At 40.1% G+C, this 144,179-nt stretch overlaps 3 protein-coding genes across 3 annotated transcripts in view; 2 read left to right on the forward strand and 1 right to left on the reverse strand.

The window, feature by feature from the left end:
- The window catches only part of GORAB (golgin, RAB6 interacting), a 5,098-nt gene extending 4,494 nt beyond the window's left edge, over positions 1 to 604 (forward strand). Inside the window, exon 5 of the mRNA XM_070939197.1 lies at positions 225 to 604. Coding sequence (XP_070795298.1) covers positions 225 to 582 — 358 coding nt within the window. The 3' untranslated portion in view covers positions 583 to 604. The remainder of the gene's footprint in view (positions 1 to 224) is intronic.
- Positions 605 to 31,491: 30,887 nt separating this feature from the next.
- Positions 31,492 to 111,802, forward strand: PRRX1 (paired related homeobox 1). The gene is made up of 4 exons (XM_070939198.1): positions 31,492 to 31,735; positions 102,215 to 102,390; positions 105,863 to 106,044; positions 111,105 to 111,802. The coding sequence occupies exons 1-4, from the start codon at positions 31,492 to 31,494 to the stop codon at positions 111,244 to 111,246; spliced, it is 744 nt and encodes a 247-aa protein (XP_070795299.1). The 3' UTR covers positions 111,247 to 111,802.
- A 30,936-nt stretch (positions 111,803 to 142,738) lies between these two features.
- LOC139313753 (dimethylaniline monooxygenase [N-oxide-forming] 2-like) overlaps positions 142,739 to 144,179 on the reverse strand; it is a 17,631-nt gene continuing 16,190 nt past the window's right edge. The window contains exons 7-8 of the mRNA XM_070939199.1: positions 143,923 to 143,995; positions 142,739 to 143,093 (exon numbers count right to left, since the gene is read on the reverse strand). Of these exons, the coding sequence (XP_070795300.1) occupies positions 142,739 to 143,093; positions 143,923 to 143,995 (428 nt within the window). The remainder of the gene's footprint in view (positions 143,094 to 143,922; positions 143,996 to 144,179) is intronic.

Genomic DNA, 144,179 nt, shown 5'->3' on the forward strand with positions numbered 1-144,179 from the left:
TCATTCAGGTTTTTTTAACTGAGAGTGGCTGAAAGAATGTCAGGCTTTAAAAAGTGCAAGTCTTCTACTGAAGCTCAATGGAAACCCCACTATCCCATCCCTGCTACTATTGGCTTTTCCTCTGTTAGGTTTACTATTAACTTGATAAAGACTTTTTACAACCTTGTTAGAATAACCCCTGCTAAAATACTATAAAATTAAACATAATTAAATTATTTTTTCAGGAAGCGTTATGATAAAGCAGAATTAGAATATGTGGCTGCAAAACTGGATCTCCAAAAGAAAACAGAAGTTAAAGAACAACTTGCAGAGCACTTGAGCACAATCATACAGCAAAATGAACTCCGAAAGGCAAAGAAATTGGAGGAGTTGATGAAAGAGCTGGAAGTAGAAGCTGATGAAGAGAACCTGGAACTGGAGATTGAAGTAGAGCAAATGTTGCAACAGCAGGAAACAGAAGCTAGAAAGCAAGAGATTGAGATACAAAAGTTTGCTCAGGTTGATGCGCAGTATACAGATTCTCAGACTTTGAGTAAAGGACACGAACATGAAAACCTTAGAAACGTTAATGGAGCAGCTTAGAAGTTCCCAAATAGATGACCAAAGTCACACAGCAAACTCTTTCTGAAAGAAATTATGATTCATCCAGAACATGTCCAATAACATTATTTTTGATATTTGAGTAATAAGAAGCACTGGCATATAATGACAAGAAGCCTCTGAATTTGTGCAGTTTTCTAGTCTGTATTATTATCAGTGTGCATGTGTGCGTGCGTGTGCCTATGCATGAGTTATTCTATACAAATGATGTCTTCCATGTCTACCTTCTTCCTTTTCACTGAGAAACCTGCATGTGATCCCTTATGAAGGGGAAAGGGTAATGTTATCTACATAATATTTCAAGTTCAAAACGCCATGCCAGTAGGAGTTATTGGCTTAGACACACTCTATTAAGTAACTCATTTTTCAGTGCTCATAAATGAATATAAAAGGACATGGCTGAGCAAATCAGGAGAAAATCTGATTCCTCCAACTGCCAAATATTTTCTACCCTTGTTAGTGATTCTGTAAAAAAAAAATGGTTGGGCTGTTAATAAATCAAATATGTTTCTGGACTAAACCTAATTACTGAGCAATAAAAGGGGAAATGACCTTCCAATATTTTAATTATATTATTAATTGAAGTATAAATAAACATTCAGTAAATAAGAAACAAAACACTTTTAAACTCATATTTGGATTCTCAAGATTCTCTGGTGATCTCACCTTTTTATTTTATTCATCTTTGCATGTTTCTCAACCATTCATGTATTGTTGAAGCACTAATCCTTTGTCCTTGCATAATCAGCACATGCCAAATTTCAATAAAAATGTTCCCATTTTTAAAAATTGGGTTAGTTTTTCTTGTATTGCCATGTTATGCAATTATTGGACTTCAGAGTTAAATCAAAGACTTTATCACATACAGTAAAAATGATTTCATAGAAAATTGTTAATTTTCTTGTTTTTAAAAATGAAAATGTGATTAAGAATTGTAAAGCCAAATATAGTACAGCATTTTTCATATTATCAGATAGATGGATATTTGATAGATCAAGCTTACTTATATGCTACAGTGTCACCAGAGAAACTAAAGAAGGCAAGCTGTTTGGCATGAAGGCAGATAATGCTTTTGGGGATGAGAAAGATTATTTGAAGCACATCACTTTTGACAAACTTGTTTCTTTTATTTGTACTGTAGTAAACTATGAAAAGTAGATGAATGTTATTATGGCCCAGAAAAAAGTGGCAGTGCTAAAGAGAAGTCACTCCGAGGTTGTACAAGGACCAAAAAATCTGTCATAAATATTATTAAATGTTCAGTGTGTTTTCCCATAAATGTCTGGGTCACACTGATATTTAAGGTACAAAACAGCAGGATTCAGGGGTCAATATAAATTAACAGCTCTTCTCCTAGCTCAGAATGTGAGTAATGTTTCTTAATCTTTTCAGCAAAGCAAGAAAAGAAAAGACTACAGGTTTCAACAGTAGTTACTTTGCATTCTATATAGTTTTAAATGAATAAAACAAGCTGTCAAAATCTTTCCAGATCAAATAAATGCACCCTTGCCTCTGCATTCAGTTATTTAATGAAGATATAGGTACTATGCGCACTAAGTGAATCCAGTATTGACAGAGATGGAGCACAAAAATGATTCTGAAACGAAGAAATTGGTCGCATGCTCATATAGCCCCTCAACTTTTAATGGGTGTGGAACAAAAAACAGAATCAATTAAAAGAACATCCATAAATATACTTTTATCAACACATCCACACGGCTCCATTAACATCCTGGCTTTGGGAAAATGCCAGATCTTGAAGGCATACTTGATGGTCAACAAGGTTGAGCTATTCCATAAGGCACTGGCCAAGAAAGAGAAGGCAGGCTTCCTGAGGTAACATTGCCCACTTTAGCAGATCTAGTGGAACAGACAAAAAACATCGAGGACAGGAGTCACACAAGTAAATTGGCCCCGCAACGTAAGGCTTTAAAGATGACAACTAGCATTTAGAATTGCACCTGAAGCCTACTAGGAGCAAGTTCAACTTACATAGCAGTAGTGTTACCTAGACATAGGTAAGACAAAAAGAAAGCACACCACATCATACAGCTGCTTTTAAAAAAAAATAATGGAAGGATGTGAATATTTTGCTATATAGCTGGATTCTTCCCAACTATGCCCTTTCCTGGATTGTGAAGCCCTGTGCTCAGTCACTCATGACCCATCATTCAGTTGGATTTCTGCAATGCGGTCTACATTGGGGCTACCCTTGAAGAGTATTTGGAAACTACAGATGGTACAGAATGCAGTGGTGCTGGCGCAGACAATTCAGGAAGCTTCCGTAGTGGTACATATAACACTGCTGTTATGCGAACTGCATTGCTTCAAATTTGCTTCCGGGTCCAATTCAAGACTTTAAAGTCCTTCATGGCATGAGAGTAGGTCAATTGAGGCATCATCTCATCCCAATGTGACTAGCCTGCCCTACTCACACTGGCAAAAAGGGCCTTCTTCAGACCCTATCAGCCAAAGAATTTCACCTGGCAAGATAAATAGGAGAGCCTTCCTGGCCAAGCCCCTGCCCACTGGAATATCTTGCCTCCCAAGGTAGATCTGACTTCACCCTTTTAGACTTCTGGAAAAACTTTAAAACTTGGCTCTACTGGATCATTTGGATCCCCAATGGGGACATGCTACCTTGAGGTGGTTGATTGAATGAAAAACAAACAATGCTCTTGGTTTTAACTGTTACTTAATTGTTGAAAGTCTTAATTATAACATTTTAATGTTTTCATACCTAAGTTTTTACTCTATTGTAAGCCGCACAGAGTTACTTGGAATAGTAACATGGTTGGCATATAAATTTAATAAATAAATGCAGAAACCTCTGCTTTACATGTACCCTTTCCTTGCTTGCAATCAACATGGAGCCACTAGGTTTTCTATGAATGGAGGTGCAGTATACCAATCATGTGTCAGTGACTGATGGCTTGCATTTTAGTACTTGTTTCCACTAAATGCTGGCTGTGAAACATACAATTTGGCACTTTTTTCTGTTTGTCACAGTGTATCTTCCATAGATTTGGGGATAATTTTTACTATGACAAGTGAGATACAAGTTTTACAAATAAGCAAATATTTTATGGTATTTCCCCTGTTAGATATACATTTAGCATTAAGGAATTTTTTGTAATTCCTATCTCAATGGATATTGATTTTCACTTAAAATTTGTTCTTGTTCATTCTTGGTTTTGTAAAACCCAGATCTTTTCCAAAGTTCTATTAAATTAATATGTTGTTTTTTGTTCATGTTCTTCCCTTGTACCTTAGCATCAATTTATAACTCTCATCATCTGATCTAGAGAATAGTAAATAGTAAATCTATGGGAGAAAGAAGATTAGTATTATATCTTAATTAATATTCAAAATACCTGGTCAAACTATCTTAATTATAATAAATCAAAAGGAATATATATATATATAATGAACAGGTTATCAAAGATGTCTCTAGAATAGAATTCCAACATCAGGAAGACCATGACACAATAACATCATTCTATTCCAAGTGGATAAAAATACCAAACATCTGGCTGACTATGTATGTAACCAGATATAAGAATAACAACAATGACTCCTTGACCATTGACCTTTGGAGGTCAATATTGACTATTTTGGGGGAACCCTGTTTTAAATGGATAGAACAAAAATATCAGGGAACAGTGGATACATATAGGATGGAAATGCTTAATTATGTATTATACACAATATCAATAAGTGCATATCAGCTGACTCTTTGCAGCTAACAACTGTGGTGACTTACTATATTCTAAATGTAGCTCTGCTGCTCACCCCTAATAAATGAAAAGCTGAACCTAAAGTGGATACTGTTAGAATCTTACATGTTCTTGATCTGTACCTGATACTTTGTCCCCAAAGTATCTGCAGAGTATGATTATAAAAAGCCACGTTGATGGGCACAGCCATGCAATTTAACCTCTGCACATTTTATGTGACCATAAAAAAGAGGAGAAACTTCAATCACACAATTGTGTCTACCATCTTAACTTTTTGACCATACCTTGTGGACACCATTACACTGTCCTCTGTATTCATGTAGCACCCATAAAAAAAGCCAATCTATTCCAATACCTTACTGAGAGGCAGGTTCAGCCATCAGCCATTTATCTTCTGGAAGTTCCAACGTGTCCAGACCAATACCTAAGCAGAATCAGAGTAGATATATTCAGGATTTACTTGATTATGGCACCCAAAGACGAAAAGGGAATAAATACAAGCACTAAAATAATTAGAAATAATGTCTTTGCCAAGCCATCCTCATTAAATCTGCTGTAGCTCTAATTGTATTATATACCGGGTGGGGACTACAAGATTCAAATATCACCTAAATGGTAGAAAAGATTTTTTAAAATTTAATTTATATACCTGCCCACCTCAGATATATGATGCAGAAAAATCTAACACTGTTGCCATCTAGTGATCTCACTTTTGCAGCGTGGATCTTGAAGCCCTAATTAATTTTAATGTTTGTAACTCTCCCAGAGTTATCTCTAGGCGATATGGGTGGCAAACAAGTCTAATAAATAAATAAAAATTTGGAACAGAGTGTTTTAGAAACAAATCCTTTCCATTGCAATAAAGTATTTATTTTGAAAGCAAAGCAGACCAATTTTATTTTTTTATTTTATTTATTTATTTATTTATTTATTTATTTGTTTGTTTGTTTGTTTGTTTATTTATTTGTCAAGCATATATAAGTAACAGGTAAAAGTATAAACATAATTTGAATACATGAAAAGAGTAAGAGTAAAAAGGAACATTAGGACAGGGATGGTAGGCATGCTGGTGCATTTATGCACGCCCCTTACAGACCTCTTAGGAATGGGGTCTACAGTAGACAGTCTAAGGTTAAAGTTTTGGGGGTTTGGGGAAGAAACCACAGTCAGGTAGTGCATTCCAGGCACTGATCACTCTGTTACTGAAGTCATATTTTCTGCAATTGAGTTTGGAGCGGTTTACCTTGATTTTGTATCTATTATTTGCTCATGTATTGTTGTGGTTGAAGCTGAAGTAGTCATTGACAGGTAGGACAGGTAGGACATTGTGGCAGATAATTTTATCTACTATGCTTAGGTCAGAATGAAGTCTGCATAGTTCTAAGTTGTCTAAGTCCAAATTTTAAAGTCTGGTGGCATAAGGTATCTGATTGCGGGTAGAGGAATGGAGGACTCTTCTCATGAAATATCTCTGGATTCTCTCAATTGTATTAATGTCCGATATGCAGTGCGGGTTCCAGACAGATGAGCTGTATTTGAGAATTGGTCTAGCAAATGTTTTGTATGCTCTAGTTAGTAGTACAATATTACTAGAGAAGAAGCTATGCAAGATTAGGTTAACAACTCTTAATGCCTTTTTGGCAATGTTGTTACAATGGGCTCTGGCACTTAGATCTTTAGAAATGAGAACTCCAAGGTCCTTGACAGAGTGAGGGTCATCTACAAGGTCATGTATGACTGAGAAGTGATATACTGAAGGCAGGAAATTGGAGGAGGGAACCATCACTTTGCCAGTTATGACTGGAACCTCTGCCAACTAGAATAACAATAACTAGAATCTGACAAAATAAACATAGGAGAGTTAATGTTATTTTTGAAAATAATTTAATTAACAGTTTTAATTAAAATAATAAAAGACAATACAGACTAAAAAAGAAAAGGGTGCAAGAAAAAGTCTTAAACATCATGTTAACTCTAAGGAAATCCAATACACATTTTTCCAGTTCAGACAGCCAGTCCAAAATAAAAAAGCCCCACTCCAAATAATGTCACATTTTAACCTTGATCAAATAAAGTGGCTTTATGTTCCTTATTTTTATGTGGAAACAATCTTGCTCTTTAATCCATTCAGATGATTGTTGATCCTTGTTTTGAATTTCTTCAAAACTTTAAACATCCTGTTTTGTAAGTCCAGCAAAAATAAGATATTCTAATTGCTTTCTGGAATTGTCATTTTTATTTCCTTCTTAATTTTTAAAATCTCATCCATTTTTTTTAATGCTTAATGACAAATTCATGTTCATCTTGTTCTCAGATAGACTTTGTTGCATATCTTTTTCTGCAACATCTTCAGAGAAGAGACTGTTCCCAGACACAACACAGCTGATGTTACTGATTCAAAATCCTGATGCAGTTCCTCAAAAATGTCTCTAAATGCTACTTTAAATAGCTTGTTTTATTATTCATCCAATATTGAAAAGTTTTTCTTTCCCATGAAAATACATTTATTTTTAAAAATTAATTTCAAAGTCTTAATATTCAAAATTCAATTTCCCAAAAAAATTTTTTTGAATTTTTAATCTTTAAAATTTCTATACCCAAAACATTGTCTTGCTTTTTGCTGTTTACTTTAAATTCTTAAACGTACATCTTCATTTTTCTACAATAAGGATTGAAGGTACTCATCTGTTATTTTCAGCCTGGTCATTTTAAAGATGTCTAACTTCTTTAAAGCAATTAATGTGCAATTTCTGAAAGTGATTAGCAAGGGTAGTGCAGTTTCCTCTTCAAAAACAACCATATGGAGCACAGCTTGGACTATCATGCATCTTCTTGTTGTCCATAGTCGAAAGAGTAGTAGAGGATGCTGGAAGATGCAACTTCCAGTTTTCAGAATGATGAATGCACCCTCCTGTTCATGATGCCATCTCTTGATGTACCTGGTCAATCTCAAATATGTAATAAGCAGGGCGCTTTAGAAACAAATTGGAAAGATTGCTGAAGTTATGTTTGTTTATCAGGGTTTCTAGTTCAGTTTCAAGACAATACATGTACAATTGCCACCTCCACCCCAATATTCTGACTTTTTTTTTGTTTGCTATAGGACATTGAACATTGAATATATGGGAGCCTGAGCATATGGACAAGGTGGAAGCAACAATGAATCTATCATCCCCACCCACCCTTCTTCTCACTTTAATATATTTTCTATAGTAGATGTTGAAAATTGAAACTTTGTGTGAGAAATTTTATTTTCTTTACTGACGCTTTACTTGCCTTGATCTCAAAATTAATAACCTGAAAAGTTCTAATTCTGTACTTTTTTCTCCTTCATAATAAAGCAGCTTCTGTGCCCTTCCTCTCCAATTTTCTTCAACACAAAAATAATTTTTTTTGCTCTGCATTACCTCCAAAATATTTTAAAAGTTACTAGACAGTGCTACTTTTTTCATAAAGGGGGGGGAGAAAGAGGTAGGGAGGAAGGTAGGGAGAGGGAGGGAGGGAGGGAGGGAGGGAGAGTGAGAGTGAGAGTGAGAGTGAGAGTGAGAGTGAGAGTGAGAGTGAGAGTGAGAGTGAGAGTAAGAGTGAGAGTGTGTGTGTGAGAGAGCTATGTGATGAGGTAGGAAGTATTCACTTTCTGTTTTTTCTTCCCCTCTTGTACCCTCCAGGTCTGTTGTGCATCTCCTTCCTTAGATCTGGCAAGAATCAGATGGCACGTGCCCACCCATCTCAGAATTGAGAAAGAATGTGATGTAATGTCATTCATCAGAAAAGTCTCATTTGCTAAATATTATGATTCTGGAGAAATAGAAAATCTAAAAGTTATTTCAAAACATCAAAACATAAGGAATAAGAGGGCAACGATGATTTCCTGTAAAAAATCAGATGCATTTTTAACAAGGCTGCAACTTTTATTCATTCTGAAGCTTTCTGAAGGTAATGTACTCTATTACAAGTTATGTTGATTAATTTGTAGGGAAGTTAATTGGTGGGAGAGAATCAATGCCACCGATTTTTTTGGGGGAGTGCCATTTTGAGTCTCTTGTGTTACTAAAATAGGCAATGAAAAAGATATTATATAGAAAATATTTTACTTCTAGCAAGGAACAATTGATTGTAAGCCCAGATAAAAATATGTGACAATTTGCAAGAAAGTTGATCATGTTACTTTTTTTACAATATTGTAATCCCTTTAAAGATGAGTTTCACAGTCCACTCGGAGACTCCTCATTGTCATTAATGGCAGACTGAAGAATTTTAATGAATTTAATCTATAACAAACACACACTCTCTCACACACATTTTTTTTTTACTTTTCATTATTTTGCAAATGGTTGTTAAAAGTGGCAGATACCAATTTTCTAAGAATTCTTCCTACCACTACTAGCGTAAGATCACTCTGGCTCCCCAAATTGGTTCTAAAATATATCAGTATTTATAACAGATTCTGTCTGGCATAGAGCTGGAGTTGAACTAAAAGTTTGAATCCTCTCTCAGTCACCAAGTTTACACAATGGGTACAAGTGAAGTAGAGCAGCATTCACGAGATTCCTGAAAGTCGAAATAAGAAGGAATCATCCAGGCAGGTAGCTGGTGTTAAGATATATAATAAATAATTACTAAGATATCCAGTCCATTGCTGAATTGGTCCAATACAATAACATTTTGTATCTCAAGTGATGGTAATAAAAATCAAAATATGAAATGCAAACTTTCAGGTTACAGCCTTCTTCAAATAAAAATGGAGAGAAAAGCTTTTCAGCAAGGGATATAATGGTAACTTAAATTCTGTATACAAGTTATTTTTATTCAAATGTTGATGGAAAAGAAATTATTGTAAACTAATTAGGATTGTTTCTTATATAGAGTACTGTGTTCTGTTCACAACAAGGTGAATTGTTTTGGCTATTCTTCTGGAAATACAAAAACTAGCAGCTAATTATATAATATGTGGTAAAAATACATTGTTAATGAAGTGAAGAGAGATCTGTTTTTGATTATCTTAAACCTCTTAGGAAAACCTTGATGCCTGAATGAAAAGACAATATCAGACCTTGCCCTTCCTTTCTTTCTATTTTTGCCCTTCCTTTCTATTTTTATAAACTAAGCATATCTAAATATCTGATTTATCTATATGGTTTAGTGACACTGGTTTTAAAGATGGGCCACTTTTTCATTAAAGCTGAGGCTTGAAGGGCTAAAGACAGTAGCAGCATTCTTGAAGAGTTCCTGAGTGAAAGATATGGCTTTAGATATGGCTTCTTTATTAGGATGAATAAAGACTCTAAAGACAATGCAAGAGGAAGGCAGCTATGAAGAGCCTTAAGGAGATGCTCCAAATGTGATATCAGTGACACAGGAGGTGCATTTTCATGATTTCATCCCACTGCAATATTAAAAAGCTTGGTATCAGGTGCTCCTCCCCATCTGCTCCTTATCTCAGTTAAGCAAAAATGGGAAAGGTCCTATGCAAATGAAAAATTATGTCTCTAAGGTAATAACAATATCATAGGATGAAGCTACTGGACAGTGGTTTCTTGGCAGCTTGATTAGCATTTATGAGATTTTGGTATTTTTGCTGGATTTGCTAGGGTACTTAATAAGTTTATGTATGAGTATTAGTGGATAGAGATAGGAAGAGAACCACCGTAGAAAAGTGCCTCTCACTCCTAGCCCCTCCAGCCGGCGCAGCAAGATACCATGGTCAATGATGTCAAAAGCCGCTGAGAGAGCTAATAGAACCAGGATAGAGGAGCAACCCCTATCTCGAGCTCTCCAGAGATCATCAACCAATGCGACCAATGCCATTTCAGTGCTGTAACCAGGCCTGAAGCCGGACTGGAACAGATCTAAGTAGACAGTTTCATCCAGGTACTGCAGGAGTTGCTGTGCCACCACACTCTCAACAACCTTCACCACAAAGCGAAGGTTGGAGACAGGACGGTAGTTTGCTAGAATAGCTGGGTCCAGAGAGGGCTTCTTGAGGAGGGGCCTCACCACCGCCTCTTTCAAGGTGGAAGGCAAGAAACCCTCACACAGAGAAGTGTTTATAATCCTCTGGAGCCAGCCTCATGTAACCTCTCGGGAAGCCAGTACCAACCAGGAGGGACACGGGTCCAATAAACATGTGGTTGCATTCAACTTCCCCAGTAACCTGTCCACGTCTTCAGGGGTCACAGGGTCAAACTCATCCCAAATAACATCCTCAAGACTCGCCTCCATCACTTCGTCTGAACTTACCCAGTCAGAGTCCAAGTCTTCCTGAATTTGAGTGATTTTATTGTGTAGATATTGTGCAAAATCCTCAGCTTGATCTTGCAAGGGGTCTTCCCATGTTCCTAGATGGAAGAGGGAGTGGGTCACCCTAAACAAGGCGGCTGGGCGATTATCTGCCGATGCAATAATAGCGGAAAAATAGTTATATTTTGCCGCTGCTATCGCCACTAAGTAGGTCTTAATATATGACATCACTAGTGTTCGGTCAGATTCGGAATGACTGGCTCTCCAACTACTCTCTAAGCGTCTTTTCCGGTGTTTCATTTCCCTCAACTCCTCGGAAAACCACAGAGCCGGGCAACTTTGACGCCAGGTCAGAGGCTGCAAAGGCACAACCCAATCCAAGGCACCAGCGGCCATCCTATCCCAGGTTGCCGCGAGGTCTTCAATCAAGTTGTGAGCTAGAGTCTCAGGAAATGGCCCAAGCTCCATCTGGAATCTGTCAGGATCCATCAGGCGCCTGGGGCGGAACCATTTAATCGGTTCCGCCTCCCTGCAGTGGGGTGTAGCGGACAGAAAGTCAAGCCTAAGGAGAGAATGGTCTGACCATGACAAGGGTTCGATGACTATATCCCCTATATCTAGGCCATTCAACCACTGGTCAGATACAAAAATCAAGTCCAGAGTGTGTCCCCCCATGTGAGTAGGGCCATAAACTAACTGGGTCAGGTCCATGGCTGTCATGGAAGCCATGAACTCCCGAGCTGCCTCAGATGTTTCACCGATGGACGGCAGATTGAAATCTCCCATGACAAGAAGCCTAGGCGTCTCATCCCTGTGGTGCTTATATTTTTGGATGCGGAAAAAGCTTTTGATCGATTAGATTGGCAATTTTTATTGAGACTGGTTAATAGGATGCAATTTGGGAATTGCTTTATGCAATCCATAAAAGCAATATATCAGGAACAGACAGCTCAGATAATTGTTAATGGCAGTTTGACAGAAACTTTTAAAATTGAAAAAGGTACGAGGCAGGGATGTCCTTTATCGCCATTATTATTTATATTAACTTTAGAGTTGTTGCTAAACAAAATACGTAATATAGATGAGATAGAGGGAATCAAAGTTAGAGACTATGAATATAAGGTACGGGCATTTGCAGATGATTTGGTTATGACCTTAACTCATCCAGTGGAATCAGCAAAGGTTTTGATGGATATAATGAAACAGTATGGTCAAGTATCTGGGTTTAAAATAAACATTGGAAAAACAAAGGTGATAGTTAAAAATATGACAACAAATCAAAAAGAGTATTACAAAGGGTAACGGGATGTGAAATAGTAAAAAAAGTTAAATACCTAGGAGTTTATATTGCATCTTCTAATGGTAAATTGTATAAGTATAATTATGAATTGATATGGCATAAAATACAAGCTGAAATGGATAAATGGAAAAAATTACAACTGTCCTTGTTGGGTAGAATAGCAGTTATAAAAATGAATGTTTTACCTAGGTTTCTATTCCTCTTTCAAATGATACCAATACTAAAAAAGGATGCCAATCTGGAAGAATGGCAGAAAGGTATTAATAAGTTCGTATGGCAAGGTAAGAAACCAAGGATAAAATTGAAAATAATGCAGGATACACGAGAAAGAGGAGGATTGAAAATGCCAAATTTAAAATTGTATTATGAAGCAGCTGTTTTATCAGCAATTAGTGATTGGATTAATTTAACAAATGGAAGGATATTGAATATTGAAGGGCATGATCTGGTCTATGGTTGGCATGCTTATTTAATGTATGAAAAAAGGGTGGATAGAGCATTTAAGAGTCATATACTGAGAAATGCTTTATTGCGTGTCTGGAAGAAATATCAATATAAGTTAAATGAAAAGATACCTATATGGACAGCACCCAGGCACGCAATAGAGAACACGAGTATAGAAAGTAGACAGGATGTAATTACATATAAAGATATTCTCATTATGGAGGGAGGTATATTAAAATTAAAACCTGTGAATGTGTTGAAAGAGGAGAAAATAATTCAAACTTGGTTTCAATATGTACAATTACAAGCCAGATGGAGAAAAGACCAGAAAATTGGTGTTATACAAAGTGATGAAAATTTAATTAAACAAATTAGAGACCAAAGTCCAATGCACATAAAAAGATTGTATAACATATTGATAGAGATGGACTCGGAAACAGAGCTAGTTAAGGACTGTATGATAAAATGGGCGCAGAATTTTGAACAGCCAATAATGATGGAAACTTGGGAAAAAATATGGGTGACAAATGTGAAATTTACTAAAGCGCAAAATTTAAGGGAGAACTTTTATAAAATGTTTTATAGATGGCATCTAGATCCAAAAAAGTTATCTCGTATGTATCCGAATGTACAACCAAAATGTTGGAGATGTAATTGTGAGGATGCCACTTATTTTCACATTTGGTGGACATGTAAAAAGGTTAAAGCATTTTGGATAAAAATTTGGTGGATTTTACAAAATATTCTTAAAAAGAGGTTGAAATTTACACCACAGCTGTTTCTGCTGGGTATAGTTACGGACTGTACAGTTATAGAGACTAAATTGATTTTGAATTTAATAACTGCAGCAAGACTGTTGGTGGCACAATATTGGAAGAAGCAAGATTTACCTACAATCCAACGGTGGACAATGAAAGTTACAAACCTAGCGGAAATGGCAAAAATCTCGGCATACTTGAAGGATCATTCAAATGAAAGATATTTAAGAGACTGGAGAAGATGGATAGATTATATTCAAAATAAATACCGGAGTAAGAAATTGCAGATAGGTTATGAATGACTATATAGATATTTGGTGTGTCTTTAAGTAATCAAGTTAGGGGGGTAATTAGGGAATTGAAGGAACAAGAGATGTGGAATGTTATAATTATTTAGACTAGGATTGATCATGATTGTTGAAGGTTATACCCTGTAATTTGTTCTGGGAAGAGGAGGGGGGAGGGGGGAGGTTGGGGCAGGGAAGGGGGGGGGATATATAAACTTTTTGTAAAACTTTTCAATTAAAAAAAAAAAAAGAAGAAGCCTAGGAGTCTCAACCGCCACCCCGGCTATTACATTGAGGAGATCAGGCAGGGCTGCTGCTACATGGCAGGGAGCCAGGTACGTAATCAGCAGGCCCATCTGTAACCCATGACCCCACTTCACGAGGAGGGACTCACATCCGGCTGTCTGAGGAACAGTGGCTTCCCTAGGATCAAGACTCTCCTTTATAATAACCGCCACCCCTCCACCCCTACCCTGAGCCCTTGGCTGGTTGGATGATATGGTTGGATGAAGTATTATTATACTTCTTAGTTAACTGTGTCTTTCAGAGAACATTAAAAAAAGGGGGAGAAAAATCCTTTCTGTCAAAAAGCAACAAAACCTACAATATAAATGTCAACAGAACAAAAAAAAATGTAGTCTCCTTTTCAACATTTCTTAGAGACTCTGACCAATTGAAAGATAACCTGCCAAGAAACATTTCTAACATGCAAAAAGGGAAGGGAAATCCTAAACAGTAAAGCAGTTGCGCAATTTTTAAAAGATATTGATCATACTTGCTTTTCCTCTGAAAGGTTTAGACAATATGTGATATTTTATATTGTAATGCATGAAATACACTCTCTGAAACTTTAGATGAACACAAAAATACTTTTTTTAAAAAAGGCAAAAAAATCAATGAAGTTAAATGTTCTCAGGTACATCCAACTGTTTTCTTCTCTACAAAATTAAATTTATAATTATTGCAAGAGCTGCACACTTTATGCTCTTTTAGATACATTTATTATTTTAACTTTATACCATTTAAATATAGGATAAAATTTAATGAGAGGCACAGAAATGGAGAGGTAAGCAAGGAAAGGAGATTTATTGACAGAAATGAAATGTGAGGAATAAAAAAAATAGAGCTCTGACTTACTATCCAAGGGCAGAGGAAGATAATAGTGGAGAAAAAGAAAGTTATAGGAAAGGGAAATAGAAAAAAAATGAAGAAATGAGGGAATATTTAAGACAATGAACTTCTTCTCAACTGAAGTTTTAGCTCTATTTATTTATCAGCATTTTGCAGACCAGTACAGATAAATTTACAGGTCCTTTTTCTAAGTTGCTACATGTGATACAGCCTTCAAATCCAAGTCTTATATGGGCAAGAATATATGTCTGCTTCTCTTACAGTCATTTATAGACTGTTCAAAGATACCTATTTTTGAACACATCTTAGATGTAAAATCCAATTTTATTTGTGCATTTTCATACATAGCACTCAATTTGAATTTTAAGCATACAATTTATTTGCATTCAGTTCAAGATAAGAAGTAGAATAAATTTTAAAATAGTATTTTAAAAGAAAATATATCCCAATATCCCAGTCTACCATACAATCAAATGTTTCACCCCTGTCCTATCACAGAATCTATTTTGTTCCAACTTGAAAGGAAAGGCTGCCTCTATAGATTTATATTGACCTGGATGGATAACAGATATTCCCTTAATTACCTACAAATCAGACAACGGTCATCTTTTCTTTGAACTGCTGCTGAAGCTAGATGGGAATGCTAGTTGGATGCATCTGGATGTTCTCAAAGTCCCCTTTAGCTCTGATCATATCAGCAAACTGATTGCTACTCTTTGGGATATGATCTCCATTGTGGAGATATTTGGAATACATGTCTTGTGTTCTCTTGTAGAGATGTTTAGTTGTGGCATAACTAAAGATGGACCTTGTTCTCTAATTTGAACAACAAAACTTTCCTTTTCCTCTTCCCCTTCTCCACTTTTCTTTCTCTGCATTTCTTTAAGGCTGTTTTCATGTTGAATGGATACCTGGGAGGAATACTTCATTATTTCTAACAAAGAAAAGGCAGTCAAAGTTTGTAAACTCACAAGAAGGATTCATAAATAAGTGAGCCGTATCTAAGTTTTTCTCAACATGTTTGTTAATCCAATGACCTCATTTGGGAAGAAACAATCTGCTGGACATACTGAATTTTCTTTTCTTGCATACCATTGTGTTCTGCTACTCTTCAGTATCATATAGTTTATCTCATAAAGAAAGACTACTGATATGGCAAAATATCAGAGCCTGAAGTAAAAACATATTTTAGAAGGATAGCTGAATTATTTTGTGCAATAAAGTGTTACCTAGTTAAACATGACATATATACTGTGGCATCTGAGAAAATAGCTTCTATTCCATGAAGATTTAAGAACAAAGATACCATGATTTAAGATGCTATAACTACAAATCTCTTAATTGTTGCAGAAGTAGTGATATGTTCGGTCACATGTTTTATTCTTTACATCATGGAATCTGATCTTGTCCTCTAGTGATAGCAACTTCCATGTCATTTGTGTATGAATCAAGCATGGTAAGTTAATTTTTTAAATGAACTAATTATACTGCCTTACTGAGGAGAGGGTTTAGGAGCATTGCTTTATTTGCAGTGTTTAACTCAAGACAAGACTGCCATATCAAATCAAATCAAATCAAATCAAATCTTTATTATGGTCATAGACCAGCATAATAAAAATGGGTTGCAGGCAATTAAAAGCATAGACTATACATCAGAGTCTAAAAATATATAAAGAGTTAGAAGATATAAAATATTTGTCTTAAAACAGAAAGTGTACATGAAAACAGGAGTCTAAAAGAATTTAAAAGGTGGAGTAGGAGCATTAGAAGTGTGCAGGGGGGCATCAAAGTTAGTATATAAGATTATAGCAATTAATTATAGGGCACTCTAGTATGGTGAACTAGATGCTCATTAAGTAATTTATGGCACAGGTCATCTTCAATGAATTTTTTTTAGCCTGTCAAAATACATTTTATTTGCATTGTTGACACAATTGTATATATTAGATATCACCATCCTCGTTTTTAATGATGACTCTTGTATTCCTTCTGCCCAATATTTTTTTTTAATTTTAATTTTCCATTTTTTCAATTTACATGACAATAAGCATTTTTTAACAGTACTGTGTCATGTGTCTCTTACAGTTATCTACATTTATTTCTATACATTTTTGTTTCTCTGTTCTAACCACTTATACCACAGACAGCTATAGCTGCCATATTGCCATTTTCTTTATAAAAAACTATCCACGCTAAATGGGAGTCCAGCCAAAATACCATCACTATAATTTTTTAAAATTATAAATTAAATTAAAATTAAATATTTTTAACAGGAGAAAAGCAATACAAATTTTAAAAAAGAAGTAAAGTAAGTAAGGGAAAATGGTGAATAGATAAGAAAGAAAAGATGAGAGGAGAGGAGAGGAGAGGAGAGGAGAGGAGAGGAGAGGAGAGGAGAGGAGAGGAGAGGAGAGGAGAGGAGAAGAGAAGAGAAGAGAAGAGAAGAGAAGAAAAGAAAAGAAAAGAAAAGAAAAGAAAAGAAAAGAAAAGAAAAGAAAAGAAAAGAGAAGAGAAAGATTCCAATCTTCTTAATAGAGGTTATAAATTCATTTTTATTTTACTCTTTCTCTAATATTATATCATAATTTATCTCTAGTTTTATCTTCATGAACTATTTCTCTATTGAGGAATTTCAGAGTCTTTTTATGTTTGTATACATAATGGTCACCCAGCAGTTTTCATACACAAAAACATTGTTGCATAGGTCTTTTTAAATTGTCTATCCATAAATCCCAGCAAGAAAAATTCTGGTTTCAGTTGAATGTTAATCTTTAAAATTCTTTATATTTGAACCCAAAAGCTTTTTTATAAGTCCACTAGGATAAAATGACCCTTCATATTGTCCACATTTTCAGCATAGATTTGAGGTATATTTATATATACTGGATAATTTTTTGGTGTTATGTATCAATGGTACATTATTTTATAAAATCCTCTTTAAAATTATTATATACCGTCCTTTCAACCACATATTTTAAGACCTTCTCCAGAAATTCTTAATTTACCATGGGGTGATTTTAAACAGTGGGGGGAAGCTAGAGTTGAACTGCAAAGCTAAGGCCCCACAATCAAAGAGGAGGAAATGAAACCCAATGATTAGCAAATGAGGACCATAGCCACAAACTGCCTTATGGACATACATAATTCACTGAGAGCATGCTACCATCTATTAAGGATGACTCTCATCACAGCATTCATTCAAATTCATACTGTCCTCAGGGGTCAAGTTGGTAGCTGGCTAGTGCTACAGATGCTCTTTGTTTTAGTTGTAGTTTAAAATACTGTAATTCTTTCTCAAAGAAAATGATGCTTATTCCGAAAAAGAGCTTCCATAACACAGTGTGGTATAGCTTATCAAGGAATAACTGACTTGCTGAAAATTCCTGCAGGTTTTCACAACTTTCTTTCTGCTGTCACATTTTATTACTCATAGGCACATAATTAATGGATTAGCAGCTCTGCTGCTATAAGAAACCTAGAAAAGACATGTGGAGAAGATCTGGAATCTAGAGAAAGACTACCTGAAGAGTTGGTCTGGGGATGAGGTTGCAGAAATGATCACTTAGAAAGCAGCAGGCAGATAGGATCAGGATTCTACATTCTTACTTTTTGTTGTTGAAGCAAGGATGTAGATAATGTGTGTGTGTGTTATAAAAAATATTAAAGTCATTAAAAGTATATGTGGTGGTGTGCACTAAATAATGGCCTGTATTCCTAAATAAATGGACGTAGTATCCATCCACCTAGCAGAATCAAGATCTGTAGCACTTGTATAGTGATGATATTATTATAATTTAAGAGTTTAAGATGCAGAACCATATACATGCCCAGAATGTTTGTTCTGGGGGATGAAAAAAAAGAAACATGTTTGTATCATTATTGGATTTGTATAAGTGGCCATCTCAAGGGAGTTACATGTCACTATTAAGTCTAAGATCTTGCCATGAGCAGAAGCATGAACATTGCAGCCTAAGACCTCATGAGAACCAGCCCTTCCCACTTCCCATATACGAATATAAGGAGGCAGCAATACAAAGACTTCCTCAGCATTTTCCATATTCATGAAATTCTTCCCCCCCCCACCAAACAATTACAATGTTGAATGATTTTGTCAGTTTGAGTGCTGATATTTTGTTATTAGCTGTGCAATCTAATCCTGGAAGTGTTTCCTCATATGTTCCAAGAGAACATGGACTAGACTTATTGTCAAATACTACTTTAATATTCTTCTATACTTACTACAATCATTATTTTCTAAAATAACTCAGAATTGTTTCCATGTCGGTAAAAACAAATCAAATAGCCGCTGAAGAGCTGAAGTAGAAAGTGCTTTAAAACGTAGACTTTTTTTTGTCCAGCTAAATTCTGGATTAGACCTTTATCTTCCCCTCCTGTAGCTTTGTCCATGTGTTTATGTAACTTTATTTATGAATGCAATGTTTTGCAAATTCAAAGCCTAAGCAGAAAATTCTTTAGCAATATCGCAAACATTTTCATTTATTATATTTTAAAGGCATGACAACAGCAATGAAATGTTTTCAAATGGGTAAAGAGGATGCAAATGACAGTACCTTTTAAAGATTAAAGACAAGTTTAGAAGTCAATGAGATTTTAATTAAATTAAATGGTACTTTAATGGGTACTTACTGGGAAGATTTATGGAAACATATAAATTTAGTTTCCATGAGGTGAAGTCTAAGCTTTTAAGAATTACCCTTCCTTGTTTTTTTCCTCATGCAACATAATCCCCCAAATATTTGTGAATTGTGACTAAATGCTGAAGTTTCCTTTTTCAAAAAGAGAGAAGGAAGATTGAGGGGGGAGTTCAGTGGTGCCAATTTGTCTGCCTGTGCTCTGATTATTGGGTGTATTTTTAATTGTGTGTGTGTGTGTGTGTGTGTGCCTGTGCCCATAAAGGAGAGTAGCTGAAGGGGAAAGAGAGGTTTCTTCCTTCAGGTTTAGTGATATCTGATATCCATCCTGAGTGCAGCCAGAAGGGCAACTTTCCTCTCAGGCTGCAAAGTGGGGAGGGAGATCCTGGGGAAGAGAACAGACAATGGATTTGATTTTCCTTTTTCTATGCCTTTCTTTTCTTTTTGCAAACTTTGCAGGATATCTTTTATTTCCTGTAGGCAGTGATGCCTTTTTTAAAATATTTCTAACTCATAACTCTGATTTCCCCTTCCATTTTAAAGAGTGGGATAAAGAAAAACTCCTTGAAAAGAAGAGGGGGGACTAATGTGCACTTATTTGTTTACATATTCTCCCTCTTGACTGCCCCTGTCTCCTGTCTAGAAGTGCTATCCAATGACCCCTGGCACTGATTAAAGTTTCAAGATGACCCCAGAGGGCTTTCGTTACACAGGCCGGTCATAAAAGTTGTTTAAATGACTAGCTTATCCAAACTCTGTGCTTTCTCTATGTAGGGTTTTGAGTCTGTTCAGTTTCCAGGCACAGAGGAGCCCATAAAGAGCAGCTCCACTGAAGGACCTCTTGGAAGTTCTTCCTCCTCATTCTCTTACTCAACTCAGGCACCACCTTGATGTACTTTGTGGTTTTGTTTTGCTTAGAATGTGATGGGAATCCAGCTGCTCTATGGTTTGTAAGCCATACGGCTTCTATTTAGCATTACAGCATGTGCAAACCCATTTATTATGAGCTATTTAATAAATTATAGTCAAAATCAATCATATTTTACTACAATGTGTTATCTTGGAATGCTCTCTCAAAGCTAATCAGCACAATTCGTCTTCTGTAAATCAGTGTTGAGGATCTAGCCAGGTCTAAAATAAAAGCTGCTTGGGGGAGGAGAAGCCACTCATGGCAGCCATTTTGCTCTTAAAAAGTGCACAACATTGTCTCCAAAGTTTGACTGTGTTCACTGACCAGCCCAATGTTCTTTGATTTTAACCAGGAGATGAGTGAGAAAAGCTTCAAGTGTTGGAGAAAGAGTGGTTCTTAATTTGAGTCCAAAACATTTTTGGAACAGCTCTACATGCACCAAATACTTCTTCTGAAAGTAATATTTGAAATAGTTTGGTTAACTATTTTCATATTCTCAATCAGTCTTGTAACAAGATGTAGTGAGTGCTGAACACTAAACTGACTTGACTGCACGAGACGTGAACTCAAACATGCGTTCTTAATGTTTTGGAGAAGTAGAATAAACTTTGGTTTCAAATTGCTGCCCTCTTGTAGACTTGATTGGACTCTGATGGTCTGCTCACCCTAAAGTTGCCTGAGGTATTGGAGTTCTAAAGCCTAATTTTCAACTGCTTGTGGCATTTCTAGATGACATCAAGATGTTTGGGATTTTTTAAAAAGTTGAATGGAAACTTATCATAGGCTTCCAAAAATCCTTTGAAAACGGGCAAAATGAAGAAGCCCATAGCAAGTTAAAAAAACATAATGCAGGTAAGTAATTTAAGTAAGACTATAGCTCTTAATTCAGTTTTGCAGAAATAGTACGCATATGAAGCAGTTTTGAGCAAGTGAAATATTGAGAGTGCTCCAACTGCTCACAGTTTAAGGCCAATAGGGGAACATATGAGTAATAGGTTTACAGGTAGTCCTCAACTAACAAGAGTTCATTCAGTGACCGTTCAAAGTTACAATGGCACTGAAAAAAGTGACTTATGTCCATTTTTTACAACCATTGCAGCATCCCCATGCTCACATGATCAAAATTCAGATGCTTGGCAATTGACTCACATTTACATGGCTGCAGTGTCCTAAAATATGATCACTGTTTACAAACTTGTGACAAGCAAAATCAATGGGAAAGCCAGATTCACTTAACAATTGTGTTACTAATTTAAGAACTGCAGTAACTCACTGAACAATTGTGGCATGAAAGGTCGTAAAATGGGGCAAAATTCACTTAACAAATGTTTCACTTAGCAACAGAAATTTGGGGATCAATTGTGATCGTAAGTCGAGGACTATCTGTATTTAGTTTAGTTTTTGTTTTGTTTTATTATTTACATTATGCCTTTGTAAATCTGCCATTCTGTTCAAAATCTCAAGGTGGCATATACTGTAGTCACTCCTATTTTTTTTCAACTACAATAATCCTGTGAGGTGAGTTGGCTCCCTAATGACCCAAGGAGTTTCTGTGGCTGAAAGTGTACTGTAATCTAGGTCTTCCCAGTTTTGTTCCAACACTTTAATAGCAGTAGTGGGTTCCACCTACCTTCGCTACCTATTTGGAACTGTGAGCTCGTGCGCGGCGCTTCTGTGCATGTGTAGAACCTTCTGTGCATGTGCAGAGTGTCTGTGATGACGTCCGGGTGGGTGGCCGGAGCCACCACTACCGATTCGCCCGAACCGGGGCGAACTGGTAGAAAACCACCAGTTTAATAGGATCTGGTTCCCCTTATTGGATACATTCATTCAGAGGATAGGCAGCCATCTCTCAGGGATGCTTTATTTTAGATTTTTGCATCAAGCAGGGGAAGGACTCAGCAGCTTTAATAGCACAATCCAGCTTGATGATTCTGTGATGCTATGGTTCTTGGCGATGGATGGATGGATGGATGGATGGATGGATGGATGGATGGATGGATAGATAGATAGATAGATAGATAGATAGATAGATAGATAGATAGAACTTTTTAACCACTTCATTTCTTACTGATAATTATTGCTTTTCCTGGCTGTTCTGCTTCCCCTCTTTGGTGTTTCTTTTCACTTTAATCTTCCTTCTCCCGGTGCTAGTCAGGCTTTTCTGGAGTGATTTGAGAAAGTCAGCAACTGTGTAAGAAACTGCCATGAGTTGGCTGCATGCTAATGTTATGAAGACAAAGTAGAGCTAAAGCTACTGATTTTGGGACTCAGCACTCCTTAAGTCTCCTTCAAGTAATTTGTCAAAAATCATCTTTTTTGAGTCACCTTGGACATTCTTCTAATGCTCTTGAACTTCCTCAAGGATCTCCCATCAGTCCCTAATGAAGGTGAGGAAAGTAGCCTGGCAATACTGAAAATACATTAAATTAGCTTTAAAAGGCATTCTGTATTAGGAGATCCTGGACATTATAGTTTGCTGAGTTGTAATAGGCTCCCCAATGGGGAATCTACTAGGCCTTCCATCAAGTTTGAATTCTCTCAAGAAGCTCTATGGGAAACAGCAGCAACTCAAAGAGTGAAAAACTCAGCAACCTATAACAGGCAGTTGTATAGAAGAGGACTGCAGTCACCAGTGATCGTTATTGTCATCAACACCATCATTTCATAATCATCAGCAATATATCACTTCTCACTCTCACACAGCAACCAAGCTTTAAAAGGCCCCAAATCCCTTAGGGCAGCACCAGATAACTAGTGCTGATGAGAGGAAATGTTAGGGCTCTTCACCAGAATTCCTTGGATTAGACAAGAGAGAAGAGCAAGTATCCCAAAGTGGGAGCATGATGACCATACAGGTTCCTTGAAGCTGCTTCTAGAGGTTTAATATTTGACACTCCCTGCAAGATCTCTCACCATGTTGTGTTCTGATTGCTTTTCAAAAATATAGACTGCATGCCTTATGGGGAAAGAGGGAAAGAGAGGGGGGGGAGGGAGGGAGGGAGGGAGGAAGGAAGGAAGGAAGGAAGGAAGGAAGGAAGGAAGGAAGGAAGGAAGGAAGGAAGGAAGGAAGGAAGAAGGGAGGGAGGAATCTATTGGACATCAATCTTCTCTAGCTATATTTTAAAGAGTACTAAAGAGTAATTTTCATCTTTGTGAGGCAAGTAATATCACGTACTAATTATCTGAATTTTATTTTCTTCTTTCAAATTAACTAAACAACTGGTCTATGATGCTTCTGATATAAAATACTTCATATAAAATCATGGTTGTTGAACAACCCATAATGATTTATTTCTTATAGACTTACTACATGGACTTTCTTATGTTAAGGCAAAAACAAATGGCTTACAAAGTGCTTTAAAACAATGATATAGTATGAAGTGTGAAGCCAGCCTTAGTATGTGCCAGCCCTCAATAACTGTGCTGAGAGACTGCCTTGCATCCTACAAGTTAGCCAAAACAAACATTTTCAGAAACTTTTGTTCTTTCATATATAAAATCCCTCCTTATCAAGAGCCTGGTAAGTCTTAAAGTTGGGGAGGGGAACTCCGCTGTAGAACTGGAATTGAAGAATTAGATATAACTTTTGGCTCAGAGTGAAGCAGGATTTTTCTGAAACCAGATTTCTGAATAAATAATTTTTTCCTAACAAAACTCATGACAGGAAAAGCCACTCAGGAAGCAATTTGGAATAGAATAACAGCAGACAGGAGGGGAATTAAATGCTGCTTTCCCACTCCTAATTGCCCTTCTAAAAACAGTTTTTCTCATGGAAATTGGGTAACATTGTATGCCTTCATGTGACATTTCATTTGGCTCTGAGAAAATCTTGATGGGAGAGTAGGGAATGGAGAAAGAGAAGGGCTTGGATTCTTTTTTTAAAGGCACTGCTGGGGCAGTTGCAGCATATTGCCATGCTTCCACCATCTGTAGCAAGGTATCTGGGGCTCTGAGAAGAAGTTGAAAGGGTAACACTGAATGGAAGGATATGGGCTGGTAGATAACATAAGCAGCAGGAAGAAGAACTCACCCAACAAAAAGACTTTACAAGAGAGTTCGGACTCATGAACAAATGCATGAAATTCTTCTTTGGATTTCATAACATGTGATTTCAAACATTTGTGCATGAGTACACACCAACTTCTCATACAGAAAATCTAGGATGTCAGAGAGAAGACTTCTGGCTACTCTGAGATATCCTGGAGTTTAGATGATGGAGGGTGCAATCATGCAGTGCCATGCTGATTTCTGAAATGGCATCATCTCATAAAAGTATACCTGCTGCATAAAAGAATAGTGTAGGAAGAAGTCGGGTTGAAACTATTTTTGCACTGCTATCAGCACAAATGATTTGCAGCAGAAACCTAAAGGTTCTTTGTCTAGCAGCAATTAACTTGAATACAAGGAAGGCAGAAATACCTGGATCTGGTGTTGCCCTGTAGAGTTACCTTATCTAGCATTTTTATTCCTTCTTCAAAGGTTCTGGGTGCTGTTCTATTGGTATATCGTTGTCCCTATATCTGCCTTCTCATGAGACGTAATCAATGGTGAAATCTAAATTTTTTTATTACCGGTTCTGTGGGCATGGCTTGGTGGGGAGGAGGGTAATGTGACTGGATGGGCATGGCCATTTTTTTTTTTACTTTTAAAACCATTTTTTCTACAGCCTCTTCGGCGAAGAGGTTGTAAAAAAATGCTTTCAAAAGGCTCTGACGATCCCAGCTGAGTTGCCTGATCGGCAGAGGCTTTTTTAAAAGGAAAAAAGGGGTTTTTTTCTTTTAAAAGCCTTTGACGATCCCAGCTGAGCCGTGCGATCATCAGAGGCTTTTTTTTTTTTTACTTTTAAAAGCATTTTTTCAACTGAAAAGGTTATAGAAAAAATGTTTTTAAAAGAAAAAAAAAGCCTCTGATGATTGTTTGGCTCAGCTGGGCAAGGGGGGCGCAGGGATTTTTGCTACCGGTTCTCCGAACCACCTGCCTCCATCGCTACCGGATCGGGTGATCCAGTCTGAACCGGGAGCATTTCACCCCTGGACGTAAGGCAGTAGGCCTTTCTCCTGCTTTTTAATGAAATGATTTCACTGGTTTCATGGTTAAAATAGCCCACATGGCTGATACAGCCAAAGGATGCCAGCAGTATGAGAAGCTTGTGGCCTCCTGGGTCTTTGGCTCCCTATATTTCAGTCCCTGTCAATTATATTACATCCCAATGCTGATTTTGTTCAGGATTTGAAGATTTATAGCATGACGGGTAGCATATAAATTTAATAAATAATTAAATTAAATTAATAAGCCCTAACAGTGTCCTGAGCACCTTGACATATACCATAGTCATGCTGGCCACATGACCACAGAAATGCCTTTGGACAACACTGCCTCCCTTGGCTAAATAACAGAGATGAGCACCTCCCCCTAGAGCCAGACATGACTGGACAGAAAACTTTTACCTTTATCTTTAATAAATAAACCAATGCAGTTCACAGAACAGAGGTGTAACATACACAGATTTAGGGACACATATAATTGCCCATGCCACTGTATTTGCACCAACTGAAGCTTCCAAGTAATTTTCAAGGGCAGCTCTTTGTAGAGTGCATTATAATAATACGTATAAGAGGTGACCAAGGCATGAATGACTGACCAGAGAGCCTCCTGATTCAGAAATGGGCACAACTCACACACAATTCAAAGATGTGCAGAGGCCCTCCAAACCATAATTGCCATTTGCTCTTCCAACAGTTGTGAATCCAAAAGGACCTTCAGATTATGCACCTATCAAAGAGGGACCATCCAAAATGTGATTTACTATTTGAAATTGTTAACATTATTTAATGTTTAATCAAAGCTGATACTCTCTGTGTTAAACCATCATCCTAAAAGTTAGTTTAATAATTTTGATTTCCATTGCCATATATACTGGATATTGTCTTCATTGAATAAAAATTGTAGAGGAAGAAAGACCAGGATACCCTGAGAAGAAAATGCAGTGGAGACTCATCCCTGTACTCCAGAGTTACGTAAAGGAAGGGACACTTTGTAAGTGTCACATAGGCATGGACACAGTCTGACCTTGGAAATGATAAAACAACATGGTTAATATTACTGGGTTACATTATGCCTAAGGACGCATACTTGGTTCCTGCCAGGATGTATTGTATAATTTATAAATACAATTGATTGATTGTTTTATAAATACAATCCTCATTGTATTTAAGTGCTCCTGCTTAAAAAAAAAGATATTGGTCAAGTCAGTCTATATTTCACTCAGATCACATTCTTCGCAAAAATCCCAGCAGCAGTTAGTAGTCCATACGAAAAGTGGCTATTTGGCTAGTGACTGCTGCAGACAGGATAATGCTGGATTAGATTGAGTCCCTGCAGTACCAAAAGTCCTTCCATTTGTCCTGGGAAGACATTATTGGGATTTATTTGTGGGTTCACAGGGGCCACTCATATCTGCCCAATGAGTGACAGATCCTTTGCATATGCCCAGAATAATTTTTACTATTTCCTTTACATTCATTGTATGTGGATATATATAGAAAAGAAGGGGATGAGCTCTATATCCAAAGTTATCTGGAAAAATTTTCTAGTGTTTCTTAAACACTAGAAGGAAGGAAGAAGATCCTGCCTTCAGGATGGATGCCTGTATCTGTGCTGAGTGTGGAAAGAAGCACTGGAGAAATGTTGTCCTTAATTTGGTAAACAGCCTGGCAGCATCCAACACAGCCTGAATGAGAGAGAAGACAGGATAAAACAGCCTCCTCCCCATCCAGAGCTCCTTAATTAAATGCATGGCAAGAACCAGGGGAAACACATCTGGTTTCAATCTGCACAGCCTTTGATGGCATCAGATGTTCTTTTCCCAAATGGGGTTGGGGGTTGGAAATCTTGGCCTGCCTGTGGCAGCTCTGAGCCCAGGCTGGCTCCTATCACTGAACCACAGGGGCCCTTCTCTTTCCCTGCCATTGGTTGACCTTTACAGCACACTCACTCCCCCTCTGTCCTGTTACTCTCCCCATCCAGAGAGCACTCAAACCCAGTGAGAGAAGGTTTTACCTGCTTCTTCCCTGCTTTTTTTTTAACAATAAAAAAAATCTCAGTTTTGGACAAGTCCACATTATTTTGGGGCTCCATATTTAAGAAATTGTCTTCATAAAAAAGCATTGAGTTTGATGAGATCAAATGAGAACTCTCTGCAATTTGACTGTTGCATTACTAGGTGTGATGAAGACCTTTTGACTGAGACCAGTGTGTTGGTGGAAACACATGCCATACAAAACCATCCACCACAGAATCAGAAATTAAGGGGTTGTGGGCTGTATCTTCCATTTGTGTGAAAACACGTTAGGCATGCACACAAATTAATAAACTGCATTTTCTTATGTTAGCTATTAGCTTATTCCTTGGCCAAAAATGAAAGGACTGGATTTTGTCTCACTTTAAAATACTCCTAATACTCCTACTCCTTTTGTTCTATCAACATGTTTGCATATGATTCTCACAGCCTCATGTTCAAAATAGAATAGAATAACAGAGTTGGAAGGGACCTTAGAGGTCTTCTAGTCCAACCCCCTGCTTAGGCAGGAAATCCTACACCACTTCAGACAAATGGTTATGCAACATCTTCTTAAAAACTTCCTGTGTTGGAGAATTCACAACTTCTGGAGGCAAGTGGACAGCCTTTGCTCTAGAATGGCTCTTTTCAGCTTGAATGTGGGAGCTGATTCTGGGTTCAGGCAAAGCAAGAGAAATCTTTAAGTATTGGATACCTGAAGTAGAGCAGTATAGTTCCCCCACAGTCCTCCCAGTAATCAAAGTACACCCCAGCATCCCAGGCCCTTCTGGCACTTGGGTCAGAAACCCCTGAAAATTCTTCTCTTTTGTAGTTTTAATAAAAGGACAACCATAAATAATTTTGCCTTGCTAGGCCTTTCCCAATACCCCCAAAGCAGCTCTCTGGGCAGGGTACATCCAATTAGGAGTGTTGCAACAATAATGAAAGAGCCTTCTTTTCCCCAACAATTTTCCTTCAGAAGGGTAGCCAATTGCTCCTGGAGAAATGTGGGGTTCCTGTCTTTATCTTAAATTGTTCCCTATTCCCCTGACCTTTAGATTTGCACAGATGCATTTTGTGGGGTGGTAGCTGCTGTTGATCTGCTTTTCCTGAGTTTCTCCTTGTTCTTGTCCAAAGGTATGGATTGTCTCCCAAATCTATTAATGAGCAATTTGGGAATTTCTTTCACAAAAGCACCACATCCCTAAATAGCAAGACAGACCTGGTCCTGAAAGGAAGTGCAGAAAACTGTACTCTGAGTGCCTCAGAAACTCTAGTCTAGCAAATGCCACACATTTAAATGTTTTAAATGGTTTAGAGAAAAGGTTGAAGATAAAGCTCCCTCTGCTATGGATGATGGGCATGTGACTCCTGCACACTAAGACATTTCTCAGTGACAACTCCTGGAGGAGACAAAGGGAACGCTGCAATGGTGTTCCTGTTCTGTTGTGGGCACCTGGAGAGTTTCTCCTGCAATAAAACAGGTCTTTATAATGCATTTCAACATTTACATCTAGGACAAAGAGAAAGAATGCCCTGTAGAGGGAAATATTTTACATTCAGTTTACTGGCATGATCCAACAAAAGCTCAGCTGTTTTTTATCACCACTGATTTTAATGGATGAATCTCTTTTACTGAAAGTGATAGGAGTTAAGCTTTGGGTAAATTGATGCTGTTGACACCTCCTCCTTTATATCAGCAGAAAACAATGCCCTCATAAAAGGGCCAATCCCTATCCCACTTCTGTTGCGACTTCCTGCCACTCAAGGTTCAGTTCAGATTTGCAGAACCATCATTGTTTTATACAAATGTATTGGTTTTCTATTCTGGTTTTGCTCTGGTCTCTCTTACTAGCCAGCAGGAAGAGATCCACTCTACTTGGCCATGTCACAATAGGAAATTAAACACATGAGAAGATGACTTCAAATCATAAAGTGGTATCTTTGAAAAGTCCTTAAGTAAGTATGCAGTGCCAAAGAGACTCTAATTTGGGCAGAGAATCCAGAGACCATACACTACAGGAAGACACCAGGACAGAAATACAAGAAAGGAGACAGGCCGAGCCATAATTCCTCTAGGGAATTCCTCCCCATAATTCCTCTAGGGAATTCCTCTCTAGGGAGAGAGTAACATTGACTAGTCAAGGGGCAACCAGATCTCTTCATAGGGAAAAAAGATTAAAACTGACAGTTATAGGAAACATGAAAAGAATCAACACATCCCCATTTAAATATCCTTCTTTACACTCAGGATGTTGCGGAGAGGAAAAGCAAGGCTGTTGGATCACACCAGTTTCACAGCTGTGCAAATGCAAAGTTGTCGAAATAGCAAATAAAATAGATCTTCTTTTTTCTGCATTTTCCTTTCCTACCTGGTGAGAAACCAGAAGAAAAGTTGGCTTTAAAAATAGGGAGGCCAATAAGGGTGGAAGGGGAGGAAACTGATATGAAAGCAGCTCCGGAAACCAAGTGCTAGGGAAAAGGACAAAGGCTGTCAGAGAAAGAGTTGCAGTAGGAGCTGCCCAGGGACAAGTGATCAGAAGGGAGGAAACAGGCCCATGTGCTCCCAACATACCCCATACTCACCTCTGTTGATCAGAACTACAATTGGTTATCTGAGCTTACCTACAGAGTATTGGTTGCATTGTAGATATTACTAATCTTGAAACTGTCTTGGTTTAAAAGAGGGAAACAATTTTTAATGTGGCAAACAAAGTGACAATATAAAGTGATAACATAAAGGTAAAGATTTGAGCCTAGTGTGATTTCTGTTGATTCCATGTAGTTTCCTTGGCAATTTGTTGTTCCTTCTTCTTTATTTCCTATAATTCTGAGATTTCCTAGTGGTCTCCTATCGAAGCTCCAATCAGGGCGAATGCTATTATGTACAGTATCTTTCTCAAGATTAGTACAGATAAGCAGGGTGCTGCCATTTGTTGTATACACGGCTATTTTAAGGCGGGGGCTGCGGAGAGACCAAATCAAAATGTGTGAGCCAATGGCCAGTCCAGTGGTGTATTAACCAGAATAAGCAAGTGCTTAGGGCACCATGCCCAAAGGGGGCACCACAAAGTTTTATGTAGCCTAAGCTTGGCTTCGTTTGTACAGTATGTACAAGGGGGGGGGGGGGCACCAAGATTTGTCAGTGCTTAGGGCACCAGTGAGCCTTAACCCGTCACTGGGCCAGTCTGATGTTATCCAAGAAAGCCCGAGTCATTCGAAATGGCAGTTGAGCAGAAGGCCGAAAACAAGAGCTTTTCACTGAGCCATTCATGTCGGGACGCACTCCAGTACATAATAGACTAAATGTGGTAACCCTGTATTGTATTTCCCCCATCGGCTAGGTCGAAACAAAACACTCGTACGCACTGTTCTATTTCCCTCTCCTTTGTTTTAGCAGCCCGAAGCAACACTTGGGGCAAGAAGGGAAAATATATTAAACGCCTAAGAGAAGCGAAGTTGATTAGCCACGCCCGGGATGCTTTCCTAAAGAGCCCGCCACCCGCCCGCCATGCAAATGAGATTCTCCGGCAAGACCTTCAACTAATCCTCCTCAGCCGTTAATTAGCAAAGCAAATAAGCAGCGGGGCTTGGGAGTCATCTCCGGCGTCCGCCTGGGCTTCCCAGCTTTCGACTCGGGGGTGGGGGATACTTGGCTCTTTGCGGGGAAATGGCCACGCGCGCGCGTTCCGGCTAGCGCGCGCGGGGGGGGTGGGTGAGTGGATCCCTAAATGCGAGGGTGGGTTCGCCGAGGCCGGACTGCAAGGGAGAGGCGGCGGGGGCGGGGGGAGGAAGGAGGTCTGTGAAACGTCAGAAACAGCACAAAGCCTTTGCCACGTAATTAGAGGCTCCTGTTAAGTCTGGCTCTGCCCTCCCGAGGGCCCTGGAGTTGCCCCGCCCGCCCGCTTGCCAGGCTGCGTCGTTACAAGTGGCAGAGGGCCGCTTGGTCGGGAAGCCCAGCGGTAAGCGGCGCGGAGCTAGCGCAGCACTTCCCCCAGCAGCCCTCTTCCCTCAGCTCGCGGGCGAGGAGCTCAGCTGCGCCGCTAAGTCGGCGGGAAGCCTCGGCAAGACGCCCGCTCCTGCCGCCTCAGTTGCTCGCCCGGCTATCCAAGGAGCGCGGCCGGCTAAGGAAACGCAGGCGGGAGACGGGGTTCCCGCTTCAGTCGAGCTTTGCTGGGACTGAGGAGGCGTAGGACGCGGCTGATCTGCCGGCTTTGGGCCGCTCCGCGCGGCTTCCCCACCTGGAGCAGTCTCGCGACCCGGGAAAGCAACAGTGGCCGGCGGGCTTGGCCGGGCGCCTTTCGTCCGGGACTCCGACCGTCCTCCTCTGCCTTGGCTGCCCTCCTCCTACTCGGTCGGGGGAGGCAAAGCCATGACTTCCAGCTACGGGCACGTCCTGGAGAGACAGCCGGCCGTCCTAGCCACGCGCCTGGAGAGCCCCGGCAACCTCGACAGCCTGCAGGCAAAGAAGAACTTCTCGGTCAGCCACCTGTTGGATCTGGAGGAAGCCGGCGACTTGGTGGCGGCTCAGACCGACGAGAGCGTCGGGGAAAGCGGCCGGAGTCTCCTGGAATCGCCGGGGCTGACCAGCGGCAGTGACACTCAGCAGCAGGACGGTAAGTGTCGGAGCCGCGGCTTCCCGCCGGCCGCGCGCTTTGCCAGATTGCTCTTTTGCCCTCCCTTTCGGATGGCTGCGGAACAAACGATCGCCTGACAGCTAAGCATCGATCCAGGAACCCGACTTCTTAGACGCGCACGTGTACACCCACGCGTGACACGGCGTTTTCCGGGCGAGATAGACGAAGAAACGCAGGATAAAGGCGATATACACGTGCGGAAACGATGCTGCTCTATTTTTAAACCGATGCGTTTGAAGGGGAAAAGTTGCGCATTCCAGGGCTTTGGGTACGCGGTCCCTGCGGGCCAACAGGAACAAATATCTCCCTCTTATTAGGACTCGTTCCCACGAACGTAGTTTCCCTTCTTTCCTTTCGTTCACAAATCCACACCGGTTTAATAATAATTACTCCATTCTGACTTCGTCTAACCGGAGGCGCAAATTCACGTCCCCCACTGAGGATTTTTTCTCAGGTTGTAAAGGCTCCTCCAGTCCCGTGAGAGGCGGCGTAAAATCCAAGGTAAACGGGCATAGGGGAAATAAAGAGCACCTTCAGCTTAGGGGTATTAAAGATAGGAAACTTCCAGCGGACCACCTGGTCGCACCCCACAGTTAAAGTTTTAATGGTCCTCGTTTGGGGGGGAACCTTGGCGGACACCAGAGATTTACTTCCAAGTAAGCATGCGCAGCATTTGGTGATCAGGCCGCAAAGCTTCCAGGCGCGCGGCCTCTTTCCCGGGCGAGTCCTCGGCTCCGAGGATTTGGAGAGTTTGAGCGAGGGCGCCACGCGAGCTCGTTCGAAAAAACTGCCTGAGTCGAAGTGCCCCTCCGAAAAGCGTCTGAAGAAAGACAACCACCCTCCCCAGGCCGGGATTGGAGGCCGAGCTGGGAAGAAGGAGGGCAAAAAGCGAGCGGCTCCGGCAAGAGGGCCCTCAAGTCCGGCCTTGGGACGTGCAGCGTGAGGGCCGCCGAAGGCTCTGCTGCCTCAGCAACCCTCGGCTGGGGTGTTGTAGGCCCAAGGCAGGCAGATGGCCGCTCAGTTCTCGGAAAACTGAAATTGGGTCCATCTTTTTGGAAACATTCCCGATCCGCGAGGAGAAGCTACTTCGCGCCCACCCAGGCCCCTTCCCCGGCCTTCTGCTGCAAATCGCAGACCAAGCCGGAGCGGGAGACTCTTTCTAGGCATCAGCTCGAGCCGTCAAGCAGAGCTTTGAGGGGCTGGTCTCGCAGGTTGTTCCTTGCGCCCCTGAATTTGCCTTTCTTCCACTCTATTCCCCCCGTGCTTCTCACTGAATCCTTTCAAAATCTTTTTCCATTTCTTGACGAGAAGAAATGAAAGCGTTTTAGCTTCTTATTCAATCATCGCTGAGTTGCTGCACTAACAAAGGCTTCAGTCTCGCCGCGACCGTGATTAGGAAACGTTATCAATCGCTAGTGAGGAAACGGGGTGCCGCTATCCATCGATTTGCCTTGGCTTCGAAGGGGTTGCATGCGCGACCCACAGGTTTCTCCAACCTTGGGAATGGTTTTAGGCCTGAGCGGAGCGACGCGAGCCCCAAGCTGGGTCCAAAAGCTGCCCGGCGGCTTGTTCCCAGAGAGTGAGTGCCTCTGAGGAAAAAGAAGCCTTCTCGCGCTTCTCTTCTCGATGCAATCGACTCACCTCCGACTCTCCTGGCCTGTTTCCCTGGCCATTAGGTCGATCAGAGCAAGCCGCTTTAAACCAGGTCGGTCTCAGGAGTTTTAAGGAGGAAGTCCCACCTAAAATAGGTGGAATTTCTTGGAAATAAATACATTGGGAGTCAAATGAATGGCCATCTGTCAGTGTGCCATAATAGAGACTGTGCCAGGAGTACTTTCCAGAGTTAAAGGGCAGCCCTGGAAATGAAGTCCGGTAGTGGTACTTTTTAAAAAAAGAGTAAAATATCATGTCAAGGAAAATGCTTTTTTCAAATAACCGACTGGGAACGATGGACTAGAGTTTGCAGGACAAATCAGTCCGGCTGCAGAGGAGAAGCGTTTCAACGCCATCTAATCTCGCTGCACAAAATCCCTCCCCCGTTTACGTTATACTTTATAGGGGAATGGTACTTTGGTGGCTTAAATCTGATCCGTCTGCACTTTGAGTACCCTTGAAATGTTATTTGAGTGTCAGAGCATAGGCTTAGGATCCTTTTCGATGAAGGGAATTTTGGCCAGAGTGTAAAAAGCAGAACTCCCAGTAACTTACTTTTACTGTATATTCATTTCTGTGAAAAAGGAAAATTATCGAAAGGTAGAGAAGACCCCCGTTATGCCGTCGGGCAAGGTAGAGGAGACCCTCGTTATGCCGTCCTAGTTGCTGGACAAAGCCGGCAGATTCGGGAGAAAGTCGCGCTCTCTAGAAGGACTATTAGCCAGCTTCTGGTCTGAGCTTTTCCCCGGGAACTATCACAAAGGATGTCCCGGTGGGATTAGGAGACCCAGCGGAATGGGGCACAATGGTACCCTGCTAAGGTTTCTGTGTAGGGGAACTCAGTTTAAATATCCTGTTAACTTTTTGCTACCTTGTGAATTTGTGCAACATGAGACAATTAGCACCGCTCACCAAATAATCAACTAAGCCAAACCCTGCGTCCCCATATAAGGCAGGGTTGCCCCGATCTTGACGCAACGATCCTTGAAAAGAATCTGCTCCTGAGTAGAAGCTTCTTCTTTGTCCCCTGAGATGTGGTGGCGGTGAAGATTCAGGGAGGAAAGAGGCACCCAAGGAAAGACCATAGACAGGGCTATGAACCATCGGCTGAGGAAAAAAAGTGTGTGTGTGTGAGAGAGAGAGAGAGAGACTGACGTGCTTATTGGTGAACTGCTGTGTTCTGGGAAGACCCCCATTCAACCTTCCCTGGGAAGGGGGCACGGTGCCTCCTTCTCTCTGGCTGAGAGAAAGGGAACTCTTCACCCCAGCCCAGGCTGGAAGGTTAGATTAGCGTTTTTAAGGAAAGAGGTTGGGGAGAGGCCTCCTTGAAGAAAGGATGGGAGGGTGGGCTTGAGTGTCCTTCAGGGGTGAAATCAATTTGGAGGGATGGGAGTCTGAGTTGAATAAATGGGTGCATTTGTTGATATTCCATCACTTATTTTTTAAAAATAAAAGATCGTTTCCCAAAGATACTGTGACTTTTGGAGAACTAAATCAGAGAACCTAGAAGAATGAAAATGACCTGACCGCATCTTGGATTTTGAATTCTTTATCCCCTTCTTTTCCTCTCAGCTTCCCTCACCTTTCCTATCTCACAGAGAGAATTTTATAAGACTAGCTCTGTAGTTCCCTATTCATCCTGATCACAGGAGGATGAATTATTTAGCTCTTAATGAATCACGCAGCTGATAAGGGTCTTCCTTTCGGGGCATAGCCGGACTCCTCAGAGGCAAAGCACAAGAAAAGTTACATAACTTAGTCTTGGGGGCTCCGAGCCAGCCGCAGAGCATCTTCCTGCAGAACATTAAGGAAGGAGTAGCAGGCCTTAAATTGCATGACTTTCTCACCTATTAGTAGCGAGAAACATCAGCGTGTGAATAGCAGGTCTGAAGCTAATCTGACCAATTTGACAATTAAAAGCAAAACAACTCTCTAGGACTAGGTAAAAGGATCCAAGCTCTTTTTTTTAGGAGAAAAGATACTGAACAAGGAATTGGTATCTTTGAATTACACTTAATTACATTCTAATTACAGCAAAATATAAGCACGTTTGACGCAGTTGTCACCCACAAATATACGTTGCCCATTTGCAGCTAAGTTTTTGGCATTTCTACCTGGATTTTAAAAAATGTTTATGATTATCTGAGTGATGAATATCTATCTGAATTGAAAGGATCTTATAGGACCTGATGGAAATTCCTGTCTATCTCCAAAGTATGCCTGCCCTGGCATTCTAGATTCTGCCAATCAAAAATGTAGTTACGGATTTCAGAGCCTGAGGGAGACTGATTTGATTTTCCTACTGTGTCTTACTGCAAAGCTTTCCCATCCTCGCATACACAATGTCAGTGAGATTGGGGGGGGGGGTGGACCTTTTAGAACCCATGGCAATTATTCAGATAAAAACAAAACAAAACACAAAGTTGTCAAGATCAACATAAATTTGCTTCACCGAATTTTTCAGAAGGAATTAGCATACCCGTGCGTACAGGTCGGAGAATTGCAGTAATCGTTGCAGAAAGTCCCGCGCTGTTCATTATCTTACTTCAGAACCACTGTCCTGCCTGTTAGTTAAGAAGCCCTTCAACATTCAGCTTCAGCAGATGTCTGGGTAAATGAAAACTTTGCTGGAGAAGCGGTCCGAATAAAAAACAGAACACTTGCCCTTAAGGAAATAGTCTTGGTTACCCACTGAAATTGATCCAGCTGATAGCGATTGGGTCAGAAAAACATCTGGAATTGGGGGCAGAGTGCCCATTTACCTGATACCTCCCCACCCTTCTAAAATATCCGCTCCCGATTTGGTTATTAGCAACTGTTATGTTTCCACTGATCAAAGAGATTAGTCCCTTTTTAGTATGAATTCGTTTTGAGTGAGCTGTTTAGATCCGATTTATTTATTCACCGATTAACCGGTGAAAAAGCAATGACCTTGATTAAAATCCAGCCTTAAATTAAGCACTTCCACTGATTGCGATTTAAAAGCAGTTTGTTTATTGGGCTAAAGAGGATTAAGAATGAATAACCTTCCCAACCTCTTTTGCAGTACATATTATTGGTCTGTGCGATTTTCCTTTTAAAAGATTTAAGAAGTGCGATACTTTGGCTGCGACCCAATCTGGTCTAGGGAAAATGGGTACTCTATATTGATTCCAGTGATGTTTTTTCCACATAGGATTTTAAGTACGTTCCACTAACTGAGCTGAACTCTTTCCAAATGAATCGATTTATATCCACATTCTCTCATCTGCGGAATCGATTTTCTGAGGTAAATGTTGGTAGCGTTTAGAGAAATTAATTGTTTAATCGCTTTGAAGCACCCCCAACATTCATTCATTCAAACTATAAATATCTCCACAGTACTTTCACAGGAACAAAGGCAGGGAGGCAGACGTGCCGTACCAGTCCCGGGTAACAAATACTTGGTGTTCATCTCTGCTCAATAGTACGCGCATAGAAAGAGAGCGCACTCTTTTAAAACATACACAGATTAGTAGGAGTCCATCGTGGTTCCCCTAAATAGAACAATTTCACCCTTTTTCCACTTAATTTGCAAAGGAAACGGTTTTCAAGGCCTGCAACGGTAGTTTCTCAACCGCTTTAAAGACCGAACCGCGTTTTTACCATTGGCGTCTCATTTGACCCAAAAGAAGTTGCTGCGCTTTCTTTTCAGTTCGCGATACTCAAGGATTTGCTTCAAAACGCTGCCGATCCCCAGCCAGATTCATTGACCGAGGCAGGGCTATCTTGGTCTCCTCGTCCTCAGCATCTCGAAAGAAACTCCCCTCAGCTCGAGATGAGGAAGGCAGGAGCCCCCTGCCGCCCCCCCCCCCCCGCTTGTCTTAAAGCAATGGCGGGGAGGTCCATCTTCTGTTGTTCGGGGAACGTTGTCTTCTCTGTCCCCCGCTTGGTCGGGCGCAGTCGGAGTTCTTTCGCAATTACGGATCTGATAAGGTCCCAGTGTCCAATAAGAGGCGCCGCGGAAGTCACCGCATTGTGATTGAAGGGGAAGCGGCCGTTTAGAAAAAGATCACCCCAGAAAGATTGGCTGCGGAGACTGCCGGTCGTCCAGCCTTGGTTCCTTCGTCCGCCGTTCCTTCTGCTAAATATCCCTCCTAATCAGAGGGATATTCTGGTTAGGAGGGTAAACCTGCATGGCCGGTTTGAAAAGGAAACTCCTTGAAACTTAGGGTTCCCATGATGCGTTTGTCCATGATTAATTCGCATTTGCTTTGTTCAGCCTCCCTGAATGCAGCGCCTCACGCAGCGAAGTATAAGCTAATTGCTCGCCAAGGCTGTACTGCCGAATAGTTGTGGGTGAGGTTGTGCCTCGGAAGCCCAGGAGCTAACGGTTGTGAAAATCGCCCGATAACTTGAGAAAAATCGTCCGGCTACCTCGTTGCAGCTGCAAGTGAGGAAAAGACCCCAACAATATAGAAGCCTCCCAGCAATCTGTTGTGTGAATTGGGGGTCTTCTTTAATACCCCGAAACAAGGGCGGCTATGACCACCGTACGTAGAACCACAAGCTAGTCAGCACATGGGTTACATCACTCCAGTGACATTTATAGCTTAGTATAAGCCGTTGGTTTCATCGAAGTGTATTTTAACGTGTGGAGCGAAGGTAAAAGTACTTTCCACTGCGCGGTCCTAGCCTAGATGGACATGAAAGGTATCGGAAACAAAAGGGGGCAATTGGAATTAACATTTTTATATTCTTGATTTCTACTCCTCCTTAGTTTTCTTGTTACTTCTGCAAGTAAGAGGTGTCTTAATCCTAGGCACGGGATCGGTCTGCTGCTTTATCTTTCGCAGCCCACGGCCCAACAAGTTTCCTCAGATATATCGAGGATGTTGGAGTGAAGCTAAAGTCTCTCTAGATAAGGAGATCAGCCCCAGCAATAGATTTTGCAAGAGCTGTTGAGGAAATTTGATTGATTTCATTGATGAGATTCGGAATTCAGAGCCCCGGGGTTCCACTTTGTAGCAGCTAAGATGCTCTCTAGAGATCTGCCCAGCACAGACCGAGATCCGAGATCCACTTAGTTTCCCTATTTCGCAACCTAGCAGAAGCCCCCTAAAAGACAACTAAGAATTGACAATTAAAAAGCCTTAGTTGTCTTTTCAGTAAATTCTGGGGCTGATTAACCACAAAGCCTGCAAGACAGCTTAGCTGGCAAATAATGCATTCCTACATAAACCACCCCCACCGCCGCTACCACTGCCATTTACGCTACTCCATCTTATCTCGGAGGAAATCTCAGGTAAAAGTGTTTCTGACTGCAGCCTCGAATCTTAAATCCTACAATTTCGGGTTGCCGTGGTTTCAGAGATGAGAGCCTTCACGTGAAGGGACCGGTGAAAGCAAACGGGCGACCAGACTGGCTGGATCCCCTGAGCACTACAAAGTCAAAAAGCTACACGCCCCAGTTCTAAGCTGCAGTAGAATTCCCAAGGTGGGGGAGGGGGAGAGAGTTACTTCTGAGTAAAGAGGTATAACAGCGTTGTCTTCGAGTGGGAAGGAAGAGCTAAGTGGTCCTTTAAATTTATTCCATTACCCTCCACAGAGGTCAGATCAAGAGTCTCACATTTAGAGGCCAGGCGAAATCCACTATCCGTTGTTTTCGCTGGAGCCATATTTGCTTCTAATAGCCGTTGGCTGGGACAGCGCAGCAAAATCAGACAGGCTTCAGGACTTAGGTAGAGCAGCTTTTTGCAGCCGGGCTTATGTCGGGCAACTCCCTTAACTCTCCGCCAAGTTGGCAAAGGTTGGAAAAGTCCGCTGCAGAACAATTCCAAATAAGGCTGGAATGTTCGGAGGGACAGTGAGGAAACAGGGACAAGATCGGTCGGTAGGGCCCTGTAGTTTCGTTGCAGCCGCAGGCACAACCATCAACAACTTATGCAAAGGACTGCCATTTGTCAGAAATAGTGTAGGATCTCCTGCTTGGGTGGGGGGTTGGACTAGATGACCTACAAGGTCCCTTCCAACTCTGTTAATCTGTTAAAGAAAAGATAAGGCAAGGCAGGTGCATAGGAAGCCGCCTTGAGCCATGCTTCGTTAGATTTCAACTTTTATCAATTGAGCTGGTGAGCACGATTAATTAGCAAAGTATGAAGAGATGCTTCTCATTATATGATTGATTTTTGGAGTATATTGGGCCTGCTGTCTTTCAACATACGAAAAACGCTCAAAGCAGGAATCACAGCACAAATAGTAGGATTGCCTCAAGTCAGACATTTCCTCCTAACGTCCCCCCCCCCAAGCCCCCAATACTATCCAGATAGGTTTCCTCCAACATTGTGTTCTCCAGGTGTGAGATTTCAATGCCCGTAATACTCAAGCAGCATTTTCTTGAGATACATGGTATTGGATTATAGAATTTCCTGTGCTCCAGCCTAAACAGGAGATTGGAGGAATTGATCTAAGAAATTCATGGTTCAGGATAAAACATTCCAACAAAACATAGCTCCACTGTGTAGAAGCCACTTATTTTTCAGATTTGATTTCATTTGAGTTTGGGTCTATTTTTTGTCCTGCAGTTTTTGATTCCCTAGAGATCTTGGAGAAAACAGTTTCAAATGTTAAGTATTTGAACAATTATTTCCTATCTTCTTACTTATGATAGCAAGAACATATTCACTAGAATCCTGATAATCAGTGTGAAATGGTCATCTTATGTCTGTAGAGTTTTATGATTGAAAGCCACTCCCGGGAAAGATTTTTTAAAAAAAAACATGATTGTGTTTGCAAGTAAAAAATTTCCTTCCCAAAAAAATTAATCAGAATGTTGCTTGCATCCTATTTCCATGAAGAATTAATATTGTCATATATAGTATGTCTTCAAAGATGCTTTTATCTGTCAGCTGGAAATCATCCACATTAAATCTGTTTACTTCCTCTGATTTCTAATCTTTTAACTACACTGAAATGATGCCTCTATCACACAATGTGTGATAGTTTTACATAGTATAAAATGTGGCGATGAACCTTGGTGATGCTAAATATTTTGTTTTCTTTGTCTTCCTAAAACCATATCAAATTTCAACATAGTTATGTTAGTTGGGTTGCTTTATAACTGCACTTTTCTGTTTGAACTTGACTGCTGGACATTCTACGAACCTTTTATTTGCTATCCTCTGGCTTTTATTAAGTAAAGTTTGGGAGGATCCACTCAAAGTCAAACAATTAAAATTCCATTAACTTCAATAGAACATTATGAATGTGCTTGATGATTCAGTGTAATTCTATGAATCTTAGGAGGATTTGGTTTGATTGTTTTTTTTAACATTGGGCAGTATTTGAGAGGTAACAATCTGCATATATTAGTTAACAGTATTTTATATTGCATTGGCATTTTACCATATATGAACTAAAGTGCAATTGTATTTGCCTGCCCTCCTCACAAAGGAAAAAGCAAATTATATGGGTTCCCAGCTCACTATTATGGACCTGGAATTGGAATGATTGACTTATCTACCAGCTGATAGCTCCACTTCCAGAGTCATAAGTGTCCAATAGGCATATCTTGCATAATTAATTTCACTGTTTCTTGAGTAGCAGAAATTCCAAGGGTTGGCCTGGCTGACCACTCTTGACCTGGTATGATGACTTATGTATATCAGAGCATATTATAAGTTTTGATTCTCTAATATTATTGTTGCTGTACACAGCTTTATACTATAAATCTGTTTTATAGCATAACTCTACTTATGTCATCAAAATGAACCCATAAAGATAATATGTGCTTGACTGTCATTATGGATGCACCTTTACAATGAAAATAGATTATACATTCTGTTGAAATTTGCTCAGCCCAAAATCCAGATGTACTGAAACATTTTGAAAGAGTGTTAACTGCCACTGAAATCAGCAAGAGTTCAGAGCTGCTCATTTGTCTGAATAATGTAACGTTTCTAAATATTTGGTAGGTCCTCCAATTGTGCATTGCTGTGAAGGGACTTAATATCCACTCTCTTTCTCCACTGGCCATGCCAACATTTTCATTCCCTGTGATTTTCCTATTGAGCCAAGAGCTCTGAAATTGGTAGATGTGGTAATATAATGCATCTCCATTCCCTCTGTACCTCCTCCTATTCAGTTGCCAGTAATTTTTAAACTCTACAACAATTTTTCCATCAAGATGTCTTTATATTTCAACTGTAGTATTTAATGCTTCTTAAATATTCAAAGTTTCTTTTATATACAATCAGAGGCATTTTCCAATGTGTCAAATTATAATATCCCTACCATGCAGGGTGAACCATGAGAGATAGAGATAGAAGAGTTTTTCTTATGTCTTAGGGATAAAGACTTGAATCAGGGACATGTCAATGCATCACATGCAGCCTATTTCAGTGTTTTGAAATGAGCCCGTTTCCATGAGTGCAGTTATAAGAAAGTATCTTAAACTCTCTATTACTCTTTCAGTTTATGAACGAAAGTATAATAATTACCATTACCAAACTATATTTCCCCCCCCCCAAATCAAAAAGCTTGGTGTATCAGAAATACCGAAACAATCTTTATTTAACAATTGACTTGTCAGATAAGAAAACAGAAGATAAGAGGATGAGAAGATTGTCAGGGATCTAGATATGTCAAAATCACATATAAACACTTTGACAAAGCACAGCTAGTCAAGTTAGACAGAGGGCTTAGGAACAGGAGACATTTTTTCTGAAATTATTAGACTCAGCTGATGATGTTGATAAGAGGCCTAACATAAAGAAGTTGATCCTTGCTGTGGTAGATCTTAAAGTATGTGAAGGAATGCATCTCTTTTGTGAACTAAATCAGAAAATACTTTCAGGATATTATAAATAAAAATTCATAATATTTGGATTCACTAACAGGCTGATTGTTTGAAAGAAACTCATTCAAAACAGCAAGCATTTTGTCAGAATCCAACCTGAAGCATTGCCTGAATTTTTTAAGAATGCTGTTTTAAAGCCTGTGAATACATCAGCAACATTCCAATGGTAATGAAAAGACTGCTTGATCTTTTCCTAAATGCTTTTTTTTTTTTTTTGCAAAAGGTAGCCCTTGAAAACTAAGTTCAATTTCCAGAAATAGAATATAATACAATGTTAGTATTTCATGGTTTAATAGTGTTCAGAAGAAATGTTTGAAAATTAGAATTATGGGTTGAGGACACATTTTTATTGGCCAGTTTTTCTTTTTTTAAAAAACAAGTTTATATCTTGCTCATAGAGGGCTAACTTGTTTGTTTCCTCCCTGGGCATTCATCGCCTATTCACTGTATTTCGGTACTTTTTTTTTTTCCTATGGAGGTTGATGTGCTGGGCGTTTTGAGCTCAAAACATTTCACTTTTGAAATAGCCAACAAGAAAGGGCAGCATAGTAGTTCCATTGATCAACTCTCTCATTAAAGACTTTGCCTGGTTCTTTATTCCATTCAGATTTACCTTCCCTTGGCCCATGTGACATTGCCAGAGGAGCTGGATCAAGCCAGGAGGAAAATTTAACTCCCTGCTCTCTGTTTTAATATCAGAAATTTTTAAATGCGGAACTTGAAATTGACAATAATTACTCATATCAACAAACTGTTCCCTGCCTGAAAGATGGTCAATTTTTCACTCCCTACAGAAATCCCATTCATTTTTTTTAAAAAAATTATTGTACTTTGTATTTTTTTATTATATTGGACTTATCTGTATATTTGATTCCTGACCAATATTATTAAAAACACCAATTGCTTCCTAGGTATTGTATAATTATTTTAAAAGGGGGGGGGGGCACACAACCTGCTGTTAGATTTTTAGTCTAAAAACAACCTAAAGAAAAAGGGAAGGAGAATGAAATTAGGCATCAGGACATTTCAGTTACAGAAAGCCCCGGTGAAATAGCTATTGTGGAGATATGATTGGGACAGAGAAATCAAATACAATTTTTCCCAGCTGAGATAGTGCCCTGAATTTCCTGGATTTTTCCTCAGGGGTATTCTGTTGAAAAAATTCTAATAAAGGACAGTCCGGGGAGAGTAGAAGCCAACTATCTCTTTGTCCCAGGGAAGCAAATGCTACTTTACCTCTTTCTGTAATACAGCTTATCCTGAATCACATCCAACAGATTGAGGTTTGTGGACTATGATGCTATAACTCTTATTAGCCTGTGAACAAAACATAAATAAGATTCAGAAGCTGAACTCTGGAATTTATTCTACAGTGATGCCTTCTTTTAAAAATGAAAGGTTAAATAAATGCATCAAGAGACAAAAGAGTTGAGGGATGTTCTTGGCAAACAGGAATATAAATTCTAGCAAGTCAGTAATGTCAGGATAACAAAAGCAACACCTCTTTCTGATTTTCTGTTTTGCTTTAGTCTCATGTCATATGCCTAAAAAGCATCTCTTCAGCAATGGAAATATTCTTGACTATATTTTAATGCCACTGGTGTGTATAATCGCAAAGAAGTCATCTTTAGTCAAACCTTTGGTAAGATGGAAGTTTTTGTTTTATTAAAAATAAAACTGCAGGCTTTCTTGCACTTTTAATAGTTGAGAAATTCTCACTCATAATACAAATATATCCCTGTTATATTAGAGATATTTTCAGATTTTCAGATATATAGAGATATATTAGAGATAAAACAAATAAACCAAACACCCTGGCAGTTTTGTAAGCCCAGCTTGCTGTATGCTTATGCCCTGTATGCTCTTTTTTTAAAGCTATTTATATTGCATGAAGTACAATATGCTATATCGGTATCTGATATAAAAGTGCATAATAAATAAATATCTGTTAACACATCAAATTTGTAAGATAAAACATTGAATTGGCATGTCCTGACAGATTATCTTTCATGAGTATCAACTTTTTTCATTTGCACTAAGTGTTCATTCTAGATGGCGTAATTTAATGAAGTATGAAACCACGATGGAAGCCCAGGGGAGAGTCCATTTTAAAAGCAAAACCGTGTAACCATTACTCCATCAACAAATCAGGCCTTTTCCTTTCCCCAAATTGCAATGCAGGTTAGAAACAGATGTTCAAAGTACACTAAAGCAGCATTTATTTTTCTTCAGTTACTTAAGATTTGAAAAGGGTTTAGAGTTTGTAACAATCTTTCAAGAATCCAGTGTCCTGGAGTGTTCCAGAAGCTAAGATGAACATGGGCAGAACTGTTTGGGCTGATATTTGTCTTTCCCACATAAACACGTGGATGTTGTAAATTCTTCAGGGCATAGTTGAATCTGGCCTTCTTTGTCCTGCTTACATGAAAAGCATCATGAACATCAAGGGACCTTCTTTCATTCCTCCTTCTCATTCCCATCTCTTCCTTCTTTCCTTCTTTCTTCCCTCCCTGGAAATCTGAGAGAAGCCCTTTCTTGATTTGTTTCTTTTAGAAACTCTTATCTTCTCCCCACTGGAAGAAGGTGTTGTATTCACCAAACGGTGATAATAGTACCACCCAAGAGATGGAGAGAGAGCCCCACCTGTTATGAATTTTGATTGCTGAACTGTCAGTCTGTCACTATTTGCCAGCAGTAAGCCAAACAAGAAAATGGTCAACCAGAAATTCTAGGAATACTTATTCAGAAGTATTTATAAACATATAAAATTATTTTTAAATTGAAATGACTTTCAATTTATTCTTTCAACAATGAACAATTTAAAAGGTACATGAGACATGGGAAAACAGTTTGCAAATGTCTGTCAAAAATAATTCTTCCTGGAATAAAACTATACTTCTGAAGGAGAAGCAAAATAACAGGATGGGGGAGATCTGGTTGATCTTCCATGAGAGTCCTTTCAACGTAATGGAAGTAGCAGACAGATCTCTGATGTTAGAATCAGTTGATCAAAAAAGAACAGCAGAACCACATGGGAACCAATGATTTCTGTGTCTGTTTAATGTTAAGTTAAGGAGGAGTTTCTAAGTATTGTAACTAGAATTCCAAGAACTGGAATTACTAAGGATTGTAGTAATCCAGCAGACCGCATTTTTGCTGCAAAATTCAGTAGCATGTCAAGTCGCTCAAAAGGCAGTCATATAGGAGCGCTATTCAAAGGCAGTACTGTAGGGGGATAATCCTGAGGTACAGGTAACCCTTGACTTACAGCAATTCGTTTAGTGATCATTCAAAGTTACAATGGCACTGAAAAAAGTGACTTATCGACAGTGTTTCATAGTTATGCCAGTGGTGAAATCCAATTTTTTTTACTCCCGGTTCTGTGAGTGTGGCTTGGGCGTGGTGTAGTTTGGTGTGTGTGGCTTGGTGAGCATGGCAGGGGAAAGATACTGCAAAATCTCTATTCCCATCCCACTCCAGGGGAAGGATACTGCAAAATCCCCATTCCTTCCCCACTCCTGGGGGAAGGATATTGCAAAATTTCCATTCCTACCCCATTCCGAGGCCAGTCAAAGGTGGTATTTGCTGGTTCTCTGAACTGCTCAAAATTTCTGCTACCGGTTCTCCAGAACCAGTCAGAACGTGCTGGATTTCACCCCTGAGTTATGCCCTTTCCAGCATCCCCATTATCATGTGATCAAAATCCAGATACTTCGCAACTGATTCATACTTAGGACTGTTGCAGCATCCCAGGGTCATGTGATCACCTTTTGTGACCTTCTGACAAGCAAAGTCAATGGGGAAACCAGATTCACTTAACAACCAGGTTACTAACTTATCAACTGCAGTGATTCACTTAATAACTGAGGCAAGGAAGGTCGCAAAATGGGTTAAAGTTCACTTAACAAATGTTTCATTTAACAACAAAAACTTTGGGCTCAATTGTGGTGGTAAGTGGACATAAGTCAAGGACTACCTATATTAATATTATACCTCTATAATCACATCTGACTTAGTGTAAAAGCACACCATGGTCATAATAACTCCTGGACTTTTGTTTATGAGTCCTTTTGCACAATTGCATGCAAATGTCAGAAGCAGAATTGCAGTTATTAAAACAACTAATTTGGCTGACAGGACTTTAATCAGTTTTGGTCCTGAACAGTCTGAAGCTTACGTGCTCAGCCTTTAACATTCTGCCCCATTCACAGCTAATCCTTTGGTAAATTTTTGGATGAAGGTTTGCTTTTTCCTGTGTGGGGATGGTAAGTCATGCCCTTTTGGCCTCCAGCTCTGGCACCTAGACTGTTTACTTAGCACTGGGCAGAAAAGGTGAGGTTATTCTAGAGATCTGCTAGAGTGAGAGGCCATATCTCAGGGAGTGGTGACAGAGCAGCTCCCTGATCTCTGCGGTTTTCCATGTTTGCACTGAGGCCTGTGATCCGATTCCCCCTTAGCAAGCAAATTGTACAAACGTTTGCCTCCAAGCACTCTCTCCAGCAAAACCTCAAGACTGTTTTCCCAGCATGGGATATTTTTCTTTCCCTTTTGGACTCAGCAGAAGCTGCAATGTGGCATGAAGTAAGGCGCCTTGGAGACTCCAGGGCTGCATGATGTCATGATGGATTATAGTAGAATATCAAGGAGAGAGTGGAAGACAATGTAGGAATGGGGGGGGGGGGGGTTGGGGTTAAGGCAGGAACTGAGTATCAGATCCCCAAATAGGCAGGCTTGGATGGTGTATAACGAGAAAATGCACTGGGAGCAAAAAATCTAATTTCTTTGGGTCTCCCCCTTTAATCTTCCCAATTTACAGCTCATTCTGATAAGGCCTTTCCCTTCTAGCCCTGTTCACTCAGCATCAAGCTAACTTAAAATAACACTAGCATTAACTTGGCTGTTCCCATTGCTTCTCTTGTATCTGTTCCAAGTCACTGATGAAGGATGTTGCCCTGACTGGAAAAAAAGGCTCTTGATACAGGCAAAGGGAGTGGTGTGTGTGTGTGTCTTTCCCTATTTGACTGGAGTTCTCTTTTAGCAAATGACCAGGCAGTACAGAAAATGTCTGCCAGTTAGGGCTCTGCAGTAGAAATGGGGGCGGTGAGACATCAGGGTTCTGTTGGGCTAGGTTCATTAGGTTGACTTGTCTGCACCCTCATTCTGATATGTCCCAGATTTAAATAACATAAATGTATAGAAAATGTATAGGAAAACTGACAAATAAGCCACAAAACCCCAGTTCTAATTCCTCATTTTTTGCAAACAGTGCATTTCAGACTACCATTATGCAGACTAGCCTCCCCTCCGCAATATGAAATAAATGAGATCTGTTGCCTTCTTCTTTTTTGCTTTGTCGGAACCTGGAGGTAGCAGGGGCAGGTAAACACGAAGGGAATTGACTTGAGGAAATAATATGCTAATGGAGAAGGCAAAGGCTGGGAAAGAAATGGTTGTGGTGGAGGATGTGCAGTAGACAGAGGAGACCTCCAAATTCTTTTCTGATTGCAACAGATGAGCTGACTTTGCTGACAAGATAATCTATGACAAAACATTCAAATTTTAATATTTAATTTAATTTGTTTGATTTAGGCACCATGCACTACAAACTTCACTCCCTGAAGTAATTATAGGATAGTATCTATTTAGGAAGGGAAAATGCTACTTTAAAACCAGTAGATTTAATGATGATTTAAAGATGTTACACTCAAGTGCTTCATGAGCTGGGGTATATAACCCCTTGTTTGCATTTAACATTTTTCACTGGAAACATCGATTTTCATCTTTGATCTCACAACCATACCTTCATCTCTTGCCCCAAGAACTGCAGCTACTGCTATTTGTTTTTTGTTGTTATCCAACAAAATGCTATATGTGAATGCTATGTGTGCTATGTGGCAAGTGGGGCATGCAAAGCTGCCCAGAAAAGGTCAGAAGGAGCATCAACAGAATTTCATCAGACTTCACTCTATCCTATTCTAATTCCTACTGCAGGGTCTAATTGTTGGATGTCTGACCTGCCAGCTGGGTGTATGCTAAAGAGCAGGTTGGAATGTCAGAGCAGTAAACCAAGAAGGGAAAGATTGCTCTTGTCAGAAATGATTGTGTCATGATAAACAACAAGTGGAGGCATCTTTTGATATTTCAGCAATCTAGCCTTCAAATTTGTGCCAGGTAGAAAATATTTCTTCTGCCAATCTAGATGAAGTGGCTGCTATTGCCCACAACCTTGAGACTTCCTCATGCAGAATTAAGACCATAATTCTGATTTTCATAATTTTGCTGCTTTAGAAGAACTCCGTGTGTAGAATTGATCAAATATGCAATACTAGAATCCTGCTGAACCATTATGGAGGTGTGGTTTCCAGTTCAGATGATATAGCAAAAATCTTTCTTTTCCTCTTGGATAAAACTAGGACAGTTGCCAATTTGTGCTACAATGAGCAACTTGAAATGGGAATGATTCATCCCAGTTATTGGTAAATTTAAAGAGTACACTACCGCCTATTACCAGTGCTGGATAATCTTCCAGTAGATTAGGTAGTGTGGCTCAGATCTGTTTCTTCATCTGCCTCATTTTACTTAGCCAAAATTTTCCTCCAAGTTGCTTTCCTCACTTGGTCTGTCACCTGCCTTGATCAAACCAGCTGTTCAATTGCCTCAGTTGTCGCATAGTCCATAGCAAAGCTAAGCAGACTGTGTCAGGGATAAATGCCTTGCCTCGGGTCCTGGGGCAGAGGCAGGGGGGCTGGATAGGCCAACCCCCAAGGTCCACCCTAACCCAATGGCCCCTCCTTACCTTAGCCATGCCCAAAGGGTACTTAAGGTCCAGCCATGCGGTCCTGGCTCAGTTCCAGATCTGTACCTGTAATAATAAGATGCCATATAAATAAAGAGTATTGATACATAGAGTACCTGTTTGTCTGGAGTTATTGGGCACGATCGTTGAATAACCTCACAATATGGTAGCAGAGGATGGTTAAATAGCCCAACTGTAATACTCCAGGACATGCAAGGGACCACGATGGACAGGGTGAATACCAGGGCATTCACCAAGAAGATGGCAGAAAGACCCGAAGCCACGCAAGGAGAGGCACCCAAAATGAGCGGCCTGCTCCACCACTCATGCACCCCGACCAGATGCGACGAGAGGTGGAAGGAACCCGAGAGCCCGACAAGAGAGAAGCACGACCTAAAGGAAAAATTTCAGAAGCTAATAGACTCATCACAAAACAACACCAACCTCATCGTGGAACTCCGAAGCCTGGTCAAAGGCTGCGAAGCAGCGAGTGAGGAAGATGAAGACGAGTCCGACTACAACGACGAAGATGCGGTAAGAAAGAACTGCCCCCACCAGAAACCCACCGAAAAGGCCGAAAAAGAATTTGCGCCCTTTTCGCGGTGGCCATCTTGGGAGGTGACATCACCAAAGATGGCCGACCAATCACCAATAGACTCCCAAGATTTAAATCTCATGGCAGGAATCGGGGCCTACTCGAGAGTAACCACCAAAAACTACCGCGGCAAGCAGGAAAACCCCAAGCCAAAAACTACGAGCTCACCTACCGAGCCCGAGCTCAACAAAGCAATAGAATTGATTACCGCGGCCCTAGGGGACAAAACGAGGCTGCCGGACATCCACTCCGGTGCCAGGCCAAAGCGCAGGGGGGATGCCAACACGAGGGGGACCAGCGCCGACATCCACCCAGGGGAGCAGACCGCCACCGCGCAGGCCCAACACTACCCACGACTCCCAGGAAGCCCACCCATGGGGACCGAACACCGAGGGCGATGGAGCTACTCACCAGACCGACAACCAGGACCAGATCCAAGGCCTGCGGGACCGTCTGCAGGCAGGGGACGACCATCAGCGGGCAGGGGCCTCGCCGATGGTCGTCCCCTGCCTGCAGACGGTCCCGCAGGCCTTGGATCTGCGGGACACCGGCCCGACACCCGGAGGGAGCATCCACGCGAGGCCGGGCCATCCGGGACCATTTGCGGCCCCAGCGGGACTTCCGACCTTCACCGGCAACTCTCACCGCTTTCCGGAGCTCCAGGCGATGATCCGAAGCGACTTCGACCAGGTGAGGCCGGCCAAAGAGGAACCGAAGGCCCATCCGGAAGATTGGGGCCTTCACCCGGGAGCCGCAGAGAAGAGCTCCTCACTCCACGGCGGCTGGGCTGGAATGAACTTCGGACATGCGCAATGCCTCCCTGCTAGAGAAACGGAGCGGAACATAGAGCTAGACCGACGCAAGCACATAGAAGCAAGTCAGTTCAGACTCGCCACAGTCATCCCTCTGCCTTATTGCGAGTATCCTCATGTGAGAAACCATGGACAGCGACACAATGTAAGTAATTTAACTTACAATTCAGGGACTTTACCAAGTGACTTTCCCAAACTGAGACTAGATGGGGAGAATTTTCTGGACTGGAACCAACAGCTCCAAGTCACCCTGCTGAAGGAAGACCTACTATCCCTAGTCACTGATCCCCCAGAAAAACCTTGGACTTTTGAATTAGATTGCACTCACCATAAAGCCTATTATATTGTTATTGCTAGCATTACCCCCAGCATTTACCCTAGCATTAGCCACCACTTAACCGCTCTAGAGGTAATACAGAGGATGCACAAACTATTTTACTGTCAAAGCGTAGCAAGCACCACTAGACTATCTAGAGAGTTCTATGCCACCAAACTTAAGGCAGGAACCCCAATGAGCGAGCATTTGTTGCCCCAAAGGGGAGAGGTCATAAGTGAGAGAACCATGATAAGCATTATTGTGAATTCCCTGGACCCCAGCTGGGACACCTTCATCACACAGATAGACAGCCTCGGCTCAGGGAAACTCACACTAGAACTACTAACAAGCAAACTCATAGCTGAAGACAGCATTAGGAAAGACCGCTGACTAAGCCGTAGGGAGCAGAGACCCAGCAGAAGGACTGAGCCACAGGGTAGGAGCCACAGTAACTCAGAGTGCTACATTTGTGGTTCAAAGAACCACTACAAAAGGGATTGCCCTAGAAACAGAGGGGACAGAGACAGGTCACACCGGAGGGACAGACCAGAACAAAGGACGAGATACAGTGACAGGCGCTCACCAGAGGACAGACACAGGTGCAGAGACTCCCCTAGCCCTAGGGACAGAAGAAATTACAGGGATAGCTCCAGGGAGAACCAGACTGGGTCACTGTATGGACTAGGAGATCAAGAACAACATACTGATCAGGACAGGAAAGTAGGCACATGGCTGCTGGACTCAGGAGCCACCAACCACACCACATATGATCAGAGCTCGCTGACCTCATTCACAAAAGAAAGCTTTATAATTAAGGTGGCTAACCAAAACAATGTGCAAGTGACAGGGAAAGGCAACACATACGTGCCAGGGATAGGAACAATACAGGGAGCGCTACTGGTTCCAAACATACCCTACAACATCCTTGCCACACTAAAACTGAGCAAGGACAACAACATTGAGGTGACATTCAAAGAAGGGAAGGCACACGTAACTAGAGGGGGCAAGAGCATAGGGAAAACAGTGATTAGTGGGGATTTGCCATTCTTCCACCCAGTCAGTGAAACACAACCCAAGATAAACAACCACCAGAGAGCAAAACCCGACAACCCAGACAACACAAGTGAGGAAGTAGAGGGAGTCAATCACACTCACATCACTAGTGACTCAAGTAAGCAGGGGACACTTAAGAAGGAGAAACCAGCGATAGGGAAACTAATGCAACAACTGTGCACACCTGCTACATAGGAGACTAGGGCACATCAGTTTCCCCGTGGTACAGAAAATGATGGAATGCTCCGAAGGTGTAAAAATAAAGAATTGTGAGAACTATCTCGAGTGTTCTATTTGTAAAAGCTCCAAACTAAGGACCAAACCCAGGCCCAAAAAGTCAGTACACACAACCAATTCAATTTTCCAACTTATACACATGGACTTAGTGGAGACACTAAGGCCCTCCATTAAATACAGGAAGAGGTTCTTCCTAACCATTGTGGACGATTTCAGCCGCTATGGCTTTGTATACACCCTGAAGCACAAAAACGAGGTGTTCCAAAAATTTAAAGAGTTCTATGCAAGGGTGGAAACACAACATAACACTAGGATCAGCCAAATAATGACAGACCGCAGGTCTGAATTTTTGTCAAGCGATTTCTTGCGATGACTGAAGGCATGCGGGATAGTCCATTACACGTCTTCTCCGTTCTCCGCCTTTCAAAATGGCATCGTAGAACAAAAAAATGGAACCCTACAGACCATGATGAGGTGCGCACTAGAGGATGCCGGCTTAGGGCAGCATTTCTGGTCAGAAGCACTCATATATTCAAACTACACATTAAACAGGCTGTGGTCCAGTGTACTAAATAAAACTCCATATGAGCTGATGTACCAGAGGAAACCACAGGTGTCACACTTACATATATTCGGGGTCACAGCCGACGTGCATATCCCTAAACAATTGAGACATAAGGGAGACAAGGTATCCAGAAGGTTGAGGTTCATGGGATACGAACCAGGGACAAAGGGGTATAGGTTCATAGACAGCAATAACAGATTTGTGGTATCACGAACAGCTGTCTTCCACGAAAATGCCAATTGGTCCAAGATACACCTCAACGAGGTGTCCCTTAGCAAGGACGGAACAGGAGATAACCAAAAGATGACAGGGCATGACACAGGAAAGGTCACAGAGCAGGAAAGGAACAGACCCAAGAAACAAGATGTGCAAGTGAAGGGATGGAAAGAGAATCACCCTTGCATTAAAGTAGAGTCACTCACAGAGAAAGAAGCTAAGTACTTACATGACACTGAGACACCCCCGGCCAGGTCAGTCAGGGCAAACAGGGGCAAAGCACCAAAGAAATTAGAGGACTACATATTGTCCCTACACACTAACCAATTAACCCCCAACACATATGGGGATGTGCTGAAGCTACCAGAGGGAGAGAGAACAAAATGGGAACAAGCAATGGAGAGGGAAATGAGCAGTCTAAGGGAACTAAATGTATACACCCCCTCCGAAGTCCCAGCAGGTAAAACCCCCATAGGCACCAGGTGGGTCTACAAGATTAAAACATTAGAGGGAAATAAAGTCCTCTACAAAGCTAGACTGGTGGCGCAAGGGTTCGCACAAAGATACCCTGATGATTATACAGAGACATACTCCCCCACAGTCAGGGCTGAAAGTGTGAAATGCGCATTGGTGATTGCATCGTTACTTGGACTACAAGTACATCAATTCGATGTACAAACTGCCTACCTGCACGCTGAGCTCGACAAGGAGATATATGTAAGGGCGCCACCCAGCCAGAGCACCAGGGAGGGGGAAACCTGGGTCCTGAACAGAAGTCTGTATGGACTCAAGCAATCAGGTAAACATTGGTACGAATGCCTGTCCAAGACTCTGAAATCCATGGGATTCTCAGCCACCTCGGCGGACAACTGTTTCTTCACTAAGAAGGTGGGCAACTCTGTCGAATATGTCTTAATATACGTGACAACATACTGTACATCAGCGACCAGCCTAGCAAATGCAATGACTTTGCCAATGAACTGGGGAGACATTTCTCATTGAAGATATTGGGTAAAGTGGATAAATACTTGGGGGTACAAATTACAAAGACTGACAAAGGCTTCCAACTATCACAGAAAGATAAAATATTGGAATTGCTGCATAAATGCAACATGACAAACGCCAAAACGTGCGAGACACCAATGCAACCAGATTTCATAAAAAACATGTACGATGAAGTTGAGGCGTTCAAGGACAATACATTATACAGATCCACCATAGGATCTCTATTATACATTGCGAACTGGACAAGGCCCGACATTGCCCTGCCAGTCAATTTGCTATCTCGACATGTAGGTAACCCTACCATATACCACTGGGAAGCCATCAAAAGGGTATTAAGATACCTAAAGCATAGCGCCGACGCCTGTCTATCACTAGAACCCGAGAACGCCACGAGACCCACACTCACATGCTACGCTGATGCTGACTGGGCTGGGGACGTGAAAAGCAGGAAGAGTACCTCAGGTTACATATTCTTCCTCAACAACAGCCCAGTACATTGGTACACAGGCAAGCAGGACTTGGTGGCCACATCCACAACAGAGGCCGAATACATATGCTTGTCCAAAGCTGCCAACAACCTGGTCTGGTTTGATGACCTGCTCACAGACATATGGGCAGAGCCCAACTACCCAATCACCATGCATGAGGACAATAAAGCTGCTGTGGAAATATCAAAAGCCGAAGCAGTTGGTCAGAGGTCAAGACATATCGACATAAAGTACAAACACGTTAGACAGTTCACAAGCATAGGGTTCATAAGGGTTATACACTGTGATACAGAAGAACAGACAGCAGACATTTTAACGAAACCATTGCAGAACAAACAGCACACATACCTGACATCAAAATTGGGTGTCCTCTCAAAAACAACATTTCAGATACTCACAACTCAAGGACACCTCGGCCAGACATTTAGAGGGGGGTTTGTCAGGGATAAATGCCTTGCCTCGGGTCCTGGGGCAGAGGCAGGGGGGCTGGATAGGCCAACCCCCAAGGTCCACCCTAACCCAATGGCCCCTCCTTACCTTAGCCACGCCCAAGGGGTACTTAAGGTCCAGCCATGCGGTCCTGGCTCAGTTCCAGATCTGTACCTGTAATAATAAGATGCCATATAAATAAAGAGTATTGATACATAGAGTACCTGTTTGTTTGGAGTTATTGGGCACGATAGTTGAATAACCTCACAGACTGAAATCTGTTACCATTTTAAAAGTGGTTTAAAAATTACTAACTTTCCAATTTTCCTGTTTTCCAACAACTATATATTTTGATTAGTTGCAGTAATTAAAACAGAATTGTTTGCAGTTACATAGAATATTTCTATGATCTGGTTATACTGTTTAGATTCCTGCTGCACTATAGAATTCATATAGACTTACAGAAGCAACTGTCAAATTAAGCATTTCTGTTTCACTGTTTATCTATGAATGTAAAATAGAAGGCAATATCATTTCCTGGAAGATTACATCCCCAAATATTTTCATAAGACAGAAGTAGTTAATATTGTACAGAACAGCATTTATTTAGTTGATTACAAGGACTATCAACATCAATACTGGTGCTCACATTTTACCTGAATCATTGCTTAGCAATGGTTTATTGGATAAATTGCAATTGGTTTGGTTCATGCAATATGCTAAGCTACAAAACCAAGTTTTACAAATTGCAATGTCTTGATTAATTTAAATGATCCCACATATGTGTGCATTGTTGCATTTCTTTTAGCCTGGAGTCTAAGAACTCACATAACAAGAACTCTGTTTCATATTTCACCATACTTTGGCGCAAAAGGTCACTTTTATTACTCCTAGTGTTTTCTTTTTTACATAAAAGGGCAGATTTTAACTCAGTCTGTTTGATAGAGCATGGATTCATGTTTTTTAAAGACTTCAGCATGATTTTTAAATATTTTATTGATGTTTTTAGGAAGTATTAATATACATTAAACTTTAAATCTTATTTAAGTACAATATTTGATTTTGAACTTTAAATTCTAATTTTATCGAGAAATATGTGCTATTTGGTTAAAATGAATTCATACAAAAGTATAATGCTGTTGAAAAAAGGTATATAGACAGGATTTTTCTCTTCCCAATAGAAAATTGCTTAATACAGTAAGATCCTGTTAGAATGACATAAACCTTCCACAAGGGTTCAGTGTGACACCTTGTTTTCCATCCTTGTCTTTCTGAAACATATGCTGTTGTACATTTGAGTCAATCTCAACTCCTGGTGACTACTTGGACAACTCCTTGCAGTTTTCTTGGCAAGATTTTGGAAGTAGTTTGCCTTTTCCTGCTTTCTAAGGCTGGAAGAAAGTGACTGTTCCAAGTTCACTCAGCTAGTTTGGTGCCTAAGGAGCGACAAAATTAATGGTTTTCTAGTTTATAGCCCGATACTTTAATCACTATACTAAACTGTCTGTTTTCTGAATCTTACAAATTAAATTGAAATCTTGCAGACTTGATTCAAGAAGAGCATGGGGACAAAAAGTGAGCAAAAACAGCATCAGACTGAATGAAAGAAAAGTGGGCTGGGGAAACTTATCTCTAGACTGACATGTTCTGAAAAGACAACAGAATTAGAGCTCAGTACTGCAAAGTAGGCCTAATGGAACAGAGCTGGATCTTTGCAGAAAAACAGAGGTGGCAGAACTTAGCAAAACAACCAGAATATTTGTATAAGTTGGAGTTTTTGACAGATCTTTGAAATTATACACACTGAAGACATGTCTGTGTTCTATGAAGCTTTCAATGCTAGCCCAGGAAAAATAGAAAAAGCTCTTTCCAACAAATCCCTAACCAATTATAGACAGTTTTCCCTTACAGAAACAGACAGCATTGATTTTCTCCTGCCTGTCCTCCTACCACAGGTAATCCTCATTCAATGATCTCTTGTGCAGGAACTGTTTGAAGTTACAACAATGCTGAACTCAATGGTACTTATAATTGGTCCTCAAAGTTCTAGTTGTTGCTGTACCTCCGTAGTCACTTGATCATGATTTGGATGTTTGCAGTGTCTGATGGTTACATGTTCACCATTTCCCAGCTTCTCACAAACAAAGTCAATGGGGAAGCCAGCAGGGAAGTCACAAGTCACTCTGGTAAGTCACTTGCACCTTCCCCCACCTGGCAGCAGCCACCCCCAGTTCTGCCTTCTGGCCTGCTTGCAAGCCATCTGGGACTCATTTAACAACTCACAGTCCTTGCTTAACAATGGCAATGGGGAGTGCTGGGATTGCCATCACTAAGCAAAGTGATAACATGATGTCACTCTTTATGACATCACTTAGCAATGGAAATTCTGGTCCTAATTACTGTCCTTAGCTGGGAACTACCTGTATCAATAACAGAGAGAACTCTTTCTAGGATAATTTAAACAAATAGTTCTATGGAAGTGAAAGTAGTTAGGGTCATACAATCATTCTGGCTGGAGTCTTCAGAGCTCTGTTTTTAAAGATTTTCCTGGCTTTTTGAGCAAATAGTTTTTTCCTATTTTTTCCCCCATTTATTTTGTCTTGTTAAGAAATAAAGATGCAAAGTAGAATTCTATGAAATTCTACAGACAGCAAGAAATCTGTTTCCAGGTTTCCACAATTTGATCAGCAATGAAAAAGACTGATGAGCATTTGAGTTCTCAATGTTTAAAAATAATCTCACTTGATTGCATTTTGTCTTATTCTTATTTGATTCCTTGAATCTCACATCTAAGTGTTAATGAATGCAGTACAAAACATCACATATTTGACAACCCAGACTATGGGAGTAGCTGTACTAGTATAATGTTCTGAAGTTTTTGTACCTATGACCCATAAGTAAGCAAACATTCAAGTTTTACAAGGCAAGGGTATGTTCAGACAGTTTCAACATATATCTGCATTACTGTCCCAAATTGTTTGTGGGTCTGTGTGTGACAGGAAAAATATGTGTAAAAAATGGAGACTTCCATGATATCCAACTTTCAACCCTTATCTCAGTGTCTGGAATTTTTCCCATTATTCAACATTCATTGAAGCAGGGATCAGAAGTTCAGAAAATGAAATGTTCATTTTTTTTTTAATCTTAAAAAATTAAAATGAATTTGCTTTATCTGGCGTCTTTCCTTGTCATAAAGAATTATAGCCTGCCACTCCAATAACAGGTTTTATTTGGCTTTAATTTGTCGGAGAATTCAAGGCAGGTTTTCTTTTTAAAGTCAAAAATGATATGAAGATACTGTGAAAGAGTGTTTCTTACCTTGGCAACTTTAAGATTGGTGGCCCTCAACTCCAGAATTCCCCAGGCAGTCCATGCTGTACGTCCATTTGCAGTTGCTGAAGATTTTTTTAAAGTATGCAATTGATTTGGGCCTATACAAAGGCTTCAAAAAAGAGCTCTGCCTCTGCTTGAAAGGCTGCACAATATATTCCACTCAATCAAAATTGGTGTGGACACTAATTACTGTGGAAACAACAAAAACAACTGTGGCTATTTAACAGAATTATTTTTATGAGCAGTGGATGGTTATTAAGGGGTGAAATTTACCTGTCTTCAGGGAAATAAATGTTGAAATTGTGAAGACAGAATTCCTTAGATGTGCATTTTTGTGTGGGGTGGAATTTGTCTGTCTATCTATTCCATCCATCCATCCATCCATCCATCCATCCATCCATCCATCCATCCATTTGATATAGTGTATATGGTCACCTATTTTGTAAAACACAGCTCTGCCTAACTCATTGTTTCCACCCAATTAATCTGTACAATCCCTGGGCTCCCATCTTCCAGTGCATTGTAAGTCTAGCAATCTTTTTTGTGGCGATCAAGGGAAACAGGTATAAAGCCAACTTTGCATAAAATATTTTGATGTTGAGATGGTCCCTAAAATCTTTGATTAAAAACTGACCATTATTTGATTGCATTCCTCTCTCTTGTTTGCTCCAAAAGTTTGATGCCAACATTTAATGACTTAATGAAGCTTCCTCTCCCCCCGCCCCCCAGTACAGTATTCACCTTTCTTCAATGCTCAGGAAGATGGAGTTGCACATAGAACTTCCTGAGTATCTTATTTCATTGGGGTAATTTATTAAGGCAGACAAAACCATAAAATTAATCCAAGTGATTTGGGTTGGTGTAGAGCAGGGCTGTCAAACTCCCTGCCCACAGGTCAGATGCGTCACGTGCTGTCCAGGCCCACGCTTAGTTTAGCAAAGGGGAAAAAAGTCCTGATACATCATGTGATGCCGCCGTGATGACATGAGTTTGACACCCCTGGTGTAGAGCTTGTGTACATTTTCATACTTGTAGTACTTTAAAGGTTCAGATAAAAAGACAACTAAATTACCAGCAACCAACCATTATCATCTGATCATGTCTCCATATCTCCAAAGGCCTTCTGAATTTGAATAATATATTACCACCTGAAAAGCAGGAGTGCCCAGGCCCTACTTCTCTTGGCTTCCAACCGGTGAATTTCCATTTTTTTTATTCCTCCCACTTCTGCATGAAAGGCAGGCACCAATTGCTTTCCTTTCCTTGAATGGGTGTTTGAGTACATATGATGTTCATACGTGTTTCATGTAACCTTTGTATACACTTCATGACTTGCTTCTCCTCTTTCCTTTGCCCCCATCTGGTGCATCCACTGGTAAAAATGAAAAGACCACATTTTTTTCACTCTTTCTGTCACTCAGATTTGAAGGTGTGTTGGGGTTTTAAATGTTCTGTACAAGTGCCACATTTTTTGGAGTATAAGACACAATTTTCCCCCTCCTAAAAGAGGGTGAAAATTTGGGTCCGTCTTATACACCAAATGTAGCCAAAAATGTCAGGCACAGAGGAGGCGATAGTCTATGGCAATCCATGCAGACTGGAACAGCTGATTGGGGGTATTTCGGGCCACCAATCAGCTGCCAATCAGCTGCTCATGCTGAATCAAGCTGCAATAATGTGCTGAAGCTGACCTGGCTATTTGCTGCAAGGACTGTCAGAGTTTGCAGCAGCAAGCAAAACACAAGCAGAGGAGTTTCACTTTCAGTTTTAGTTTCAGAGATCAGCACAGCATGCAGCTTTAGAACAATTGACCTAAATCACACCCAGGCTCCTTGCTGTCTCCTTCTTTGTTGCTCACACAGCAAATACTGTTTCAGTTTCCAAACAGTCTCACACACTGACAGGACGCTAGCCAGATGAATACCGATGGATGCTGGTAGGCAGAGGCAGAATTTTTTTCCCCTATTTTCCTCCCCCCAAATTAAAGGTGCCTCTTATACTCTGGAGCATCTTATACTCCGAAAAATACGATAGTTCTCAGCTTATGACCAAAATTGAACCCAAAATTTCTGTTGCCAAGTGAGACAGTTCTGAAGTGAATTTTGCCCCATTTTATGACTTCTTGCCACAGTTGTTAAGTCAATCGTTGCAGTTAAGTTAGCAACTCAGTTATTAAATTAATTCAGCTTGCTGATTGAATTACTTGTCAGAAGTTCGCAAAAGGTGATCACATGATCCTGGGGCAATGTAACCGTCATAACTATGAGTCAGTTGCCAAATATCTGAATGTTGATCATGTGACCATGGAGAGGCAGCAAGAGTCATAAATGTCAACATCACTTTTTTCAGTGCTGTTAGAACTTTGAATGGTCACTAAATGACCTGTTGTAAATTGAGGACTCCCTGTATTTGTGTTTGAGAATGTAACTCTGACCCGAGCCATGATTAGTGAGCCAGGTTTAATAACTAGAACTGAAAGGAGACTTGTTAACAGGAAAGACACTGTAGGAATAGTCAAGAGGAAACTCACGGTGTGTGTGGCTTGGGTGTTGCTAAGCTCTTATGCCTAGCAAAGAAAGGCAGAAGTGATTTTAGATTAGCAATTTCAGATTAGCAAAAGGCAGACAACATGATACATGAAGTTGGGATACATAGAATAAACTTTTACCTATCTGCCATATTGCTCGTCACCAGTAGGTCATGAGGTACTGAAGAGATAGTACTGTTGGATTTGGATGTCTAAAAGGGGGAAATATAATCACGTTATCTTTATGAGAAAGATAACAGAGTTTTTGTATGATCCCAGTGAAGTAAATTCCACCACTTTCAATGAAATAAATCTCACTTTATTCAGCTATATTTAAAGCCACAATCTGTGACTCAGGTATGTGATTGTCATCTGACAGCATGTGGGTTTTCAATGTATTTGATTTCTCCAAGAACAGGTTGATCAGGAATATTTCCACATAAATAAATAAATCATGCTGATGCAAACTTGTAGCATTCAACAATTTATCAAGCCAGAAAACAGGGACTTTCAGACTGAATCTGCTGAGACTGTTTCTGTGGTGTTAGGGAACTGCATTTTCCAAATTTTCTGAAGCCTTTCTCAAGGCTTCACTAGAGTTACTAGAGCTTTGCTTCTGTCCCACAGTATGCTTTTCAGATGTGTTGGATTGCATTCTTGTCATCCTTCAGCCAATGATCAGCCTGGCTTAAAGATGACAGTGTAATCCTTATTTAGAAGACAGCTGTTTGAAGAAAACTAGTTGATTGGTTTCTATTTAAGATAAACACATCTGGATTGCAGAAAAATGCACAACCATTTAATGAAAGCAAAGAATCTCTTTGCTGCCATCTAGGTCAAGGGTGTCAAACTTGTGTCATCACGGTGGCGTCACATGACATATCAGGGCTTTTCCCCCCTTCACTAAACCTAGCGGAGCAGGGCCAGCATGTGACGCATCCGGCCCATGGACTGCGAGTTTCACACCCCTGATCTAGGTCATCAAGCTTTTTGTAGCCCAGATATGGTAGCCCTAGTTTCTGTCTTAATTGATCTCCCTGAAACAGGTACTAGTGTTTTTGGCCAGGGCTTCCTAGTGGCTAGAAGTAAAGCTCATATCATTTGTGAATTCATCCAGTATCTTCCAGTAAAGAGCTGTTTGGTCTAGTGGTTAAGATCCCAGACAAGAAACCAGGAGACTGTGAGTTGTAGTCCGGCCTTAGGTATGAAAGCTGGCTGGATGATCTTGGGCCAATCACTCTCCCTCAACCCAACTCACCTTACAGGGATATTGTTGTGGGGAAAATAGGAGGAAGGAATTTTAGAAATTTTTGCCATCTTGAGTTATTGATAAAATTAATAAAGATGGGGTAAAAGTGAGTAATTTCTTAATCTCAGTTGCTAGAATTGGATAAAATAATATTGACAGATTTAGAAGGGATGAGAATATAGATGTGAAGGTTTTTTTGAACATCTAAGTACTTTACAAATGGTTAGTTGTTTCTAGCTTAACATTTATTGCTCAAGCTACACAGCTGTCATGTGAGAATGACAAATAACTGCATGTGAAACTAATGTACTAATTCAGATAACTCACAGCATAGAGTATCTTCAGAATTCCTCTGGTCTGAGCAATCCAAGGGGAACTGTTTGTAGAAGCCTTAGCCAATTAAAATCCCTCCAGAGAAGAGATGAACCACGAGATGTTCCATTTTCCATCCTAAATCGCTAGCTTGCTGCCAAATACATTATGCACTGAGTGTGTGGAGGTACACAGTATAATTTCTAAAGGCAAATTTGCTGCCAATAATACACAAAGCTTTGGAAATGTAGCAAATCTCATATAACCAATGCGAGTTATAAGGACTTGGTGCTCAAGAATAATCCCTCAGGTCAAATAAAATACAGAATATGTCTGTGGTGTGATTGTCAGCATATAGTTACTTCCCAGCTGAGTGACAGAACACATTTGGTGAGGAAGATAGATATCTCCCAGCTGCCTGCCAAGTTTGGTGAAAAAGGGTTTTTCTTGGACATTCTCTTCTCTGGAAAAAATCTTTCCTTCCTTCCATTCCCCCAGCAAATATTTAATGAACTGTGTTTTACAAACCTATTAAAGGGGCTGCCTGAAATCCATCTTCAGATATGTAGAACATTTATTTTTCTACCCTGATATATGTCAGAATACTGAAACTGATAGCTTCTTCTCAGAGCTAAGCAAAATATAGAACCATAAAATGTAAGGCTTGGAAGGGGCCTTGGTGATCATCTAGTCAAACCCACTGTCCAGTGCAGGATCCCACAATTACAGCAATCCTTAGCATGTGGCCACCCAGCCTCAGTTTCTATATTTCCAGCAAAGGAGAGGCTGTCGCTTCCACCTCTGAAGCCATTTGTTCCAGTGTTGAACATTTTGCAATATTAAGACTCCCCCCACCCAATAATTAATGAAAATTGGCTTCCTTGCATTTTTCTTCCTTCCTCCTGATATAATGCAAGCCTACTCATCTTCTAGGACAGCCCTTCACATATTTGTAGATAACTTTCATATCTCCCTATAATTCTCTCTTCTCCAGTGCCTCATTAATCCTTATCATACTGATTGATCTTCTCCAGAGAAACACACAACAGTTTGTCAATGTCTTTCCTAAAATACAGCTGGATGTAATATTTTTAATTTGTTGCTTTGGTTTTGTAACTTAATCATATTGTTGGTCTTATGTTCATCTTATAATCCACCAAAATTCTTCTCACATGTATTCCTACCTGATATAGTCTCCCCTATCTCCATCCTATAGACATCTCTGGGTTTTTTTTTTAACGGAGTGAAAGATTTTGCACTTGTTCCTTCAAAATGTACCTTGTTAGTTTCAGCCTATCGTTTCAGCTTGTCCTGAGTTTCTTGAATCTTGACACTGTTCTCTAAGTATTTGCTATAATTTCTCTCACCATCCTATTTTCTAACCGTGTGGCACATGATCCCTCCTTCCAGCTTGACCCTGAGCTACTGACATATATTCATTGAGTTCAATTATTTCTAAGATAACATATTACACTGTCTTTTGCAATCTTCACATTTAGAATTCCATGTAAGAGTTCATAAAACTCTTTACTGAAATAAAGATACACTATGACCAATGAATTCCCATGATCAACAAATTAACAATTTTGTTTTAAAAAGAGAGAGAGATCAGATTGGTTTAGCATGATTAGTTCTTAATACGCCCATGCCAACTCTTTTTTAAATGTTTCAACTACTGAACAATCTATTGCATAAATGGTTGTCTCAAAGGTGTGTTTTCAAGAGGCAACAGAACGGAAGAGGTTTCTTGTTTGAGAAGTGAAACATCTTCAAAGAAAAACCAGAAAGTCCATTTGCCTCTTGAAAAAGTATTTTTGGGACTATCTGTTGCATAGTATATCCACTCATTCAAGAATTTATTTTGGAAGAGACGGCCAATCTGGTTTGAGACATCGAAACTTGGTGGACATAGAAACCATAATTTCTTTTTCAGACAAGTATGCCCCTTCCCCTTTTAAGTGTGGTATCAGCTCTGATCTCAGTAGAAGAGAATATTGTTATTCAGGAGATTCTTGTGGCTGTCAGAGTTGCTACCCTGCAGATGACCAGATGTGAGATCCTATTTGTGAAATTGAGCTCTAGGGAACAAATTAGATTGTAGTGATCTCTGGGTTGCAGGGCATTATCTCTAAGTCTAAGATACTTGATTTATAAATCTATTTGGAGTTTCCTAGACTTATGATCCTGGGGGACTAACTTGGGAGTTAACAGCTATTATAGCCACTATGGACCTATCCCAAGTTATTGAGAACATGATGCGGTCACATTGGATTTGGTTTTTGCTCAGGCAGGGGTGACATGATTTAAAGTTGGGGGATGTTTCTTTTTTTGCCTTGTCATAGACCATTCACTCTTCAATGGCTTTGGAGTTCTCCCTATGCATTTTCTACTGCTGGGAAGCAGGACCTATTTATCTGGTCTTTCCTAGGCAATGGGATTGGGTTTCAGAGGCACCTGGTAGAGTTCCTGAGGATCTAGTGCAGAATTTGGTTAAGGCCTTAACTGAAATGAGGCGGTGACAAAATCCTTAGACTAGATTGTCCCTGCATGATTTCTTTCTGTTCATGGACTCTGGAGGGCCATCGGAGTTACAGAAGTATTCTTTGAGATGAAATGGCAGAAGAACCATTTAGTGCAATGCTAGAGGAAAACAAAGAATAAATCGGACTGGAAACAAGTAAAAACTTTTTGTTAAGGCTTACACCATGGTAATAAGAGTAGCCAAAGTGGAATAACTCTTACTGTGTCTCTACTGATTGCCATCTGGCAGGGCTATTACTGGGGAAGACTGGGTTGGAAGTTCACCTGTGAAGCCACTGCGAATATTTTGCATGGCATCCATCAAATAATACTTGGAGTCTGTTTGTGCACATCCAATGGATTGGGCACAATTTGAGTTTGTTGGCCTTGAGAAAATAGACAAGGTCCTTGAAGTTGTGACTGGATGCTCTCCATGCTCTCTTTGTTAGTTAAGGCTTTCTAAGAAGAGGGAGGTGGCTGGTTCAAATTAGTGGTCAATTCTTCTTTGAGAGATAGAGTAGTCTCACCTATGTTTAAAGAAGCAGTAGCCTGCCCTCTTTTCTAATTTCTTACCTGTCTCCAAGATTCCCTTGCTGAGAGGGTGGTCAACTGTAGCTCCAAAGGGTTCTGGATGAAGTTAATTATTTGGATCCCTTTCAGTCAAGTTTCAGACTTGAATACAATATGTAGATGATGTTGGTTGTGCTTGTTGATGATCTATGGCAGGACCAAGACAGAGGTGTTGCAATCAGCATTGATGGGGGAGGTGGATAGGAGAGATCTGGTCCAATGCTATTTCTATGTCAGATTTTTCAGGGTTTGCTTTTTCTCTGTTCCTGTTTAACCATCTACACATCTTGACTGTGAACCCACCAGTTGATGCAAAGGCATTAAAGATCTGGTTTGTTTTTTTCTTTAGGTATTAGGTCTAGGTCATCATAGGATGTCTATGTGGTCACTAGGAATCAAAAATGACTAAATGGCACATAATGAATCAATGGTCAATTGAGTCTGAGAGTGATGTCTCCAGTTTGATGCTTTCTTTTTCTTCTTGATATTTATGCCTTTATATGTCAGTGTTTTGGTTTATAATTTCATACTATATTTTAGTATGTGATTTTTATTGATCTATTCCTCTGTTGGTGATGTATGCCATCCTGAGTCAGATACTGAGTAGAGCAGCTATATAAATAGATTCAGTCACTCTACCTATCCCGTACTTGGTGTCATACTATTTCATGGACTGTCTTCTCCATCCTCACAAGATTCAATTTAAAGGCCTCTGGATTAGGTCCAGAAGATGTCCTCCAAACACATTTTCCCCAGGTCTCATAAGATGAAGCCCATTTCTTTGCCAGGAGTTGTTCATCATGAAAACACATCCCAAAATCAAAGAATCCAATCATTCATAGTCTCTTATGGTAGTTTTCCCCCTGGTTAGTGATGTGTGGAGATCTCAATCCTAGAATTTTGGCTGAGATAGCGGGGAACACATCTGGGTGTGCCAGGCTGGTGAAAACTGTCTTTAATAGCCTAAGTAGGACTTTAATTAGTTATATCAAGGAACCATCTAATCCACCACCTGTTCTGCTTTGTATAGAGCAGAACATACATAATCTCCTCTGGGTTTTTTTGAATTTAAAAATTCTCTGTGGTCAATAACTATTAATATTCCTATTTTCATTCCTTTTTAAAAAAAACATTATCAACTAGTACAACCATCATATTTTGTGGAAAATAATATAAGTTGTCAGAAGAAACACTTTTCTTGTTTATTGCCTATCTACTTCCAGAATTTCAGTGTTTTTTGTGTGCAGAATTTCAAATTTTAGATTGCTTCTAAAATATGCCCTGCATGTATTTTAAAAATGTGTATGTTTTTGTTTGTTTGTTTGTTTTCCAGGATAAAAAGTTGCAGACATTTTAAACATTTTGCAAAAAAGAAGGTGTTCCAGGCACCTGTTTGCCTTATTTATCACAACCATTCTTGTTCTATACATTTAATGTATGTCATTTGCACTACAATGATAAAATGTATTGCAAGTTAATAAGCTAGTTTTTTTTGCAACTGACTCAACAATATGATTTTACATGCAATGTTTGTAACAGTCTTGAAGCTGGAACAGACTGTCCTGCTGAGCTCTTGATAAGGTCAATATGTGAACCAGACATTTCCTGAATCCCAGTTAAATCTCAAAGTGTCTCTTCAACACTCGCTAACTCTTAATAGGCATCACAAAAAATAAACTTTATTTATTTATTAAACTTATTTATTTATTAAACTTAAACCCATCCTCCACCCACCCCCCGCCACATGAGAATCTAGGCAGTGTACAATCCTAAGTATTAAGGCCTTAACTTGATTTTTTTAAATACAAGTTTTATCTCTTTTTTTTCTTTCATCATACATATTTTATGAACAGAGTGTTGACTGGGTCACATCTTATACATCTTATACATAATCATAATCATAGTTATAATGTATTTTAATCTTCCCCTTTTTTCCAATATTCATCTCTCTTATATAATCCTTTATCACAAATTAGTCATTTTTCACCATATCTTATTATTTCAACTTCTGCCATGTTGTTCTCTTTCCATAATTCTTTATCATTTTCAATTTTACTTAAAAATAGGATCATTTTACGCCTTACATTTCGCCTCAGTTTCAATTATTCCAGTTATTTACCATCTTTCATGCAGTATTATCTTACAGTCCGTGCATCAAAGTCTCTCCCCCGACAGTTCCATCTGTATGACATTCAAGCCAGGACAATAACCTCAGTCCAAATCTGGCTTCCCACCAGAATTCTCCAAGATCTAACAATGATCCCAAAACTAAGCAAGATAAACAAGGCAAGATAACAGATTTCTTCGGTCTAACTGTCCCCCGGTCCTTCCACCAGCCCCCTGTTGCTTCCAAATGACAGTCAAAGATCTACTCTCCAACTTTTCCTTGGTCCTTCATGAGTTGGAACATTGCAGGGTGGGCATCCAAAAAAGCCAACCCGGACTTTTTGAACTACCTCAAAAACTTTCAAATTCTCATATTTCAGGAAACCTGGGAGGTTAACGATATTTCGCTATGTGGTTTTGAAATCATATCCCTGCCAGCCCGTCCTTCACTGCTTGGTGGTCGTTCGAAGGGTGGCCTTGCAACAGGTATCTCCCTGGATTTGCACGCAAACATGACTCCTGTGGACTCCCTTCCCCCTTATGCCCAGGCAAATTTGATATCCGTCGGGAAGCTCTCGCTCCTGGTGTTTAATGTCTATCTTCCTCCTGGGGGCTCTCACCGGGACTTCGATGAGCTGTGGGCCGGTCTGGAAGACTTTCTCGCTACCATCACACTTAGATTCCCTCATTCTCTGGTTCTTCTGGCAGGGGATCTAAATGCCCGCACTGCGGGGACTTGGGAAACCCTGGTTGCCTCTCGTTGGTGGACAGGTCCGACTAGGGATGACCACCCCCTGGATACCTTGAAAGGGAGAGTCTCCAAGGATCGGAAAGTTGACAAAGCGGGGACTTGTCTAGCTCTTCTTACTGTCAAACTAGACCTCTTCCCCCTTAATGGCAGATGTGCCCCAGATGTCCCCGGGGAATTTACCCACTTGGCCAAAAATGGCAACAGCACAATAGACTATACCTTGGTTTCGAAAGCCTTTTTGCCATACATTTCCTTCTTCAAAGTAGATGACAGGATTTTCAGTGATCACCTTCCTGTTGTGGCCTGACCTGGTACGGGCTTTCCACGAACAGTTCCCGTCCCGACCCCATCCCGACCATCAGACCCGGGGGAAGGGCCCTGCGGTGGGGGATAGTGTTGTGGCCCCGACCTCTGAGCCTATCTCATCGGAGGAAGAAAGCTCCGAACATGAGGGAGAGGAGTCAGCCAGGCCTCCCTCTCCAGGCCCCTCCCCTCTGGCACTGTCTCAGGTGCCGGCCGAGGGAGAGGAGATTAGCCAGGAGCCAGGTGTCTCGGATGAGAGCAAAGAAGGAGAGCCATCGTTCCTGGATGCACGCCAATGAAGGCATGATAAACGGTTGCAGCAGTTAAGGAGGCGTGCTAGGGATTAGAACTGAGTCACTGGACCACACCCCAGAGACTATATAAGAGAGGGTGGTGGCTGGTAAAACTCAGTGACGAACAAAAACTAACTCTGGCTAGTCACTTGAACAACGTCTGAAGCTGCCGAAGGGATATTGTTTTGCTGGACTATTTGCAATGCGTATGTAATTTTATGTTATCTGTTGCAGTAAAGCTCTTGGCAGACGGTGCTTATATTGTTGCCAAGTTTGAGATAACGACCTGTGTGCGTGCCAAGTACTTTCTTAACCCTCGGCTGGCTGTGTTTGTGTGTGTGTGTAGACAGGGACAGATCATCTTGTTCATCACCAACACATACTCCATCGTTAACCCACGATGGACCAACAGCTGCAGCAGCAGATACAGCAGATGCTAGAGGCCAATCAGCTTCTGCAACAGCAAGTAGCACAGCTAACTGCTCAACTTGCTTTGGGAAATGCTCCTGCAGCTCCCCCTCCTCCTCCTCCCCATCCAAGATGCCCAGTGAACGTGCCAGATAGGTTTTCTGGGCAGCAGGAGATGTTCCCGGCCTTCCTGGGACAATGCCAACTTTTCATGGCGATGAGGCCGGAGGATTTTCCGGATGATCGGGCTCGGGTGGCATTTGTAATCAGCTCCCTCTCTGGCACTGCCGCCCGATGGGCCACGCCCCTGTTGCTGCAAAATAGCCCCTTGCTCCTGGACTATCAGGGCTTTTTGCAACACGTGCACACCATGTTTGAAGACCCCTTCCGGGTGCAGACGGCAGCGAGGTGCATCAAGGACCTCCGCCAAGGCAAGCGCCCCCTGCAGGACTATATTACGGAGTTCTGACTTCTAGGCCAGGATTCGGCTTGGAATGAGGCGGCGCTGATGGATGCCTTCCAGGATGGCCTCTCCAACAAGATGCAGGACGAGCTGGTTTGTGTGGAGGCGCCACAGACCCTCGACACACTGGTGACCCAATGCCTGTGCATCGACGTGCGCCTTCAACGGCGACGGCCCCGTCAGGCCCATCCGGAACCACCGACAGCGTCGGCACCCCCGTGTTTCACACCGACAGCGCCCCGGACCACATCGCGCTTTGTGGCGACGGCTGAGGAGCCCATGGAGCTCGGAGCAGCCAGACCTCAACTGATGGCCCAGGAGCGGATGCGGAGATGCCAAGGGGGGTTGTGCCTCTATTGCGGCGAGGCTGGACATTTTGCCACCTCGTGTCCCAGAAAGCAGAGTGGAGCGCTCAAGCCTGTTCCGGAGTCTCGGCGTGACCAGCCGGGAAACGGGCCAGGCTTGGCCTAGGGGAAACCCTGGGTCAGGCACGTGACCATGCCCCACCGGAGTCGGCGGCTGTGGACTGTGAGCCCCCTCGGCACCTGATTTTGAACACCCGGGTGTTGTTGGCTAACCGGTTGGAGGGGCTCCAGGCGCACGCGCTGGTGGACTCGGGGGCCACCATGAACTTTATGGACCAGGCCTTTGTGGCCCATTACAAAGTCCCCTTGGTTCCAGTGGACCCTCTGTTGCAGGTCGAGACTATCGATGGGCGGGAACTCGGGGCCCATCAAATTCGCTACCCAGCCCTTGCACCTCGCCATTGGGAACCACGAGGAGGCAATCCAGTTTTACGTGACGGTGGACCTGAACTTTCCCTTGGTCCTGGGGATGGCCTGGCTTCGGGCGCACGATCCTCAGGTGGCATGGTCGAGAAACGCCATCTCGTTCCCGAGCCTGCAGTGTGTCGACCACCTCCGCCACACCTGTGCCGGCCAGGACGTCTCCGCCCCGAACGTCTCCTTGCCTCCGGAGCTGACGTCCTTCGCCAACGTGTTCAGCGAGAAGGAGGCGGACCGCTTGCCCCCGCACCGACCCTACGACTGTGTGGTGGACCTGATGCCCAATGTGCCCCTGCCTTTGGAATGCCTGTACTCCATGTCGGAGCCCGAGCTGGCCACCTTACGGGACTTACTGGAAAAGAACCTGGCCCGTGGGTTCATCCGGCCTTCGACCTCCCTGCTCTCGGCCCCGGTCCTCTTTGTGAAGAAGAAGACGGGGGACTTACGCCTGTGTTGCGACTACCGGTGCTTGAATGCCATCACAGTGCGAAATCGCTACCCCCTGCCGCTGATCCCGGAGCTGATGGAGAGGTTGCGGGAGGCCTCGATCTTCACTAAGCTCGATCTCCGAAGGGCCTACAACCTGGTGCGCGTGCGAGAGGGGGACGAGTGGAAGACGGCGTTTGGCACTCGGTACGGACACTTCGAGTATACCGTCATGCTGTTCGGGTTGACCAATGCCCCCGCGGTCTTCCAGCACTTGATGAACGACGTGTTCCGGGACATGCTCGACCGGTTCGTGGTGATCTATCTGGATGACATTTTGATCTATTCCTGGACCCAGGAAAGCCACCTCCAGCATGTCCGCCAGGTCCTGCAGCGCCTGCGGGAGTACCAGCTCTATGCGAAGTTGGAGAAATGCTACTTCTTCCAGACTTCCATAGAGTTCCTCGGGCACATCATCACCCCCAAGGGCATCGCGATGGACCCGCGCAAGGTGGAGGCCTTGTGCAGTTGGGAACCCCAGCGTCGGGTGAAGGACGTCCAGCGTCTATTGGGGTTCGCCAACTACTACCGGACCTTCATCCCGGGCTTCGCCACCCTGACCTTGTCGTTGACCCAGCTCCTTCGGAAGAAGGTCCCGTTCCAGTGGGGGGCCCCCAGCAGCAGGCCTTCGAGGTCCTCAAGCAGGCCTTCGTCACGGAGCCGGTCCTGAGGCATCCCAATCCACACCATCCGTTCATGGTCAAGATGGACGCGTCCAACGTGGCGATTGGGGCAGTGCTGCTACAGGCTCCGGTGGATGGCGCAACTACACCATCTGGGAAAAGGAGTTGCTGGCTATCAAGGCCGCGTTCGAGGCTTGGCGACATCACCTCGAGGGGGCCCGACACCAGGTGGAGGTGCGGACGGACCATCGGAACCTGGAGCACCTCACCACAGCCAGGAAGTTGAACCAGCGGCAGATCCGGTGGTCATTGTTTTTCGCCTGGTTCAACTTCCACGTCATGTACATTCCGAGCAACCTCAACCAGAGGGCGGACGCGCTATCCCGTAAGCCAGAATACTTTTGCCCCAAGGACTCCCTTTCCCCCTGGACGGTGCTGCCAGTGGACTCCTTGGCCGCGGTCCAGGAACCGGTGGACCTGCGGGCTCAGGTGCTGGAAGTGCAGCGACAGGATGACTGGTCGCAGCAGCGGAGAGCGGACGTCGGCCCCGTGTCCCCATGGACCGTGGAGGAGGGCTTGCTCAGGGGTCGGCTGTACGTGCCCACGAGTCCACTCTGAGCTCTCATCATGAACCAGTGCCATGACAACCCCGCGGTGGGGCACTTCGGCTTCTTTAAGACCTTGAACCTGGTGACGCGGACTTTTTGGTGGCCTCGGGTACAGCACGACGTGCACGCCTACGTGACGTCCTGTGTGATGTGCCGACAGGCCAAAGCCGCGTCTGGCCCCCTTCCTGGACTCCTCCAGCCGCTGCCGACACCGGAGAGACCATGGGGAGCCATCTCCATGGACTTCCTGACGGACCTGCCCCTGTCCGCTACATTCACGACCGTCCTCGTGGTGGTGGATGCGCTCACGAAGATGGCACATTTCATCCCGTGCCATGGCCTGCCCTCGGCCCGCACCATGGCTCGCTTGTTCCTGCAACATATCTTCCGCCTCCATGGCCTGCCGGACCGGGTGGTGTCGGACCGCGGGGCCCAGTTCATGGCCTGCTTCTGGAAAAGCCTGATGGCTGCGCTGGAGGTGCAGGTGTGCCTGTCGTCGTCGCACCATCCGGAGACTGACGGGGGCATGGAGAAGGTCATCGGCATACTGGAGCAACCAGCAGCAGGACAACTGGGCCAAATATCTTCCCCTGGCGCCTTTAATAACTCCCAACACACCTCCACCCAGATGACCCCGTTCCATGCCAACGTCGGATACCATCCACGGCTTTTCCCATTGACAATCTTGGATTCCCCTGTTCCTGAGACCCGGGACTTCCTCTCAGAGCTGCAGGTGGTGTAGCAACTGGTGCGGTGGCAGCTGATCCGGGTGAAAGAGGATTATAAACGTTTCGCCGATCGCGCCCGCCGGGCGATGCCACCACTGGAAGTCAGAGATCGGGTGTGGCTGTCCATGAAACACCTCCCCATGGACCGGCCGGTGAGGAAACTGGCCCATCGCTTTATCAGTCCCTTCCCTATCGAGGCAGTCATCAACCCGGTGGCCTACCGATTGACTCTACCCCGCTTCATGCGTTTTGAGATAATGACCTGTGTGCGTGCCAAGTACTTTCTTAACCCTCGGCTGGCTGTGTTTGTGTGTGTGTGTAGACGGGGACAGATCACTTCCTCTCATTACGGTTGCACGGCTATATAGACCTCAAGACCATTCTGCTCACGCTGTCTCAATAGACTCTAATCCCAGAGGCTCCCTGATGTTGCCGAAATGGTCAAAGTCTCTGGCCCTTTTTCACACACGCTTTTATCATCAAGAAGCAGCCAATACTTTGTCAGCCTTAATCAGCACCAAGGCTACACCCGGTGTGTTACTGACTGCCTTCACTGAGTGTTTAAGTGGTCTTATAGCCTCCTTTCAGCCCCCCACTCTTACTCCTGGTAGAGTTTCCCGGAGAAAGGGAGCCCCTTGGTTTTACTCACAGTGCAAACAAGCCAGGAACCATATGAGATTTATATATTCTGCTCACAAACGAACAGGTTCATTGACGCGCCCCCCCCCCCCGCTTATTTCGAGGCCAAGAAGGCATACAAGCTAGCCCTTTCAAGAGCCAAGCAAGACTGGCATCGGCTAAGGTGGAATGCACTACTAGAGGCCGTGAAATCCAACAATCCTCGAGATTTCTGGAGTCTGTTAAACAGGAGGCCAACTAGTAGGCTCACTCACTCCATCTCTGCCACCACATGGGAACTCTTTCTACGCCGAGTCTTTTATGACACCGACGTGCCAGTTTCTTTGACCTCAGGCTCTTTCCCTAACCACCTTCCCAAATGGCCTCCTGTGGAACCATCCACGATTGCCAAACTAATTGGACAACTCAAACTTCGAAAAGCTCCCGGTCCGGATCTCATCCCAGCCGAAACCATTCTAGCCCATAAGGACTGGTGGACCCCGGTTCTCACCGAGGTATTTAATGCGATCAACCAGACGGGCCTCATCCCCAAGCTCTGGAAGGATGCCATAATTATCCCAATACATAAGAAAGGCGCCCATTCCGATCCTGGCAACTTCCGTAACATCAGTCTTCTTTCAATTTTGGGGAAACTCTATGTCCGTTATCTCCTGTCCAAACTGGAGTGCTGGGCTGAAGAGGCCGACCTGCTCGGATATGAGCAGGCGGGGTTCCGTCCACACCATTCTACAATTGACCATGCCCTGATCCTTCATCATCTTGCCACCCCCAGGAAGGGTCGTCTCTGCATTCCCTTTATAGACTTAAAGGCTGCCTTCGGCAGCATCCCTAGAGCTAAGCTGTAGGCCATACTTTCTGCCTGGGGTATTGACAAAAGATTACTTTGGCTTGTCTCCCAACTGCACGACGGAACAGAAGCAAAAGTGCGCCTTACCCCGCAGGGGGATCTCTCTAACGCTATCCCCGTTAACAAGGAGGTTAGGCAGGGATGTATTCTGGCACCCTTTCTCTTCAACTTATATATCAGTGACTGGAGAAAGGCATTTTCGGATCACATGATCTACATCCATGCCCCTAGACTAGCTGATTATAGATGTCCGCTCCTGCTCTACACTGACGATGCTGCAATACTTTCATTTTCCCGGGTGGGCCTACTTAGAGCCTTAAAAATCCTTTCTGCCTATTGCTCTGCTAACCAACTGCATATAAACCACTCAAAATCTAAAATCATGATTTTTGCAAGAAGCAGGAAAATCTATCAATGGAACCTTGATGGCATCCCAGTGGAACAGGTCCACAGATTCCAATATTTAGGTATCCTCTTTCAATCCAATACCAAGTGGCCTTTGCAGGTTAAGTCCCTCTGTAATAAGGCTAAGATCTCCACCCATGCCCTCCTGCACTTTTTTTCATACTGAGGGAGCTCATCACATCCCCTCAGCATTAAAAGTCTACAGGGCAAAGGTGATAGCTGCTATCACCTATGGCGCCTCCCTCTGGGTCCAATCCAACATTTCTTCCCTTGAGTCTGTTCACAGCCAGTTCCTATGCCGTCTGATGGGAATCCCCCCCTGCGTAAGTAACGCCACAATTCGTTTGGAACTGGGCATATCCTCACTTGCAACAATCTTGTGGAAACGTGCAATTGGCTATTGGTTGTCCCTGTGGACCAGACTCCCAGGCTACTACCTAGGCCAATGCCTATGGCGGGACCCTTTTCATAGTCCCTGGGCCCGTAATATCCATACAAAACTTTTGAAGATCGGAATTTCCCCCATTGAAGCTTTTATTCTAGGCCCTGATGCTGCCAAATCGTTGATCTTTCAACGGCTGGACGACACTGATAGACAACTAAATTTGGTACACGGATCGGGAACATGCTCACTGTTTTCCCTTGGTATTGTTCCCTTGCCTCACCCTCCGCCTTACCTCTCCACGTTACACTCTATCAAACACAGGCTCGCATTTATGAAGGCACGATTTAATGTGATCCCCTCGAATGTCCTCGACAGTAGGCTTTCGGGGGGGGGGGGGGGTAAAATCCATCCATTGTACATGTGACGGCCGATCCCCGGAATCCATGTTCCATATTACATTCGTATGTCCCCACTACTGGGATATAAGATCAAGACTCATTTCTCCTATTTCCCAGAGATTCCCTGGTTCACCTGATATGTTCAGCCTTTATTTCCTACTCCAGGACGCAGACCCCAATATAACTCTAAAGCTGGCAAAATTTTTTGCTACAGTCATGGCTGGAAAAAAACAGGAAAAGAGACGGGTAAGCCCGACGGCAGAGGATCATCAGCATTGACAGTACAGATTGTATTTGAGGCAGTAGATGGTGTACTGTTCCATGATCTATCCATATTTGTAAAATATGCTCCCTTTCTTTGTCTATTTTAATTTGGTCTCTGACCGCAATAAAGCTTACTACTTACTACTACTACTTACCGTCTTTCTTCATTTCTGGAAGTATGTCTCTAATTCCTTTTTCCCAATCATTAGCATTTGAATTATTCATTTTAATTTACATTGTTATCAAAATTAATAATGTTAAAGTACTTATTTTCACATTTCCATCTGCTGAGATTTATCACAAACAAGTTCTATTCATTCTTCTTCACAATAATAATCACTTGATTATTGATTTCAACATTGTTATTCTCTTTACAATTGACATTTTAAATATTCATCTTAATTTACATTGTTATCAAAATTAATGTTATCAAATTACTTATTTTCACATTTCCATCTGCTGAGATTTAATATAAACAAATTCGATTCACTCATCTTTTTGATATAATTGTTTATAATTGTTTTTCACCATATCTTATTATTTCAACTTCTGCCATATTATTCTCTTTACATACTTCATCATTTCATATTCAATGCTTTCACCTAAATAACATCACAATATATCCTATAATTCTTCTCTCTTACCGATACAATAACAATTTAAATTCAAGACTATCAAAATCACTATTATTATTATATTGTCTCCCATTCCTATTCATTAATCTACCTTATTATATATATTTACTAATATTTAACTCATCATCATTCATCTTTAACCATCGTCTCTCAATCTTTTCCCATTTTCTAATAGTTTTTTGCTCAATCCTTTATCTCGTTCTAACTTCTCAATTCTCTTTTTTCTTCTTTTTATATATGTTAAATTTCATGTTCTGGATTCCTTTTATCTTTTTTTGTTGTACTTTTTGAGCATCCCTCACCAAGACTTTCCCTATGGTCAAGGTCAGGGCTTCCAGCTGCTATTTCTGCTGTTTTGTCTATTTAAGTAGAGTATTACAGTACTTTTTCTTTCCTCCAGCAGATGGCACTCTCTGTTTCTATTCCATTACAAAATACTCTGTTAAGTCCAATTAATTATCAAAAATCCAGAATTTAAAAAAAATCCTCCTATAAGTTGTTGTTTTCTTCCAAAAATCACTTTTTCCCCTTTTGAAATATTTTGCTTTTCCCAATTTTCCAGATCTAAAACTTCTTAGGCTTTTTGTATTACAGTCCCCGCTTTTTCTTTTTTCCACATGTGTGTTTTTTTCCCCCAAATGCCAGATAGCCGCTAGTCCAAGCTCAGGAATTTCTTTTAAGATTCCAATTTCAATTTTTTCTTAGTTAAAAATGGGCAATTATCTCACCCAGTTCTAGCACTCCGTCCAAACGCCACGCCAGCTCAAATCTTAAGTCTGGTTGTCCTAGCTTCAAGGTGGCCATCATAAGAGGGCCCCTGCCCCTGCTTTGGAAGAGCTGTTTCTGTTCCAGTGAGGAAATTGCCAATTCCTTGTGGTCCACAAAACACATCTCCTTTCTTCACCATCCCTGCAAGATGGCTACGGCTTGAAAGCCTCCCGGCAGCAGTTCGTCTAGCTGGATTTCATGCGGCTCATCAGAGCCCACTATTTTCCAGTCTGTTCCCACTGCAACGTCAACCAGGAGTCCAAGTAGATATCTGATTTGTGTGTGTTTTATATAACATCATTGCTATTCAATTTTATTTTTTTTATTCATTCTATATTTTAATTTTAATTATTTCAGTAATTTAGAAAAGAAACATTCCTCAGAATAAAGAGTATTTCATCAATCTGTACTTGATATTTTATTTACTGCATTTATATATGGAAAGTAGAAGAATAAACAATAATGATATAACATGAAGAAAATGTTATGTTTTCAATCCTAGTATCTTAATTGTTTATTTTAGTGTTTTAATTTTAATTAAATCGTTTTATGAATTGGAAATGAACTATTTTGGTTTAGGCATGTAAAAGCTAACCCTTTTTTGGTCAAAACTGATACCATGGTTTAAAAAACTCCTTCCTTTGCAAATGAAACTAAGCTGAAAGCAAACAAATGTTTTATCAGTTTGATTTTTTATTCACGGTCTTCAGTTTTGAAACAGTTTTTTGCTCAAAATATGCTCAAACAGAAGAGTGGAAAATGGCAGATGGGGTGGTGGGGCAGGGAAGAAAGAAAGAAATGGCTTCTGATCTGAAAAAAAAAAGGATCACCAATCTCTATCCTTGTATTCTTCTGCATTTTGTGACTCCCTGAAACAGCATTTCATCAACCAAGCAGAAAGGCATCCACAAACTGGGGTATTGCAATAGGAATAGGAGAGCTCTTATATCACTGTGGAATTCTGCAATGTGTGATTCTGCTCTAGGCTACTTTGTCTTCCTCTTTTCTTAAAGTGGAATGAAGAAACAGGCAAAAGTAACAACCTGGGTAATAATAATAATTATAACAATAACAGTAACAATAATGGTAGTACCAATACAGGTAATCCTTGATTTATGACTGTGATTGAGCCAAGCATTTCTGTTAAGATATTTGTTAAGTGAATTTTGCCCCATTTTATGACCTTCCTTATCTCAGTTGTTAATCTGTGAATCACTACAGTTGATAAATTAGTAACCCTGTGAATCACTACAGTAGATAAATTAGTTAAGTGAATCTGGCTTCCCCATTGACTTTGCTTTTCAGAAGCTTGTAAAAGGTGATCTTGGGACACAGCAATGGTCATAAATATGAACCAGTTGCCAAGCATCTGAATTTTGATCACATGACCATGGGGATGCTGGAAAGGTCATAAGTGTGAAAACAGTCATAAGCCACTTTTTTCAATGGTGTTGTAACTTTGAACAGTCATTAAATGAGCTGTTGTAGTCGAGGACTACCTGTAGTAGTAGGCACCTTGGGTGCAATCCCAAAACAACTGAACAGCATTGGCATTGACAAATTCACCACCTGTCAATTACAAAAGGCAGCTATACTGGAACAGCTTACATCCTGCAACGGTATCTGTAACACCATCAAACATCCACATCTGCTTAGCCTAGGCCCTTGGGAAAGACTTGATAGATGGATAAAAATGCTAAATCCAGTCCGAACATCTGGCTGACTTGCAACGAACCACAGCAATAATAATTTAAATAAGCAGCACCACAGATTCCAGTTCAGACAGTGTAATCTGACATATACAGGAATTCTTATTCTGTAGCCTTCCAATTTAGTAACGACTAGGTTGTAGATCTAATTTTGTCTTCTAAAATTCCTGTGATAAGGGAATTATATTTTAAGGAAACTTGGATGTTGACATCTCTACTGTACAAAATTTCGATGTATTCCTTCCATCTTTGTTTGATTTTCTTTGAATCAGTTATTGGCAATCCATTGGCACTCTTTAGCATAACAATTTGAGGTTGACATTTCATTCTGAGTTTTAAAATCTTTTGGAAGATTTTTCTTATTTTTCCATGTCTGCTTTCATCTTCAGTGTCTTTACAGATGTTGTAATGCTGCTTCTGGTGTCTTCTAATCCTTTGTCTTTCTTGGCATTTGGCTTCATTTCTCTTCTTGGCAATTTCCATTGTTTTGACCTCTAAGCTAAATCCGTCTGTTCCTTGGTTTTTAGCAGTCTCCTTTCACATTAATCCTCAACAATTTCTTTGATTTCATTCCAGGGTTCCCCTAGATTCCTTTCAATTAAGTTCAGGACTTCAAAGCCATTTATTTATTTGTATCCCACTATGTTATTTTGACAAATAACCCAAGGTGGTGAACATTTCCAACACACCTTCATTCTCCTATTTACCCCACCAACAATCCTGTGAGCTAGTCTGGGCAGAGAGAGGGAGTAACTGACCCAAAGTCACCCAAGTCTTTCATGCTAAAGTCGGGCTTGAGCTCAGGACCTCCCATCTTTTAGCCTGGTACCTTAATCACTAGACCAAACTTGTTCTCCTGCTTCATTTCTGTTTCCTAGGACACATAATTTCCTAGAACATACATTTTTCTCCTTACTCTTTCCAGTCTTGGTATTCCAATCATGAGTCACATCTTGCTTGCATATTCTGTTGATTTCCAATATGAAATCAAGCATACATTGATCATAGAATACATCAGTCTCCAAGCATAAACTTAGATAGCCAACATGTTAGCTCTAATTTAAATTATTTAGTCATTGATTGCACTGTACTGTCTATCCTTCCTAGTCAATAATTGCACACTACAAGATTCCCTGGGACTATTAATGCTGGAAGTTTACAATGAAGTCTTGTTAAAAACTAAAATACCAACATCCTGGATGGAAGCAAATATCACCGTCATACCAAAAGAAGACACAGATTTATCACAGATTAAAAACTAACACTTGAAATTAAAGAAAAGGAAGACACTGAATGTTTTGAGATATGGGATCTGTTCTATCGATGGTTAAATAAGAGAAACAGAAGTTAGAACTTCTAAAATTACAAGAGAAAGATTAATTTCACTATTAGGTTCATTATTGCAACTTATTAATATTGATTAGTATTAATAATTGATATGTATTAATACGATGAGGGAAAAGCATTGTCATTACGAGATTACTAATAGAGATTATTATTATTACTACGATGAGTATTACTCAAAAGAATTGCAACCAGACAACACAATGGGCCCTATCCAACAAAATAAATTTTATTGTGGAGAAAAGCAACGTTTTACATTTAGGCAGGAAAATCAAAGGTATAAGTACAGATTAGGCGAAATCTGGCTCAAAAATAGTAAATGTGAGAGGGACCTTGAAGTCCTAGTGGATAATCACTTGAATATGAGCCAGTAGTGTGCAGCAGCAGCCAAAAAAATTACAGTCACTTATCTGAAATAGTATAGGTTCTCCTGCTTGATCAGGGCGCTGGACTAGAATACCTCTAAGGTTCTATCCTATCCTATCCTATCCTATCCTATCCTATCCTATCCTATCCTATCCTATCCTATCCTATCCTATCCTATCCTATCCTATCCTATCCTATCCCTCAGTAGCATACTGATATACTCATATACTCATCAATAACTTTACATTGTTTATCCATTTGGATTTCTTAGTAAAATATAGGATGGGGTTACCATTGCCTTCTGCTATGCAATATGAAACGATGTCTTTGTTGCTACCAATGAAGTGATCTTCTGCCTCTGGCATATATCTATATTCTACTGCCCCAAATAAAAACCTGCTTGCTTTATTCGCCCAGGTCAGATGACCTTCATACTTTGGATGACCCTGTTGGGAATATAGACTTTTCATGTACACTTCTGGTATTCTTTGATCATCCCTCCAAGAAAGATCCCCTTCCTGGCCTGACTTGATATGAAATGTTAAACAGAGTTTTTCCATTTTTGTAGCAGTTACCCTTTGCCATTAAGCAATATATTGCTGAAGACTGGAAAATTAATTTACTTTTAATATTTTAGTGCCGTGGTGATTTTGGATATTTTGGCTCACTGCCACAGTATTTGTTACCATATTAGTCCCATAAATATTTCTTAGAAATAATGTTGGCCTTTGTATTTTAATAGTGGACAATCTACTCTTCCCTCAGATTTGATCATTCTTAATACTTCTGTAAAAGTGGATAGAAGGCTAGAGATTTTTCCCCCTTTAAATCAGGAACATCTGTGTTTTTGAGATTTTTGATCTCAGTCAGTCAGGATTTATTGCAAATGCTTCCTAAGCAGGTAGGAAATACTTTATGAGTCTTCTCAGGTACTTGGGATCCAAGGACACCATGTTTCTTCTCTTTCATCAGAGCACAAAGTGGAGAACAGAAGTTAGATTTTAATTACTTTTTCACTGCCCAGATGAGGAGTGCTCCAAATATCTTGCTGTGAATTTCACAGTCCAGCTGTGCTACCCCTGACATTGTCATTTGCTGCCTATGATTTAGAGCAGATGAGAAAATGAAAATGAAGGCATTGGTAGGACAGAGATGGTTCTTACCCTAGAGGCAGAAAAGCAAAAGTAACTTCATGGGGTGTGGGTAAAGGGGACTAGAGATGAACAGAGATTAACACCAAGATTAACATTAGACCAACAATCAAGAAGTAAACAATACCCCAATCAAGGAACTGCCAAAGAAGCTAATAGTAAACAGCCCAAACAAGGAATCATCAAGACCACTCCCACCAACACTTACAGGGCAAGCTGCCAGAATATAAAATAAGAGCAAATCATACTAACATTGATGAAGTTATCTAGTTTGATAATGAAATATCTGCAAGAAAACAACCAAGCTCAGAGAGTATCAAGAACCCCACAATTCAACCCTGGGTTACTTTACAATATCTTTTCTAAAGAGGACTAAGAATGTCAGATCACTGGATCTAATCAGAAGTTTCAAGTTTTAGTTTTTAGGGAAAAGAAGAAAATATTAAGGTAAGGGGCCAAACCCAAGAGTCTATTAACATGAAAAGTAGAAAAAAGGGCCTCCAAGAACACAAGCAACTTTTCAACTATAGTTTCCATTCCAGTCATTTCTGCTTTTAGCTTATCAGGTTGTATTCCTTGACCTATAGGCATCATTCTCTTTAATTGCTAAGACTCTTTGTCTAATGCTTGCAAGACCATATGTATACTGGGAGATATTATAAGCTACATAATTCAGGGTGTGCATTCAAAAGTATTAAAGAATATGAAAACTACAGTATCAGATTAAGGCTGCAAAATTTAGATGGCAGCAAAGAGATACAGAAAACTAGCTTTTTTGTGCCCTCTTGTGGTCAAAGAGATCATTGCAGCTCAAATCTGGTAACTAAGGAAATTTGTAGAGTACTGTAAAAGAAAGTGCTTGAACCAAGGGGAAAATAAGAAATTACTAACTAGATTAAAGAAAAGGTGCAGCAAATGTATTAGCAATGATTTGCCAAGTGCCATGGGAGCTTTGTGGTTGGAGTTTATGTATTGTTATTGATAAGCAAAGCACACATAACCTGCTTTCTATTTAACAAGTTGCCAGTTGTGTGCTGCAAAATGAAAATGGAACCCTGTGAAGTGTAGCAACCCAACAAATCCTGTGAGTGTAACTTGGCAGCAAAACTACATGTAGTCTTTTCCAAAGTGTGTGATTTATAAGAATGTTTGCCACCCAGAAGACAGTGGAAAAATCACATCCAGAAGTCCTCTGTGTCTGGAAACATTTAAAAAAATATTCTTGGATTTTATAAGTAGCATGCAGGATCCACATGAGTATAAACTTTTATGCCCCCTCTCTATAATGTCCCACAAACTTAGAAATGTTCCTTTCCCAATGCCTTGAACAGCCCAGTACTACACCGCTCAGACCTTTTGGACACATTTTCCCATCAGCCTCAGCTTCATGGATAGGGATTGTAGGAATTGTTTACTTCTAAGCAAAGAGTAATTGAGTAATCAATCTTCTTCTATTCTCTTAATACAGTATCTGCATACAATAAATTGGGCCAATACCATTACTTATAAGATGACTTTTCAATCATATAGGTATTGAGACAAAGCTCAGGGTTGAAGAAATCATTCAGCCCTCTTCCTTCTGAAAGAACCTAGAGCAGTTAATATGCAGTGTGATGGAAATATATCCCCTGGATACATTAGAAGTCTATCATTTATATAAATTAATTTATCCACCACATATTTGTCATGTTATAGATCAGTTCTAAAATCTCAGTCTTCTCAGTAGTGGTGTGGCAAACTAGCAATACACAATCGTATCCAATAATACTAGACTTCATTAATCAAAGACTGAGTATCACTGATTTTAAACAAATTTACTGTCCATCTTTAAATTACTGCAGTTCAAACACATGTTTCTCTTTAGTTGGATTGTATCCATGATAAAAATGACATGTAGAACTGCATGAACCAAGCCCAAAATATTCTCAGCACTACTAATATGAATGGCTCTATAGAGAGCCTTACTTAATGTAATGCATTAATATATCTAATAAAAGAAATGAAATTATTTTTTTAAACAACAATGATCTCATCTGTCTTTTTGGGAACTTTCTTTTAAACAGCAGTTAATTTTTGGGAAACATACATGGGGTTATATTACTCATCCTTGAGATTTAAAATCTCAAGATAGTCATTAGATTTTGGCAAGCAACCAGGAACAATACACTCTGGCTATTCATCGGATTAAAAGGTTAAGAGATGTGAGACGCAATAGTGTAGGAATTAAATGAGAAATCCATTCAGTGTTTCATGATGGGTTAAAACTGCCATTCCTGTGGGACTACACAGAGCAAGTGTTTTGGAAAGCTTCCACTTGCTTACTTCCAAGGAATTCCACTGATTTTCAGAGATGATAATATGAGGTCATGCGCTTTGTTTTAAGAAATTATCAGCAATAGTAGATCTCCATCGTGGAAAGCCACCAAGAGTTATTTGATTGTGTCAGGATATAAATATAATAAATAAACTTTGATTATGGATAATTTCCCTTGTTGGCTATTCAGCCACCTCCAGTGCTACCAGAAAGAGCAGGTGTGTTTGTAGGAGTATGAACATCTGATTTGGCAATCAAAGATTAGCTATATGTCTCCTTTGATCAATTCCTGATTTGTAGCAGCATCCATGGAGGCCCTTTCTATTCAGTTTGGGCTTAGCTTTAACTATTAGTTCATGGTTAAGACTTCTGCATTACAAGTAGTGCTGATTTAGTAATTATCACATTTAGCAATTGTTTTCAGTTACAATGGCAATCATAAAGTAACTTTATTATTAATCGCACTTACTATCTTCATAGATCTGCAAAGCAAAACAAGGGCTATTTATAATTTCTCCTGTTTTTTCATTGTGGAATTTTTCTTTCCCAAACTATTTGACTAATCTGAAAATTCGTAGTCACCTGTCTTTGAACTCACCTCTTCTTCTTTCACTTATGTGATGTGAAATTCATAAATTATGATTCATATAGATGTGATACCATTCTGCAATTAACGAAGTAGAATGAGCCTGTGGTTGTTGTTTTTCCAAAACAAATTTAAAGTACGTACTTAAGGTTGCTGAAGCCAGTAACTAGCATCAGTAGTCTGATAATTTACTTTGCATAGTTTAGGAAATCTTTTTGAGGCCAGCCAAAACATCATCAAATCTCCTTTCACTTTCCTGGTGACCACAAAACAAAACAAAACAAAACAAAACAAAACAAAACAAAACAAAACAAAACAAAACAAAACAAAACAAAACAAAACAAAACAAAACAAAACAAAACAAAACAAAACAAAACAAAACAAAACAAAACAAATCCTCAGCAGCTCATGTGAGACACAGGGAGCCATCACAACTATTTTTATAAGTTTCAAAGAATGTTCCATATAGTTTCACCTAGTTTCAAATAAATAATGCAGGAAAATAAAAAAGGATATGCCCTCAAAGCTGCTAATTTCAGAGAATCGAAAGAGATCCACCACATCATACAAGATGAAAGGGTCTTTATTCTTAATTCAAGGAAAGCATTGACTTGTTTGTCTGCACTGAAAGACCAATGGAGCCTGGAACATAATAAGCAGTCTCAGGTTGTGTTGTTGTTGGATCTCATGCTTCATTTTTTGAGTCTATGTCAAGAAGGATTTTTCCAGAGGGACTCATAAAGCATATTAGTGGGTCAGGGGGGCTTGCCATTTAAATAAAAATCTGCTTAGAGTTCCTATCAGATCAAGGCATTAACTTGGGAATCAGTTTCATTTCAGCGAATAAGATTCGTTTCTCTACCTTAGAGTAATCAGAGTTTTGCCTTTGGTGGCTTGACCTTTTAGCTATAGCTTGTATTTGCTTCTTTCATTAGCCTGCAACACCCAATCCATGCCAATGAATTATAGCATCGTTGTTCCTCCTGAGCACTTAAAAAGTGAGAGCAGGCAAAAAACCTGATCTGTGGCCAGGCATTCTTGCTTGTGGTTTGGAAAGATAGACAGATGGAATCTTTATTAAAAGGGGAATATTTGCTAACTTATAAAGCAGTTGGCAAGTATATTTAACGGGCCCTTTTCTGATAATGTTTCTTCCATAACACATAGATATGAAATTTCAGGTACAACGACCATCCTAGAAATAAGTAATAAGGACTCTCTTCAACAGAGATCTGGGACCCAAGTGGGCAAAGACTTGTGAATTTATCCTTCATGAATGCACTTATCATCATATGTATCATTAAGAGCTTGAGAGAACTTGGAGTGGGTTTGTATTTTGCTCTCTGAGATGCACCTTTCTGAGGTTCAGCTAACTGAAGTCTGTCTGTAGCAGGGAGCCAGGTGGTAGTTGTCACCTGGGAAAACCTAATGCTTTTTGGAGCTTCTGTGCACTGCCAGAAAGACCCGGTGGCTAAAGTTGGACCATTTGGAGCAGATAGGTGTGTTGTTTTACCAGGCTTCTTGCTGCACAGCAACTTTCCAGCCTGATGTGCCCGACTCCATTGCACACTGTGAGCTTCACTAGGCTGACCAGATCAAGAAATCAAACTATGCAGGAAGACTAAGACTTATTAAGGTTGGCTATGTTAACTAATCTTACAAATATGGCTGTGTTTTATCTCCACCTCCTTCTTAGCATTCCTTTAATTAAGGAGGTGTCTGCCTGAACACTTCCGAATAATATCTGTCTGTTTCAGCCTTAAAATATGTTTGATTCCCTCTTTTTCTGGCAACAGATTTTGCACAGTCTCCATCAAGGTCATTTTCTTTACTCTCTATACAGGGAGTCCTTGACTTACAACAGTTTGCTTAGTGACCGTTTGAAGTTACAACATCACTGAAAAAAAAATGACTTATGACCATGTTTCACACTGATGACTGTTGTAGCATCCCTGTGGTCACATGATTTACATTTGGATGCTTGGCAACTGATCCATATTTACGACAGTTGCAGTGTCCTGGGATTGTAGTGTCCTGGGGTCAGCAATCCCCTTTTGTGACCTTCTGAAGTCAATGGTGAAGGAAGATTCACATAACAACCGTGTTACTAATTTAACAAGTACATTGATTCACTTAACAACATTGGCAAGAAAAGTCATAAAATGAGGCAAAACTCACTTAATACATGTCTCACTTAGCAACAGAAATTTTGGGCTCAATTGTCATTGTAAGTCGAGGACTACCTGTATTGACTCTCCAAAACCTCCAGGTCTGAGAGATTTTAGTCTGTCATTGTGTGGTATATAGTATAGTGTGGTCCATGGTAACCATGGGCCAGTTCCACTTCATTTTCGTCTTAGGACACTATGACTTGATGTAAAGGTGCCCTAATATTGTTATGGTCTTATCACTCTTTGATTGTTTTTTGACTTATGGTTAGTGCCCACCTACTATAGGGAAAACCCATTCAATTGGTATCTCCAGGAAGCTAATGGACACAGACGGGTTTTAGAGAGAACTTGGGGTTTTTCATGCCCAGCTCTTATGCCACACAACAAGTTTATTGGCTCAGTTCATGGCAAGAAAATACAGTGGAGACAGAGTTTTCAAAAGGACATGCCTTCATCCCCTGTCTAGGGCAAAAGAAAAGCACATTGTTGCGGGTAGGGAGATTATCACATCATTTGAATTAAAACTAAAACTGAAATTTGGAAAATGTTTGAGTGGTAAAGATTTTCTGATGCCTGTGCCATTTGATATTAAAAAGGCATATAGAAAATTGGTTTTAGTTTATAAATTAAGTCTTTGTTCTGCCCCAGCTACAGACCCCAAAGAACGCAGCACACACAAAGTCTGTACAAACCTTAGTTTACTAATTAAGGACTACTAATGAGATTTCTTAGTAGTTGTTTGAATACAAGTACAGTTTAAATCAGTCTTTTCTGAACAAGGGCTGTTAATTTAACTTCATTAACAGCCAACAAGAATCCAAAGAATAATAACTCAATTCTGAGGCACAGTATTTCAGATAACCGTAACCTTACTGTGATTGGCAGAATGCCCAGAAGCAATTTGCAGGAAAACTGACAACAGATAAACAAGAGCTGAATCAAACGTTTCTGGAATCAAGACGCGAAGGAATATGAACAAAGTTGTTTCCTGCAAATTGCATCAGTCATCGTCCTTCCTTAAATAGGCTAAGGGAGTGGCCAATTAGCCCCAAGCCTTACTCTCGAGGAGACCTCCTCCTGAGGAGCCACTCCTACCTTTTAACAGCTCTGCGCACTCATGCATCGAGAAGAGGCTCTTCCTCTTCTTCCTCTTGACTTATGGGAGCTTCTGGGGGTTCTGAAGGCCCTGGCTGAATCCCCGCCTCTGGCACCACATCTTCTCCAGCCTCCTCGTTGTCTGACTCGAGCACCAGCTGCACAGGCTGCTGGCGCAGCACCACACCAGCCTCCTTGCTGTCGGAATCAGCTACTAACTGCACAGGCCACTGACGGGCCACAACAGTCTATCAGAGTTTTTGGAATAAAGTAATATGATGCTGTTACAATTTCTTAAATGAGAAAACATTGTAAATTCAAGTGTGTATTCATAGTTTGAACTGTGACTCTAGCCATAACTCACTACTAGAAAAATGAGCACTGAAGACCATTTACATAAAATCAATGCCCAGAGGATTAAAACCAAGTCTTCATTAAAAAAACAAAAAATAAAAATGTCTGCATTGAGTTTTAAATTTCTGAGTGTGCATTTGGATTGACTTGGAAGCTTTCTATCCTGTATATGGTTAATAGGCATCATCCTCAGCTGAACCTTAGGAGACTGATAAAGACATTTCATTGCTTGTTCTGTTGAACTTTTTTAGCCTATAATGGGATATGGTTGCCAAAGGAATGCACAGGCTTCAATATAATTGTTGTGAAGAATGTTATCGAATCAAAGGCTCTAAGACAGGTGTGTTACCATCCCTTGCAGTGTTGTTGAGAGAATAAGAAGGAAACGGCCTCTATTTTTGAGGCAATTTTACTTACAGCATAGATTGAGGCATAGTCAGAAAACGTATACACAGACTGTTGGGAATTTAATGTCTCTGGAATAGGTGCTACTATGAATAATTTCCATGGAAGGAAAAAATATTCTTGGTGCACTAAATTGGACATGCAGGCTTTTTATAGAAAAGAGGTTTCCTTTCCTGTGCAGATCTGGAAACCTCTAAATCATTATATGCATTATACGCATTATATAAAGGATGGGAAAACATGTCTTTGGCCTAAATAATTTAAAACTGAGAGCACTGAGGATATATCCAACCAGAGTCATTACTACCACTCAGTTTAAACTGATGATTCAAGGGAAATATTTGGGAAAATGGCAGTTTTTTATGTTCTTGCTTTTAGAGTTTATAAGAATGTTTATTCAGTTATCTTTTAATGACATCAACTTAGTTAATGAGAGAGTGGTTTGGTTAGCTTTGGAGCAGATTAGAAATTGGAAGAGCAGTAATGCGATCTGATTGTCAGGGTGGAACTGTGAATACTGGATTTTTCAAATCATCTCAGTTGGGTTGCAGCCTATGTAGATATTTTAGAGAATGGAAAATTAGATTATGTAGCTAAGGAGTGTTTATGTCAGGCTGATGTGATATTCCTTCGGAGATCAATGCAGGCTTCCATAGGAGATTAGAGAAGAATGGCAGAGGCAATTGGAGTTAGAATATAGTAGATTGATTTTAGGGCTTTGATTGACTTGGCTGGGTGAAACAGAATAGTTTTTTCTAATACTTGTTATGGTGAATTCTCCTCAGAATATGAAGAAGTGCAACAATGCCACAGAAGTCTGATGTTTATGGAATGAAAGAAACAATTGACTATGTTTCCATTATGTCAAAGAAATAGGCTTTCTGATATGTTGTTAATGATAGAGTAATTTGAATACCTGTTTTGCAGCTCTCGTGGATATTTTTGCAGGATTCCAGAATGTATAATTTATTGAAAATAGCTGAATTTACAATTTATTTCAGTAGATTGTGATAATAAGACCTATCTTGTCCTTGTTCTAGCATTGGCCCCAAAGAGAAGATAAATATTTTCCATTCTTAGGTATTGGCCTTTAATAGCTCACTTGTTAGTTAGTGTTGACCAGGGCTGTTTTGGACTGTTTTGGACATTTATCTGTGAAATGATTAAGTAGCTAGGCTGTCTCTACATATGTGTGCATGCACCAGGGGTGAAATACTCCTGGATCGCCCGGTCCAGTAGCGATCTTGGCCGGTGGTTCGGCGATCCGGTAGCGATGGTGGAGCAAAGCTCCACCCACCCGCCCAGGTGTCATTACTTCTTGGTTTTAACCAGGAAGTAAAGTGTTTTTTATGTGATGTATAAAAGTGATGTGTGTGCATGTGTGCTTCCAAACCAGTAAGAAAGGTAAGTAGATTTCACCCCTGGCATGCACATCTGCTTCATTTCACCAGCAGTTCCAGTGGAAGTGTTAGCGCACATACATGATATGCCTGAAATCTGGGAAAAACTTGAAAAACTGCTAAATTTTCTGGAGGATGCAGCTGCTTTAACATTTGGGCAGTTTTTCTCAACTTTGGCAACTTTATGACGTTTGCACTTCTACTCCCAGAATTTTCAAGGCAGGATGCTGAATGGGGAATTCTGGGAGTTGAAGTCCACAAAACTTAAAGCTGCCAAAGTTGAGAAACACTGAAGGAAGGATGTTTTGCCGGTGCCAACAGGCTTTGTGAAACATCTCCTCCAATAATTTTGCCCAGCCAACTAGTTGTTTATTTTTAACAGAACACCAGATATGTTGGTCCTTAATTTGAACTGTTGATTCATTTAAGATTTGGTTCTTCTGAAAATCCATTTAAGATGCAATCTATGATTTAGTTTGGCTCTAGCAACATATTGTATGTGCTAGTAACTTTTCACTGCCAATAAAGGAAAATATTTTAGCTCAGCATCTAAATGAGGGATCTTTGGTGCTCTCTGAGCTTGGTTGTTTTCTTGCAGATGTTTCATTATTCAAACTAGGCAGCATTAGCACTAGCATTTAGACTTATATACCATTTCATAGTGCTTTATAGCACTCTCTAAGTGTTTACAATGTCAGCATATTGCCTCCAACAATCTGGGACCTCATTTTACTGACCTCGGAAGGATGGAAGACTGAGTCAAGCTTGAGCTGGTCAGGATTGAACTTCTGGCGGTGGGCAGAGTTAGCCTGCAATACTGCATTCTAATCACTGCACCACCACAGCTCCTGGTAATATCATCAGCATTGGTAGGGAGTGGGATTTGCTCTCAATTTGTATTCTAGTGGCTTGCCCTGTTAGTGTTGATGGAAGTGATCTTGGTGATTCTTTGGTTGAGATGTTTTTTGTTAGCTTGTTTGACCTATAATCAAGAAGTAAACAATACTGTAATCAAGGAACTGCCAAACAGCCCAACCAAGAACCACCAAGGCCACCCCCACCAGCACTGACAGGGCAAGCCACTAAAATATAAAATGAGAATAAACACCACTCCCTACTAACACTGATGATGTTACTTAGTTTGGTAATGAAATGTCTGCAAGAAAACAACCAAGCTCAGAGAGCACCAAGGACCCCTCATTTATTGCTGGTTTTGGTAGGTTGTTTATATTTTAAAATTCTTTTTCTTGAACATCACTGTATTTAGTTCTTATGGTCTGGGGAGCTGAAAGTCAAGAAATACCTTGTGCTGAAGGGGCTTCCTCCTGGGTAATAACAATTGGACTGAAAACTCAGTGACTCTGTTTTATGTGCAACAATAAATATTGTGATTTGTAAAGTATTGTTCAGTGTTTTGCAAGATGTGTAAAACCAGCTAGTTGTGATAAATCACACAATTAGGTAATCTATGCCTTAATTTTCTGTGTGAATACAATCTACCTAAAATATTGTATACACTGTTGTGTTTGCTGAGAAGAGATAAGTTTATGTTGGTTCAAGACTAGTATCTCAACAAGCAGGATTGTTTTAATTATTGATTTTTTTTTATGCTCCCTATCTCCCTTATAAGGCAACTCTGGGCTTGTGACTACTGGATTTACTGGTAGGAAAAGCTTGGATTCTTTTTATTGTTGGAGCCAGCCATAGATAAAATTCAGTTATCCTCTGTGCAATTAGTGTTTGTTCCTAGACTCTATATCTGTTATCATGTGTGCAGATTATTCAGTAAGGAAGTAAATTGAAAAAGTGTTCACTGTTGTTCAGAGAAGACTCATTCTCCCAGAACATGTCCTCTGAAGCTTCTTCTGTCATTGGATTTAACGTTTCTCAAAACTATATGAAATAGATGCAAGGGAAAGCATCTCCATAAATATGATGAATATCTATAGCTGAGGTAAACCTTTTCCTTTGCTAATTTATGATTACACCTGGGATCAGTCTTCCCAGAATCTGTAGGCAATAATAAAGCCCATGTCATTCCCCTTTCATGGATCGGGAAAAGAGTTTTCTTATGTATCATTTGTTTTTTTATTCAATTTACATCATATTTTTCTTTTCATTCAAAATGGCTGTAAACAATGCCCCCACCCCACCTCAAACATAAAAATACGGTACAAAAGCAGTGTTAAGTTGTATGTTCTTGCCAATACTCTCAATGATTACTTTAATGAACCCCCAAGGATAGAATGGTTACATACATATGTATATGACATACAAAATTCCAGATTAAATATGATATCACAAAGGCTGCAGATCAAATGTTGGGAATTACTGCAGACTCCTAGTGAAAAACATCTAATGGTTCTTAGGACTCCATTATTGATTCTTTGGAACAGGGATATTTTCCCTAGCACATTAATCAGAGACAAAAACTTGTATTCGCTCTAATTTTCATGCAATTTCATGCAATTTCTTAATAAATAGAAGAGTTTAGATGTTCGATTTCTAGCCGTCATTAGCTCAGCAGCTTTTGCCAGAAAAAAAGTTGGCAGCTCAACTGGATTATTTTATTCTGCTATAAATCATTTTATTCATTGTGGCTTGCACAATTAAGATCTTGGTTGACCTGAAGTGGTTTACATTGCTGTTGGAGTGGGTGTTCGTTTTTTTCTTTTTCCCAGCTGAAGGTTTAATGTTGTGTGTTCCTGTGCTTTGCTTCCACCCTGTAATGATACTTCAGGGACCATTTTATGTCTTACTTTACTATAGAGATTGCCTTCAGGGTTATGAGGTCGCTGTGTTCCCAGCATATTGTATTTTCTTGCTGTGGAGTGAACATATTGTAAAATTATACATGCATGTTTAATAATTAGAATTCTTTACAATAGCTTTATTAGACAGAGCAATGATAAGGATGGGCTGGATAATATCACAATAAAAAGGACAGTTAAAAGGAAATTCACTTAGTGGAAGAAATGCAAGTTTTATTATGCCATGAATCTTATCAAGCACATCATCCATCTGGACATCTGCTATGGCCCGTTTTTTCATATTTCCTCCATTTCCCTGTTATCATAATGCTGTCATTGCTGTTTTCCCTAGCTAGCAAATGTCTATGGAGATTCTCAGTCATCCAGGTCATGGTTGTCCCAAAGGTGCTTTTTCCTTGGTTCTGGGGGGGGGGGGGAAGAAATTGTCCCCCTCAGAATGGGCTCACAATGGGCTCCTAGACTCACAGCTAAGATTAGAGCAACATCTGATAGCTATGGCTAGGGGGACCTTTGCACAGGTTTGCCTGGTGCACCAATTGCGACCCTTCTTGGATCAGGAGGCTCTCCTCACAGTCACTCATGCCCTTGTCACCTCACGGTTAGATTATTGCAACACGCTCTACATAGGGCTACCCTTGAAAAGTGTTCTGAGACTACAGTGGGTACAGAACGCAACTGCACGAACTGTTGTGGGTGCACCTAAGTACACCCACATTACACCAATTCTCCGCAAGCTGCACTGGCTCCTTATTGGTCTCTGGTCACAATTCAAGGTGTTGGTTATTACCTTTAAAGCCCTACATGGCTCAGGGCCAGGTTATCTTCGAGACCGCCTTCTGCTGCATAGCTCCCAGTGACCGGTAAGATCCCACAGAGTTGGTCTCCTCCGGGTCCTGTCAGCTAAACAATGCCAGTTGGTGGGCCTGCGGGGAAGGGCCTTCTCTGTGGCAGCCCCAGCTCTCTGGAACCAGTTACCTCCTGAGGTCTGGACCATCCCCACACTATTGGCCTTCCGAAAAGTGGTGAAGACCTGGCTTTTCCGGCAGGCCTGGGGCCGTTGATCTCACTCCTGTGATCTGGCAAGATCCGGCCATGAATGGTGTGAATGAGTTTTTAATGTTTTTAATGTTTTTAATTTTTAAATGTTTTTTATAATTCATTTTTCATTTCATTTTCATTTTATTAAATTTGTATACCGCCCTACTCCCGAAGGACTCAGGGCGGTGAACAGCCATAAAATAAAACATATAAATACAAAATTTAAAATAGAGATAAAACAAATTAAATAAATTTGGCTGAACCATTTTAAAACCCCAATAATTTAAAACCAAATTTAAAATTCCCATTTAAAAAGAGGAAAAGTTTAGGTCAGGCCAGCTTGATGGAATAGGAACGTCTTAAGCGCGCGGCGGAAGGTACGCAGATCCGGAATCCTCCGTATCTCGGGGGGAGCTCGTTCCAGATTGTAGGTGCCCCCACAGAGAAGGCTCTCCCCCTGGGGGCCGCCAGTCGACATTGTTTGGCCGACGGCACCCGGAGGAGCCCCTCTCTATGGGAGCGTACTGGTCGGTGGGAGGCTATTGGTGGTAGCAGGTGGTCCTGCAAATAGCCAGGTCCTAAGCCATGGAGCACTTTGAAGGTGATAACCAAAACCTTGAAGCGCACTCGGAAGACTACCGGGAGCCAGTGCAGCTCGCGCAGGAGAGGCGTTACATGGGAGCGCCACATCGCTCCCATCACCACCCGCGCGGCCGCACTCTGCGCCAGTTGGAGCCTCCGAGTGCTCCTCAAGGGGAGCCCCATGTAGAGAGCGTTACAATAGTCCAGACGGGAGGTGACGAGGGCATGAGTGACCGTGCGTAACGAGTCCCGATCCAGAAAGGGACGTAACTGGCGGATCAGGCGGACCTGATGAAAAATCCTCCCGGTCACGGCCGTCAAGTGCTCTTCTAAAGACAGCCGTGAATCCAGGAGGACACCCAAGTTGCTAGCCCTTTCCGTGGGGGCCAATGCTTTGCCCCCAATAGTCAGCGATGGCACCAGCTTACTATATCGGGACCTCGGAAACCACAGCCATTCGGTCTTGGATGGGTTGAGCCTGAGTTTGTTTCTCCCCATCCAGATCCGTACGGCCTCCAGGCACCGGGACATCACTTCAAGGGCATTGTTGGGGTGGTCTGGGGTGGAGATGTACAGCTGGGTGTCATCAGCATATTGATGGTACTCCACCCCGAAACCACGGATGATCTCGCCCAGCGGCTTCACATAAATGTTGAACAAAAGGGGCAAGAGGACCGATCCTTGTGGCACCCCACATATAAGGGGCTTCGGGGTCGATCTCTGCCCCCCTGTCAACACAGACTGCGACCGGTCAGAGAGAAAGGAGGAGAACCACCGTAATACGGTGCCTCCCACCCCCAACCCTTCCAACCGGTGCAGCATGATACCATGGTCGATGGTATCAAAAGCCGCTGAGAGATCTAATAGGACCAGGACAGAGGAACAACCTCTGTCCCGAGCCCTCCAGAGATCATCCACCAACGCGACCAATGCCGTTTCCGTGCTGTACCCAGGCCTGAAACCCGACTGGAACGGATCTAGATACGTCGTTTCATCCAGGTACTGGGGAAACTGTCATGCCACCACACTCTCAACAACCTTCGCCACAAAGCGAAAGTTGGAGACTGGACGATAATTAGCCAATATTGCCGGGTCCAGGGAAGGCTTCTTGAGGAGAGGTCTCACCACCGCCTCTTTCAAGGTGGTGGGAAAGACACCCTCGCCCAATGAAGCATTTATAATCCCCTGGAGCCAGCCTCACGTCACCTCCCGGGAAGCCAGCACTAACCAGGAGGGGCACGGGTCCAACAAACATGTGGTCGCATTCAGTCTACCCAGAATCCTGTCCACGTCCTCAGGGGTCACAGAATCAAACTCATCCCAGATAACATTCTCAGGACCTGCCTCCGTCATCCCCGCTGGATCTACCCAGTTGGAGTCCAGATCTTCCCGAATCTGAGTGATTTTGTCATACAAATACTGAACAAAATCCTTATAATGATTTTTTAAAATGTATTGTGAGCCGCCCTGAGTCTTCGGAGAGGGGCGGCATATAAATTGAATTAAATTAAATAATTAAATTAAATTAAATTAAAAAAATTAATTAAATTAAATTAAATTATAAATTAAATTAAATTAAATTAAATTAAATTAAATTAAATAATTAAATTAAATATAATTTAATTTAATTAAATAATTAAATTAAATAATTAAATTAAATTAAATTAAATTAAATTAAATTAAATAATAATTAAATTAAATTAATTAAATTAATTAAATTAAATTAAATTAAATTAAATTAAATTAAATTAAATTAAATTAAATTAAATTAAATTAAATTAAATTAATTAAATTTCAAGAGGCAACTGGACTTTCTGGTTTTTCTTTGAAGACATTTCGCTTCTCATCCAAAAAGTTTCAGAGCTGAAGAAACTTCTTGGATGAGAAGTGAAATGTCTTCCAAGAAAATCCAGAAAATCCAGTTGCCTCTTGAAAAAGCACCTTTATTTATTTATTTATTTATTTATTTATTTATTTATTTATTTATTTATTTATTTATTTATTTATTTATTAGTTTGATTTATATGCCGCCCTTCTCCGGAGACTCAGGGTGGCTTACAATGCTTTTAAGCAATAGCCTTCATACTTTTGTATATACCTGCTTAGTAGGGCTTTTTGGCCTCCCCTAAGCGGTGTTCTATTTTATACAAAGTCAGCTTATTGCCCCCACAAACTGGGTCCTCATTTTATCTACCTTGGAAGGATGGAAGGCTGAGTCAACCTTGAGCCTGGTGAGAACTGAACTTTGCAGTAATTGCAGGCAGCTGGCAGCTAAATACTACTTTAACAGTAGTTTAGTCCACTGCGCCACCAGGCTCTTACAACCTAGCTAGTAAACCATTCATGTGGGGGCAAGTTCCACAGCTCAAACACATAGCTGTCTGTTCCATGGGGGACAGTGGTCTTGGAGAAACAAGCTCTGAGGAAAGGCTCTACAGGCTCATACTCAAGCCTCTCCTGATAACAACAGGATAGCCCTTTTTTCCTTGTTTGCTAAACAAGCTCAGATTCAGAAGTGACTAATTTCAGAATTTAAATTAATAAATCTAGATTTTATTTAAAAAAAAGAAAATCAGCAGAATCCCCAAATCTGTGATCCTACCAACATAGCTATGTTTGTTTGTTTGTTTGTTTGATTAGATGTCATCAAATCAGTGTCAGCTCTTAAAACCACATAGGCAGAGTTTCTTCAAGAAAACCTAAACAGGTTCTTTATGTCTTACAATTCTGTACCCATCACTGCTGTAACTGACCTTGCTGTTGGTCATCTTTATCTCCTCTTTCTTTCCACATTTTTAAGCATTAATACCAGTGGTGGGATTCAGCCAGTTCGCAGCACTTCAGGAGAACCAGTTGTTAACTTTCTGAGCAGTTTGGCAAACTGGTTGTTGGAAGAAATCATTAGGTCAGAGAACTGGTTGTTAAATTACTTGAATCCCACCACTGATTAATACCTTCTCCACAGAGTTTGAGCTTCATGTAATGTATCCAGGGTATGATCACTTTTAGCCTGCTCAGTTGTAATTGAGATGGAATTCTGGGTGGATTTGTTCAATGATCCATTTATTTGTATCTTGGCTGTCCTTGGTATTCTTAGGAGTTTTTCTCCTAAGTGTTAGTAGTTTTTCAATCCTACTTCTTCAAAGTCCAACTTTTGCTTCCACAGAGTGTCACAGGGGATATCACTGCACACACTACTCTGGCATGTTATGGCATCTGAATCTTTTCTAAGGTCTTCATCAGGGGTGGTATTTGACCAGTTTGGACCGGTTCGGGCAAATGGTAGTGGCAATTTGAATTGGTTCGCCGAACCGGTAAATACCACTTCTGATTGGCCTCATCCACGCCCACCTGCTTGCCCAGTTGCCACTTGCCCTTTGTGGCTGCTCACCCCACCCGCCCACCCCCCATCCTATATATGTTGCCTTTGCCCCATGGCCCAGCTAATCACCTCGTTAGCTCTGCTTAGCTCACCAAAGGTAAGCAATGCATGCTGCCCACTTGCCCTTCGTCTTGGGTCAGGGGCTGGGGCCCAGGGATGCGCCATTCCCTGAGGCCCTGGAGCCACTGCCCACTCACCATCCACCTCAGCTGGGTCAGGTAATGCACCATTCCCCAGCTGCGGCCTTGGCCCAGAGCCGCCTGCTTGCTGCCTACCTCACTCACCTACCTTCTGCCCACCTCACTCACCTACCTTCACACCTAGGGCGTGAACAGGCTTGGTTGCCTTTCACGCTGAGAAGCCTCCAGCTTCCAGTTGTCATTTTCAGCTGCTTTCGGAGCAGCTCTGCTGTGATGCCGTCCCTCCAGCTGCTGCTGTTCTCCTGGCCAGTCTGGCTGTGAGCAGCACTGGCAGGCAATGGGATGCGTGGCCGCCGCCCTATTCTGGCTGCGCACATGCACCCCATTGTCTGCTGGTGCTGCTCATGGCCGGACCCGGCCAGGAGAACGGCAACAGCCAGAGGGACGGTGTCGCAGCAAAGCTGCTCAGAAGGCAGCCACTGGCCACAGTCTTTAAGGTATGAACCCAGGAGGGAGGGGGGGACCATAAAGGGATAGACTGCAGCTGGCGGCTGCCTTCTGAACAGCTCCACCGTGAAGGGAGGGAGAAAAGTTCGGCTTCTCTCTGCCACAGCATTCAACATGGCTGCTTCTCTCCTCCTTCTCAGGATCATACACACAGAGCAAACATGAGAAGGAGGCAAGAAGCAGCCAGGTTAAACGCAAGAAGACTTGGCGGGCTGAACCTTTATGTCGGTTCTGTGGGTATGGCCTGGTGGGCATGGCTTGGTGGGTTGCCGTGAGTGATGTCAAATTGGCCATGCCCACTCAGTCACATGACCCCCATCAAGCCACGTCCACTAAGCAACGCCCACGGAACTGGTAGGGGAAAAATTGAATATTACCACTGGTCTCCATGACTACTCCACTAAGTGCTAGTCTGCAACATTTTCCTTGAGTACTTGTTCCTTTATGGATAATGGTTGCTTCTAAACAACAGAATCATCTACCACTTCAACGTCTTCACTGTCAATTTTAAGTTAGTGTTGTCCCACTTTTTCACTGTGCACCTTCCATTTTACCATATTACTGGAGTTTGCAAATCCTTTGCATTTTCAGCTGTCAGAGTAATGTCACCAACATAGTGTAGGTCATTGATGCTTCTCTCTCCAGTCTTAATAGCAATAGCAATGGCACTTAGACTTATATAGTGCTTTTACAGCCCTCTCTAAGCGGTTTACAGAGTCACCATATTTCCCCCAATAATCTGAGTCCTCATTTTACCGACCTTGGAAGAATGGAAGGCTGAGTCAACCTTGAGCTGCTGAAATTTCAACTGCTGAATTGCAGCTAGCAGTCAGCTGAAGTAGCCTGCAGTGCTGCACTCTAACCACTGCACCACCTCAGCTCTATCATACTCTATCATACTTAAAATCATACTGATCTTCCAGTTCAGGATCCCTTAAGACATAATAGTATATAGGTTGAACGCTAAATTAAATAATCTAATATTATCTACTAAATCTATGATTTCCTTTATCATTTTCTGTTCCACAGGGGGAACAAATTAATCCCTTGTTATGTTTAGCAGGAGCAAAATTTCTCTCAGGAGATTTTAATGATTTCATTATGAGCTTTTGTGGGCAGTAATACATTATCAGAAATTGGAAGAAAATACTAGAAGTTTTCCTGCTGATTGCTACAATAGTTGGTCTTCTTTGAGAATGTGTGTGTGTCTGAATATATGTAGATGTTTTGAATCAATTTTTTTTTGAAGAGAGTATTTTTAATACAAGAGGTTGGTTGTATGCATATTTGTTCGGTAAATTCACTTAGCTCTTAATACTGGATTGCCTCAAAAGAAAAGATAAAAAGGCATTTATTTGTTTCTTCTAACATTGTCAACCAGAAGACAGATGTCCTGATAGCTTTTTACATTAGCATAATAAAAGCCATTCCTTTTTCCTCAAATATCTTTATGTGAGTTCTCAAAATAAACAATAGACAATTATTTTTAAAAATTTCTTCACAGAACCAGTTGAACGGAAGGGGAACTATCCAATTCTCAGGCAGTTCCCAGCTTTATGGGTTATGTTCACAATACAAATCTTGAGATAATATTCTCCATAAAGAGCTCCAAAATGAGGTTCACTATACAATTATAATAAAATGCAGACTATATTGGAATTGACAGTCCATTAGAATGTTCTGTGATGTACTGAATTTATTTTAGACATTTATATACATCATTTTATGAATGTTAAGTGTTCATTGATGACTCAAGAGACCCAGGTTCATGTCCATCCTCCTCTGTGAAAGCTGACCTATCACTGTAGCTTCTGGGGCAATAAAAAGTAGAGGAGGAGAACAAGGAGGCAATGTATTTATTCCCTTTAGCTCCTAGACCTAGATGAAAGCTGTGAAGTTAATCAATCAAAATTATTTCTAGAATTCACAGATATAATTCAGATTATTCATATCTGTCCAAAATGAAAAATAAAAATTATGTTAAATTATACTGTAATTGTCTCATTAAGTACAAATGTACTTCTCATTAGTAACTTAATCTGAATTCTACCTATAATAATAACTTGGATACGCAGAATAAAAAGGAAACAAAAACTATGTAACAATAAAATCTAAAAATAATTAAAGGAGAGATCATATTAAAGTTATTTTATGCACAGAGGACATTTTCATGAAGGCTTTTTGACTTCTCTTTCATGAGAAGTAAAATTGAAACATATTGTATTCCAGCTTAATTTGAAAAGAAATATGTTGTTAATTTTAAATAGAGAGCCAGTATGGTGTAGTGTTAAAGGCACTGGGCTAAAAAGGGAGACTATTAATTCTAGACCTGTCTTAGGTACAAAACCAGTTGGATGACTATTGGCTCTCCCCCCCCCCCCGCAAGAAAAAAAAAACTAAGCCATTTATGAAAATATTGCCAAGGACACCGCAGGAATTTATCCAGCAGTTGCCAGGAGTCAGGGCTGATTAGAAAGCAAAAAAACAACCCCTCAACAAGAAACAATTCATTAAACAGATGACTCTCCTATTTTTATTTTACTGCATTTTGGAAGTGGATATTTGAAAGCATGGAGCTACAACTACATTTGGCTCCTTGCATCTATGTAATGTACAGTAACATTAGAGTCATATATTGTTTTTGTTTGTTTTTCAACATGGATGGAAGAGATGGGGATTTTGGATTAACTCCCAGGATTGTCAGTGAGCTTGGTCTTTGAGCACTGTGGTTAAGAATTAGGAAGACCTCAGGTTGGTGAGGAAGGTCTCAGATTAATTCCACTGGTGGATTGTTCTCACTGTTAGGAAATTTCTCCTTAGGTCTAGGTTGGTTCTCTCCTTTATTAGTTTCCATCCATTTTTTTTCTTGTTTTGCCTTCTAGTGCTTTGGAAAATAGGTTGACCCCTCATCTTTGTGGCAGCCCCTCAATTATTGAAACACTATTATATAATTAAATACTATATAATAAATGATTCTATAAAAGGAAGAGAAAGATATCATATGAGAGGAATTATATGAGAGGAAAGAGAGGAAAAGTGATAATATTCTTTGTAACTAAGAGCAAGAAATAGTTAACATCAAAAGATTCAAAAAATGGAGGGCAATTTGATAGTAATAGAGAAATTTCAGAGTTTAGGAATATTTACAAATAACTATGATAAAAATATTATTTTTTTAGTTGAGTTGATTATAAAAATATTTTAAAGGCCATGTGTTTATAATATTCAGTGTTATATGCTTCTATAAAGAAGCTTAAAATTACTAAAATGTTATTGGTCTTGATCCCATTTGCAGAGCAAGTTATTAATTTTCTTTTATGAAAAGAGTTGTGGAGATGTCTATATTCATCCTCCGTATTCCTTTACCTCACAAAACAGTCTGATTCTAGGCTATGCAACTATATATGTGTAACGAATAACTAATATTAATAGTGTATGGAGTTATTTTAATAAGGATAGTCTGAGCCCTAAAGTCTTTAAGAGGACAATACTGCTTTTTCACTCAGTCAATAAAGGGAGATGAATTAGAAACACTATACTGTATGGCCACTCATATGCCATCATAATTACCCTACATTTGAACAGCCATTTGAAATTTATGCAAAGTTGCATGTTCTGTTTTACTACTAATTTGGATAATATTTGACCTTTTCTTTTAAAAAGCTTAATCTTCTAAAGCCATTTATTTGATGAATAGTTTTGTTTGATCTACTGAGTCACCTCCCCACTCCAGTTTTTCGGCTCTCTCCTTTGCCAGGTGACCAGCTGAATTCTGAAGAGAAGAAGAAACGAAAGCAGAGGCGAAACAGGACCACCTTCAACAGCAGCCAGCTTCAGGCCCTGGAGAGAGTCTTTGAGCGGACACATTACCCAGATGCTTTTGTCCGAGAAGACCTTGCACGCAGGGTCAACCTCACCGAGGCTCGGGTCCAGGTAATGAATCCAGCACCCCAAAGAACAGACCAGATGACTTACACTTCTTATTCCATCTTTTTTTTTTTAAAAAAAAAAGAAAAACAAAAAACAAAGAGGTAGACATATTATCCTTTCTTCCAACCCACTTTAGAAGTTTTTGTTTAAAAAATGGACCCATCTTTCTATTTATGTTGTTTTAAAGTGTATTTTGATTTGTATATGGAATGTATATGGAAACAAACAAACAAAAAGAACAATGTGTGTAATAATCAACTGCTATATTGTGGATATAGATAGTTGCAAGATACTTATCTGCCATAAGATGGGAGAAAGAGGCTGTCCTTTAGTTTTATCCCTGCATCCTCATGCAGTGGAACAGCTGTTCCAAAATTTGGTTTTGTCTGATAAGGGACAAGAGTAGCATTTGGATCACATTTTTGCCACTCCAATAAATTAAAGCCATTCAAATTAAAATATTAACCATTTTAGCAGGTTGTTACAATATGAATATTTGAAATGTAATACTTGAACATTTATAACAGTTTCATATATAAAAATAATTTCACTAATTATTTTTAAGCTAAAATGTTTTGTTTAAATACTTTTTTTCTTTAATTATGAAGACCAATGTTTCTGTAGCTTGTCTTATTGTATACCAAGTTGTTGACTTAAATGTATTCTGAGCTCCAGATTTTGGCAATTTTCAAGGAGTAAGGATAAAATACAAATAGTCCTTGACTTACAACTGTTCATTTAGGGACCACTCAGAGTTACAACAGTACTGAAAAAAGTGATTTATGACCATTTATCACACTTGTGACTGTTGCAGTATCCCCATGGTCACATGATCAAAATTGAGATGATTGACAACTGTATCCCAAGGTAATGTGATCACCTTTTGTGAACTTCTGAGAAGTAAAGTCAATGGGGAAGCCAGATTCACTTAAGAAAAGTGTCACTAACTTAACAATTGTAACAATTGACTTAAGAGTGGCAAGAAAAGTTGGAAAATGGGGTAAAATTCACTTAATAAATGTTTCACTTGGCAACATAAATTTTGGGCTCAATTGTGATTGTAAGTTGAGGACTACCTGTAAGTGGGTAAGTATTTGATTAGGGCACCAGCTCTAGACAAATTAAAACTATTCCCTCACTACAGATCTTTCTATATGTTTTTCTGTCATAAACTTACAACCTTTTCTGTCATAAACTTACAACCTTAAAAGCTAGAAACCTCCCATTTTTAAATTTATAAAACTAAGTCTAGGTTATTCTGTATTCTCATCATTATATGAGCAAAAGTACTGGAAAATATTGTCTTAACACAGCAGTCCCCAACCTTTTGGGCACCAGGGACTGGTTCTGTGGAGAATGAATCTCGTCTAGCATATACCGTACTTGGGGGATGCTTCCTATTATATTATTAAATATATGTTCAACAGAATCAATTAAAGCAGTTCAGTGTGGGATTCTATGAATAAATATCCTGGACATAATCACTGTAGGTTTCCTGTGATTTCAATAAGCCATGGTAAATAATTCCTGTAAAACCTAAAGAGTTTTGTGTTTTGTTTGGGTTGGATTGTGCCCAAAGTGTTTGTCCCAAGGAACTAGCACTATCCATATTTTTGCAGAATATCTTTCTGCAGTTGACTTTAATCTATAAAATACCACAACAGGGAAAAATTATTCGATTCTAGAAGGAGTTACAAACTTTCTTTGCTCTAACAATCTGAAGAAATTGGGAATGAGATGTCAAAATTTATGTTTGTGTTTCTAACTAAATTTACAGCATAGGCATGTTGTAAGCCAAGAAAGGCTTCCAAAAAAAATCTTTCAAAGCAGTGGACTTTACTGAAGTTTTCAGAGGGATGCCCAATCTATTTTTAAGTTTAGAAACATATGCTCATTGCATTCACTAAGGTGATTGCTAGAAGCCTCCCCGTTATTTTGAAGAGTAAGGGATATGGATTGTGAACAATTGTAGATATGGTATTCATCCTGACCCACTTCTAGCATTTCGCTGATAATTATATCAGTCCAATAGATGAGATAGTTAGGGAGCATCTCCTCAGCAGGGCAAGCCTTTTCTCCTCATTACAGTAACTCCTGCTTGCCAAGTAGAGTACCTACCATTGACTAAATGCTGCCATTGACTAAACTAGCTCCTAGCTTGCCTTTTATCCCATAGATTTATTTATTAATTAAATGTATATGCTGCCAATCTCACTATTCAAACTTTTTACTTTTTAAGAAGTAGAAACAATAACTTCCTAATAGCTTATATACAATAACTTAATAGCTTCTTAAATGCAGTGGGAAAGGTGGTAACTAAGTACGAAAACATTTCCAAAACCTAGAAAACTGATGTGGATATGAATAACCTTATTTCATTAGATTTGATGATATATCCAAAGGATTTTCCTCATACGAGGAACCAGGCAAGCCTAGAGGAATGTCAAGCAGTGGCTCATTGTCAGTCCTTTTCTTTCATTTCTCCCTTTCCAAAGGCATCTAGTCAAAGTTTTAGGTCTGGCTCCTTGCTTGAATGAGTGGAAGAGTTTCCAAAATTTACTGGGAGTTATTAACTTCCCTAATAAACACAAGATGTTTTCCTTGAAGAAAGGAATTCAAGCCAGAATCCAGTTGTGAAACATTCTACACTGGAGAGCAGCATCCTGCTCACCACAATGGATCATAAAAATAAAGGAGGAGGAGGACGAGGAGGAAGGAGGAGGAGGAGGAGGAGAAGGAGAAGGAGAAGGAGAAAGAGAAGAATTTTGCAGCCCTAAAAAACCCTTACTAGATCCTTTTAATTTTTTCAAAGTAGGTCATTGAAAATTTTCAGGATAGCACCTTCCTTCTTTCATACTTGCTTAACTTGAGAGTGAAAGTATTCTCCTCATCTCTGAGGAGAAATGGGCCATATTTATTAAATAGTTTATATAGCTTAGTAGCTTATTTATTTTTTTATTAAATAAATATTTAATATTTATTGCATATTTATTAACATGTAATGATTACATTAAGCCCTATGGGTGTATGAAAAAATAAGTTACACATTTCTTAAAGATCATAATCTCTGGTTAGATAAACTGAAATGGTGGTATAGTTGTTTCATTTTAACTCTTGACCCAATATTTTAGCAGTGCTCTCCTTTTAGGATGATGGAATGTATTCATTCCTTTATTTTTATAATTTGTATTCATTTCCTTTATTATAACCACATTCCTGAAAATGTGGTTAGCTAGCCCAGCTCCTTTTGAATTTTTTGAATTTATGTTCCCTGGATCCTACTTTGACATCCTCACTGAACCAAAAACATCCCCTTCTGGCCAATAAAAACACAGTAACTATGCGAATTGAAACTTCTTATGCTGTGCTGACTGGAGCAGTAAGGGATCTATTTTGATTTTGATGAAGAAGATTGCAATGCCTATTTTCATGCCACAGTATCTGATACCTAGTTCTGGTGTGCTTCTCTTCCTAGGTGTGGTTTCAGAACAGGCGGGCAAAGTTTCGCAGGAATGAGCGAGCAATGCTGGCCAACAAAAATGCATCCCTCCTTAAATCTTACTCAGGTGATGTAACTGCAGTGGAGCAACCAATTGTACCTCGCCCAGCACCAAGAGCCACTGACTATCTCTCCTGGGGAACTGCCTCTCCTTACAGGTGACTATATATCTTGTACCCCTGTTGGTTGCCTCTGATTCACTGCAGACACCTGTCATTCCTTCCAGGTGGGTGACAAAGCCTAATAAATTTTATGTATCCTGAGGCATGTATGTCCAAATAAGGAGAATGTTCAAATAAGGGGAAACCTAGATAAGGACCGTAGAAGCCTATCTCAGTTATGAACTGAATGAGAGCAATTTCCAATGCCCTCAGCCAACTAATGTTTGCAAAATTCTTTGGGAAAAGCTAGTTTGACAAGCTAGTTTCAAAACAAAAACGTGTAGATTATAGTCTAAAATAGGCTACATTGAGAATTTACACTCTTTCTGGCCTGGAGAATTTACACTCTTTCTGGCCTGGAGAATTTACACTCTTTCTGGCCTGGACACCATGCATATGTGGGAAGAGCTATTGAAAAATAGAAAAAGCGTAGTGCTGAGAAAAATAAAGAAAGAGGGTATAATAGAATTTGGCAGCCTCTTCTGTAAAAACAAAGAAGATAAGAAAAGAAAGTGATTGAGTAATGGGACACACACTGGACTCACTTGAATTCCATTGTGACTCTTGTTTACTTGGTTTAAATAGCTAACAGAATATATATATATATTCAGAACTAATTATTCTCTTTATAAAGCAAAATATTGTAGCAAGACCCCTCTCCCAAATGGTACATAGATGATGACTTGATTTGATTTCAGTGATTTGATTTGATTCGATTTGATATTTAAGTTTATTGCACCTTTATTTTTATAAATAATTCAAGGTGGCAAATGTAATAGATATATTACTTCTCCTTCTTCTTAGTGTTGTTTCCTTAAAACAAGAATCCTGTGAGATAGGTTTAGCCGAGAGAGAGTGAAGTCTAGCCTAAAGTCACCCAACAGGTTTTCATGCTTAAAGCAGGACTACAATTCACAATCTCCTGGTTGCTAGCCTTGTACCTTTACCACTAGACCAAACTGACTCCCAATTATGCTATCATATTAGATTCTAAGCCATAAAACATAATTCAGAATCCGCAGCAGCTGAATTCACACACCACACTGTACTGTATAGTTTGGCTTAGCATGTTAAACAAATACAGAAAGAGATACCCATATGGGGCAAAACAGTCAGAAGCTGAAAAACTACAATGTTTTTTCAAGCTAAGGATCGTACTTAGATGCCGAGCAATGTTTTAAGGAGGAGGTAGGGCCAGGACGTCAATAAAGTGTGATCGGTTTAAAATTAACCAAATACATTTGATTATATCCTTGATTATTCTTCAACCTCTTCAGAGGGCCAATTGTTCAACAAAATGAATTTTAATGTGGAGAAAAGCAAAGTTTTACATTTAGGCAGGAAAAATCAAAGGTATAAGTACAGATTAGGTGAGACCTGGCTCAAAAACAGTAACTGTTAGAGGGACCTTGGAGTCCTAGTGGATGATCACTTGACTATGGGCCAGCAGTGTGCAGCAGCAGCCAAAAAAGCTAATACAATCCTGTGTTGTATAAATGGAGGCATAGAATCAAGATCACATGAAACCACTTTATAAGACCCTAGTAAGACCAGACCTGAAATACTGCAACCAATTTTGGTCACCATACTACAAAAAAGATGTTGAGACTTTGGAAAAAGTTCAGAGAAGAGCAACTAAGATGACCAAAGGCCTGGAGACTAAAACATAAAGAACAGCTGCAGGATTTGGGTTTGGCTAGTCTAAGGAAAGGAAGAATCAGGGGCAACCTGTTAGCAGTATTCCAGTATTTGAATGGATGCCACAAAGAAAAGGGGGTCAAATTTTTATCCAAAGCACCAGATGGCAGGACAAGAAACAATGGTTGGAAACTAATCAAAGAGAGAAGCAACCTGGAATTAAGGAGAACCTTCCTAACAGTGGGGACAATTAACAATGAACAGCCTGCCTTTGGAAATTCTGGGTGCTCCATCATTGGAAGTTTTTAAGAAGAGACTAGACAGTCATTTATCTGAAATAGTATCGATTCTCCTGCTTGAGCAAGGGACTGGACTAGAAGACCTCCAAGGTCCCTTCCAGCTCTATTCTATTCTGTTCTAAACCTGGTATTGGGACCCTCTTGAAGCCAAGCATGGCCCTGTCCCAGTATACCTATTTCTATCGTACACCACTGCTTTCATATTTTACTGATTCTTCTTAAAACGTTGACAATATCCTCCCTTTTGGAAGTTGGTTGGCTGATCAGTCTGTAAAGCGCTGAGTGGCAGAGAATCAGCCCTCCAGATACACAAGCCTAGTCTTGTTGCTACATACAGCCTTGCTCAATTTATCTCCCTGTAAGGCATGCCTGACCTGTACCCTGAGGGTGGAAGGAAAAGGATGTTGGGTAAAAACCATCCTGAGCCAAATGTTGCTCTCAGCCTCAGAAGTAGGAGTGCAACTCAGCTCTCCTTTCTGTGGTAACTGCTGACAGTGGCCATTTCTCTGGAATTTCTATTGGACAGGCTGCTGTGTCATTTTTTTTTTCATCTGTGCAGATCCTTCCTAATTTAGTCCAAGCAATTAAGGATCAAACCCTGGACATGATGATACTGCAGTGCTATGCAGCCAATATGACCAAGTGATGCTGGCACTTCTCAGTTCCATTTGGACAGCAATGCTTTGTGTGCTCCAGTCTGAGCCAACAGAGTATATTCAAAGCCACAGACACCTATTCTTCACTTTTTCATTAATCTCTGAAAAATGGTTTGGTGCATCTTTGTCATTTTGACTCTACACTGACTCATTACATCTCACCTGGCAAACTGCCCTTTTAATTACTGACAAATTATGAGAAAAGGTCATGTTTTCACAGTAATTGGCTCCTGTGCCCAAAGGAAGAACTGTTCCCAGGCCTAATCACTGTTGTTTTCTTCTCTTATACCATTGGCAGCTCTTTTGCCTGCCACCCTCAAGGATCATCCTTTGAAAGTATTTTTTTTCCAAAGGGAGAAAAAAGAAGAAGAAAAAAAATGAAAGCAAACAGTATTTCGCAAAACTCATGGGAAATGCCCTTGGCTAAACTCTGTATAACAAAGTAAAACAAACAAAAATAAATGTGGACCATGTTTTTGCTTGGTATGTAATTTTTTTTTAAATTTAAATTTTATTTTGATTGCCAGTAAGCCTGAGAAAAGCAAGGCAGAACCCAAAGACTGATTGATCTGGCAAACAAACAGTAATGGGGTTTAAACCACTGGGAATATTTCCAGTGCCAGACTCTTGGAAATGAATGGGTTTATTTGAGGAACTTGGTAAACCTAAAGGAGTTAGTTCACTACTCTTCAAAGAATTGGGTACTGAACCACTGGAACAAACTTGGTGCACCAGTTCTCAGAAGTGTTCATTACAGACGCCACTAGTCAATGCCTGATTAAAATTAAGCTGTCAAACTCAAAACAGATTTCCAGGGAACTCACAAATAGACAGGACACCAACAGCACACACAATGAGTAGATACAGAAAGCAAAATGTAGCTTACTGAAGATAGTTGGAAATAGTTTCCAAAAAAAGAAAAAGAAAAAAAAATCAGAATATTCTTTTGACTACTTTTAATTTAGCTCTGTGGGTTTTTAAAACATTGACCACTACTTTTACTGTACTCATGTCAGTGAGGCTTTTGTGAATCAGAAGGCCTATGAGTTCTACTCAGATCTTTTCTTCAGAAACTTTTGCCTGGTGGTGATCCAGACTCTGGAATGGAGGGATCCAAGGGAATTCTGCATTCCTGATTGTAGCAGGATTAGCAGCCCTATAAAAGTTTCAATTTATAGTTTGTAGGATTTGATTCCTAGATTCTTCCTCCAGTGATAAATCTAATCTGTAGACAAAAATGTATAAGACTCTGGAGCCTGAATGAAATCATAAGAGCCACAGATATGAAAAATACCCATGACTAAAAAGATCAAAGTGCTATCAGACGGTGGTCCCATTTATTTTGTGTCCTGGTTAAACATGTGCAAGTTCATTTATCCTTTGCATAATCCATTTATGTTCCTTTTTTAATGCTACTTATCAAAAATTCTGACATATGCACTGAAGTAAATAAACTTGCTTTTAGAGGAATAGTAAACATTGATATGCTTAGGAAGTATGCCCATAGAAATGAATTGTCTGTAAATTAAAATATATATTAATCCCCTCGTTCGACATTGGAATATGCATTGTGATAAGAATGGTAGTTCCTTTGATACTCTGATTTGGGATGTAGAAGTAGTTCTTCCAAACTAAATGTGTGTTTGCTTGCTAAGCAAAAGAACCTTGACAAACTGAATTCACTTGTTTAAGGATTAGATGGTTATTAATATCTTGTATGTGTACAATATGGATAATGGCTCTTCCTAAGACTAGCAGTGTCTCTCCAGCTGGTGCTCTACAGACAGCTTGGATTTACAATTCCCAGAATTCCCAACTGGCATGACTGCACAGTTCCAATTTATCTGCAGGGCACCAGATTATGGATGTCTGTACCAAATTATCAGTCTTTTCCACAATCTAGATTTAGATCTGGAATGGTTCCTATTCCAGTTGTTCCTAATTCAGAGTAGTAAACATAATATGAAGGTCTGATATATGAAAGGATATTTTGTTCCATTACAAATGTTGTTGTTGGGTTGTAATTATTTTAGGATCATGTACACAGGGAATGCTAACTTTTTTTTTTAATGCATTCAATTTAAATCAGTTTGGTTTTCTTATTGCCCCACCCTTTTTTTTTTTTTTTTTTTTGAGCCATAGCCCTGGCACATCACTCCAAGCTCGGTTGTACTCCTTGGAAATTAAGATTGGTGGAATACAGTTGCATAATATGGCTGTAAATGTTTGACTCCAAGCTTTTATCCCTCCACTTTCCTTAGCCACGTCATTTGCAAATGCCATGTAAAGGTTTAACTGCTAAAAATCAAACTGCATTGTAAGACTTGGGCAGGCTAGCTAGCTATTTTTCTGGATATTTGACATCATGCAGGTGACCTGAATGCACATGAATTGTAGAATCAAAATATGATGTGTTGTTGTTGTTGTTTTTCCCTCCTTCCCCTCTTTTTTTTCTGCCTCCCAGCACTGCCATGGCTTCTTATTCTGCTTCCTGTACCAATGCCAGCCCAGCTCAGGGCATGAATATGGCTAACAGCATTGCCAATCTGAGACTGAAGGCAAAGGAATATAGTTTACAGAGGAACCAGGTGCCAACCGTAAATTAGAGAGCAGCAACCTGTAAGAACAGCCCAAATCTAGAAAGAAAAGTCCCTGCCTGGGGCAACTGTCCTGCTTTGCCATTTGTTGAGACCCAGAAAGCCCACCAACCCGAGCTAAAGCATTGGGGATAAAAGCAGGATCTGAATGAACGGAAAACAGTTTCCAACATGATGCTACAAATGCAAATACAAGGACAAATACAAATAACCCCACAATATTGCCAAAGTGCCAAGAAATCTCTTCCAAGAACTTTTTCGGTGAAGGATACAAGGTTTGAATTAATCCTAGGAATGACTGCAAATCCAAAGATCCTGCACTTGATTCTTCTGTGTCCCCCATTTGACTTCTTTGTTTGCCCCTCACCTCTTTTCTTTGAAGCCTTCTAAAATACTCTTAAATCTTATGCCAAAGATCCTCATGGTCATTGATGCTCTGATCCATTCAAAGCACAAGGGATCCCAACTGATGTTGTGACCACCAGCATATGCCAGACGCCTTAGCATCTAAACTTTTATGTCTATTGGCTAGAATCTCGCCTTCTCTTAGCTGTTTGAAGTCAATTTTGATTATAGATAAGTGTGTCTTACTGTTTATTCTGCCACAACCTCTTTGATATTGTTTTGCTGGTTTCCAAAGAATCACTAAATATAAAATTACGTAATTTTGAACCAATTTCTTCCAATATAGGAGTGTAAAAAATTTTCAAATCACATAGAACACTTCATCCTGGTGAAAATGTATAAGAATGTATTTGAGATATTACTCTGTGGAATTGAAAAGCTGGTACAAACCTACAAATCTTGGAGAAACCCAAAGAGCAGAATCCAGATGTGTAGGTACTATAAATGAAAGTTAATTTCCAATACAAAAATCAGAGGCCTTAATCTAATACAGAGATAGGCATGCTTAACCCTATTATATTGGACTAAGTCTCCACATACTTTCTTTGCTACTTGTTTTGTTTCATGCCACACTCAACAATGGTGCCTGAAATCATTTGATTTATATATACTGTATATATTTATATATATAAGATATACATACAAGCTTTGTGAGTTTTCCTTTTTTTTATTAAACAAATAAAATGAACTGAAAGCGTTCTGGTTGTAAGTGGATCCTGTAGAATTTCTAAAGTAATCAATTTCTGCTGTGTTGTGCTGTGGAAGACAACTGTCAGGAGTAAAGTATGAATCCCTCAGATGGATCATGGAATATGACAGCCTAATAGAGCTGGAAACAATGCACTGGTCTGCAATATTCTTTCTGCCTAGTTAAAAAATAAAGAACATAAGTATTCAGATAATGCTTTTCTCCCTTTCCATGAGCTGGCTGATCTAGATGTCTTTTGCTTAAGAAGTATTAAAGAAGCTCCAGACTGGTGAAAGAATTCAGAAAAGAACCACCCAGAGTTATTTGCTGAGATAGGTGGCTATAAAAATCAATCAATCCCTAGCACTTACCACTAGCACTTAGATTTATATACCACTTCACAGTACTTTACAGCCCTCTCTAAGCAGTTTACATAGTCAGCATATTGCCCCCAATAATCTGGGTCCTCATTTTACCAACCTCGGAAGGATGGAAGGCTGAGTCAACCTTGAGCTGGTGGGAATTTAATTCTGGCAGTCAGCAAAATTAGCCTACAGTACCACTGTGCCACCACGGCTCTATCACAAAACTTTCCAGCTAGATTGCTCATGTTTACATTTAATTAATCCTCCCCCCCCCCCAAAAAAAACCCCTAACAGCTTGCATGATGTAATGGACATATCTTGTTATTTCAACTTGAAATTTGCAGGAGCAGAAGCAGAAGACATTGAACTAAGGAAAGTGTTACCGCTATCATTACCCATACCATCATCTATTGGCTGCTCTGTCTTCTCTGTCTTTTGCATTCCCCTCCCTTGTATGCTCACTGTTTTGAGGTGATTGCTATAGGTACCAGGCTTGAGGCAATCAGTCTAGATTGCTATTGATCATGCCTTTAGCTTTACAAGGATTCAGCTGTGACAAAATTTGACTGAAGTGGATTTAGATCTACCAGGTTTCTGGAGGCCCACCAACTTGGCTTGAAGGCCTGTACTGACAAATCTAGAGTAGGCACCTAGCAGACTCTTCTCTTGATTGGCCAGGTTCCACTTTCACCCTCCTAAGTATCACATGTTCGACCTGATGAAATCTGGCATCTTGGCCAATAGTGCTCAAAATGGTGGAGTTGGAAGATGATGGAGCAACAACTTTGAGGATGCTTTGTATTGATTTGTATTTCTTGTGGGATGAAATGTGAAAATCAGCTGCACTGTGTGTGTACAGCCGATCTTCAAAATAACTGAAAAGGAACAGTCTTTTTTACTTTCCCATAGCCATTGGAGATCAGTCTCCATGAACTGTTCTAAAAATCCAAGCCTAGAATGAGAACATGAAACAGGAAATAGAAGAAGTGCTGACTGAGCATACCACAATTCTTAGTTCTCTGGAATCAATATCCTACAGTTTTGTGACATGTTACAGATATATTATGGCATGAGCATTTTTGGACCATACTCTACTTAATCAGGGGATCCTTCAAATCCAAAGAAGAAATGGGCTTCTTTTCAATTGGAACAGTGCAGATAATTGATAACTGATGATTGAAGGGTCAACTTGGAACCTGTCTCTGCTCCACTGAGTAGTCCCAGTTACATGGGAATTAACTGAGAACAGAATTGTCCTACTACTGAAAAACTCTCCCAACAGATAGTCAATTATTCTACATTAAAATATAAAACATACTAAGAATCACAAATTTGTATTTTAAATTTTTAGTATACAATGGAAAATTCCTCAGAATAAAATGACAGTGAGACATCTTTTTGATATTATACAGGCTAATCTAAATCTAGAATAGGGAAACAATATTGACATAGTTAATGGTCCCATACAATTTCTTCCCCTAGAAATTCCCAGGTTCTACATTTTATAAATTTGATCATTTAAATTAATCAGTACATGCTTTCCCTTGAATGCTCATAATTTAGAAATTAACTGTTTGTTTATAGAACATAATATCCAGAATGCTAATTATTTGATGACAATTAAAGAGAAATCTATTCTAACCTTGCATCACATCAATTCATTACCCTGTTTTTTAAATTAATTTGGTCAGTTACCATTTTTATTTATATTACATTTGAATAAAAACAACATGGGAAAAGAAAAATGTGTAATTAAATAGTTCTCAATAGTTACAATCTGCAAGCCTATATCCATTCCAAACAACATTAGTCTTTGGAATCTATCCTTCCAACTGTAATGTGGGAAAGAGTTCAGAATAAAAAGTTTTGTTTATATTCAATGTATTAAAAAGAAATCACATGTCTCAATTAGGCTTCCCTTGATTTCTTCTATGGACAACCTATTTGGCAAATTCTTTATTAACACAAAAAAGCCACACACTGGAATGCTGGGAAGTTGGCTGATTTCCAATTGTTCATCATCTTCATCTACTGCCAATAAGAATATTAAACTTTCTCTATTCTACAAAAAATTGTGTTATTTTCATCCAATCAGTTAAACATTTTTAGAAAGACTAGATTTTATTTTATTATGTTTAAGGGAAGAGGACTGACATCAAACTACTAATTTCAAAATGTTTTCCTTTACCTTGGTTTGTAGCAGTTTGGCCAGGGAAATAAACCATACAGAAGTCCACTGAGTATTAATAAATATTATCAGTAAACATTCCCGGATCTGTTCTCCAGGTAAGTTTCAAGCCATTAATATAAATATATTTTACACATATCTGTTACTGCAATCTTTTTGAGGATCCAAGGATAATAGATCTGATAATAGACTTGAATGTAGACTATAGATTATAACTTGAAGTTATAAAATATTTTCATTTTCTTTGATTTCATTTTCTTTGAATTTTCATTTCCCTTTGCGTAGATAATGACTACAAAAACATTAAACTTATTTCAGTCGGAACCAAGGTAGCACAAGGAAATGTTGAACGGTGATCAAAAGATCTATTCCAATACAGTATGGAATACAGTATGGAATAAATTTAGCAATACAGTATGGAATAAATCTCCAACTTCACTTATATCTTTTTTATTTCATCCCTTCAACTTGAATTATTTGATCTTTGTTCAAAAACAAGGACTGCAGTAAAATATGGCAAATAAATCAGGGTAGGGGTTAAAATATTTGTTCCACATCCTCCAACCAAAGATGATTTTATAAAACAAATTAGCAAGTGACAATACCTTTTTTGAATGATCTAAGCAAAGATGTTTCCACAAAATTAAGCAGTTTTCTAGCTCCACAAAAAAAAAACCAGAACTTTTAATTATAATTTGTATTGCTAATTATACATTATATTATGTATATGTACTAATTATAAATGCTAATTAGGAGAGACTAGTCACCATTAAATATGATTGATCTTATCTTAGAAAATTTATACTTCAATTTATACTACAATCATATCAAATGTCAGCCATTTATTGCCACTTTTGAATATGAGGAGGCAACAGAGATTCTAGATCATTTTTTGAGACTGGAATACAAACCTAGGGCTAGGCAGTGCCTTCCATACTGAAGCCAAAGTTGCTTCTGGTACAAAAGTTGCAAAATGTTCTACACTATAACCTTTCAGGTTGTAATTACTAAATATTTAATATATGGATGAATAACAATAAAACTTTGACAAGAAAACATATTTCTTACTAATAATTGTATGATCAAAGAAAATAAATTAAAGAATAAAATTAAATGAGAGCAAAGTGTTACACCATTTGCAATTCTCAGCCCTCTCTCATTTTAATTCATCTGATTTGCTCTTTTTTAATTATTTCTATTCCTCTTTTTATGAACTGATTTTCCTAACTGTCCCCAAATCTACCCACCTTCTGGCTAATTCCTGATGTTCAATCATGTCAGATTTGGTGGTGGAACACTACTTAGCCACCATAAACTTGATCAATGTGTCTTAGAGTGCATTCTGTCCTTCGTTCTAGAACATGTTCTACTGTTTATTTTGAACAAGAAAAGTACAAATTTTTATTAATAGTTTCAGTACTGGAGGATGTATTGGAGAGGTGATATTCAAAGACAAGATGATGACTGTGAAGTTGTGGCCCTTTTTTACATGCAGCTTGTGTTAAAAGGGACTTTTCCCCCACTAGTCCCTATCTTCCCTCCTCTCATGGACACCCATACTTGAATACTGCAGACTTATAATATGGAGAAGCCAGCTGGGAATGTTGGAAGTTGCTTCAGCAAGTCTTCCCCACCCTGCAACCTTCCCTGCTCCTCTGCGCTCATGTCACAAAGGTATGTGCACTCCTGCGTATCTTTCCCAAACTGCATAGCAGCTCTTGCATACCCCCACATCAGGGGTGAAATCCAGCAGGTTCTGACAGGTTCTGGAGAACCGATAGTGGAAATTTTGACCAGTTCAGAGAACCGGCAAATACCACCTCTGGCTGGTCCCAGAGTGGGGTGGGAATGGAGATTTTGCAATATCTTTCCTCCAGGAGTGGGGAGGGAATGGGGATTTTGCAGTACCCTTTCCCTGCCATGTCCACCAAGCCATACCCACCAAGCCACACCATGACCACCAAGCCACGCCCACAGAACCAGTAGTAAAAAAATTGAATTCCACCACTGCTCCACGTCACCTTCCCGATCTGCATCAAACCTCTGCTTGTCCTCCTTGACCCATGCAGCACCTCTTGCTCAATCCCATGAAACCCATGCACTCTTCCTGATTCATGCTGAATTCCTGTGCACTGTTCCTGACCTGCGCCACACTCTTGTGCATTCCCCCCAACTTCTGTGGCACTTCTTGCACATTCCCATGCACCCTTCCCAAACTGCATAGCATCTGAACCAGTGTGGCACCTCTTGTGAACCTCAGTGCACTCTTCCTGGCTCACAATGCATTCCCAACCCCTGCACACCCTTCCCAACCCATGTCTCACTCCTATGTGCTTTCCCTGACCCGTAGGGCATTTCTGGTGCATTTCTGCACACCCTTGCAAATCCTTCCCAACTCACACTGTATACCTATATGCCTGTCCTGATTTGTACAGCAACTCCCACACACACCCATGCACACTCATGAGCCTTTCCTGACTCTTGCTGCATCCTCATGGAGGTGCATGGAGATGTGCAAATGGCAACAGGTAGTCTGGGTGGTGGTACAAGGGTATGCACAAGAGATTTCAAAAAAGTTGGGGAGGTTGCACAGGAGTGTGGAGGTGCATGTTAGGTAAGCAAATAACTGAAACAATGACCCAAAGGATCATGTTAGGGATGGCTAAAAGACATGTATCTGTTGAATGTAACTAGAAAGTCATACTAGGACATAATTGTAGACAATCTGATTGTCTAGAAGAACAAGATTGCTGAAAAAATCAATCAGGACTTTTTATTCATGGTTATATTCTTAGGACAGGGAGATTGTTATGATATTCAAAGGCAACGTGGCATCCAATAGGAGCAGAAGTGAATTTGATTGGTGGCTTCTACAGTTGCTGGGCCCAGAGACAAAGATTTGGGACGTGGGGAGAGACAACAAGGTTTGAAAACATTCCAGATGTCAAACTTTGGCAACAACCTGGTGCTCCAGGGAGAATGTACTTTTACAAAGTCTGAGCTTCTGGCCAATATATCCACCTCCACTTTAGAACTGACTTGGAAGCAAAAGAATAGGATAGCATGGTTACACAACACAGGAGATTAAGCAATGCCATGTGGCACAAGCAGTCTTCCCCGTGTTCTCAAGATGCTGATCCTGGCGGCCACAGTCTTCTCGATTCCCTGCAAACTGTCTCTGCTCCTGGAACTGAGGAGAGAGTTCTATGCCACAATATCAAAGGAACATCTAATGGCCATGCACAAATGAAACTTAAGAACCTTTACACTACTTGAATCATAACAAGTTTAAAAATATCACTTTCAAAGTATGCTGAACTATTAGACAAATATGTTTGGCTTCTTTAGGGAAAATATTGCCAATAGGGATGGATTGCTCTTTCCCATTTATTTTAATGGATTAATCCACCACATTTCTCGGCTTATGTTTTATCTCTGTCCATGACTTTGCCTTCTTCAGTGCTGCTATCCTGACCAGGAAGTTTTCTCCTGTCTTGCAAGTCTCCTTCCCTGCCACTTATTCCCACATCTCCTTCAATGCACAACCATAGGATGTTACCTCTATTTCTTCAAACCTCTTCTCAGAAATTTCTGAGATTATGGTTTAAACTCCTTAATCTTCAGATGTAATTTTATTTCATTTACTTTGTTGTTGTCCCCACTTTTAAGTTTAGATAGTAATCTTTTGGAAAGGAGCAGCCTGCTGTTTTTAGAAATGAAATACTAAAATATTGGTCCTTCCCTAAAGTATAATAATAAACAATGGAATGTCTGGTTTCCCAAAAGCAACAATTTCATGTCTGATTTGGTTCTTAAAAACAGAGAGATACATGGCTTAAATCTCAGTTCTCACGCATAAATCTGTATTGTTCATCACTACACATCTGAAGAAGGAGAGAGCTCACAAACATTTATGCTTTGAATAAAATTTGTTAGTCAGAAATCACACGACTAGATTTCTGGATTTGCCACTATAGACCAACTTTAGTTCTCTTCGTACATTGCTCACCAAGCTGTGAGGAAAGAAGAAATATTTATTCCTAAAAGCAAGACAGGCTGCAGAGACATGGGATACAGTGGCAGACTCTTATAGGGGGAGCTTGTCCAGGATGTGAAAAATGTCTATGTACGGATTCTAGGGTGACACTTGAAGTGTTTGTGTGTGTGTAAATATGTATTTTTGTGAATATGCAGTTCCACTGGGAGATCTAAATTAACTCTGTTTGTGTTTGCAGACCTTATCCTTTGATATGTAGATTAGGTCTGGGTAACTTATTTTGGGGTTTGAGGAAGTTTGTTAATTTGATTAACTTGGCGACATTGATTCTCAGACCATTCTGTTAATATTTTAAGGGAAGACAGAAACAGTATAAAGAATAAAACATATTTGAATATAAAACTTCTCACAGGATACTTATTTATAAACTTAATTTACAGATAGCTTATTGGAAAGGATGAGTATTTGTTACATGTCTAGCTTTTAATCTTTAACTTAAAAAAACCCAATCCCTTTGATAATCATATGTCTATTGCTTTTTTCTGGGTCTTTTTAAACATTTATTTCTCAGACTCTATTTAACTGCAGGATTTCCTGGTAGTTTTTCACCCATGTATTAATCAGGCCTGACTTAGTTTGGCATTTGGAGATTTTCCAACCTTGGCTAAATGCTGCTGCCATATTTAAAATTACATGGGCAAAATCTGTAACAGGGTCTAAAGAATGTACTGTACCTCTAGAGAATTTTTTTTTATTGTTTATTGTTGGAAGAAATGCTTTACATTCATCTATTCTGTCATCAGACATTTCAGATATCAAAGCACAGAAGTTTTCAACTCACACTCTCTCATGCAGGAATTTGCAGCCGGCTTGAATTATTTTGCCAAGAGAAAAGTTTGAGTGTGAAAGGCAATTGTTTGACAAGAGAGGGAGAATAGGCGAGGCTGCAACCTCTACATCCTTCATCAGATCTATGGCTGGCGTGCTTTGTTTGAAATACCAGGGGAGAACATCCCACAAGACAAGAAGGTTATCCATTTGCTCCTCATTATGCCCCTCACCTGGAATGCAGAGGGTTCAGCCCACAGGAAGGAGCGATTGGCAGGAGCCGATTGGCAGAGGGAGAACACAAGGAAGCAAAACATTCTCAGGAAATGAAAGGCAGCTGGGCTGGGAGGAAGAGGATGGGAAGCCCAGTTGATCTTCACCAGCCCCCTCCACTTTGCTGGGCCAAATATTGCTTCCCAAGAATGCTGTTCCACTGAGACTTTGATGCACGGGCTGTAAGATAATACTGCATGAAACTTAGCCCCTTATGTGGAGGCATGGATAGCCTGATCTTTAACTTTAACAGAACATCATTCTTAGGTAAAAAGGCTATGTGTTGATATAAATATCCATCTTACGGCTTTGGAAGTCCCTATGATATCATATAAGCAAAATGAGGATTCTGTTTGCTTCACTGGATCGCGGGGTATCTCTGAAGTCTACTGGGTTACTGTAAATGCCTAACACAATCTTTCCTCTCCTGGTATGAAAGCTGAGAGAAGGCTGTCTTAAAGCTTCTGAAAGAAAAAAGCTTTCAAACATTATTAAAAAAAAGAAAGTCCTGACATTTAAACAATTAAACTTCAATTTTGTATTCAAGCTTCCATATAAATATGGTATAGAAATGAAATACATCCAAAATCAATGGTTATGTGTATTAAAATGGATGCCAACTAACCATCTGAGAATTGTTGCAATTTTTATATGAATGTTCCAGCCAACTAAAAAGTTTACCAGAATATAAGACACCATATAAACTGTTAAGCATTGCAAACCATAGATACCTATGTGGAGGTATCACACTCAACTCAATATATCTATTACTAGAACTTTCATGTCAGCTTGATTATTACTAATTTTCAGTTAGGCAAAATGATGCATCATAGGGCATCATTTTTTTGAATCAGCATGCCTCAAATTGACTAACTTAGCAAATGTGTCCAAAATCCAACATGAGGAGCAGTGCACAGGGTGCAAGGGAATGTGGGAGAAGCACCACGTGGGTTGGGTATGGTGCACAGGAGTGTGTGTTGTTCAAGGAGAATTCACAGGGGTATGCAAGGATGTGAAGGAGGCATGGTGAGGGTCAGGGAGGTGGAGCAGTGGTGTAAGGGAATGCATGAGTGGCGCCATGCAGATCAGGGAGGTTGCACGGGATGTGAGGGAATGCACAAGATATACTGCAGAGGACAGGGAAGGTGCATGGGGGTGTGCAAGAAACCACCAGGAGGCAATGTATGACCAGTTTCATCTTTATTGAGATTCATCAGGTACATAGGCCGTTACTAGTAGATCTGTTGTTTAAACCCTTCTACCAGGAATTGAACTCTTGGGCCATTGTGCTTTATACAGTATACCTGAATTTATGATTTATAATGGAACTGATTGTCAAAGCTTGCACAAAAAAGGATATATGGACAACATTTGAGAGGTATACATCTTCCTTACTTGAGAGGCAGAACAATTACAGTATCAGTCTATGTTCCATGACTCCAACACCCAGAAGGGGGAACTACTTCAGGATCCTGTTTATTACTTCTATATTTCTATTTAGTATTTGTTTTTATTCATCACTTGACCATTTGGAAGGAATGCAATGCATGGTTCCATCACTAAGTCTATCATGAAGCCATCCTTTTGTTTGTGCTGAGGTGCTACAGAATCTCTAAACGGTCTCATGAATTCCAGAACAGATTTGAAGGAGCACATTGCAATTGTGTATAGCATTATCAGTCCTCTGGAATCCATCCAACCATCCATTCATACATCCATCTTGTGATGGAGTTGAAATATATACCATTGAACTGCAATTGTATGTGGCAGAGGAAAGCTAAGAAGCTGCATTTCAGGAAAATTATCAATATCTCCCTCCACCCACATACATAGACCACAACTTTAAAGCCTTTGATCTAAGGAGTCATGTCACGTACAGTGAAGTTGGGATTGGACTCAAAGAAGCTTTCAGCCACCTCCAACACTCTGATTTTACTGCCCAGCAGATCAATTTATGGTGTGAGGAAACAGAATAAATGGCAGTTCAGACTCTCCCACTCTTGGCTTTTCATTCAACTTCACTCCAATCATGTTTGGTGGTAGGTAAGGGTTTATCTTGATTCATTTAACTATAGCATCACAAACCTCTTCCTGCAATGAAGGATTTATGCCTTCATAATACAATCATGTTCATAAAGTGTGTGGGGTGATTCCTGAAAAGATTTACATCCCATAGCAATCTGAGAAACATTTCTATGGCCCATCAGAGACAGGGTTACAAGAAAGGGCTGCCTGGGGAGGAAAAACACTATAAAAACTGCATCTGATTGTAGAACATGCAGCCTCCGGGACACTGGCTGGATGAAGTCAGCTTTAGCTGACTTTTTCAAGATTTCTCCTAATATCAGCTTTTTATACCACAACAGTTTGTTAATTTTTAAGGTATCACAAGACTATTTTTAAAAGAAATAAATATAGTCATATCTGTGAAAACTATTACAAAATGCACAAATAAGGTGCTAATTTTTCTCATTGAGTCAGACTCAAACTTAATTGTGGTTGTTAAGTGAGGATTTCCTGAACCTATTGGGTAATGGACTATTTGGCCTCTGAGAGCTTGATGACGAGTCAAAGATATCTGTGCAGGACTAGAACATGACATTTTTAGCTTGGAAGTGGTTTTTAAAGTCTATTGAAAGCTTGATACACATACCAGACAGTATAAGGAGGGATGGAAAGGAAGACAAACTCAAACACCAAATAGGAGACATAGGAAGCATACCCACAGTCAGGCATAAAGATCTCAAGTGCCTATATTCAAATGCACAAAGTCTGGGAAACAAACAGGGTGAACTTGAACTACTAATTCATGAAGGTAGATATGATATAGTTGGAATTACTGAACCTTGGTGGGATGAAACCCATGACTGGAACATACTGATAGAAGGATACAAACTGTTCAAAAAAACCAGACCCCATAAAAGAGGAGGTGGAGTTGCACTGTATGTAAAGGACCACTATATTGCTACAGAAATGCATGAAACCAAAGACGAAAACCTCCTAGAATGCATATGGGTCAATATAAAAGAAGAAAAGAATGACATGGCTGTAAGTGTATACTATAGGCCACCCAATCAAGCAGAAAAAATAGATGTCCTTTTTGCTAACCAACTAACAAACATATGTAAGAAACACACTACAATAGTAATAGAGGACTTCAATTACCCTGACATCAATTGGAAGACTAATTCTGCACCAAGTGAGAAATCAAAACCAACCTAGCTGACAACTTTGTTGTCCAAAAGGTAGAGAAAGTTACTAAAGGGACAGCCATACTGGATTTAATTCTTACCAACAGAGAAAAAGTGATAGAGGGAGTTGAAACTGCAGGAACCTTGGGTGAGAGTGACCATGTCATACTAGAATTCAACATAATGCAAACACAAGCAATAAAACATAATGATACCAGAGTCTTAGATTTTAAAAGAGCTGATTTTAACAAACTCAGAGAGAACTTGGGAAAGATTCCTTGGATGGAAATCCTTAAGGGGAAAACAACTCAAGAAGGTTGGGAAACTCTGAAAAATATTATCATAAAAAGCCCAGACCAGCACAATACCACTGACAAAGAAAAATAAGAAATCTAAGAAGAAACCAGCATAGCTGCACAAAGATCTCTCTGACAAATTGAAAGACAAAAAGGACAAGTATAAAAAATGGAAAGAGGGACACACAACTAAAACTGATTATCAGCAGATAGCCAGAATCTGCAAAGACTCAAAATGAACAAAGACTTGCAACAAAAGTCAAAGATAATAAAAAAGTTTCTTCCAACATATAAATAACAAGAAAAAAAATCAAGGAAACAGTCAGTCCACTAAAGAGAGAAGATGGCAAGGAAGTAACAGGCAGCAGAGAGAAAGCAGAACTGCTTAACTCATTCTTTGCATTGGTCTTCACGCAAAATGAAACAATAGTCCAATCTACCAAAAACATAACTGTAAAAGACAGATTAAGGTTAAAATAAGCCAAAAAAAAAGATGGTAAGAGAACACCTGTCTGATCTTGATGAATACAAATCACTGGGATCTGATGGATTATATCCCAGAGTTCTAAAGGAGCTGGCAGTTGTCATCTCAGAACCACCGTACCACATCTTTCAAAAATCCTGGAGCACCGGGGAACTACCAGAGGACTGGAAAAGAGCTGATGTGGTTCCCATCTTCAAAAAAGAGGAAAAAAAACAGACCCAGGAAACTACAGACCAATCAGCCTAACATCAATACCCGGGAAGATACTGGAAAAGATAATAAAAAAACAGATCTGGCAACATCTAGAAACAAGTAAAGTAATAACTAGCAGTCAGCATGGGTTTGTTAAAAACAGATCATGCCAAACCAATTTTATTTCATTCGTCAACATAGTGACTAAATTAGTAGACTAGCGAAATACTGTGGACATAATATACTTAGCAAGGCATTCGACAAAGTAGACCTACCTACTTCTTGGTAAACTAGAAAAAAGTGGGATAGATAGCATCACCACCAGATGGATTTGTAACTGACTGACAAACCATACTCAATGAGTAGTCCTTAATGGGTCTACATCTACATGGAGGGAAGTAAGTAGTGGTTCTGTCTTAGGCCCAGTACTCTTCAACATCTTCATAAATGACTTAGATGAGGGAATGGAAGGGTAATTTACCAAATTTGCAGATGATACTAAGCTGGCAGGAATAGCTAACATCTTAGATGATAGGCTCAAGATCCAGATGGATCTTGACAGAGTTGAACACTGGACCCTATCTAACAAAATGAAATTCAATGTAGAGAAAAGTAAAGTCCTACACTTAGGCAAGAAAAACCAAAAATACACATATAGATTGGGTGAAATCAAGCTTAACAGCAGTAACTGTGAGAGGGATTTTGGAGTCTTAGTGGACAACCAGTTAAATATGAGGCAACAGTGTGCGGTGGCAGCCAAAAAAGCCAACGCAATCCTAAATTGCATTAACAGAGGGATACAATCAAGATCAACTGAGGTCCTAATATCATTCTATAAAGCCTTAGTAAGACCACACCTAGAATACTGCATCCAGTTTTGGTCACCACACTATAAAGAAGATGTTGAGACTCTTGAAAAAGTGCAGAGAAGAGCAACCAAGATGATTAGGGGACTGTAGGCTAAACATATGATGAACGATTGTAGGAACTAGGTATGGTTAGTCTAGTGAAGGGAAGGATCAGGGGAGACATGATAGCAGTGTTCCAATATTTGAGGGGTTGCCACAGAGAGGAAGGGGCACCTGAAGGCACCTGAAGGCCAGACAAGGAATAATGGATGGAAACTGATCAAGGAGAGATTCAACCTGGAAATAAGAAGAAATTTCTGACAGTGATAGCAATCAACCAATGGAACAGCTTGCCTTCGGAAGTTGTGGGAGCTTCATCACTGGAAACTATCAAGAAGAGACTGAACTGCCATTTGTCAGAAATGATGTAGGGTCTCCTGCTTGGGTGGGGGGGTTGGACTAGATGACCTACAAGGTCCCTTCCAACTCTGTTAATCTGTTAAATCTGTTAAATATATTCCTGTATAAACCAATCTGTGGATAAGCAGAATCTGATTTTAGGGAGTATTTTGCACCTAAAATTCTTAGCTTATCTAAATTCTTAAACTTAATCTTAACCACTCTAAATTCCCTTTGGAATTTGGAAGTCCCTTTTCTGATCTGCTTGCCCTTTTTTTTTCTCCCTAGCTTTATTTAGTGCTTCACACACAGTGGGCCACAGTGGGCCACGTGGCTTTTAGAGTATCCATGCAGTCAGCTAATGACACTGAAGATGAAAGGGTGCCCCCCCCCCCGCCTTGCAGTACAAGGTTCTCTGGCTGACTGGGACGTACAATTTACTCCTTTCCATGCCAAACCCTCCTTTATCAACAAGTCATCTTTATATCTCTGGAACCATTCATCTGTCCCCAAGGCATCTTTTAGCAGTTGCATCACTAAGTCTCCAGCCAACTGCGGGGAGACTGTTGCGTAATTTTGAGGATCAGACTCAATAAATGATTCAGGAACAAAGTATTTAAACAAAGCACTATTTATTTACAGTAGGCATTCTATATTCTCTGAATGATCGTAGATAGAAGCAAGTGGGAGGTCCATACGTCTCCTTTTATATCAAAGAGGCGGAGTAATGGATGGGAGTGGTTACATATGAATACATTAAGAAGGAGATATAAATTAACCCCTGATATTCTGTGAACATACATTTTCCTCATTTGAGAATAAGGCATTTACTTGTGACAAATCCCCCTCTAAATGCCGATTCGATATACAACAATAATTACATTCAGATTCAGGACAATATAAAACTTGTAGTTTAGAAGTTAAATATTTGTGTTGTTTAGATGGTAAAGGCTTAGTCAATATGTCAGCTATTTGTTCTGAGGTTTCGCAGTGAACGGCTTTAATAAATCCATCTTGTGATAATTGTCTTACGTGTTTGAATTTGATATCTATATGCCTGGATCTTTGACCAATAGCATCAGATCTAGATATCTCAATAGCAGCTTTGTTATCTTCATGTATGATAAATGGTAAAGAAGGATTTTTCCAAACATCTGATAATAAATCATTAAACCATACAAGATTATTGGAGGCTTTAGACAAACAAACATATTCTGCCTCGGTTGTTGATGTGGCTACTAAATCTTGTTTTCCAGTATACCAGTAGACTGGACAATTGTTAAGAAAGAATATATAACCTGAGGTGCTTTTTCTGCATTTAGTATCACCTGCCCAATCCGCATCAGCGTAACAAGTGAGGATGGGCTCTTTAATATTATTTGGTTCCAGTAGTAAGCAGAAGTCTAAGCTGTGCTTTAAATACCTTAATATTCGTTTAACGGCTTCCCAATGATACATTAAGGGTTTACCAACATATCTGGATAACAGATTGAGGGGTAAAGCAATATCAGGTCTAGTCCAATTAGATATATACAAAAGGGAACCAATAACTGATCTGTAAAGTGTATTATCTTTAAATTCAGGGGATGATTCATCCATGTTTCTTAAAAAATCGGCCTGCATTGGGGTATCACAAGTTTTGGCATCATTCAAATTACATTTGTTCAGGAGTTCTATAATTTTATCTTTTTGAGAAAGTTTAAATCCTTTTTCAGTTTTACTGATTTGAACTCCAAGATATCTGTTTACTTTTCCCAATGATTTTAAAGAAAAATGTTCATTTAGTTTTGTTACAAATGTATCTCTTTTCTCTTTGTATTTACCGATATATAAAATATCATCCACATAAATTAACACAAATTCTAATGAGTCACCTTCTTTTTTAACAAAGAAACAATTGTCTGCAGTTGTGGCATTAAAATTCATAGTTTTGAGTACGTTGACTAAACATTCATACCAACGTTTGCCAGATTGCTTTAGTCCGTACAAACTTTTATTTAATAACCAAGTTTCATTTTTGTTTGTGTATTGGCTATGAGGTGCTCTTACATATATCTCTTTGTCAAGCTTTGCATGTAAATACGCGGTCTGTATGTCATATTGAAAGACATCAAGATTAAGTGCAGATGCTATAACTAAAGCTGCCTTAACACTCTCAGTCCTTACTGTGGGAGAGTATGTGTCTGTGTAATCCTCAGGATACTTTTGAGCATAACCCTGTGCAACTAATCTAGCTTTATATAAAGTGTTGCCTCCTTCCAGATTTTTAATTTTGAATATCCACCTGGTGCCTATAATAGTTTTGTCCTTAGGTGCAGGAGTAGGTGTAAATACATTTAATTCTCGCAAACTGTCCATTTCTTTGGCCATGGCTAATTCCCATTTTTTTCTTTCTTCAATGGGGAGCTGTAATACTTCCTCGTATGTGTTGGGTGTTGTTGTTTCATTATTCATGTACATTATGTAGTCCTTGTATTTACTTGGCACCTGATTTCTGTTACATCTGATTGTTTTTTCTGGTTTGCTATCATTATCGTGTAGATATCTTGCCTCCTTTTTTGTCAATGAATCTGTTTTTATTCTGGGGTGACTATTTGTCCATGTTTTATTTTTGTTTTCATGTGCATTGTGATTGAGTTCTTCTCTATCTATTTTGTCTTGATGTTCAGTATCTGTTTTTGTAGTTGGGAATATTTCATTAAGATGTATTTTAGACCAATTGGCCTGTTCATGAAATACAGCTGTTCTAGAAATTATGAATTTGTTGTTATTATCAATAAATCTGTACCCTTTTGTGCCTGTTTCGTATCCCATGAATCTAAGTCTTCTGGATACGTTCTCTCCTTTACGCCTGAATTGTTTTGGTATGTGTATATCCGCTGTGACTCCAAATATGTGCATATGTGTTATCTTAGGTTTTCTATTATACATTAGTTCATATGGCGTTTTGTTTACAATACTGGACCAAGTTCTGTTTTGAGTATAATTGGAATATAGTAGTGCTTCTGACCAGAATTGTTTTCCTAAGCCAGCATCTTCTAATGTACATCTAATCATGGTTTGTAGTGTCGAGTTCTTTCGTTCTACCACTCCATTTTGGAATGCAGAGAAAGGGCTAGATGTGAAATGTAGCATTCCTTTGTTTTTTAGCCATTGGGAGAATTCTTTTGACATGAATTCAGATCCCCTGTCTGTCATGATTTGTTTTATTTTAATATTATGTTGTGTTTCTACACGTTTGTAAAACTCTTTAAATTTTTGAAATGTTTCATCTTTGTGTTTCAAAGTATAGACAAATCCATAACGACTATAGTCATCTACAATAGTTAGAAAATATCGTTTTCTATATGTGATTGATGGGGTTAATGGACCAACTAGATCCATATGTACCAGATCAAAAATGTGATTAGTTGATCTTGTTGCCTTTTTTGGCTTGGGATTAGTTCTGAGTTTTGAGGACTTACATACTGAGCATTCCAAATAATTTTTACAATTTTTTATTTTGACACCTTCAGTATGTTCAATCATTTTTTGTACTACAGGAAAACTAGCATGTCCCAACTTTCTATGTAATATGTGTGCACATTCATCGTGGATTGGTTTTCCAATCGTAGGTTTTTTGTTATTGAGTGTGTCATTAATAGATGTGTTTTTGTGATTGTGATTTGTTTCATGTTCCTCATTATCACTATTGCTATTGTCTTCATTCTCTATGTTAGTGTCATCTTCCATGTTTGAATCAATATTGTGTAGCCATTTTTCTTCTGTGACTAAATATGGTAGACCCCCTTTGATAACCACACTACCCAAATTTGTTTTGTTTTTCTCTAGTGTTGCTTTTCCTTTTGAGAATACTATATTTATGTCAGAATCTCTACTTAGTTTTATTGCACTAAATATGTTATGAGGTATTTCTGGTATTAATAATACCCCCTCTATTTTCCCTAGACCGGGTAAGTTTACATTTCCTCTTCCAATAACTTGGACCTTTTCTTGATTGGCTACCTTAATTACAAATTTATCTTCTATAAAGGAAGATAGTATTTTTTTTGTCATGTGTTGTGTGATTAGTTGCCCCAGAATCAATGAGCCAATCATTATCCCTTGAATCCTGTGTGTTAGTTATATTATGTTTATCTAATCCATTTAATGATCCAGACTTTCTATCTCTTGAATTATCTCTGCCCCCTCTACGCTTTCTAAAATTAGGTGAGTTTCTATATCTATGTCTGTCAATAGACGATTGTCTGTTATGATATCTGCTTCTATAGTCATGTTTTTGTCTTTCTCTAAGAAATTTAGGACAATCTCTTCTACAATGTTCTTTGGATCCACAATTATAACATTCAATTGATTCTCGATATTTTTCTTGAAATACTACTCTCTTACTTTGTCTATGTTCTATGTGTGTATTACAGCGGCTTCTTCTTAAATTATCTTCAGCTATTAGCTTATTCGATAAATTTTCTATGGATAAGTATCCCAAATTAATTGTGTCTAAATGTGATATGTAGTTATCCCACGATGGGTCTAATGAATTAATGATAACACTTTTCATTGTTTGATCTGAAATTATCTCTCCCCTTAAATGTAGCTCTGCTCTGATTTTGTTTAGAGATATTAAATGTTCACTTATAGTAACCCCAGGTTTTATTCTAGCTGAGAAGAAATCTTTAGACATTCTTGTAGTGGTTGCTACACTTTCACTATGAAACAATTTAAACATGCAGTGAATAATCTCTGAGACAGTCAAGTTATGCTTAATACTATGATACATAGCAGGAGATATACTAGATATTAATAAGTAGAATGCTCTGTGGTGCAGGCAGTCCAATTTTAGAGTCCAAGGCCTTTTGGGGGGGTTAGTTATAAAAAATAATAAGTTCTCTTTTAGAAAAACAACCTGAAGTTGTTGACACCATTCCTGTAAATTAATACCATCTATTCTCAGTTTTGGGAAATCATTGGGCAAGTTCCCAATATTATTTGTTCCATTACTTACAACTGGAGGTTGTCCATGATTTTGTAAATGTTGATAGTTGCAGAATGGCGTGGGTATGCTCGCAACGAGTCTGAATGGTTCTCTCTGTTCTTCATGTCCTCCGTAGTTGTCTGCATGTGTTTGCGCATGCGCGTTGCTCATTTCGCTTCTGAAGCTGTCGGGAGAGGTTCTCGTTGCTGTAGCTCCCTCGTAGTGTTCTTCCTCCGATGACTCGGTCTCCGGCTCGATCTTGGGTGTCCAGGTGACGACTGGCGCTTGCTTCTTTTCGTTGAAGTTGTTCTTGTTGAGGTCTCTGGCCCCTGGAATCGTCTGCGGCGTGGGGGAGTATTTACAGGGTTCTCTGGGCTCAGGCGTTGGTGCTCTCACCGTTTGGATAGAAGTGGGTAGATTCCGAGACGTTTGCTTGCTTGCTTGCCTTTTCTTTATTCTTTGATCGCCAGCTTTCATTGGTTCTTTTGTAATTTTTAAATTCGGGCCGAATGTTGCAAAGAGAGTTTTCATTGCTGATTCTATTTGTAGTTCGATTGAAGTTTCTTTGATGTCTGTATCAGATTCTTCTGAAGAGTAGATTTTTCCTTTTTTACTTTTTACACTATGTAGGGCTTTTCGCGCCAGACATTTTGAATTCTGTTTTCTGATTGGCTCTGCTTCACTCACCTTAGTGGTCTGTTGAAACCAAGATTGCTGCCATTCGAAATTTTGTGCGGGACCGTTAGTCTTCCTTTTCATTATATTCTTATCTATAGGCAATTCGCTCACCATTTTTAGTTCTTTAGATTCATCTGTTACGATGTGTTTTTCTCTTGCTGCTCCGCTGTTTTTTATGATGTCTTGGAGGTTCGCGATGAGATTTTCGTCATCTTTTTGGCTTTTCAATAGTCTGAATATCTCTGATCTGAGTTCGTTGTTTTCTATCTCGTTTTCTTCTTGGTCATCAGTTTCATCGATTATCTCTTCGTTGTCTGTAGCGCAGTCTTCAGATTCTTTTGTTATTATAGTTGTGGATTCATCGATCATTTCTTGATCCGTTTCCATCTCTTTATTGTGTGCCCTGGTGTTGGGTCTTTCTCTTTTGTTTCTGGAGTTTTCTCTCTTAGGCATATCTAATTTTTATTGAGTCAGTCCAACCATCCTCTGCTACCAGATTGTTGCGTAATTTTGAGGATCAGACTCAATAAATGATTCAGGAACAAAGTATTTAAACAAAGCACTATTTATTTACAGTAGGCATTCTATATTCTCTGAATGATCGTAGATAGAAGCAAGTGGGAGGTCCATACGTCTCCTTTTATATCAAAGAGGCGGAGTAATGGATGGGAGTGGTTACATATGAATACATTAAGAAGGAGATATAAATTAACCCCTGATATTCTGTGAACATACATTTTCCTCATTTGAGAATAAGGCATTTACTTGTGACAGAGACTGTTCTCTGCTGCCTTGTGAGTGCTGGCACTGTGAACTGCCTGGATGGAATAATGGAGCTAACTACCTCCTCTCGGATACTTCTGTACTGGAGCATGTGAGAGAGGGCATCGACTAGGAAATGCTTCCCACCTGACAAGTAGCGAAGGGTAAAAGTGAAGGGGTTAAAATGCTGAGCCTATTGGACCTGCTTAGGGGATAGCTTCCTCGGGGCCTTTAACACTTCCAGGTTCTTGTGGTCCACCCACACTTTGAATGGAATCTTACTGCCCTCTAAGAACTGCCTACAATATGAATATTTTACCAAAGTTGCTTTTTCTATTTCAGACATTACCAATACTTACAACCGTTAATCCATTTAAACAATGACAGAAGGATATTTCTAAGTTTATATGTCAAGGGAAAAAAACAAGAATTATATATAAGCTAGTGCAAGATGCTAAGGAAAGAGGGGGTTTGGGTCTACCAGACCTGAAATTGTATTTTGATGCATACTGTCAAAAGCATGGGTAAACCTCCAGAATAAAGGTTACTTGAATTAGAGGGCCATGATTTAAGGTTTGGATGGCATGGCTATCTATGGTAAGATATTAAAATTAATGTTGATTTTAATAAACACTTTGTTAAAAGTGCCATACTAAGGGTTTCGAATAAATATAAAAGAAGGCTGTCTATGAAGTTGCCTCTTTGGGTGATACCCCAGGAAGTTTTTTTAAGAAAAGAAATGGTGGTGAAGCTAGACTGATTGAAGTATGGCAAAAATTTATCTTTCAACTTTGGTGATCCAATACTAAAGTTGAGGGGAAAACTTGAATCAGAAGGTTATGTTTGCCATTGTCATTTACTTACCAACAACAAGAAAGATTTAAATTGGATAAAAAGAGTTATGGATTTGATTTTGTTAAAAATGAATTGGAAATTTTATTGTGTGGAAATGGTGAACATATTATTGCTAAGATTTATAAAATGTTATTGAAATTGAATTTGGAAAATGAACATGTAAAATGTATGATTCAGTGGGCAAGGAATTTTGGGTATAATGTGATGCTTGAAAAATGGGAAAAAATGTGGACGAAGGGTTTAAAATTTACACAAAATTATAATTTAAAAGAAAAAAATTTATAAGATGGTGTATTGCTGGTATTTAACACCAGATAAGCTATCTAAGATGTATAAAGGTATGTCAAATTAATGTTGGAAGTATAAAAGTAAAGAAGGAACTTTCTATCATTTATGGTGGACATGTGATAAAGCAAAAAAATTATTTATTTATTTATTTGTTCAACTTGTATGCCGCCTTTCTCCGGCATACATAGAGAAAGAAAGAAATTTTTGGAGCATGATTCATATTTTAATACAGAAAATTCTGAAAATGAAGATAAGGATGAAACCAGAAATTTTCCTTTTGGTTCTAATGGAAAAAGACTTGGAGAAAAAAATTGGAACTTTGATACTATATATGTTGGCAGCAGCAAGATTATTATATGCACAAAAGTAGAAGGACACTTTGGTTCCCATTATGAATGAATGGCTGCAGAAGCTGATCGAGTTGGCTGAAATGGCAAAATTGACTATTTTGATTAAAGAAAAGAATATTAGTGCTTTTGTTTTCACATGGACACTGCTTCGAGACCGCCTTCTGCCACCAATAGCCTCCCACCGGCCAGTTTGCTCCCACAGAGAGGGTCTCCTCAGGGTGCCATCAGTCAAGTTATGTCAGCTGGCGACACCCAGGGGGAGGGCCTTCTCTGTGGGAGCCTCAGCCCTGTGGAATGAACTGCCCCCGGAAATACGTAAGATCTCCGACCTCTGGGTGTTTTGCTGTGCACTGAAGACCCTGTTGTTCCGCCAGGCTGAGCTATCAACATAATAATTTTAAATTGAGGTATTTTAAATTTGTGGGGTTTTAAATTGAGCCAAATTTATTTAATTATTTTAAATTTTTAATCGATGTTTTGTCTTGTGTTTTTAAATAGGCTGTACACCACCCTGAGTCCTTTGGGAGAAGGGCGGTATAGAAATAAAATAATAATAATAATAATAATAATAATAATAATAATAATAATAATGATTATTATTATTATTATTATTATTATTATTATTATTATTATTATTATTATTATTCTGAACTTCGTGCTGGAAGTGGAAAAGAATGAAATGTTGATTTTGGTTTTTACCGATTAGATTGATAGATGCTTATAGAAATGGCTAGTTTATATTATTATGAAAAAACCAAAAAGTTGTGGTTTGATGTTAATGCTTTATTCTACTGCAACAGAGGGAATTGGAAATCAATCCTTCTTTTTCTTTTTCCCAACCCTTCCTCACTTCTCTTCCCCCCTCCCCTTTCCCCCATTGCTTTCCTATTTACTTTTATATTTTGTATCTTATTTTATCTTATAACTCAATAAAATATTTGCTGATAAGAATTGTCTCCAGGTGAGAAGAGCCCATTGGACAGTGTAAGCCTCCTTCTCCCAGATGGCCCACTGCCTCTCAATATCATAACATTTGTGTGATGTGTAGGTACATGATTACAACTTTCCTTTTTTGTTCCTCTGGAGTAAAACCGTCCCTACTGCCACATCGCTGGCATCTGCCTGGGTCATGAAAGGCTCATCTGGGTTTGGGTGCCTCAAGACTGGCTCAGCAGCAAAGAGCCACTTCAGTTTTTCAAAGGCCGCTTGGCATTTGATGGACCAATTTAGTGGCTGACTTGGTTTGGGCTTCACTCCCCTTCCTGTCTTGAGCAAGTTGGTGATGAGCAGGGCTATCTGGGCAAATGTAGGAATGAACTGCCAGTAAAAGTTTGCAAATCCCAGGAAGCGCTGTAACTGCCTTCTGGTTCGAGGGGCCTCCCATTCCAGGATCGTACTCACCTTGCTTGGGTCCATCTCCACCCCATCCTTGGAAATGTGGTATTCCGGGTAGTCTAATAGTCAATAAGGGTAGCCCTGATTCTCTTCTACCAGCATATCTATGACTTGATTCAAACTCAAACAGTAATTGAATATTAAAGACAAAATATTTATTTTTATATCCAGCAAAGCAGAACCCTATCAGAAAGCATTAGTCCACATCTGCTTAAACATTTTTTTTTGCAAGTTAAATTTACAGTTATTCAGAGTGACAATCTACATTATTTCTGCCTACAAATTCTACAGTCCTCAATCAGGAATTAATTGTTGTTGTTGGAAAAAAGTGTCTTCTGCTATTCTGCTTCTAGCATGAGTATTTTTCTTATCTCTCCCCACCAAGTGTTGGTGAGAAGCAGAACTCCAAATGCTAATCTAGGGCTTGCAAATTGAAAAGATAACTGGACATAATCTAGCAGAATTCTTTTTATATGATTGTTCTGAAAAAAATAACATTGCAAAAGTGGTCTAATTCTATAGTTTTCATAGAATTTCAGAAAAAGCTCCAATTCAGCCCTCCAAAACCTAGTATCCACCAGATCTGATGAACTATGACTCCCAGAATTCCCAAATACCATGATCATTGGTCAAATAGACCAATAGAGCAATTTTTATAGATTCGCTTTTATTAAAATTGGAAGAACATCACATCACCAGACTGCCTTCAATATCCCACTTTGTGTAGGACTGTAATTACAGACTGCAGCACCACTACGTGGAGAAAGAATGAGAAAGAAAAAAACTGCAATCAATATTTGAATCTTCAAATGCAGTAACATTGAAAATAATATATTGATTCACAAAAGAAAAATAGTGGATAATTTACTATTTTACCATTACTAAATTTATTTATTTATTTAGCGTTAGCTACCTTTATTAAATTCAATCATTAAAATGGAATTGCAAGCTTTCTAGTTCCCTTCATGCAAAGTTTTGCCCATACACAAACACAAATGTATGTTGAAGAAGTAATTAGTCTAGATCAGTGGTTTTCAAAGTTGGCAATTTGAAGATGTGTTCTGGGAACTTCAGTTCCCAGAATTGGCTGTGGACTTCAACCTTTATGCTGGATAGTGAATTCTAAGAACCTCTTCAAGTTGTCAAGTAGGAAAAACACTAGGCTACATGTTTCAATCATGGGGTTTTCAGTTGAAAGTCAGGTTTAAGACAGAGATGGAAAATGGAATGCTCTTATTCAATGTCAGGTTATTTACAGCATTCAGATACATATGATAGGTAGGGATACAGATATAGTTATAAATTAGATTTCCCATGCCCAATTTTAGCATCCTCCACTGGCAGCCAAAATTTATGCACATGGAGCCATTTCCCCTTGCCTTAAGATAGAAGGAAGGGTGTCTTAGCCATTTAGATTTATTAAATTAAGGGTAAACCAAATGGATTAGTCAGGGTTGATATCAGACATCCTTAATTTAATTTCCAGTGAACAAAAAGACTGGGAAAGTGAAGTCTCAAGAAAGAATCCTTATATAGAAAGATTTGCTGAGAACTACACACCAAGGCAAATCACATTCTTTCCCCAGTCAATCAAACTAAACTCAGCTTATAGAAATTGCAATCCTTTTGCCCAAAGTTTGTTTCAGACCTAATTCCAAACAAAATCTATTTTTGCAGTGGTCTTGTTTAAAATATTTATCCTTATGTTATGTCAATTGCACTAATTGAAAACATTATTGGATGAAGCCGCCACATATCTTTTTAATTTGTGCATGTCTGTGTATGTCTGTCTGTGTGTCTGTGTGTCTGTGTGTCTGTGTGTTTGTGTGTGTGTATATTCTCACAGCTAACTGTAAATATATGGTCCCACGCTGTCTACTGCCAAAGGAAAAAGCCCTTTCTGCTTGCAGTTACTGATTGTATAAAAAACAGATTGGAATCAAAGTTAGAAAACATTTTTCCTTGATGGAGCAAGTTGGCTTTTCAAATGTATCCTTTTTTTACATTTAGGCTCTGTAGACATAAGTAACATTAGATTGGCACAAAAAACAAAGAAGTAATTGTCTTTTGAGAAGATATTTCTTTTTCCAACTTATTTCCACAGTATCTATTATAATTCCTGTTGCTTCCTTATATTTATTCCAGATATTTAGTCCCTCCCCAACCCTGATCTGCAAAAAATGTTTTGAGATTCTCTCAAAACAGAGTATTTATGTACTGGGGGTGGGGGGGGGAATCTGAATTAGAGACCCCAGAAAACAACTCCAGTATTGAAATTTAGCATTACATACAAAAAGGACCCAATTGTACAATGGATAAATAATAATGAATATTATATGAATTGTAGAAAAAAAAGTAACAGAATTTTAGCTCACTGTCCAACTTGGATTCTTCAGTTTCAGCTCTTTGCTTTCAAATTTAGCTTAGCAAATTGTTCTTTCCAAGGCATAGCAGATGGGCTGCATTGCTCCTTCTTCATCATCCATTTGTCTTCTTTGCTACAGAAACTATTTTGCCTTATTGCACACTTAGAGCAAAATCCTATAGGAGTTTCACAGAAGCATGACGGGGAGGGGGGAGTGAGTAGAACAGACCGTAACTTCTGATCCAAGCATTCTAGTCATGTACAGCAATCCACCAGGATTTTAGTGAACTTTCCATTTTTGTTATCTGCTGAGGACATCACAATCCAGTGAGTGAGTACCTGTGAGCTTGAATTCCTCTATTGGCTCCAGGGGCAAGCTAGTTTTAACCTTCTATACTTGCTGGTCTGCAGTTTGCCAAAGCAACCTGACCCCAACCAGATAATGAAAGATGGTAGGGAGGGAAAACAAAAGTTTTTCAGAGGTTTTCTAGAAGGTATTGGGTGGTAAAAAGGATGGAGCTATTTCTAGCATGGAGGCAACTTGGCAAAGCAGAGGTGTCTATCTGTTTACATAATCATCACAGTACCTATTGCTTACATAGAACCTTCCACACTAGGTTCTTAAAAAAAACTGGGATACATTAAGATCTGATTCAAGGGAATTTCACACTATTTAAAACAATATAATCAGTTTACCTATAAATTAGCCAATTAAAATAAAATCAGGAGAAGAATTGCTAGTTTTCCTCAGTGAGTGTAGTGCAGCCAAGTTCCTATGCTGCTTTTTTAAAGAGGCATGAATGGGACCAAAACCCATTCAAATATTAAAATTAAAATATCATCAAGGTGCACCAGCACTCCTTGTTACAAGTGTTTATGTAAGACCTTATTTATCAGGATGCTGGCACACACCCCCCCCCCGTCCTGTAAGAACCGTCTAGCTGTTCAAATTCTATGGGTTGCCTTAGTTTCCTGAGTCTTAGCCTCAACTTTTCCACCATCGGCAAACTGGTCAGGCACTGGGTGCACCCTGGGTCTAATAGGACCATGAGGGTGCCCTTTACTCCCAAGAAGGGCAGCAGATTTCCACTCGGGCAGTCATTGGGATGATGATGCCACTTATCATTGGGTTTTCTTCCCCCTCACTATCGCTCTCATAGAAGACCAAACCAGGTTGGAGTTCCTAACCCTTACTGGATTGGGGACAGTCCTCCTGGACCTGCTATGCAACCTGCATCTTTTCCTTCAGCTTTGTCAGTGGTTTCTTTGCCTTCGGCCAGGTCAGGGTTCATGATGCAGATGCGGAGCAGGGCAGTCTTGGTGGGCTTCCTTCTCATATCATAAGAAGGCTCCTGGGATTCGGCAGGGTTTCTCCTTTGAGACTAGGAGAACACCTCCCTTGTCCCTGGGGGCCGCAGGGTATCTCTTGATTACCCAGAGGGGGTGACTCTCGTGTGCCGCATGCTACCAGTAGTCCATCAGGTCTAGTTCCACATTAGTGGCTAGCTAGTATCAGGAGGTTGTTAGGCACCCTTTGGGATAAGCAGATATAGTACAGCTCCTGGTTCAAGCTGTCCTGGAACTGGTAGACCAGTAGGGGCTCAGGCCATCCTCTCAGATGGGCCACCAGGCTGAAAAACTCTTGAATGTACTCCACAACTGGCCACTTCCCCTACTGAATGGAGTGGATCCTGGCCTCTGCTTGGTGGGCCTCCATGGGGTCTTCAAATCTGTACCACATCTCTTGCATGAGGGTGTCCACATTCATCAGCTCAGAGGACCCTCATCATGGAGTGATACGTGACTCCGTGGCGTCTCCTTCCAGGTTCAATGTAACAGTGTTCACACGGGAGGGCTCATCAGAGTGCATTGCTTCATATCGCTCCAAATAATTCTACACCTGAGTCAGGAAACGGGCTAGCTTTTCGAGCTGGCTGTCAAATTTTGCCTTCAGTGGGGAAGGTTCCCGGTCCTGCTACACCAGTACATAGCCTGGTGGCAGCCCCACCACCTGTGGGGTGGGGCAACCTGTGTGGGGGCTCCTATAACCACAGGGGGCAGAGGGATTTGCCTCAGACCTGCTGGAGGAGGGGCTGCCACTGGCCCTTGCTGCATGGGTCTTGTCACTCCAGTCAGCTCGACGCCATTGGCTGCAGCAGAGGGGAGGGGACAGGGCAGCCAGAAGCTTGGCAGACCTCATTCCAGCTCCTGTCAATGCTGACCTCAGTGTAAACTCCCCCCCCCCGGACCTTTAACCCATCAAATTTCTCTCTGAGCTGTTCCATCGAGGGGCTGTGGGTTGCAATCGGGAACCCCCACCCCATCAGTTCTTCCCACTCAGTTGCTCTCCTGGCCTTCCACTTGCTAACCTGGATCACCATAACTCCTGGTGGAACCAGTGAGAACTCTGTCTCTGCTGCCTTCCCCAGGACAAGGGCCTTCCGATGCCACCCCTCCACCATGCACGGGTGGCTGCTCCAGCTTGGGCCACTGTTGGTAGCCGCCCAGAGTCCCTTGGGAGTTGGGCAGCATAGAAATGCGACAAAATTAATAAAAATAAAAATAAATCAGAGGGGGGCTTTTTTCACCCCGCCATCCATCGTCTTGTCAGCTGCCAACATCTTGATATCGCAGCTCTCCTGGAGGAGTCCAGGTAGGCAGCAGAGCTAGTTTAATGTCAGCTATCCAGCCAGCGAATCCAAATCTAATAATCTGGGACATTATTCTTCCCCAAATAGTAAAACTTTATTAGATACACTACATTGGGACAGAAGAAGCAAAACCAGCTCTGACTGTTAACCTTGACTTTTCCCTTTGGCCATCCCCCTCAGTTCATTGTGTTGTTCAATTGAATATGCTCCTTTTGTTATGAGAACAGCCTGCATCTTTCAAACACCTGTGTGGTGTGACCTTGGAGGGTGGCAGCAGGGTCTCACAATCTGCAGATGGAATCTTGGCATTCCATTCCACCCCAGACATTCCAACCGCACCCCTCCCAACTGTTATCAAGCTGGAGCGAAAAAGTGACTAGGTGAAAGAGCAACTCACTCTTAACACCCATTAACTAGTGGTTGGTGACCATTAGCCTTGATTTTTGCTCCTTCAGTGGCTTCTAATGAATCCCTCTGATACACTAACAGTTTTGCAGTTCTTAAGCAGGCATGTCATGGCTGTTGTAAAGGCAAAATTGGATGGATGAGGAAGCCTCACCACACAGAAAACCCCTAAAAGACAATGAATGAAAACAGAATGAAATTAAAATTAACAAACCAAATAATAAACCAACCTAGGTTATAGCAAGGGCCAAATGGCCTCCAGAAAAGTTCTGTTTTGCAGGTTCCAGAAGACAATCAGGGTGGAAGTCTACTGGCTATCTACTAGAAACCCATTTGCTATTACCTGCTAAAAAGGAAGATTGCTAACAATTTTGTCTTAGGGACCAAGGCATATGGGGGTTAATAGTTAGCACCAGTACTTTAAATTGCAGATGGTGGCCTATTAGTAAATAGTATAGGGCCTAAAGAACTGTGGACCATGCTTCCTTGAGTAAACAACAATTGGTACATAGGTACTATTGTTGGTACAATAGGTACAATTGGCATTCAATCAGCTATGTCAATGGATTTTAAAGGCAGCCCATGTAGAATGCATTACAATAGTCTAAGCAAATGGTGATGAGGGCAGGAGTCACTATAGTAAGTCTTCCCACCAAGTAGTGCTGCAACTGGCACACCAGCTAAAACTGGGCAAAGGCTTTCTAGCCACAGCTTCTACATGTTGTTCTAGAAGGACCCTGAGTCAAGCTGAGGTACTATTGCCTCAGGGTAAGGAAACCCAATAGACAAACAATAATTCTGTCCAACTACAATTTTAATTATTTTTCTTCTCACCCAGGCCCTTACTGACTCTAGGCACCAGAACAAAACTTCATTGGTATCACTTGTCTAACCTTCAAGACCTATAGTAGCATTTCCTTTTCAATGTAGTATTAACAAGCACTGGTACAGGAAACTACCACCACCCTTATCATATCTAGGATGCCCTCTGCCCTCCAGGCACCTTTGTATGGGGGTACAAAGGTGCCTAGAGAGCAGAGGGCATCCTAGAGTGCACCTGTAAATCAAACTGATTACATTTTGGCCAAACATATTTTATTAATCCTTGTGAAATGCAACCCAACTGAGGGTTAGATCCATTCATGATCTAATGTCATCCCTATAATTTAGACAAACTAAATTATTTGTCTAATTTAGACAAACTAAAAAACATACAATGCATACCTAAAATTACTTTTATTAGAACAGCTATTGAAATATAGTCTTGCAAATCTGAATATAGTTCTTTTCTTCCCTCCTTCATCTTCATGAGAATTTGGGGTGGAGGTGTCTGAGGCATTTTCACAAAATACTTTATTGGCTTGGGCTCGAGTTTCATTTATCTGATTATTGCCTGGGTAAAGAATCTTCCCTCTATCCTACAAAGCCATCCTCTTTATTCACACCTAAATTATTCAGACGTTGATCTCAGAAAGTAAAATCTTCCCACCAATACCATCAATTTAGCCTATCACTGATTTACGAAATAGCAAACTCTCAGTTTAATAGACTAATAGGACGCAAGGGGAATCCATAAGAAAAGAATATTAACTGACAAATAGGATTTCTAAAATTTATTTATTTATATTGTGGGTCTTTTGTTTTTATAAACAACTCATAGTGGTGAACATTTTATATGTGTAAAATGTACACAAAATGCACCAAAAAGCATGAAGACTCTATGTACAGTAAAATGTATAAATATTTTCTAGACAGAGTCATCAAATGTGGACCTTTTTTTATAGTAATTGTTTGGCCTGAAATCTATTATTGCCTGAAATTCATTTTTTTTCCTGAAATTCAGAAATTTCTAATTCCACTGAATTAAAGTTTAGAGAACTAGAGAGGGCGCAAGACAAAGGACAGTGGTGTAAAAGTAGATATTCATATGTAAGACATTAGTTATTAGAAGAAGTACAAGCTGTAGAGATATTAATGATGCAGAGGTATAGGATGTAAAACATGAAACAAATGTGGAAATTCTTTATATTCAATTATGTTCCAATTTTTAAAGTGCCATTATTGAAATATTAGAAATAATGTAACCTACAAAAGACATTCCGCATAAATATTGGTAATTTGGAATTTCAGGTTGAAATAGCCAAACTCTGCCCTATATGCAGATATACTCTAGATCAGTGGTTCCCAACCTTTTTTTGGCCATGCCCCACCTAAGCATCTCTAAAATCCTGATCCCCCCTCCCCCCCATGGCATATAATTCTTACTTTACTCAAAAAGAGAACTCTACTCACACGAAGGAAGCCTAAAAGGGCACTAACTTGGTTTAAACAAGATTCAAATTGCCCCCATTAAAAATCAAATTGCCCCCCTGTGGGGCGTGGGCCCCACGTTGGGAACCACTGCTCTAGATTATACTCAGCTTGCAAGTCAAATCACATTTATCAGGGATAATGTCATGGTTTGCCATAATTAATATGTACCAGATACAAGAAGTAGAAAACAAGGCAACCTTTCAGATCATAGATATATACTGTTTATAATTCTTCTATCATGTAGGGAAAATACCACTCAAAACAAGTTCATTTGTAGGAGAAGAAGCAGTTTTCAGACTACTGCAAGTTCAAATTACAGATAAGTTAAGACAATAGTAAGAAGTCCCAAACAGATGAGTGCTTTAATGAAGAAAGAAGGAACCAGAGTTACTTTAGTGTTGGTAGAAGACTGCAGAGGTCGTGTCTTTGTAGGCTTGATAATCCTTTCTCTCTGGGTCAAGATGGTGTTTCTGGCTCCCTCCCACTTTCCAGGACCGGTCAGGCGAAACTGAGTGGCTGAACAAGGTCCAAAATATACTTCCCAGGCCAGCTTTGGATCGGTCAGAAGAAGACTCAGCACCTTGGGCTTCACTCCTAATATGGAAGCCAGTTCATCCATGTAATCAATATACTGCACTATTAAGGAATTGATGTGGCTAGCTGTATACCTAAGAGCAAAAGATAAGTTAGCCTGTTGAAGACCAGATCATAGAATCATAAAATCATAGAATTGTAGGATTAGAAGAGCTCTTGGAGATCTTCTAGTCCAACCCAATTCCTGCCTGAGATCTTGCTTCCTCTTTCTTCCCCCTCTACCAATATATTACAGCCACATATTTAGCATTCTAGTTGAGCTGCAGTGGTAAGTGGTTTCTTGTTCTACACACCAATTAACATGTTAAAATCTTTGTTCTATATGATACGTTTCATCTTTCTTTTACTGTCTGTAGCGTTAATGTTACTATTGTAAAATATCAAAGACTTGTGATAGTAATACTAATACTTTAATTATTGTCTTTATTTTATAGTCTAGAAGTAGATCATTTATTAATTGCAAACTTCACAGTTTTTGTTCTCTAATGCTAGGCTATGGCTGATAATAGATAATAGGGTTACAATAGAATTCGGATGCTTGTAATTTTAGGACATGTGACACACACACATATTTGCTAATCTAATCTAATTAGAGTTGCCTTTGGTGAGCTGGATAGCCATATAAATTTCATTAATAAATAAATAAAATTAAAATATAATCTAATCTAACCCAATCTATGTCCCATCCCTTTCGGCAAGCAGTAAAAAGTTTATAAAATATAAATATAAACTTATAAAATAAGTTTAATATGTAGCTTTACTAAGTTTGTATCCTATGGGTGAGTTTGTGATTGTAATTTTAAATTTTATTCACACAGGCATTTTATATACAAGACCAGAATATTTTCAATTCCAACATTTTGTAGAAATAAGAACATTATATGTACATGATTGATTTCCTACCATTTTTCATTGTATTTGGTCTTCTTAACAATATCAGTCATCATGTCATTTTCTGAAGGTAACTTGCTCAGGCCTGAAAAACAACATCAGTTTAATCTTCTGGTGCCCCCTGTAGCATGAGAAATGCAGAACAGACTGCAGATAGGTAATGCAGATATACAGAACATATTTTGGACTGAACAGAGAAACTGAAGTAGACTGTGTCGTTCCCCAGCATATAACTTTTATACACTGTTGTTGCTCTCTAGCCCCATCTA

The sequence above is a fragment of the Pituophis catenifer genome, unplaced genomic scaffold (assembly GCF_029215685.1).
Source record: "Pituophis catenifer annectens isolate HBS135680 unplaced genomic scaffold, rPitCat1.0.hap2 SCAF_3, whole genome shotgun sequence".
In the NCBI taxonomy this organism is placed as follows: Eukaryota; Metazoa; Chordata; class Lepidosauria; order Squamata; family Colubridae; genus Pituophis; species Pituophis catenifer.

Bases quoted from the DNA above. Each gene is read 5' to 3' on its own strand.
- PRRX1 (XM_070939198.1), top strand. From the start codon at position 31,492: ATGACTTCCAGCTACGGGCACGTCCTGGAGAGACAGCCGGCCGTCCTA. The intron at 31,736-102,214 runs GTAAGTGTCGGA...CTCCTTTGCCAG, and splicing joins TGACACTCAGCAGCAGGACG to GTGACCAGCTGAATTCTGAA. The intron at 102,391-105,862 runs GTAATGAATCCA...TTCTCTTCCTAG, and splicing joins TCACCGAGGCTCGGGTCCAG to GTGTGGTTTCAGAACAGGCG.